The sequence below is a fragment of the Tasmannia lanceolata genome, unplaced genomic scaffold (assembly GCF_043159265.1).
Source record: "Tasmannia lanceolata isolate RefF3 unplaced genomic scaffold, GAP_Taslan_0.1 ptg000015l, whole genome shotgun sequence".
NCBI lineage: Eukaryota > Viridiplantae > Streptophyta > Magnoliopsida > Canellales > Winteraceae > Tasmannia > Tasmannia lanceolata.
The window spans coordinates 16936726-17080904 of NW_027518692.1; the positions used below are offsets into that span (position 1 = coordinate 16936726).

Sequence of the window (144179 nt, forward strand, 5' to 3'; positions counted from 1 at the left end):
GATCATAAAATACAACAAAATAAGAAAATAAACCAATCACATATTTCATCTCCCCATCCTACAAACACGCATCTTGCGCAAAACTCTACTCATTCCTCACATATACAAACTCCTAGTAAAAAGCCAGCACCCATGAGTCACTCCACATCTCTTAAGCCTAACTATTACGATACCCACAAAATTCAACGAAAACCAATGAGACCAAGCTGTTACTACACTGTTGTAAGCAGTCATTTTTCACATCATATACGTCCACCATGTCATTCACCTAGTCTTTTATTTATCTCACCTCACATTGCATATCCACTCACATTTTCTCACTTTTTTTCTCACCCATTACACATGCATCTACAAAGCTATTTAAGTCATCTAGCAGCACATTTTGATATGTTATTTATTCATTTATTATCCATATTACCTATACTAGGAGTACCGATAATATTACACTGCTTTGCTATAATTGACAACTTTACTAGCTAGATCACCAACGATACATAATTCTCACCAATTGGGGCAAATCCCATTAGACTATGTCGTCAATGTTTATACATCTACCTCATTTTTTCATTATATATATAAATCACTTCTCAATTAACCTCCTTATTCCACAGATGCATTTGTTCAACTTTACATCATTTCTTTTATAATTTTATATTTTCTAATTATAATTCTTCTACTTTATTTTCATTTTACCTTTTCGTATTATCATGGCATTTACAAGACAAGTATCGTAGATCGAGCCAACACTTTTATTGTTCTCACCTACAACGCTTGTCAAATCAACCTAAAGATCACAATTCTTTGGATGGTGATAGATGTTACTGCCCCATATCCTTTCTATTTCTCTTTCACTCCATTCACATTGTTTACTAGTTGCTCCTTTCACTTTCTATTATTTCCGCGCCCATCTTCTTTGTTACCCCATGTTTTCACATGGGGCACCCAAGAGGGGCATTCTATGGGCGTCTCTTTACTCTAACCTCCTTTTCTTCGAAACTAACATGTCATTTACTCATGTGTTTACTTCTTTACCGCTTGTTGCATACAACAAGTAACAAAGATGGGCAAATGTAAACACCTAAATTTAAAAAATATATAGATAGAAATATACAAAAGTTTCAAAAAATTACCTAAATAAAAGATATTTAAATATCATTAATATTTTGTGAAAATCCTCTTCTTTCTTTCCTTTTGGCAACAAACTTCTCTCCCTTTCTCTTTTTTCAAAAACATATTACACAAAAGAGGAATTTTTCCCTTGATTTCACTTACCTTTTCAACAAAAGTTAGCCAAAGGCTCTCTCTCTCCCCCTCTCTCACAATATCTATCTCTCCTTCACATCTACAAAAAGACAAAAAGGTCTCCATCTTGGAACCACTTTTTTCCCTTCACACTCTTTCTTCTACAACAAGACAAAAGACTACTCTTTCTCTCCTTCACAAAGGATCAAAAACTCACTATTCTCTCTCTCTCTCTCTCTCTCTCTCTCTCTCTCTCTCTCTCTCTCTCTCTCTCTCTCTCTCTCTCTCTCTCTCACACACACACACACACTTTTCAAAGACACAAGAGACAATACAAAGAAAAGGCTCTCTTCCTCACTCCCTCACATACAATTTGCAACAATACAAGCTTCTTTTCCTTCTCTCATCTCACCCCTTTCATAAAAGATAAAATGAGCCAAAATTTCTCTATTTCAATTGCTTTATTCTCTCGACAATTTCACGGGGGCAACAACATCGCGTTACTAACATCCATTAGCACGATCTCTACAAAGGGTCTCCGTGACCCCCCACACTTCTCTCTCCGCGCGTGACAGCTCCGCCAACAACGATCAAAACGGTCAATCACGGAGATCAGGGGACCATAAACCCATCTCCTTTATTTAATTACTTATTTATCTACATTATAGTCATTTATTTGTTTATAGTTCTTTCATTTTATTTTTTCTTAAGCTTAAATCATCTATCGTTAAATTCACAAAAAAAAAAGTATCATTTAAAAAAAAAAAAAATTTGTTATCAGGAATCAAACCAAAAGAACAAAGACAAGGCCTATCCTTAGAAGCACTACCTAATCAAAGTGGAAGCACAAAGCAACTCATGAACAACTAATAATCAAGAGTGTCTATCTTCCTCTTACTCAACTTCCTAGCTTTCTTGCTCTTCCTCAAATTCTAGTGGCTCTTTCTACTCACCTCCTCCTGCTACGCTTCATTTTGATTATAGGAAGTCGTTTGAAGTGGTCGACCTTAGCTTTCCACAACCTCCGTCTGTCTTTGTTCTTCGGATTGGGGAGCTTCTATTACTCTGTTTTTCCATTTTGGGAAGCTTCTTCTACCTCTAGGTTATCTAGGAGGCTGAGACACTCTTGCTGAGGAGTCCATCATTGGACCTGCTTTCTATAAAGCTCTCTCTTTCAGATATCCTTGCCGACCTCTCTAATCCTTGAGCTGTACCAGTCGAAGTCCCCTGCTGAGGAATTTCTTCCTTTGTTTCATCTTTCTTCTTTTTCTGAACCCATTTTTGCCTGACTTGATTTATGGTATTTGCTTGCTCAGTTTGGTTGGTTGGACATCTATCTTGGGAGTGACTGAAGTCATTGCATATTTTGCATGGGATGGGTTTCCAATCGTATTCAACACTCTAAGCAATATGTTGATATGCTAGTTACAAGTCTCATAGGACAAATGTACCTCTAGAAAAAATTATATCTAGAAGAATCTTCCACCTCCTCCAGTGGAATTAGAAAATATTTATTTTAGGAGGAAGTCTCCGGATCAGCTCACATCTCTCTCTGGAGGACACCTCTAGCATATCTCTGGAAGTTTCTAGCTTTCATTGTTATCTAGGGTATTAGAGAATATCAGATCCATTTAGATCTGACCATTGGATTGTGTGTGATAGATTGGCAGTTTCGATAGATTAGCAATTAAACTAGATTTAGTAAGTAGGATTTACATCTTTATCTCTTTCCTCGGTTATGTTAATCTCTTCCTATAAACATTTTTTAAAGCTAATTGTAATCTACCAAGATTTAGTGAAAAATACTAAAGTTATCATGATATTAGAGCACGTCAATCCGACCACGCCTTGGGCATGACTATAAGAACGACGTGTAGCGGGATCAATGTGGTTAGACAGCAACCCACCAACCTTAGTGAAAAACCCAGATCAACCCGGTTCGACCCCAAACCACCAAGCTTAGTGAAAAACCCTAATCTTATCATGATATCAGAGCCTAACGATCCGTCCTGTCACTCTGACTGCAACTAATATAGTGTTGTTTTCATGTGGGCGATCTAGCTGTCCTATGGATGCAACTCGAATCGGGTTGGGTCGGGTTGAGGCCAACCTGATCCCGACCCGCACCCAACCTGAGCTCAACCCAGAAAACCGAACCCGAACCCAACCCGAGCTCAACCCAACCTGACTTTTTTCCTGGTTGAACCCGTCGGGTTCGGGTTGAGTCTGCCCGAGTTGAACCCCTAAGCTGCTTTCCAAACCTAAACCTCTTCATTTTTAGCATGAGGCTATACCTCTACGAAAGAAACTCCAGTGCAGCAGACGAGCACAATCACCCTCAAGATAGAACACCGCAGCATACCGTCAATCAATACACGATCGATGGGATTTGACCACCCACTACAATACTATGATTGCCCAAGCAAATTGTAAAAGAACGATTAAAGGGAGAGGACAAGAGAAGAAACGAAAGAACATTTTTTGAACAGAAATTTTTTTTTTAGGGAAATGATATGTCCGCCCCTTTTGATCACCAAAAACACCCCCCTGTCAGTGCATCAATGACTAAAGAGGGGCTGTTGTACTTTTGTCGAAAGAACTCAATGCCCCTAATTGCCACAAACAGGGGGTGTTCCTGGTGATTAAAAGGGGCGGATATATCACTTCCCTTTTTTTTTATCTTTCTGTTGTAATGAAAATGCAGGATGACTCCTATTTTTACAAACAAATTGTGTCCGTGTACAACACCCCTTAGATCTGTCACAACCTTAAGAAATGTCCTGAATGATAAACAATTTTTAAACGCTGTTAAATGACGTTTCCAAATTTAAAACTGCACGTGGTAGTTGGGGTCCAATAGACACACAATCCAACGGTTGGATCGAGGAAAAACTGAACGATCAGAAATCTTATTAATTATTATTTTTGTAAGGCAAAAAAATTAGGTCAAGCATGCGCGAACCAAACTGGACTTGCGTGTGATAACGTGGCCACACGCATGTTGAATTTGTTAAATCCATGGTTTTAAATTTCGACCGAAATCAGGCCCGAAGCCGAAATGGCTAATTTCCGAAACGTTACATTTTTTCCGGGCGAAATTTCATCTGAAATTTTAGGAAATTCAGCCCAAAAATCTTGATTTTTTTAACTAATTAATATTTGGGAAATGATATTTACGCCCCTTTTGATCACTAGGGACACCCAGTGCCAGTGTACGTTTGCAATCAACCCCACTTGATTTTTCTGACATCAAGTACATTAGCCCCCCTTTTGTCATTGATACACTGACGCTGCGTGTCCCTGGTGATCAAAAGGGGCGTAAATATCACTTCCCTTTAGGGGTGTAAACGAGCCGAGCCGAGCCGAGCTTGGCCAGGCTCGGCTCGGCTCGTTAAACTCAAAGGCTCGGCTCGGCTCGGTCAGGCTCGGCCAGGCTCGCGAGCTTTATCGAGCTTGGGTTTATCGAGCTTGGGTTATAAAGTTTCGGCAAAGGTTGCTAGCAAAAGCAAATAAGGAAAAAAAGTCATCATTACAAACAAAAATGTAAATTAGCTGAATTTATAAAGTTTAAAATGAAAAATTACCAAGAAAATGCAGTAAGTTATGACAATTAAGAAAAAAATATCAAAAAAGGTTAAAGTTATGACAATTACCGGAAAAAATTAATCCGACACAGCCGTTTGATACGAGTACGTTTTTGCAATGATGTTGACATGACATACGCACCCTCGTTACGTTTTTGCAGGTGATGTTGACATGACGAGCTTTAACGAGCCGAGCCGAGCCGAGCCGAGCCTGGCCTAACTCGGGCTCGGCTCGTTAAGGATTCGAGCCGAGCTCGAGCGAGCTTCCGAGCCCGAGCCAAAATTGACACCCTTACTTCCCTTAATATTTTCTTGAAATTTTGGCTGAAATTACTGTAATTTTGGCTGAAATTTTGTATTAGATAAAATATTACTTTTTATGGTTTCTTCGGTTTTGGCCGAAATTTCAATTTTAGTGAGGGCCTAAACGCATACCGAAACCGAAATTTAAAACCATAGTTAAATCCCTCCTGTGGGCCAACATGGCCCATGAGCATAGTGTATCTATCTCCTCTTATTCACCATGCAAATGGACAGAGGGATGTTCTGTATATCCAAAACCGTAAATAATAAGAACTTTTAGAAAATGAATTTTTAAATCAGTTTTTATTAAAATACTAACATATTGTGTTGGGCCCACACTCTAAGCTAAACGACGATTTAATCTTAAAACTGTATAGGTGGCAAAAATATTACAGGCTGTAGGAAGGCCATCAAGTAAACAATGAAGATCACCCAATTAACCAATGTGATCTTTGGACCACCTATTATCAACACAGATGGAGAATCCATCATATGGATGGATCCCACCATCGATGAGAAAAAAGGTGTTAAGTGCCTAATTGACCGTAACACAAATAAACAATAACAAATGAGAAACCTCCTAACAGCTCGAATTCGAGAGGAACCACGACCCTCCTAGAACAAAGTTTCCTTTCTGGTGTAGATTTATATTCTTCTCCATTTTCAATAACATAAATTTCTTAAATACAAACATGAAGGTAGTGCCACATAACTACCCCATTAACTCACTTACATAACACATAACTAGTAACCGACGCCCACTAACCAGACACATTATCAGCAACTAACTCCTACTACCCTAAACCCATAAGCCCTAGCTAACTACATAATAACTACATTTTACTTAATCCCATATACACCATAGTAACACATGCACATATCAAAAGGGAAATGATATTTTCACTCCTTTTTTTAACTTGGGAGTCATAAATACACTGGACAGGTTGCATTTCCCAAGTAAAAATGAAAGGGCCAATATATCACTTGCCAAAAAATAAGGCAAGTTCAAACAGGAATCTGCCGGAAGTGGTGCCAATATACAGACAGTCAGGATCATGCAGGAGTCTCCCTTCGAATCTCCTATCGACAAAAAATCCGGTTGATAATCAGATCCTAACATTCAATCATTTGTAGTTTTGGCGGTTGAAGATGGACGGTCGAGATCGTAACATACAATCATGTTTAAAGATGGACGGTCAAGAACTACAAAATGCACCAAGGTATGCATTCAACAACAATAAATGCAGTTTTTTAATCTTACAATTAAATAATTGGCATGCATTCAAAAAACAAAAGGCACAGTTTTTTAATCTTAAGATCATATGATTTTGGGCCATTGGTGATCCAAAGCAAGAACTACCAAAAAGACGGCTTAGATTAATCAAAGATAAACTCATATATAACTTCAAGGGGCTTGTTATGGTGAGACAAGAATGAAAACATACATATTATGAGCGATTTTCCCTTGCATACAATGGCAAGCGTAAATTACAACTGCTTATTTTCTTCTCCTTTTGAAATAAGTTTTATGTAAAATCAACAAAATTTTATAAGATAATTAGCCCCCTTGCACGAGGTAAAAATAGGCGGATCATCGTAAGGATAGCTGTAGGCGCTCGGACACGCCCGCTTAAACACGTGCGAATAACGCGTAGGCTTGCACTTATCCGAATTAGCGTAGGAGAACGTGCAGCAGTACCGCGGCGTGCCGAAAACCATGCACGCGCTCTTGCAGGCCACAACTTTCCCCTTCCTCCTCACTCGGAGCTTCGAAGGACACTTCGGGTTCAAATCCGACACGCACCTGCAGGGCTGGCACATGCCGGACCCTCCCTTGGGAATTATCGATAAGGGCATGTTGTACCTGTGAAACAACCAATTACTCCAGAGGCTTAAGCAATATTGGAAATGTGGGTATTTAACCTTTTATGCTCTGTTTGGTTGCCGGGTTTTTTTTGTTCCTGGGAGTTTTGTGGGAGAGTAAGTTAAATTTTGGTCCCATCCCATGTTTGGTTGCCTTTTAACACTAGGTATATTTTAATCCCACTCTTGTAATGATTACTTGTGGGGTGAATTTTTTAATCCCACTTTTGTAATGATTGCCTTTTCATCCCATCCCAAGATAACCCCAGGAACAAAAATAAACTCAAGAACCAAAAATAAGCTTGAGAAGAATTTTTTTCTACCCAACAGTTCAAGCAACCAAACAAAGGTGTTTTTTTTACCCACCATATCTCCCAAGGTATTTTTTTCTCCCACATAACCAAACATGGGATTTTTATTTTGCCAGGATACTTGTAGGACTTTTTTTTTCCCACCTATCTCCCTGGGTATTTTTTTCTCCCACATAACTCCCAGGAACAAAAAAAAACCCGGCAACCATACAGAGCGGGGCCATTTGGATACACGGATATTAGGACCTTGGATTTCACAGTGGAAGAAGTGTAAAATCTTGGATTGTACAATGGAAGTAGGTTGCAGATGTGAGGGAAGTTGGTTGCAGATGAAGGGTTGAAGTAAGAAATCCAGCTTTTAGAAATCTCCTCCCTATCCTAAGATTTCTAAAACCTGGAAACATGGGCGATCTCCTACCATCTGAAACCAACTTCCCCCACATCTGCACCCTACTTCCATTGTAAAATCCAGAATTTTACACTGATTCGATTGTGAAATCCAAGATTCTAAAATCCCCGTATCTAACCACCCCTTAGACTTTAACGCTCCCCCATCACGTGTGGCCTTTCTTTTTAGGGTTGGCCTACATGTGGCACATGTGACCCCTCTTTTTGGGTTAGTCATTACATGTGGATTTTTAATATCAAGTCAAGGAGTTTTGAACCCAAGCAATTGCTCTGATACCATGTGAAAAAATCAAGTACTTCAAAAGCTTAAGCTACTAGAGATGGGGTTACTTAAATCTTTTATAATTTAACAGTACCCATAGATGAGGCTGACGTCGTAGAAGTCGGTGCTCTCTTGGCTGAAGTCAACAAAGGTTGCTGGCGGCACGCTGTTGGAGCTGGTGCATCTTAGCAAACCACCGCAGTCGCCTGTGACACACGTGCCAAGCCCCTTTTTGTTGAAGGTGCATCCGGACCGGCCCCATAACCGGCCCGACCAATCTTTCGGTACACTGATCCTCACCTTTTGACCTGGTTTTAGCTTGAAGCCACCATTCCCTAAGAGCGGTTTTCCGACTGCTGAGTGGAATCCGGGCCAGACCGGGTTCTTGCAGTTGTTGTGGAGCATGAACACTGTGGCATCAACACCTGGGAACGAATAGACATAAATTAATAAACATTAGGAAGTTATGGAACTTTGGAAATGTTGAAGCGCAAAATCATCATTACATGAGAAATAATAAACCGAAAGAAGGTGAAGAAACCACAAAGCCATGGAAGGGATGTGAGTGGAGAGCTGAAATTTTGATTTTGAGAACTCGAGTGGTGGGGGCTTCTATAAGTTGGAGTTTCCAAAATGCCCATTTAGTGTGGAGTAAAATTAAGAAGAGGTTTCCTATTACGAGCAGCCAAAAACCGGGGTTTTGCCTCATAACACCTTTAATTCAGGGAAATGAAATATTGGCCTCCTATATATATAATAAGACACAAGAAATGTATGGATTCGATCGTCAAAAATTTTCACCTATACATTTTTTTTTAAATGGTGCTGATTTTATTAATGAGAAAAAACTAACAGCACAGAGAGAACATAAATAAGAAAGCGGGGGAACTCTAGCCCAAGAAATTGCTGGCGCTATGAACCTTTTGAAGGAGTAGGAGGCGCACCTGACTCTTTTTTAAAGTGCAAGCATTCACTTCCTGATGTAGGAAACTAGGCTACTAACATTTTGGTTTTACCCTTTTAGAAGTAGGCTATTAGTCTCTTGATTTATTAGGATTTGTTTCCTAGGTGTAATGGGATTACTCTTCTAATTATAGGTATTCGAGAATTTATATGATGCCCGACTGTCAAAATAGCAAGGGCAAACCACCTAGCCCTTGTAAATTACCCGGTCGGCCATCATATAAAAACTCTTCTAATTTAGTTACTTTCTTTATGTATTAGGATTCTAGATCTTTCTTTGTGTGGTAGATTCTAGGCTTTTCTTTTAAAAGAATTTTACTTCTTTAGAGATTGCTTTTCTATTATATAAAGGTTGTAATATGTAAGTTTTAATCAATTAATGGAATAATATCAAAGACTTTTGTCTCTTTCTATCTCTCTCTTCTCCCCTTTCCTGGATTCTAGGGTTTTTCTTCTTCTTCCTAGTAGATTCTAGGACAATTATCAGATCGTACGCTTCGGATGCGATTCCACGTTTGATCCGCTACGTTAGTTGGTATCAGAGCGAGGTTTCTCCTCGGATCGGACCATCTTGCTTCAATGGCAAACACCACCAATCGAGAAGGCTTGGATTTATGATGCGGATTTCCCGCACAAGCAAGTTTTCCTTATCTTTATCGTCCCATATTTTATTTCAATTTTACCAAACCCCAACAGCCCCTTCACCACCTTTTATTGGGTTTATCCTACAGCCCGCCCGCCATGCCACCCCTTGCCTGAAATTTTCTAGCCCTAGTAGCATAAATCATAATCCTTAAAAGTAGCGAAAATTTACCTTAACCTCCATGGATCTAAGTTTTGTCTTGCTTTTCTTTGGATGTGTTGATTGTGAGTCTGTATGTTTAGCTTGGATTGACGGAATTGAAGATTGTATATATAAATATAGTTTGAGTCACGCAAGACTATATTAACTATGCCAAGGCGACCGTTGGCCTTCGTGCCAAATCATTCTTGATAAAGTTGGAACGGGAGCGACATCGATCGGGACAATCACTTGTCAGGTCTTGGTATGAAATACATGATCGATTTCTAAAAAAGTTCGCGCCTGTAACTTATCAAAAGAGTTTGCAGATTCAAGCTAGAATCAAGCGAAAGCAAGCCCAAAAGGCCAAGGACCGTGCCAAGAAAAAAGCCACGTGTTTCCTAATCCAAAAGACTTGGCGCATGTATCGGGCCAAAAGCTCATTTAAAAGGTACGTCAGCTCTGCAATTAAGATTCAAAGCTGGTGACGTCAAAAGATCGCCCGAGTTGATTACTCGTGCACAAAATATGCTGTCAACATCATTCAGAAAGCTTGGAGAGCCCAGATCACTCGACGGAGAATCATGATGAAATTCTTAGTTGAAACGCATGAGTCAGTAATGACATACAACGATTTTACTCGCCTCCATAACTCCGCCCTTCATACTGAATAGAGTGAAGGATGCATTCTGCATAAACGACCCATGATCGAAAAGTTTATTGAGGCCTTGATTTCCAGTCGAATCAAGTCCCTTCTGTCTATTTGATTCGATGGGAGGGATTTCAATTCGAAATCGAAGCAAGCCGATCATCCACACGGATTTATTATGCAAAGAGTCTAAATCTTTGCTTGTTCTCTCCATTTTTGTCTAAACTAGAAGGCGAGTTTCATTCAAGTGGGAGGGATTGATGTAGGACACTAGGCTACTAATATTTTGGTTTACCCTTTTAGAAAGTAGGCCATTAGTTTCTTGATTTATTAGGATTTGTTTCCTATGTGAAATAGGATTACTCTTCTAATTATAGGTATTCTAATTTAGTTACTTTCTTTATATATTAGGATTCTAAATCTTTCTTTATGTGGTAGATTCTAGGCTTTTCTTTTAAGAGAAGTTTACTTCTTTAGAGATTGCTTTTCAATTATATAAAGGTTGCAATATGTAAGTTTTAGTCAATTAATGGAATAATATAAAAGACTTTTGTCTCTCTTTCTTTCTCTTCTCTCCTTTCCAAGTGGATTCTAGGGCAATTGTCGGATCGTACGCTTCGGGTGCGATTCCACGTTTGATCCGCTGCCTTACTTCCTTCCTTAGAACATTCTTATCTGTACCTTTTGTTCACTATTATTAGAGGAATGATAGAATGAAGGGTGCCCTTGCAAAACCAACCGCTCTCCCATTGGTCCATCATAAAAGAGTGCACATAAAAATATGGAATTGGCCTCAACAAATATAACATTAAAAAGGGCGATGATACCCCCTGCAGTATGCATTCGGCCCCGTTATAATGTGAATAGTGGGCCACCCCTTGTCGTGTTAAAAGAGTAGTCATAAATAAGGTAGACGGCGGTGGCCCAGGGAAGAAATGGGTCGAATATATCACTTCCTTTTTTCTTAAAATTTTCACACGAATATGAAAATGCAAAGATGGGCCCACCATCCATTGTCCCTGTTTTACGGCAAATTGTATTATTATTTTAGGAACTGAAAGTCACTTGCCAACCATTCCTAAAATAATAACGTGAGAGGATGACGGGTTAATTAACGTTGTAAGAACACCCGAAATTGTTGTCCTCCCCAATTTCCATCGGGGTGATCAGAGCCGTTAGTTTGATGGCTCTTCCATGTACGGTGGAGATTGGAGCCGGAAAGTGCTTGGAAATGCATTCGTACCCACAACCCCAAACCCCCATGGCCTCCCTCGATCTGGTTCAAAGGCCATGTCCCAAGACATAGCATTGTATCTTGGCAAGCCCTCCACAGCAAACTGAGTACCAAAGCTAGACTTCTCATGTTGGGATCCATCCGAGATATCTCCTGTCCTCTTTGCAGTACTGGTAGAGAAGACAAAGATCATCTATTTTTCAATTGTTCATATTCAGCTTGGATCTGGAAAACTCTTCTGAGGCGCTTCTCCGTCCGGAAAACCCCAGCTCGAACTCTAGACAAAAATGAAGAATGGATTCACCTCAACTTGAAGTCTTGCTCCAGATATGGGACTGCCCTTCGTATGGCCTTCTGTGCGGCTATCTACTTCATTTGGAAGGAAAGAAATTGCAGAATTTTTGAGAACAAAAAAAGACACAAGCAAGTTGTTCTCACTGACATTCTATACACCATCAGAACCAAAATCCTACATCTGAACCTTGATGGAAACTCCATTCCTAAGGAAATCAATCTGGCCGAGACTCTAAACCTCCCAAACTTTATCCTCAAAAAAGACCCCAAAACCTGTAATTGGATTACTCTTGATCCTGGCTGGTGGAAACTAAATACAGATGCTTCCTTAAAAGAAGACAAGGCAGCAATTGGAGGATTACTTAGAGATGCAGCCTGCAACATCATCGGCTCCTTCTCCATCAACAAAAGCCCGAAGACAATTCAGGAATTAGAGATGGAGGCTATTCAGAAAGGTATCTGCACTGCATTGAGACACAATATCAGTAATTTATGGCTGGAATCTGACTCCCTGTACTCAGTCAGTGTGATCAATGGAAAGGCCAGATGTCTTTGGAAACTAATTCCAACCCTTGCAACTATTAGCGCCAAGTTATCGGAACTCCCTGCTTGGAAAATCACCCATTCTTGGCGAGAAGCAAATGGAGCAGCAGATTTCCTATCCAAATTCGAATGCCCCATAAAAGGTGAAGACATCCCATCTGATTCCCTCCCTCTTGATCTGATAAACATCATCAGATCCGACTTCTCCGGCACAATTTACACTCGTTCATAACGCCCTCCAGCTGCTGTTTGTGCCTTGGCTAGTCTGTTTTTTGACTTTAGGTTATTGTGGTATTGGGAACTTGTATGATTTTTCCTTTATTTCCCTTGTAGCTGCCCTCGTGGCCCCCTTCTGTATTGTTCAGTTCTTTTATAATTACCTCTGGTAGGGGTCCGCCTAACCCCAGCTTGCCTACCAAAAAAAAAGATTGGAGCCGGTCCTCTTGTGATAAAAGTCGATCAAGGTCTATCTGCCCAACATTGTGGGACCAAAGTCGCCTTGCAATTGAAAGGTAGAACTCAGACCATCAAAAAACTGATTCAATATAGAGATTTTATATGGTGGGTGTCCGTAGTGTTCAATTGTTCAAAAGTTAACGTACGGCCCGCTTTATAAGATAATTCAAACCGATCATTTGTTGGACCGCAATGTAAATAGATTGTGCCCCAAAAATCATTTCTATAGGGACTGCACTCTGTAGATTGATCCTAAACCTTTGATCTAGAGAGGGACTTCACATAATGAAAACCTCTGTAGATCGGAGGGTTAGGATCATCATGTGAAAATGATTTTTGGGTCTCAAACTATGTAACTTGTGCCGCAACATATAAAGTCTCGTTGAAGAGGCCTAATTAATCCTTTGGGAAACCATTTTTTAGCCAAGCTAATAGGTCAGAGTGGGGTACGAACACGTGCGCGCGTTTGTTGCCTACTTTGCGGCTTGAAAAAATCGTTTCATTTGGATGTCGAAATATGCCGAACTCAAGGTCAATGTTTAAAATTTCGACTGAAATCCAAAATTTCAAACCGAAATTTCTGAATTAGGGCAGCACCGAAACTGAAATCGGGAATACTTAAATGGTACTTTATTTCGGCCGAAATTTCAATCCAAAAATCTTGATTTTTTTTTTAATTATATAATTTTTTCCCCAAATTTTGGCCAAAATGTATTAAATATAATATTTTTTTAAATTGGTGTATCGGATTTTGGCCAAAATTCCGGTTTCGGTGAGGACCAAAACACATTCCAAAACCGAAATTTGAAACCATGCTCAAGGTACATTGATTACCGACTTACATTATAAAATATAAATAGATCTCATAGTTTAGATGAAGGGAACCACGGAGCGAAAAATTCTTGTCAGTAGCCACTACAACTATTAGATACACATGTTTCAATGATATTCACTTGTTCGGAGAGTGCAATCCTTTTCTCACCGCATGTAAATGTGGGATTGTACCGAAAAATACACCAGCCTTACAGAGATTCTACATGTTGTGCGTGCTTAATGTATAGGGGGGCCACTTAATAGGATGATCCAAACACCTCATTTGTTGGGCCACAACATAAATAAGCTGTAGCCCGAAAATCGTTTCCATAGAATGATTCTAACTGTTGCGACTGCATAATATAGAAACCCCAATAGATCGGCGGGTTACAACATATTATGGATATAATTTATGGGGCACAACCAATTTAAGTTGTGGCCCAACAAATGAACAGTTTGGATCATCCTACGAAGTGGACCCTGATGGCATCGGAATCTGGGTCTGCGATCGCGCGGTGGGTAGAGAGCCTCCGCGGGGTCTGCAATCACAAACAAAGGGATCAGGGGGTCCGGGGTGGGTCTCGGACGACCACTTCGACACCCAAGTCAGATTCTTGACCAACAATATAAAGAACAGCGAGAAAAGGCGGAGGTTTGGTCAGGTTTAACAAGGCCAAGGCGCAGGTTCTTTTCTTGGTATGTGGGTGGATGGGTCGCAGGGGACTAACAGGGAGAGTGGGACTAAGCTCCCGGCCTCCTCTGTCGTTGCCTTCCCTCTTTCTTTCTTTTCAGGTTGTCTTGAGGGAGATGCCATCTGTCTTCTTCTTCCCTTCTCCTCCTTTTAAGGGGTGGCGTGCGGGCCTTTTCATCATCACGGAGAGAAAACCTTCCTTCGCAGGATTGGGCCGTTCTCCTGTTTTGACGGCGCGCGTGGTTTCGCTGAGTAATCCCTTCCATAATTTGTGATGATGAGGCTTGGACGGTGAGAAGGTGACACGTGTCGTAACCGTATCGTCTTGCCGTTTATCAGCACATTTCTTCATGATGGTTAAGCTCCATTGGTGCATGGACGACACGTGACGAGATTTGGGAGTCGGCGAGTATTTATGTCTCATCATAATACCCCCTTACTCCTTTGGTCCATTGAATGGGCCAAGGGAGTAATGTCTGGTCAAACGATACCTTGGTGAGGGCATTTATGGGGGCTCCGGAGTACGAGGAGACCTGCCGTTTTGTCCGGCGGTTATCTCCCGGGGAATGGTAGCTTCATTATGTGGCTTCCGGCCGGTCACCCGATAGGGAAGAGACACGTGTCGGGTGGGTTGCCTCATTTTGAGACCCAATGGTTTCTCCCTCGGGTTTATAAAAGGAAGACCATCCTGGCATTTTATCATTGCTTTCTTTTTGAGATAGGTAGTTTCTCCGCATCTTTTTCCTTTTTTCGGTAACATGTCTGGTTCCCCTTCGCGGGTTAGGGGCAAAGCCCCTCTTTCCCAGGAATCCTTAAGTGACCCCGACCTGTCCTCTGACTCCGAGGAGGAACTTACGGCCCGTCGGAAAAGGGCTAGGAGAGACTCGGGCCCTCCCTCGGGCTTTCCCCCCCTTCACCTTTCCTCCTTGCCTAGCAAGGACAAGTCGTCTCGCTCCTGCATTGCCAAGGAGTGGTCTTTTTTCTCCAGGGCCTATCAGCAGGGGATGGAACTGTGTGATCGGGTCTCGAAGATGGGTAAGGAGATTGAGGACTTGAAGGGGGAAAACGAGGCGTTGCAAAGAAAGGTTCACGCCCTCAACGAGCAGCTGCTTGAATACGAAGTGGACCCCTTGCTGGAGAGCTCCTGGGAGGAGGAGGGGGACCCTTCGGGAGAGGAGTCTTCTTCTGGTCGTTCGAGCGATTAGTTTCTAGCTTCCTTTGTTTTCTTATTTCTTTTTCCTTTCTCCCCCCTTTTTGTCGGGGGTTTTGGGGCCTGCGTGCCCTATGTTTGGTTTCTTATCCCCCCCCCTTTTTGTAGGCCTGTGGGCCAAAAGGATGTAAATGGATGGTTTCTTTATGAGTTTGTGCCGTGTTTCTTATGCTGCTATTCTCATCTATGTGGTGGTTAGTTTTATTTGAGGGGGAGTGGTGGCGGCGAGGCCGGGCTTTTATAGGACCGGGCCCTTTCCATTGTGTTTGGTATATATTTTCCTTGTTTCGAGGAATTGCGACGGCTTTGCCCGACCCTGCGCGGGGTTCCGAGCCTTTACCTAGTGCGTTTAGTTTCCTCCGCCCAGTGGGTTCGTATGTCGAGCTCTTGTGCCGTGGCTCTGGGTCTAGGCACGTATTTTTCCTCTAGTGGCTTTGTGGTCGGATCTCTTTGCTCGGTTTCCCATCTCCGGACCCTTCCTTTTCATTAGGTGGGGAGGAGTTGAAACTGGGCAAGCGCGGGCGATTTGAAGTCCGAGCCCTTCCTTTGATTAGGTGGTGAGGATTTGAAACTGAGCACGCGCGGGCGATTTGAAGTCCGAGCCCTTCCTTTGATTAGGTGGCGAGGATTTGAAACTGGGCACGCACGGGTGGTTCGAAATCTGAGCCCTTCCTTTCATTAGGTGGGGACGTTACAGGGATGGCTTGCTGGGGGAAGTTTTTTAGTAGTAGGGGTAGCAACGTCTTTTCAGTCGGGGGGGAAATGGCACTTCGATTTTTGGCGGTTTCCTCGAATTCCCCAATCGGCGCCACGTGTGCGCGTCCCATCCGACTAGACAGGGAGGGAGATTAATCGACGCGTGTCGAAACCCTAGCTCTTTTTAAGGCATTTTTAGGGATTTCATTCTCGCCTTATTTCTTCGTCTTCCTTGGGTGAAGTGGGCTTTCTTCTGCAGCAATTTCTCTGGGTGCTGCTCTTCACCAACTTCTCTCTGGTTTTTGCCCTTCTTCGTTATCTGCCTCGGTGAGTTCTGTGCTTTTCATTTCAACTGACATTTGATTATTTTACGATGCCTGTCGCAACCGGTTCTTAGAGTCCGTCTACCGAGTCAGTAGAAGTAGTGGAGAGGACTCCGCCAAGAAAAAGGAGGCGGTTGGTAAAAGGCGGGGGCGGCGGCTCTCGAGATGAACAGCTGCCCAGGGAGTTGGAAGATAGCTCAGGGGCTTCTGGATCGTTGTTGGGGGCCGCTCCCTTTGAATCTCCCACTCGAGTTTCTTCTGCTCGCGAGGCGGAGATTAGGGACATTCGGTCTGGTGCCGTTATCCGCCCCGGTCGGGTGGCATCCTATAAGAGTTCTTTAGAAGAAGGGGCGGCGGAGAGGATTAGGAGGGAGTTTCACATTCCCGATGATTACGGGATTAGGGTTCCTTCTTTAGGGATGGGGTGTGTGATGGTGTTACGGAGGAAGAGGTAGCTTTCTACATGGAGGCTTTTAGGGCGGGGATTAGGTTTCCGCTCTTGGGTATCATAGTTGAGGCCCTCGAGTTTTACCGGGTGGCCCCCTCCCAACTAGCGCCCAATAGTTGGCGTACTCTCTTGCCTTTCGTGGCAAGGCGGGTCTTCACAAGATTCAGCCTACCCTCCCTCTACTCAGGAGTTGCATTGCCCTTAGCCCATTGGTGAAGGGCGAGGACATCTGGTTGTACCTAACCCAGTGTCCTCAGGTGAAGATCGTGGCGAACTTGCCCTCTTCCATTAAGAAGTGGAAAGAGGAGTATGTGTTTATTATTCCTCCGTCGGATGCTGGTTGGGGTTTCCCTCGTTCTTGGAGGCGCTCCGTTGAGTGGCGAAGGAAATCCCTCCCCGACGAGTCCGACTGTAGCAAGTTTGACCTGGAGAAGCTCGCCTCCGACGAGGCTATTGATGTTTCTGAGTTTATATGGGAGAGCCTTTTTGCCTGGGTTGGTCATCGTGGTGAGCCTTTTTCCCTGGGTTTGTCCCCCCCCCCTTTTTTTTTTGCTGTCGTTTTCTTCGCTCCGAGTTGTTGTTGCTCTTCTGTTTTTGGCAGCAGGTATGTCTTCTTCTGGTGATCCTGATAGGGGAAAGGGGGTTATGGCGAAGGTGGCGAAGGGTCCGACTAGCCGTCAGAAGATTCTCTCTAGCTTTATGGCCGCGGCTAGGAAAGATAGGTCGCAAACTAGGCTTCCCACATCCGCGCCATCTAGTTCTTCCTGTCGATCGGTCGGAGTGAAGGATACGGCTAGGTCTCCTCCTCGGGAGTTGGAGCCTTCTGCCAAGAGGGTTGCCCCTTCTTGCGCCAAACAGGGGAAAGCCGGTCATGGGGCCCGTTCTCCTACCGCCTTTGCGGAGGACATGTCAAGCTGGCTGGAAGGGTCGGTTATGACCAAGCTGCTCCTGGAGAAAATGGAGTTTTCCCCGCAATGCTATCGGGCGCAAGGAGAACTGTTTAAGGCTGATTGGAAGATCGACGTTGAGGATGGCGTCCTTGGGAATCCCCGGGTCGGGGTGGAGCTTGGGTTGATGACTGCCCTTCCTGGAGATGAGGCTGAATTAGAAAACTTCCCCCGCAGGGCCCGGTACCTTCATTCTATGTCCTGCGTAAGTACCGAGTGGTTGGCTTTTCCGCTTGCGTCTTTCCTTTTCTTGTTGTCTTTGAGACTGCATGCGGCGATCCTCTAATGGTTCGCTTGTGATGGGGGCTCTTGTAGGTTCAAAGTTATGCCAGGAAGATGCTGCAGTACATGGTTGAGGACGAGTCCGAGATCGGTGCTTTTGAGGAGCGAGTCCGCAAGCTGAGCGAGGACCTCGAGAAGGCCCAAGCCGAAAAGGCGGCGCTTGACGACACTGTTTCTCAACTCCGGGGGGAACTCCAGATGTCCGAGGACGGGAGGAACCGTGCGGAAAATAACTTGGTGGTGACCCGACAAACATACGCTGAGGAGCTGGTGAAAGCGCGGGAGGAATGGCGAGGTTCTGAAGAGTTTTTCAAGGCCGCAGCCTCGTTCAGCGTGGAATTGAGATAGATGCTTTCGTCGAATGCCGGCGGCGCGTTCGCGAGGTTGATCCTTCTTTCCCTTTGGAGAAGTTGGTGCACGAAGCCGAGGAAGCTGTTCCGGAGGACCTTTTGCCGGAACCAGTGGATACCACGAGACCGGTCAAGGATCCGGTGGCTGCTCCGAATGCCTCTCCTGTTATTGAGACCTCTGCGGGGGGTCGGTGAGGCTCGGACGCCTTGGGATTTTTTGCTTCTTTTTATGGTTCTATTAATGTGCTGGGTTTGTAATAGCTATTTGAACTCTTTTTTGCTTCTTTTTTTTTTATATATATATACAACGCTTCGTGGGCCAGTTGAGCTTTTTGGTATGCTTCTTCGTGGCGGGTTGCTATTAAATTCTAATTTGGTCGGCAAAAATACCTCTAGTGAGCCTCTGTAGGGCGTCACCTTATGGCGTCATGCTCGTGGAAGGGCCATCTTCCTCTCGAGTGATTAGCTCGGAGTTGATGGGTCCTGCTTGCCCTTTAAAAAGGATAGGTCTTTTTTTTTCATGGGGAGCATTTTAGGGTATTTTTGGGGGGATCAGCCTAGATGCTACCTCTGTCCCACTCCATGTCTTCTTCCGGTCCTTTATTCATCATAGGCCGGAAAGTGGTGATGCGCATAGTTCAGGTGGGGACGCTATTTCATTAATTTGTCAAGGGGAATACATGGCTTTGCTCTGGAAATAACAAAAAGAAAACAAACAAAACATCCGTCATAACTTAAAAGAAAGCACAGACCTTACCCTTCCTTTTTACTGGTAAAACTTTCGGAGGTTATCCATGTTTCAACTTCGAGGGACTGGGGCCCCGTCGGGGTGCTCAAGCTGGTAGGCCCTGGGGCGGAGCACTCGAACGACCCTGTAGGGTACTTCCCATTTTGGTGCGAGTTTCCCGGAGTTTCGGGGGTCGGATACCTCTGCTCGCCGTAGTACTAGGTCTCTGGGCTTTACCGTGCATTTTTTTACTCGGGCGTTGTAGTATCGTGTCACCTTTTGTTGGTAGGAGGCGGTTCGGAGGAGGGCTTGCTCTCTTTTTTCGAGCACGAGATCGAGAGCGTTCCGGAGGAGCTCGAAATTTCCTTGTTCGTCGTAGTTCTCCGTGAGGAAGCTGGAGAGGCCGATTTCCAACGGAATGACCGCTTCGGTCCCGAAAGTCAAACTAAAAGGGGACTCCCCGGTTGCGGCCCGGGGCGTTGTCCGGTAGGCCCAAAGGACGCTGGGGAGTGCTTCTACCCAGCACTTTCCGGCTTCTCCCAACCGCTTCTTGAGGCTTTGGAGCAAGATCCTGTTAGTTACCTCCACTTGCCCATTGGCCTGCGGGTGTGCTACGGAGGCAAAACGGTGTTCGATGCTCAGATTATCACAGAACCTGCCGAATTCAGCACTTGCGAACTGGGGTCCGTTGTCTGTTACGAATATTCTCGGAATGCCGAAATGGCAGACCACGTCATGATAAAAAAACTTCTCTGTTGCTTTTGAATTTGGCCTCGCCACGGCTTTAACTTCGACCCACTTGGTGAAGTAATCGATGGCGACGTACAACATCGTGTGCCCCCCCCCCCCCAAGGCCTTTGGGAATGGCCCGAGTAGGTCCATGCCCCACATGGCGAAAGGCAGGGGCCCTGCCACCGCGGTGTATGGGGTGGCCGGTTGACGGGGGGTGGTAGCGAACCTCTAGCACGGGCTGCATTTTTTGACAAATTCCTGGGCGTCTCTAAGGATTGTAGGCCAAAAATAGCCATGCCTTACGATCTTCTGAGCTAGGGTCCTTATGCCTCCGTGGTCTCCGCAGATTCCCTCGTGTACCTCTCGTAGTGCGTATTCCGTTTCGGAGGGTACCAGGCATTAGAGGTATGGCCATGTGTACGACCGTTTGTACAGCCTGGGTCCGTGGAGCACATAGTGGGCGGCCTTTGCGGTTAGGCGTCAGGCTTCCAGCTTATCCTCGGGCAGTATTCCGTCTTTCAGATACCGCATGATAGGGTCCATCCAGTTTGGTCCTAGTGGAATTTCCAAAACTTGTACCTCGTCGATCCTGGGGTGGAGTAGTATCTCTGTGAGCACGGTACCAAAGTCATGGGTTTCTTCAGAGGCCATTTTTGACAGAGCATCCGCTCGATTGTTCATGCATCGCGGTACCTGGAGAATCTCAACTTCCCCCATTCTCTTCAGCTTCTCTTTTAACTTCTGGAGGTATCTCTTCATCCTGAGCCCGTTGGCCTCGTATGCCCTGTCTACTTGCTCGACGACCAGCTGGGAATCGCTATAGACCTTTAACTCTCCTGCGCCGAGCTCCGCGGCTAGGCTTAGCCCTGCCAATAAGGCCTCGTATTCAGCCTCGTTGTTGGAAGCTGTGAAATCTAGCCGGAGGGTGTACTCTGCTGTGAATCCGTCGGGGCCATGGAGGACCACTCCTGCCCCCCGTCCTGTTTTACCTGCTGAGCCATCCACGTGCAGGGTCCAGTGAATCTCGCCGCTCTGTTCCGTCGAGTCGGGCCCCATGTCTTCGTAAGCCGTTTGCCCGGTGGGGGCCCTGGTCTTCTCCATTATTGCTGGTTCCGTGGCAGGGGCTGTGAATTCCACTATAAAGTCAGCAAGGGCCTGGGATTTAATGGCCGGCCTCGGCTGGACCTGTATGTCGAACTCTCCTAACTCGACGGCCCAGCTTACCATTCTGCCCGAGGTCTCCGGATTTTGAAGAATCCTCCTGAGGGGTTGGTTAGTCAAAAGTATTATGGGATGGGCCTGGAAGTAGGGGCGGAGTTTCCGGCCGGCGCTGACAACTGCGAGGGTGAATTTTTCTATGTTCAAGTACCGAACTTTCGCACCGTGGAGGGTCTTGCTTACATAGTACACCGGGTGTTCCCTCTCGTCGCTCTGTTTGACCAATACCGCACTTATCGCCGTAGGGCTGATGGCTAGATACAAAAATAATTCTTCCCCAGGCTCAGGTTTGGCTAGTACGGGTGGTGTTTGGAGGTACTGTTTCAAGGCGTCGAAAGCTTCTTGACAGGCCGGGGTCCATTCGAATTCTCGTATGTTTTTTAGATGTTTAAAGAAGGGCTGACATTTCTCCACCGACTTGGGCATGAAACGGCCGAGGGCGGTGATTCGTCCCGCGAGCCGCTGCACCTCTACCGCTGTTGCCGGGGGCTCCATGTCCAGGATGGCCTGGATTTTTTCGGGTTGGCCTCGATGCCTCTCTGGCTAACCATGAATCCTAAGAACTTTCCGGAAGCTACCCCAGAGGCGCATTTTGCGGGATTCAGCTTCATCCGGGCTCATCGTAAGGTGTCAAAGGTTTCTTGAAGGTCGAAGATGTGTTTGGAGACTTCCAAGCTTTTTACCAACATGTCATCTACATACACCTCCACATTTCTTCCTATTTGCTTCCGGAATAGCTTGTTTACGAGCCGCTAGTATGTGGCCCCTGCGTTTTTCAACCCGAAGGGCATGACAGTATAGCAGTAGACGCCCTGATCGGTGATGAACGCAGTATTCAGGATGTCTTGTTCGCGCATCTTTACCTGATTGTAACCGGAGAAGGCATCTAGGAATGTGAGGAGCTCGTGCCCGGATGTGGCGACGATGAGCTGGTCTATACGCGGGAGGGGGTAAGGGTCTTTTGGGCAGGCTCGGTTTAGGTTTGTAAAGTCTATACAAGCCCGCCAGCCCCCACTGGTCTTCTTGACCATGACCACATTGGACAGCCACTTGGGGTACTGGATCTCTCTGATAAATCCGGCTTGTAGCAGTTTCTCCACTTCGGCTTTTATGTGAGTTTGGCGCTCTACTGCGAAGTTCCTCTTTTTTTGTCGGACGGGTTTGAGGGTCGAATTTACGTTTAACCTGTGAACGGCCATTTCTGGGGGTATACCGGGCATGTCCTGAGCGGACCATGCGAGCGCGTCTTTGTTGGCTCAGCGGAAACTGATCATTTGGTCTCGTAAGGTGCCTTTTAGCAAGGAACTAATCCGAACTTGCTTCTCTGGTTGGTCTTCGGCTATAGGGATGGAGTCATGCTCCTCGGCGGGCTCCCCTCTAATCGTACGGGCCCGCTCTCGGGGGTCTTCACTCCCGATCGTGAAGTTTTTGGCCGGGGCGTTGCTTCCTCTCAAGCTTGCTGCGTAGCATTGGCATGCTATCATCTGCTGCCCCCGAACTTCTCCTATCCCGGTTTGAGTGGGAAACTTTATCTTAAGGTGCGCGGTGGAGACTACCGCTCCCAAGTCTCTCAGAGCGGGGCGCCCTATGATGGCGCTGTAGGTGAAAGGTATGTCTATGACCATGAAGGTGGTCAAAATGGTCTTTTGGAGGGGGTACGTTCCAAAGGTTACGGGTTTTATCACTGACCCGCACCGATACCCCGGAGAACCCGTAGATGGAGTACTCTGCGGGTCCTAGTCTCCCCTCGCCCAGTTTCATCTCTTCAAAGGTTCTGAGGTGCAGCACATTGACGGAGCTCCCCGTGTCAACCAAAATTTTTCCTATGTCGAAGTTGGCGACGATTAGCCTGACGACCAGTGCGTCGTCGTGTGGAACTTGTAGCCCGTTGAGGTCTTCGGAGGAGAAAGTGATGATCTGGTCCTCATGGGGAGGATTCGTCCGGGCCTTTTTGGAAGGCACTTCCAGGGAGAACACCCGCTCCGCGTACGCTCGTCGACCAGCTGTTGTTGGTCCTCCCACCGCGGGTCCACCCGCGATGATGTTGATTTTTCTGACAATGGTAGGCAGCTATTCATGGGCTGGCGGCTGTTCAGGGGGCTCTCCTTTCTTGGGGCGCTAGTGGCGGTGTGTGTCATGCCTGCTGCGGGATCGGTGTCTGCTCCGGGAGCGATACCTGCTGGGGGATTGGCGTCGGCTACTGGACCGACGCCTGCTTCTTGGTCCGTCGGCGAGGTGATGGGCTTCGTGCGAGTTTTCGACAGGGCTCCTGAGGTACTGATTTAGATGCCCCTCCTCGGCCAGTTTTTCTAACTGGAGCCTAAGGTGGAAACAATAGTCGGTTTCGTGGCCGTGGTCCCCGTGGAAATCGCAGAACTTTCCGGTGGAGCGCTTCTTCGGGTCCGTGGTCATTCTCTTGGGGGGGGTCAGGAGACCCTAATCTCTGATAGCGAGCAGGACATGGGAGAGGGGAACCTTCAAGGGGGCGCTTCCCAGCCTCTCGAAGACGGGGACGGGGTTCCGACTTGCCTGTCTTTCCTCGGCCCGTTGCCTCATGACCCTTCAGCCATCTTCCCTTTTTCTTTCCACGGGGCCGGGTCGGCTCCGCTCTCGCGCACATGCTTCTTCTGCTCGCACGAACTTGTTAGCCTCGGATTCAAGTTCCTGCAGGTCCCGTGGCGGCTTGAGGGTGAGGTGCAGTTTGAGATCCGGGTCGGTAGTGGCATGCTTCAGTGTTGTGACCGCTATTTGGATGTCGATGTTGGAAAGTTGGGCTAGCTCGGCGTTGAATTTCAACATGAAGTCTCTTAGGGTCTCGCTTCTTCCTTGCCGGAGGGCTAAGAGGGCATCCGCCGGATCGTGACGGAGGCTGTTGTTGGCGAATCTTGCGCTGAACTTCCTCCTGAATTCATGGAAGGATGCGATGGAGTCGGGCTCCAGCCACATGTACCAGTCATTGGCGGTCTTTCTTAACAGGTAGACAAAGGCTCTGCACATAAATCCGTCTGACGGGCCCCGGAGCGTCATTACCCTTTTGAAAGTTTGGAGGAACTCAAGAGGGTCTGTGCTCCCATCGTAAAAACCGAAACGGAAGAGGTCTACTCCTGCTTCCACTGGGGTTTTTAAGATCTCCGAGGTGAACGGGGATGCTGTTTTCCTCTCCCACTCGTCGAGGATGTCGTGGGCGTAAGGTTTTTTCATTTTCTTTTTTACTTCTCGGATTTGCCTTTGTAGGTCGGCTAGCGTCTCCAGTCCGGGGGGTTGCGTTGAGGTGACTACCTCCTCTGTCTGAGCTGGGGGTAGTTCCTGGAAGCAACCCGTCCGGGCAGGGGGAGTGCGGCTTAGCGTGTAGCTTGCTTTCCGTCGTTTCGCTGGTGCCCCCTAGCTGTGGGAGGCAAAGGGCTATTTGTCGAAGGGGAGGGCGTCCGGTGGGCCGGTACTCGCCTTCGCCGGGGATGACACTCCCCCGGCGGTTCCTCGTCACCTTCGTCACAGGCTTCCGTCTGGTCATGTGTTGTCAGGGGCCTCCCCAGGACCGGAGGTTCCGGCGGAGGCAAATGTTGGAGTAGCTCTTGGCGGAGTTCGTTAAACATTTTCATGGTGGGGATCATTTGCGGTGTGCTGGAGGCGGGCTGGTGTTGGCCCGAGAGCGGCGAGTTTGGCTCCCGGGAATTTGAGGTGTGGGTTTGTGCGTGCTGGGCCTGGCTCCTGGTCATTACCCCACGTGTCGTCCATGCACCAATGGAGCTTAACCATCATGAAGAAAGGTGCTGATAAACGGCAAGACCATACGGTTATGACACGTGTCACCTTCTCGCCGTCCAAGCCTCATCATCACAAATTATGGAAGGGATTACCCAGTGAAACCACGCGCGCCGTCAAAACAGGAGAACGGCCCAATCCTGCGAAGGAAGGTTTTCTCTCCGTGAAGATGAAAAGGCCCGCACGCCACCCCTTAAAAGGAGGAGAAGGGAAGAAGAAGACAGATGGAATCTCCCTCAAGACAACCTGAAAAGAAAGAAAGAGGGAAGGCAACGACAGAGGAGGCCGGGAGCTTAGTCCCACTCTTCATGATGGTTAAGCTCCATTGGTGCATGGACGACATGTGGCGAGATTTGGGAGTCGCGCAATATTTATGTCCCATCAGACCCGACAATACTTTTTGAAAAATCCAAGACTTTGGTATACACAACATATGAAGTTTTATATGATACATTGGTTTGTAATTCCACAAAAATACACTAGTAGACGAATAGCACAGTAGGGCTCACCTACTCCGATTTTCTCAACCAATGATGTTTCATTGTTTCATGCATTTCGGAGATGAAAGCCAGATTCTTGGACTCCCTGCTAACGTGAAACAACATTTTTATTTATTTCTGGAGGTTTCTATATATGACATCTACTGAAGATTATTTGGTTTGCTTTTTAGGGCTTTGACCACTAGCGCTGTCGGGCGACGTCGGGTGTTGTGGCGCCCTTGAGATCTTCTTAGACCTGGCAAACGGGCGGGCCGGGTCGGGTCAAAATGACCCGGAAAATTTTACAGGTCATTGAGCTTGGACCCGCACCTGGCCCGTACGGGCCGGGTCGACCCGCGGGTCACCCGGATTTTTGACGTATTTTTTTATGATTTTTTTTTGGTATAGGGATTCGCTAGCCACCTTCGCAGATGCTACTTTACGGCTTGTCGCCCATCCTTTGCTGCAAAGATCGGCATAAGTACGATTTGCGCAAAGGTGGCTAGCAATAATAGCAATATATAATAATCATGCGGGTACTAAGTTTGAAATGAAAAATTACGGAAAAATGGAAGCAAAGTAGAAAATTTACCACAAAAAAATACCAAAAGAATGTATTAAAATATGACAATTACCAAAAAAACTACAAAGAAAATTAAAAAATTATGACAATTACGGAAAAAAAAGACCAAAATAAAACTTTTGTACTTCTCTACGGGCACCCACGGGTCAATTTCAAAGGGGTCACAGATTGGTGACCCGGACCCGGAATTTACGGGCGGGCCGGGTGGACCCACGGGTCCGGGTCACTTTTTGCCAGGTCTAGATCTTCTCTCCAAATTTCTTCAAATCGATGAAATTTGTGGAGAAGATCTTGGTGAGATCTTTTTGCCCTTATCGCCAAATCCCTCCAATATTTGCAAGACAACCAAACAATGTTTCTTTCGTCCACCCCTAATCTCCCCGTTGACTGATCTCCTTAGATCTCCCCTATGACTTTTTCTTTTCCTAATCATCCGGGCATCTACAAGCAACCAAACAGAGTATATCACAAGATTAGTAACATCTTATAAATATGATTTTGAAGCACTACCTATATATGTGGGAACCAACAAATGAACTGTTGGCGTTATTTGAATTGTTTAGCCCCACTAGCTCCTTAGAATCAATAGGGCAAAAGAACCCAGTGTATTTTTTGTGCCTAGTCCATTCAAAGTAGAGACTACCATGTGAATGGTCTGGATAACTTAACCATAAGGCATCACATCTGACGGGCCCCATCTCAAATGACAGAAAATCTCACCCATCCAATAATCATAACTATCTCGTCAAGTGTTAAAAAAGATAGCGAAAAACAAAAAAGCTAAAAATTATATCTACTAACATTTGCACTACCATGTTTTGATAAGGACGCATACTCGGGTTGTCTTTTATTAATTAACCAGCTGTCAAAAGCTATTACACTACCCTAAAAGCGAGGGGTGCAACTTGGGTCGGGTTTTCCCCGACCCGCATCGACCCGACCCGACTTATGTAGGTGTACTGTGACATTTTTAATTCTCTCTCGAATAACGTAGCGAATTATTTTTCAATATATTGATATAATTGTTTTCATTGAGGTGATCATGTTAGTTGTGTGAAAATATAGTTTTCTTCTTAAATTTATACACATGATTATATAAATTTAGAGATTTTTTGGGTGAAGATTTGTTTTTTTTTTCCTACAACGCGTCAACGTAAAAGAAACCCGACCTAACTTGACCCGACTTGAGAATTATCATGGGTAGGGCCGGGTTTGGGAATCGTGGGTTTTCTGGAAAAAAACCCAACCCGACCCGGCCTGAGATATTTCTCGAGTAGGGTAGGGTTCTTCAAAACCCGACCCACCCGACCCGAGTTGCACCTCTACTAAAAGCTCTACCAAGCTAATAAGCCCGTGTTTTAGGAGAATCTATCCTTTCCTCACACTTTCCTTGATGCCACAAGGGATGAGGTGTAAACGAAACTAAAAACAAAAAGGGAAAGTCATAGCAAATCCGAAAAAATTGGATCCTCGATCCGGTCCATCATCAACTCAATCACATCTTATTGTTTTCTTTGATTTGAACGCGTGTCCAATTTTCAACCCACGAAACTTCCATTAACCTAACCTCACACGCGGATTTCTAATTTATTGGTTTCACTTTCTTCATTGAATATCCGCTTTCCAGAGAATAAAATAAAATATCCATCTCTTTCAAAAATTCCCATTAAAAAAATCTCAATTTTGATCACCTCGAGGAGAGGGAATCTCAGCGTTTCCGATTCGAGGAAATTGCAAGAGTTTCAGTCTAAGTTTGAAATTTCAGACCTTTTTCTTTGCTCAATCGCATATGTAGAGCTTTCTACTCTAGAATTGACTTTTTCTCTGGGAATTTGGGGGAATTTCAGTGATCTGACGAGTTTTCCTAGTAGAGTATCAAAAATTGAATCGTGGAAGCTTCTTAAGATGATTTCTGAGATCCATAAGATCTAAAACAATTAGCAAAGGACTTGATCTCAACATCTCTTAAGTTCCAAATCCCTTTAGAAAATGCCAATGGATCGAACTCAGTCAAACGAGTTTCAAGAATCAAAGGGAAGTCCTGTTGTGGCAATCGAGTGCTTAACGGGGAGCTCGAAAGCCGATGAGTGGAACGGAGACATGCTCCAGACGGGAGACATAGTGGAGGAGCTGAAGATCGGGAATTCATCACCGGTCAGATCGCCGTTCAAGAGCGGGAAGAGTGGGGTCCAGAAGCTTCTACATACTTCATTCAAGGGGAAGGAGACCTCGATCCAGGTCCGAGTCCGACGCGGTCGCGACGAGTCCGTTGAGTTGCAGGCCTGCATCGTGCCTGACAAGACTGTTGGGAGAAAGCAATATATGCTTAGATCGATTCATGATCCGAATTACGCCGTTGGATTTGTTGATCGGACGGAAGGCGAGTGCTCTACTCTCCAAGGTAATCTATTAACTGGGCCCACCCACCGATATCATGATCTTCATCCTTTATCTCAGGGAACTGTAGATGCAATAGTTTGAAAATCAGTCCATTTGAACTTTTCTAGACATTCATTCATAGAACTTGAGTCTAGAGCTATGTTCATTGTTTTTCTTAGACCATCTCATAGGTGTGGCTCTGGTCGTCTTACCAAATGAAGGGTTCAAGATCATGGTTATTGCATGTGGGTGTGGCCAAATCATGCTTTTCTCATGCATTTAGACATTTAGAGCATCATTGCCTTAATTTTTGTTTCATTTTACTTCACTTTTTCTCCTAAATTACACACATTGTTTCACCTCCATCGCCACCAAGTGAGCAACCAATATCACCCCATTCACTTTTTCGTGAATGCTGAGAGATTAAAGCCATATTTTACTGTTAGACTAATCTCATGCAGGAATTCAAAAGAAAGTGAATTTGGCTGATTTTCCGTTGCGACCAAGGTGAAACATCCTCAAATTACACTAACTTTTTTTAAAGTAAGTGTTACGGTCATGAGTAGGACCCGACCTAGTATGGGATAGGTTTAAAGGGCCTTGCCTAACGCGTTCCATCAGCTCTGATGTATTGGTATGGTACCTAACAGTAAGATTAATAAAAGTTAATCTCATCGGCAGATGAGATATTAAAGCCACTTTGGAAGCCACTAACTAAGATATATAAGTATTATATATGACTATTACTTTGCATAAACGATTATAGGGAAATGATATAGTCAATCACTTTCAAAGAGGGATTGGTGTCCCATTTGCAAATAAGATAACATTAACATAATCTTATACCAAAGAGGGCTTGGTCTCCAATTTGCAAATAATATTAACATTAAGATAATCTTATCTGCAAATAAGGACCAATTTTTGTGGCATCCAAATAGGCCCTAAATAGCAATCAACTTCATTTTTTATTACTGCCACCCTTTGGAATTAATTCTGTGTGTATTACTCCTACTAGTCTGATATCAAATACCATAAAAGCCATTACTTAATTTCCGGGGCCACCTCCATAATATCAGTTATTCTGATTGAAATGGATTCTATTATATTAAAATAACTCCGGGAAATGGATATGTCCACCCCCTTTTGTGCCATTGTCAACATATTTTTTTTTTTTTGAAGAAAATTGTCAACATATTAGAGACATGAAAAAAGTTCCCTATAGTTTCCCTTGGTATAAAAATGTCTGTTTTTTGTGATACGATACACTTTATCCATGTAAAGGTTCTAGGAGCTCGAGGGTGGTGTGTGCTCTTACACAGGCACAGCTTCAAGATGGATACGTATCTTACCCGTGGGAGAAGAAGATGAAAGAGTCGTTGCCCGTTGCAAACTCAAGTTCTTTCCTTTCCCTGCTCCTCCTTCCCAAGGCCTCTGATCCTGTTGCTTCTCGCTACAATGACCTTGAAGACACACTGACCAGAGCAAATGCGTGGCTCATTTCCTCTCAGGCCTTTGGGGTCCCTATAGTCTTCATCAACGTGCAAACGGAGGCCCTACTTACCAAGGTAAATTCCTCAAACGTTTGGGTAAATTAGCTATAAAGAGGTTCCACTTCATGGAGTTGATTTTAGTGCCCCTGGATTTAATACTCTTGGAGATTACATTTCCCAGCCAACTTTCAAACTTCCAATAGCCAATGGAGGAGTTTGTAATAAAGAATGGGAAATGATATCAGCACAGCCATATTTTAATAGTTGCACTGGTTCATCTTGTCTTTTATTATATAATGAGCTGTCAAATGAAATTACGCTTCCCAAAATGCTAGCTTTGGCCCGTTAAAAAAGAAAAGACAACCCGAGTTTGTGCAATTATTAAAACATGGTTATGCTGATATCATTTCCCTAAGGAATAGGGCTGCAAATATTTAAAAAAATGGGGGTGAAAATATCAGCAGCTTTCACTAAATCTGCATTTGGGTTCGGACTTCAGAGTTTCAATTATAAGTGATTAAATAAAACCAACTCTAACAGCTTAAGCTTTTGGAGTAATTGGTTGGTTCACACAGAGATGGTTGTGTCCAGGATGTTGTCACGGACTCTTTTTGTTCACTACATTGCATGGTTTTAAATAGGAACCTCACGATTTTCATAATTTGGTTTACTTTCTTCCACTTTTTAAAGATTTTGTCAGAATTTCGACACATGATTATTTTTTTGTAACAGATTTCCGGAGAAACGGCTTCTTCAACTGTCAATACTAGATCTTTGTCTGATCTTTCAAATCTAGCAAATGTAAGCCTTTATGGTTTTGAAGATTATCATGGAGTTGATATTGGAGTAGTGAGAGCAGTCCGTCTCTGGTATGCTGCGGTCGCAGGAGAATTAGCACTGGAGATCAAATTGAACGAAGGCGATACAAGACTTGGATTTGCCATTAGTCGTACAGAAGAGGTTTTTCAGTTCACTTGCACCTCTAAGAAATATCATTTGCCCTTTTAGTTTACTTGACGATTCATACCAACATGCCTTCATTTCAATAAAATTCATATTTAATTTTGTTTGAGAAAATCCATAGGACAATTCTGATCTGATCGAACAGATCGTGCACGAATAAACAGAAAGATAAAATAAACACAAACAACGAGATGGACACCTATATTTTACTTGGTTTGGCCAAGATGCCTATGCCTACAGGTGAGAACATAATCATCACTATGAGAAATCAAAATACAAGGATTACAATGGATTGACACAAAACCCCCAAACTCGCTAACAACAACCTTTTCACTTCCTTCCCTACGAAGACAGTACTGAAGAGAAGCTAGAGAAAAACACGAGAGAAAAAAAAAATCGAAGTAGCATTCTTCTCTCTTTCCCTCTCCTCCTTTTCACTCTCGTACCTCCTTTTTGCCGCCACCACACAAAGAGCCTCTCCGCACTTTGATTGTGCCATTACGTACTAATCTCGGTGTTTTTCATTAACACTAACAGGTGCTTAGATAAGCTCTTACGGATAAGCATGATAGAAGATAAAGATAAGATTTGCAGAAAGATTACCCTAATCCGTATCACCTTAATTTAACCAACCTCTCATCTAATCATAGATTACCCAACATATTCTCCTCTCAAATTTCACATTTCAGTTAGTAGGGCATGCACATCTATCCAATCTTTGTTTTTCATTCTGCCTTCTTTCTTCCCAAATTGCAGGGTTTCATTTACATATCCTCGGTAATCGACGATGACAAAAATGAAGTAGCTTCCACCAGATCAGGGCTTAGTCAACTGTACTGGGAGGCAATGAAAGCATCTAAGCTCCTGGTTATTTCAAGAGTGTCTAATGAGAAAGTTCTTCCTTGGATGGTTTCTTCCACGGGAGCCATCCGATGCTTCGACACAGTCTCCCTAAGCCAAAAGTTGTCGTTGCATCGCCATGCATTGCGACCAATTCTCATCCATGTGTTAATGTGGGACAGTACGATTTCACCTCAGAATGAAGGTATTGCCAGGAATAGAGCTGCTATGCTTCCACTCATGTCTCTCCCACCTCAGGTTCAACTGCCACATCTTCCAAGCCAAATTGGTGATCCAATAGACGGGTCTGGGACCAAGTTAGAGAGAGACACGGCTGGGGAGTTATCTTTCAGATTCCATAACTTTTCACTTGCAAGCAACTGGGTATGAGTTCTTTTTCCTTTTATTTTTGGGTTATTATTCTTGTATATAAATATATATATATATATATATATATATAAACGAGTAAAAAGACACTTGCAAAAGATGGGAGAAAAAAAATAAGAAAAAAAAAAAAGCCACCAGATAGGGCAAATACTCCATGCATTTGTCTTTGTCCATACACTTGTGATACAAGTAGCTATGGATGTTTCTTATGATTACATAAGAGTTTTGTGAGTCTGTCCTTTCTCTTTGCTGGTGTTGGTGTTTTAGTTTGTCTTGTTGAAAGAACAATAGTTCTGTTTATTCTCCAAAGTCCAAAATGTCAACTTAATTACCCCTTGTAAGTTTAGATAGAAAACCCAATAAATTGTTTGTGAGTGGCCTTATTAGTATTTATATATTTAGACAGAAATAACAATTAGTTCTTGTCATTGGATTCAAATTTGAAGTCTAAATCCTCCTGAATGCTTGCATGTTTTGTTAATGAAACATACTTACCTTTTCTTTTCCTTTGTAATTGGCTGCTGAGAACTTTTCGGGATTGTAAATTGGCTGCTGAGAACCTTTTGGGATTGTAATAGGCTTTTGACAGCTGGTTAAAGAATAAAAGAGAACGTGAGTTTGTCTCGTTATCAAAACATGGTTGTGCAGAAATCAGGTAAGACTGTAAGAATTAAGAGGGCTACTAGGAAAACTCAAATGATCATTAGAATAGGGAAATGATTTCAACACAAACATGTTTTGATACCAGACGCTCATGTTTCTTGTCTTTTAGTATTTAAAGAGCTGTAAAATGGTTTTTACGGTTCCCAAGAAGCACTTACGTGACAATTAAATGCTAATAGACAAGATACATGAGCGCATGTATCAAAACATAGTTGTGTTGAAATCATTTCCCTTAGAATAAGGTGAGTTTGTGCAATTATCAAAACATGGTAGTGGCAATATCAGTAGCGTTTTAAAATAGGGAAGAAATTCAATGATATCACTCATTCAATTATCCATCAATCATGTAGATGGCATCACCTAGGGGTGTGAATAGATCCACTTCGGATCCACCTATGTCTCAGATTCTCAGTGAAGATCCATTCAACCCACTTATCAGTAAGATCTAGGGGTGCAACTCGGGTCAGGTTGGATCGGGTTGAGGCTAACCCTAACCCAACCCGAGATAGCATTCCCTCAACCCTAACCTGACCCAACCCGAGCCTCGGGTTGAGGATGGTCAACCATAACGTAACCCGCTTCAAAATCAGGGTAGGGTTGGGTTCAGGTTCATCTAGGGCCAAACAGAAAAATACAAGAGAAAAAACATGACCCTAGGAAAATCATGATAAAATTAGAGGATGGAGGTCGGGTTCGAGTTGCCAAGGTCTTAACCCTAACCCAACCTGAAATTAAATCTGGTTGGCTTTTCCCAACCCTAACCCAAACCAACTGAAGAAAATGCCAACCCAGCCTGAGCCAAAATCGGGTTAAACCCGTCGGGTTCAGGTTGAGCCCAACCTAAGTTACACCACTAATTAGATCAGATTTGGAGTGTTCTTCGGACCATACTTCCCGTGTGTATTGGTCACAATCCATTTCCAATCAGACTGAGTGTCCTAGTAGATCCTACTTACATTGTGCACACTAAAAATTCTCAAAAGAGGACGAGGGCATGGATGAGTCGTAACGACCACGACACATTGGATTAGGGACTTAAAAGTCATTGGTTAGAGAGGGAAGAGAAGAAGGTGGCTCGAGACTTCTTTTTTTTTGAAGGGTAAGTGGGGTTAGGCGGACCCTTTACCAGTATATTAAATAAAGAAAGATGATACAATAGCAAGAACAAGACCACTGCCCAATTCTTTAAACAATGACTAAGAAGAAGGGCATGACAATTAGGGTCATCATACCCTTGAAGACAAACTCAACACAAGTAAGAGAAAAGTAAAGCATTGGCTGGATTTGAGCAATTGATGGGGCTTGGGACACGCGTGATACCTAGAGCAAGACCCCATACTCAGGTGAGGCCATGTTTACTGTGATCAAAGAGGTCTATTATCTTCTTGCTATACGCCCTTATTCTTTGGTTTTTCCTCAATTCCTGGGCCTTTGGGGGTTCTGTTTCCTTTGATGGAGAAGGTTTGTTTTCTTTTTTATTGGGGGTGCTCTTCTACACCAGCTTTCTGTTTTCTTTTTTCCCTTTGGACTTTTAGCCATGAGTCTTCTTTAGTGGGATTACATTCCAATTGGAAGGATGATCCTTTCATACTCCGATTTTCACTCTTTAATGTGGAGAGTCTCTCTCTCCAGGGAATCTAAAGGTGAGAATCTATTTCCTTAATTCTTGAGGGGTTATCTGTGTGAAACTTCTACACGGGACTTCATTTGCTTCAGATTGCCCTCCTTTAATGGTGAATTTTCTCGTATGTCCATTTTTGCCTCTCCATTCCTCTCATATGATTTCGGCCTCTACTCTTTCTTGATTTCTTTGAGATGGCCATTGGACTTTTTTCCACAAACTTTTGACGAGTGCTAAAATTGCAAGTCTCACATGATTTAGGTTTCAATCGTACTTTATTGGTTGAATGATGGGGTTGTTTGGTATATTGATGCAAATTGTATCAAGGAGGGATTTTCCAGCATTTATTTCGACACAAACCCGAGCATAGTTTAGCTTATATGCTTCCGCCGTCTCGTTGTCCATATACAGAGGCTTCCCAACAAGACTTACAATCTTACTCAGGTTTCTTGCTGTCCAAAACTTTAGGTGTAGCTAGGGGAATCAAATCCAAATAGGAATTGTAGAGAGCTTCAACTTCTCTATTGCTAGATGAGGGGACCATTCTTGTAGAATTAGAGGCCTTCCTCCATAATTATGGATTGGAGACTCTAAGATAGAGTTGCAATTCTCCGAATTTGTAAATTTGGCTTCAAGCATGAAGATCTGGAAATCTCTTTTCAATCTCCATTTCTTAGTGATATAATCTCTTAAGGCGAAGAAGTAGGGTCTTCTACCTAAGAAATATCAAATAAGGCTATGGGCCCCACTTTTACTCAGCGTCATTAAACTCTTCATTTTCAAAACAGGACTCTGAGTTGTGTTCTTCTCCCCTCGATGGGGCTAAATAATCAAGTCTTGTGGATTGAGCTGTAGCCTTTCCAAACAAGGAGCTCCAAGGACCTTTATGTATGTCGCCAGCAATAGAGGTAGTGGCAGTAGGCACTTTGGGGGTGGTCAGGGGCGATGCCACATGAGAGGAAAGGGGGGCAATTGCCCCCCTTAATTTTTTGGAAAAAAAAAAATATACCTTCATGTTTTAATATTTTTTTATCTTTACCCCTTTTTTTTTTAAAATATGCCCCCCTTTCCAATCATCCCTAAGATAGAAAATAAGTTTAAAATTTTAATTTTACCATTTTTATCTCCCTTTTTTGTGCAAAATTTACTATAATTTTTGCCCCCCGTGCAAAATTTCAGATAGAAATATTTTCTATCTTAATTTTAAGATAGATAAAAAAATTACTATAATTTTTGCCCCCCTTGTGCAAAATTTCTGGCATCGCCCCTGGAGGTGGTCCCTCCAAGTATGCTCGGTGGGGTGGAAGGAGGACTCGATGTTTTAGGGAATGGGGTTTGGAAGAGCCCATGGGAAACCTTTGAAATGTCTACCTTTCCAGCTTCCTTCCTACCATCTTCTTTCACAAGAAAGAGAGTCTTGCTTCCAGTAGATTCTCGTGAGTCGAGAGGGCTACCAGATCTGGAAGTTTCTTTGGAGAACTATCTTCCAAACCAGGTAGGCTAGCTTTAAGGAGGTTGTAAACACTCTCATCTTCCTCTATGTCTTGTTGAAGGAAGTTTGTCAAATTTTTATCTGTTTTTCTTCTTCTTCTTACTTGAGGACTTGTTTTCCTTTGGAAACTCATTCGAAAACTTGAGTTCATCATTAATCCTTTTCAGCAATTTTAATTTTTCTTGCATTGACATTTCTGGAGGTGATGTCAACTGTTCATCAAGCCTTACCCTATTAGCGACGTCCTTTAGTTTCCTCATCCATCCATTCGCATAAAACACGGTATTTGGAGAAATGAGCTTGTCCCTGATGAATTGGGTTAGAGATAATGCTGGGAAAGGGTGAATCCGGAGAGTCACCGTCTTCCTCCTCCATTTTCTCTCTAAAATCCTCCTCGAGAGGTCAACGCTAAACGCTCAGATGAGATACACAAACTAACTGAATGAAAACAACAGATACCCTAGATTGACCCTTGCCTTAACCATTGCTCTTGGCCCACACATTGAGAGATAGATTCTTGTTGACGAAACAAATAAAGTGAAAGATGCAGATATCGAAACAGAAATAAAAGGAAGACAAAGACTTATCGAGTTTGGTTCACGTGTCTTCTAGGACTTTGGTTCTCCATTGGGAAAAAGCCTTGAGCATTCATTTGCCTAACCCGAATCTCCTCCCCGCCTTCATTTCACATATTATCTCCGGGTGACTCGAGACTAGAGAGAGATGAATGACAAAATTATGAAAAAATAGGAATTATTTGAAACAAATAGAAATATTTTTTTTTTACAAAAATACCCTTGAAATAGTATTTAATGTTATGAGAAATGACAGAATGAAGGGCGCCCCTATTGGTTAATTTCTGAAGAGTGTGGCGCTGAAAAAAGTGGATGGTGCCTAAACAAAGTGGAAACCGCCTTGACTTTGAAGAAATCAATCAATAAGGGTGCCCTTGAAGCTGATTTTTGAAAGGGTGGTTCCCTTCATTCTATTAATCCTCTAATGTTACAAAAATTGGTGGGTATTTTCATAAAATAATATAATAAGAGGAATGATAGATGCAAGGGCCGGAGAGGGCCCTTGCATCTATCATTCCTCATATAATAAAATTGGATTTAGGACTGTCCCATAGGCTTTTGTTATCACTATGGATCCAATCGGTAATTTTTCCAGGATCCGAAATATGTCCATGCATCCTAATAGTGTGTCTAGATTCTATCAGTCTAAGTATATTGTAATTTTTTGTTCACGTCAGCTCACCTACAAAAAGGACGGTCTAGATCATACCGCGTCATTTGCGTGGCTCAGATGACGCTCCTCATCCCCCGTCTTATGCTTTCTTCAGTGCGAGAGAGAGAGAGAGCCGGATTGCGATCCGTGTCACTTCCCTTTAACAAATCTAAACCGTCAATTTGTACCCTAATCGAACGGGTCCAAATTCATTTCGAAAAAAAATAATTCAAAATGTCAAAATTTCTATTCCCGCCTCTTTTCGAGCCTACAAATACACCCCTCAAATCCCACTCATTCCCATCCCACTCTATCAAACCCCTCCTCTCTTCTTTCTATTCTATCCCCCCAAAAAAACCCAAATCAATGGCGCGTACTAAGCAGACGGCAAGGAAATCAACGGGAGGGAAGGCTCCACGTAAGCAACTGGCCACCAAGGCGGCCAGAAAATCTGCTCCGGCGACCGGAGGTGTGAAAAAGCCTCACCGTTTCAGGCCGGGAACGGTGGCTCTGAGGGAGATCAGAAAGTACCAAAAGAGCACTGAGCTCCTCATCAGAAAGCTTCCATTCCAACGTCTTGTTCGTGAGATTGCTCAGGATTTTAAGACTGATCTTAGGTTCCAGAGCAGTGCTGTTGCTGCCCTTCAGGAAGCTGCAGAGGCCTATTTAGTGGGTCTGTTTGAAGACACGAATCTGTGTGCAATCCATGCCAAGAGGGTCACCATAATGCCCAAGGATATCCAGCTTGCGCGAAGGATTCGTGGTGAGAGGGCTTAAATGTTATCTGAATGAAAATACCCAAATCTCTGTTTCGTTCTGTTTTGACTTTTGTTTCTGTGTTTTTTTTTTTTTAGTTTTCTGTGTTTTGTGGGTTCTGTTGGTAGTGATGTATATCTTTGGGAATGAATGAAATTTCATGATCTGGGTGAATTTTCAGTTGGCAATCTTGTGTTTTCCTGTTTTATGGATTTGCTGTTTTAATTATTGAATCTAAAATTTTCGGCCAAGTTTGCAAAGATCCCTAACACTAACAGTGTAAAAGAAGATTTGCAGCCTATGTTGCTGCTCTCTCATGCTACAGTGTCTGAGAAATGCCTTTTGTGACGGTCCTTAACAAATTCCTTCTCCCTGTTTTTAGCTAAGCTTTGCACCCCTCTCCGTTTTCAAGCATCTCCTTAACCTCTGCTCTTGGTAAAATCCAATATTTTCGGGAAAAAAATCTTCATGGTTGTCAAGCATGGTCCAAATGATTTCAGATATCAATTACCTTTTATTGGTCCCACAAATTTTGGTTGGTGTGGCGCCCTTGCTTCCTGGTTTAGTGTTACATGATATCCTTACAGCAGAGATTTATAGCTAAGCAATGCAAGGTTTTGTGTACAGATGGCAAGAACCTCCCAGCACAATTAAACTTACTCCTATGGTGGTTTACTTTCAAAATGTCTATGATTGGAAACCTAAAACCTACAGGCTACAGCAATTGTCAAGACTATAGCCACACATGACACAAAAATTAGGTGTTTAGAAAAAAGTTCCTACTAAAGAGTGGAGGGTTAGTGAATCAAAAGAAGCTCTGTGATAGAGAACCCATTCTAACCACTTCGAGAGTGCAAAATGAAGTAAATATAGCAACTCGAGAAAACAAAACCTAAAGGAGGTAAGTAATGGTGTGCTTCATGTACACCCTTAATACTCAATTGGTAAACAATTTTTCAATCCTTGAGTACTTGGTAGAAGCTCTTGTGAGGCAAGACCCAACTCACACCAAATGAGACCAAGTAAATTCCAAGAGTGATTCTCAAACACCATTAGAAATCGTCTCCAAATGTGAACTATGGCAGATGATTACAAAGAAGAAATTTCCAAGAGTGATTCTCAAATACCCTTGAAAATCGATTTCAAAGGTGAACCATGGCATATGATTCCAAAGAAGGAATAGCATGGCATCCCTCACCTAAGACGCTCCTAAAAATCTCAACGTCCTCCTATTAAGCTAGCAGATTGTGTAACTGAAGAGTATTAAGCAGTTTGATCTCTCAGCTTTAATGCTTTGTTTTTGGTCTATTCCTGAGTTTTAGATCTCCCTCTCAAGTGATCCGAACTAGGGATGGTGTCTTGTACCTATGAACGTAACAACTTTCTTTTTATCTAATAAATTAAGAGTCTCTGCCAAACCCCAGCTTACCTACCAGAAACAGGGTGCCCTTGCAATAGGAAATATGATTTAAAGAAGGCAATCGATGCGTGTACTCCTTTGGTTTAATACTGGCACTCATCTTTAAGCTTTTCTAATTTGTATATGAAGGGTTTTACAACTGAAATTCTGTCAATAGCTGAATAGAGAAGCACTGAATAAAGTGTGGAGTGCCATTATCAATACTGGTATGGATACCATTTACAGTTGAGAGATTGTAATAAGGGATTTGCCAGGGACATGGCAGAAAGCATTTCTCGGACCGGCTGTTGCATGAGAGAACAGCAACATAGGCTCACCTTTATTGTCTTATTCATTTAATTCATCCTATGTGGCTGCACTCATGCAAAAGCCGGTCTGAGAAATGCCTTCTGTGACTGCCCCTAGCAAATCCCATGTTGTATCTCAAAAAATCCTGTCAATTGAACAGACCTACAAGACGTATATTTTGATACCTGAATAAGGACAACCCCAACTTCCTAAAGAGAATTTATTTACAAGAAAAAGTTTGATTTCTAGACCACCATATTTTGATGACGGGGGTAGCCACTTTGTTGAGGAATGCTAAAATGAAGGGACCCCTTGCAGAAGTGAGATGAAAGGGCTCCCTTCATTCTACAATTTCTCCACTTTGTATTACACTTTTAATTAGCTTTTCACGGCTGTTCAATACTCAAGATGCTACTATTCAAGGACCAGACCAAGCCCCTTTTTGAAGGACCTCCCTCCCTTTTAGGAAACCTTTCAATATTGCCCCACAAACTCCTCTGCGCCGCTTCCAAGAAGCAACCGTTCGGACAAGACTTGGCTTTTTGCCACGACACCGCATTGTCTTCATGCAGGGAAAAAAAAATGTGTAGATAACAATTGGAAAAGAGACTTCAAAAATATGTTGATCAGTGAGTAGAGAAGAAAATGTGACCATTTTAAAGAATAAAAGGGATCCTAACCAGGTTGCAATTTCTTTGCTATTCCAATGACAACCCAACTGTAAAATACAATGAGGCACGGCAATTGTTACATAACAGCCCCACATTTAGTGGATCGTCCTTATTTCTATTTGGACTCGGTTCTTAAAGACTAGAAACAAATAGGAAAATTAACCTGTTATAGGATCCTCGAATAACTCAACAATGATTTCCCTTGCACTGTGCCAAGTCCTTTCAGTTTTACCCAAGTCGCAGCCTTCACGTGTCAGAACCTTTCCCCACAGCATCCGTTGATCCAGAGCACAAAGCAGTTAACAAGAACTTCATTCATTTTTACTAGAGGAAGCCTTGTAAAAGAGATGAACACAAGATCTTTGGTAGCTTCAGAGCTTTAACATGGTCTTTAACGTCTCTTGAATGCCTGGATTTTAAAGATATTGCCAGGTCTTTCATTGCTCAGACTTCAACTCTCATTGTCAAAGGACTGCTGCCTTTGCGAAACCACCAGCAAAGAAGATTGCTGCAACCAATCATACATTGCAGTTATAAATCAAATTCACTTCCATCTGTATAAATTTTTGTTACAAAATTTTGTTTTTTTCTTCAATAGGTGTCTGAGCATAGGTTTAGAAAATAAGAAAAAATCTGTTTAGGCAAATCTCAGGCACACAACTATGAAAATTGTAGGAAACTAGGTGGTGTGGTATTTGTTTATTTCCCAAAAATTTAACATTCATGAAACACAAACCTTGGTCCCAGCTATGATGGTTCCATTGAGGGGATGAGCAGCACAAGCAGTGACACCTTTTGATAAGGGAATGAATCTATTACCCGTCCTTCGATTGTTCTCCTCAGAAATATTTTGAACTCCCTCACTGGAGAAACAGATAATTATGAATATCTAGTATTTTAGAAGTTAAAAAGAGCAACGCAAAAATCAAATAAATAAGACAAGGAGCTTGAAACTATGTCGCATGCTGACACAAATAATAGTTATCTCATGCAGTTCAGAAAAACATATCCCCGAACACATCTTTTCTTACTTTTCATTTCTCTTAGGGTCTGTTTGGTAAGTTGCACCAGAAATAGAGGAAATCAAACTAGAAGGTCACATTTCCTTTTTCCTAGCATTGCTTGGTTATCATTTACTATTCACATGATAATCCTTGTCAACTGTAAATTTTCCAAATGAAAGCCATTTTGTATAATTTGAATTTCATCTCAAATCACGAGGAAAAGGAAAGTAAAGATTTGGGAATCTGTTTTCCTTTTCTTCTACTCTTATATTACGTTCATCTAAATGGGACCTCAAGGAAATAATAAATAGAAAGCGGATTAACAAATAAATTTTAACTTAACAAATTCCAATAGAATGGATCACAGTTAAGTACGAGCATGTGCATTGCATCAAGTTGAAGCGAATACAAAAACCAGCTTGATATTTGTATATTTGGAAACTGCTCACCTGAAATCTACATGGCAAGCAGAGGTATTGTCTGGGTAGAAATCAAGGAGATGAATCCCATCATCAGAAGAAGACCCAACCACATAGATCTGTACACAAGAGAATACAAGAGATTAGGATGATAGCTTCAGCCATAGCGAACCAGCTCGGCAGCTCATAGGGACCATGGCTTCCTGAACTTGTTTGTCTCAAAATATTCGTAAGTTTGGGCACCTTAATTTGTTCATTCATAATGAAAGAGAAATTGAGAATGCATTTTTTTTTTTTTTGAATGGTAAGGATAATTTTATTGAAACCAAAAGGATCAAGACGATCCCCACAAATTCAAGAGGAAGATACAAAAGAAAAAAGAGAAACAAACGAAAGAGAAAAGAATAAAACTACGCTGGAGGGGGTGGGGGGGGGGGGGGGGGGGGGGGGGGGGGGACGGGGGACGGGAAGGGAGGGAGAATAAAAAAAATTCAATGCTCTCCCTAGAAACACCTTCTTTGGCCAATTTATCCGCCTCCCCATTTGCCGACCTCTTTACATGCTTGAAAGAAATAGTTGTCATCCCTATCTTGTCATGAATCTCATCGAACAAGAATCTCCACGGAGCTGCCTTTGACCTTCTTAACCACCTAATGACGTTGAGTCACCTTCGACAATCAAATTATTTAGGTCTACATTTTGGAGCAATTTAATACCAATGATGTGCGTCGCGTACTCCTCGTTGGAGTCCGCTACGCCTATAGGACCTCTAAAAGCCCAAAGTACACCACCTTTTTCATCCCCCACTAGACCCCCAATACCTGAAGGACCCGGATTACAAACACTAGAGCTGCCAAAATTCAATTTTAAAATTCCTTGCATGGGCGCCAACCACGTCTGAGCTACTTTGGACTTTTTTGAAGATCCGATGCATATCTCTTTCCAACCATGCCAAAGATCATAAGCTGATACAAATCTAAAGCATTCTAATGTTTTTAACTAGGGGTGGACATGGTTCGGTTCGGTTCTGGGGTAAACCCAGAACCGAACCCTAAACAATCAGTTCCCAGAAATTGGAACGAGAACCGAACCGAACCATAACCGAAATTGATTGGTTCAGTTCGGTTCGGTTTGGTTCTGGGTTTACCCAGGTGCAATGTATATCCACTTATCCAATTTCTGAGTCAGGCAATGTAACATATATCCAGGTTCTAACTTCTGAGTCATGCAATCCAATGTATATTCTTTCACACTTTCTTAAGACAGATTATGCAATCCTTAATCCAGATCACTCTAATTTGTCATAGTAAACTTAAGACAAGTGCAATCCAATGTATATCCAGTAAACCTTAACAGTGAGTGGCATCAGAGACATAATCTGTCTTAAGAGGAGTGAATTAAAATCTAAAAGGCAAAGCAAAACATTAAAGAGGGGTGAATTAAAAGGGGGTGGCGTGATTTTATCAGTTGAGGCATTGGGTTTTAAGTTGAGGGTCGGTTCTCGGTTCCGGGATCCCAAACCCAAAACCGAATTGAATTTCTATCGGTTCCAGGATCTCAAACCCGGAACCGAACCATGTAGATATTGAACCGAACCGAACCGAATGTGCTGGTTCGGTTCGGTTCCTTGGTTTGAACCGAAACCATGTCCACCCCTAGTTTGAACCCAAGATATAGTTAAAGCAATCGCCTTATTAAATATAAAATGTGCTCCCTTTGAGTATCCCTTAAAGGTCCTTGCGTTGCGTTCTTTCCAAAGCACCCATATCGTGGCTAAAAAGCTAGATTGAGAATGCATATTGACTAAAAAAATTCTCACACAGGAGCCTAAAAACACGCCTACTTTTCAGGGTACTTACAATAGAAGGTAAAAAAATAATTAACGTTCCAACAGCCATGTACTATAAAAAATTGTCATAAACGTCAAAATAGCCTATATTTAAGCGTAGTACAAAATTATAACAAAACCAAACATACCTTAAATTTTGACACTGTACAAAACGACCAAGGGCTTGCTGAACTTAGTTCTATCCCAAAACAGGCCCAGGGCTTGCTGAACTTAGTTTCATCCCAAAACATTCTAATATATGTATGGAAACCTTATTTTTTGGTTGGTAATGTAGGATTGAATCTACAACTTCCTTAACGTTGAGGCATAAACATCTAATTGAGCTACCGGCTCAATCAGTTTTGGCCCAGGGCTTGGCCAAAATTTGTTGAGTATTGGACTCCAAAAAGTCACCTTCAAACTGCATTGACTTGGCCACGTTCCGAGCCGAGTTGATGAGTTTTAAAACACAGGGCTCAACCCCCTACTGGGACCTCAATTTTTTCATTCATCTATTGTAACCACAGACCCTCGCCCTCATTTTGGGGTACTCTGAATGAGGAAAAAACAAAAATGTTTAATATACAACTTTCCTATGGCAGATGCTGTGACATTGTCATATGATCTAAAGGACCTTTATTTTAACGCAGTACAAATTTGTAACAAACCCCAAACATACGCCTAACTTTGCCAAATACACAAACTTGTGTACATCTAAAATGACACCTTAAGGCTCAGTTCAAACAACTGCTAATTTGTGAATTGGAAGTTAAATAAGTATATCAGAATGGGGTGATGAGCATGTTTACAAACCATAAAACAAGTGAAATATCGTTTGATACGGATCCTAACTCAGTTTCTGAAAAGGATGCCTTTCCAACTCTGCTTTCATCTCATTTGCAAATTGGTGGGACACAAATTGGATGATTCACTAACTGTTTAAACTTATACAACTCAATCCATATACCCACACCCCAATCTACAGCCCCTATACCCAAAAACTTGAACCCAAAACCAAAACCCTACATAATAGAGGACATGTATTACCTCAATGTAAATCAAAGCCCAAATAACACGTACCATATGGTGTTCCAATCAATATACTCCTCTTTGGTGCCGATTGTAGGAGGACAAATTGTAATGAAGCTAAACTCATGGAGACTGGACTGTGGTTCTATTTTGTTTAAGATGCAGACTATTGTGCCTTTGCTGCTTGCCAAGTCTTGCTGTAGAGGCTATGATTTTGTGTGAAGATTGTTCTCCCTTCGTGTTGACTGTTGGGTTTTCATGGGCTACTGTGTCTTGTGCTGTCTACGGAGAAGGAGACGAAATGACCGAAATGTTTCTATTTTCATTCCCACCGAAACACATACCAAAATCAAACAGAAAGTGTATTAGTGGTATACTATACTAGTATGTGTGGCATAATTATATTAATATGAAAGCTTGTTTCTCATTACATTCGCAGTGGTCGCCTAAGAGCTTTCGCGTAGCCATTTCTCATTACATTCTCATCACATTTGCAATGGTCATAACTCATAATTATATAAATCCCATCTTTTTCCAAGAAAATGTAGTGCCTGTATAAATATTTATATGAATTACAAAATACGGTATGTATTGAATTATCAAGCATGTGTGACGGCACACATCACAAAGTGTTCTATGCTGTTAAACCATTATGGGTGAATTTTTTGGTTATGTGAGTGTGTAATTGTGTGTATTCTAGCACTTCCTGAAGTAGACCTTAGATGCCCATCATTTATACATGTTTCCACACATTTCCGTAATTTTATAAGATTTCCACCAAGATTTTCATCCAAACCCGGCATGATTCCATTTTCATCACGACAAAAATGCAAACCAAAACCAAAATCAAAACCTGAAATCTTGGTCTTGTGCGACTTGCTGTTCTCTCATGTCTGTCATGATCTCTCCATAGGCTTTTGTTCCTTAAAGAGGCTTGTTGTTTCTTTTTTTCTTTTTTTTTGGTGGACCGGGGTGCTCTCCTTGGTGGGCTGTTGTGCCTTGTAAGGACTGCTGTGCTTTTCTTTGGGCTGCTGAATCTGTTTGTGGACTGATGTGTTCATGTGTCAGCACCAATCTCTTCTTTTGTGCACTATTGTTCCTAAGTGTAGGCTGCTACTTTACAACGTGTCTTGTGCTATCCTTCCCGTTGTTGGTGTGCCCTGTTGTTCTCTTATTTTGAACTTACATATCAAGATCATTGTGACTCTTCATGATAAGTGAATGTAAGCCAACAATCATGGAGATGCCAGGCGCACAACTTACCTACGTTAAGCTCAATGTGTCTAATTACCTTCTTTAGCGTCAATCATTAAAGGTAGGCACTTGGTGCCAATGGTAAACTAATTTTTTTAATTGAAGATTGTTGAAGAGTGTTGTAGGGTGGTTTGGTCATTACATGTATGTGTGAGGGGTATTATAGTCTTTGTATCATGTTGCCCTAGTTGGGGACTATATATACATCATATTCATGGGAGGGCTCCTTAGTAGAGACTCTTCACCTTCCCATCTTCTCCGTTCCTCATCTTCCTCTCTTTAAACCCCCTAAAATCCTGCCCCTCCTCCCCCTGCAGATTTTCTCTTTCTCCACGCCTTAATCGCCGAGTGTCACCATCCCTGATCTCTCGCACTCTCTCTGTCCCTCTCCTTTCAGGTTGCCGCATCTCTCTCGGTTTTACGCTTGCAATAAATCCAATACAAAAAAAAAAGACCGAAAAAACGCAAAACCTGTAAACTGTCCTTCCCTCTCCACCCTTTGCCGTAAACCACTTATTTGTTGTCGTATATTCCTCCTTTTTATTCCCCATATCTTATCCAAATCCTCATATCCCCAATCTCCAATCCATAACCCTAAAACCCCAAATCTCCATTCCTAATTCCATACTTTCTCACCACCATCCCATTTGAGGTCCCTTTTCCATCCCCAAACTCTAAATCTCAACCCAAAACCCCTTATTGTGAGTCCCTAAACCTCAACCTCTTTTGTAAATACCATTTGTAAATCCATCCATCCCAAACAAAAAAAAAACCACCAAAAAAAAATCCATTCTTTTTCTGTCTATTCTTTTCTTTCCTTTCCTTTTCTCATTCCATAGCTCTCTTTCTCGTTCCTTTCTTGTCCTTCTTGTTCTACATCCATAAATCTATTTCTCTCTCGATCTTAGTACATTGTTGGGGTCTTTCTAGTTTCCTTAACCCCTTCTATATGGTTTAAATCCTTCATTTCTTTCTCTTATGAATTCCCTCTTCCCTCCACTCCAACCAAATTTTGACATCTCTTTGTTGGTGGTTGTTCTTCCTCGTCTGTCTTGTCGTCTTCTCTATTTGATGTTGTTCACCATTCTGGTTGTTTGGTTTCTTCTTCGCATTGTTAGTTGCTTCTTCATATTGCTTGTTGTTTTTCCGGGTTCTCGTTTGGTGCTTTTACTCGCGTGTCTAGTTGCTTTGCGTAGTTCTACGCATTCATCACGGTTTGTGTTGCAATCTACTTCTCATTATCCTACTATATGCACGGTTGTTAGGGTTGCTTTTGGCCTTATATGCCACAGGCGACATGCTGTCCGCCATCGTTGGTTTGTGTTCTTTCAAAGCGACGCGGTGTCCGCCGTCGTTGGTTGGTTATCTGTCCAAAGCGGTATGCTGTCCGCCGTCATTGGTCGGTGTTCTCTTCAGGCACCGTGGTGTCCCCCGTCGTTGGTTCATTATCTGCCCCAGGTGACGTGCTGTTTGCCTTCATTCGTAGGTGTTCTCTCCAAGCGACGTGGTGTCTCCCGTCGTTGGTTGGTTGCCTCTCCAGGAGACGTGATGTCCCCCATCGTTGGTTATCTTTCCAGGTGACGTGATGTCCGCCGTCATTTGTTGGTCAGTTGGTGTTCTCTCTAGGCGACGTGGTGTCCCCCGTCATTGGTTTATTGTCTCTCCAGGAGATGTGGTGTCCGCCGTCGTTGGTTGGTTGTCTCACCAGGCGACGTGGTGTCCCCCGTCGTTGGTTGGTTGTCTTTCCAGGCGATGTGTTGTCCGCCATCGTTGTTTGGTTCCTCTCACCTTTCTGGTGTTGGGAGTTCTTCTATTAGCGTTGTGCTGCTCAGCTGGTCTCTGCTCGTGCTACTTCGTTGTTGTTCACTATGCACGCCTTGGGTGTGCTGATTTTGTTCTAGGATCGTTGTTGTTTTCCCTGCCGGGACGCTTTTGTTCAATCATTGATCTCGATGTTCGCTGTTGATCTGATTTAGGGGGAGGCCCTGTGGTGATCGCCCTCGCCGTAGTGCTGATTCAGGGGGAGCTGTTATCTTTGATGGACGTTGATCATGCCGTTCTATTCACTGTGGTCATTGCCCTTTTTGTCATGTTTTTCACTATGTATTCCCCACACTAGCTCGAGGGCGAGTGTTGTAACCAAGCTGGTTTTGTGTATGGGTATTTTAGTTGTTTGTTGTAGTTTTCTTTGTAACAAGCTGGAGTTCTAGAGTATATACACTCCAGAGCTTAAGGGGGAGGAGTGTTGTAGGGTACGTTTGGTCATTACATGTATGTGTGAGGGGTATTAAAGTCTTTGTATCATGTTGCCCTAATTGGGCCTATATATACATCATATTCATGGAAGAACTCCTTAGTAGAGACTCTTCATCTTCTTTATTCTTCTTGTTCCTCTCTTTACCTTATCCATATTTCTAATGAAGATGAACCTTAATCTGATAATAAGTATGAGGATTGGCTCAGAGAAATTATCAGAAAATGAATTGCCTTTGGAACTATGTGGAACCACATGCTAGTGCCAATATCTCTCGTTGGTATGAGTTATTTGAGAACATATTTTTGTTCCAACTGGAAAACAAGAGTTTGAGCGATCGCTACAATTCTCTTCATGGAATGTGGGATAACAAGAGAAGTGGATCATTGTGGAAGATCTAGAACTCTTGAAGTGACAACAAGAGAAGTTTAAAGTGTAAAAAAAAAATCCTCTCTAGATTTGACCTAGAGCACAATTCAATTTGTAGGAAAATATTGGTAGCAAAGAGGTCCCCTCTTTGAATATCCTTTACTCACAGCTTCAATGGGTTGGACCATCTTCCTCTTCTTCACAACCAACCATTGCTAAGGACTCAAGATTGGCGCCGATAAAGGACATGGTAACCGAAAATATACTCATTGTGGAAGACCGAATCACATATCTGACAAGTGCTAAGGTAAGTTTGGGAAACCAGCCTAAGCGAATCAAGCGTCCTATAACATTGATGGAGATGATATTTCACAGCACGCTCCCATAGACTTAACATGGTAATCTTCATGATTAGTATCGCTCTCGCATTTATGACAAGATTGCTAAGAACACTCAACAATCACCCTCTTGCCCATCCTCATTCTCTACTACTTTGGCACATTTTGATAATGCATCGCTTTTTGTTTCTCATGAGCTCTCATTGGGTCATTGATTCCGGTTTCTCTGACCAAATGACAGGTGAATTGTCAAATTTTACCTCCTCCGACAAGTCTCCTGTTAATTCATCCATTGCTTGGCTGATTGATCTCTAGCCCCTATAGCTACTCAAAGGACAGTGTGCCATCTCTTCCACGTTCAGTCTTACATGTTCCTAAGTTTCCATTTAATTTATTTTGTCAGTAAACTCTAAATCTTTCCGCTCTTCAGTAACTTCTTATTCTTTTTTGTTTTAGGATCTAAAGATCACGAGGATGATTGGTGGCATGATTGAGTCCAGTGGACTAACTCTACTAACTGGATCACAGCTTGGCCAGTGCTTCTTTGCATACTACAGTCTCACCTAAGCTCTTGCATTGTCTTGGAAGTCTTTCACTTCATAATTTACAGATAGTAGCTCTCAATCTTGAGTTTGTAATGCTTGATTGTAAAGCTTGTCAGATAAACATCACAGGGTTCCCTTTTATTAGAGAAATAATAAAAGGAAATTGGTTCCTTTTTCATTTGTTCCTTCTAATATCTAAACCAACAAGAACCTCTAGTTTGTAAGGTCATAATTTCTTATTTTTGTGAATGATTGCATGACTTGGTTATATTTAATGAACACTGAGGTTTTATCTATATTGCAAATGTTTCATAAAGAAATTGAAAGCTGCTTTTCAAGTGTCAGTAGCGGGACGTTCTGTCAATGGGGGAAGGTTTTTGGTAAAGGACTCTTTTTTTGCCTAATACTTATAGATCGTTAGAAACATCAGAACATGCGGAAACAAATGGAGAGAATATATAAGAAAAGAAGGAGTCTTTATTCCTCCATATCATGCATTTTTTTTAGGACGGATTTGTTATATCATCCAAATGGATCGATGAATTATTGGGCAAAAGTCAATTTGGTTTAAATGTGTGTTTTGTATAGATGATGCAAATGAGTATCTGCCACAAGACATTCAAAAATATCTAGCCAATTCTAGTATTTTGCAATTTGCATTAAACTTCTTGAACTTGAAGTTGTTTGAACTTTATTACTTAATGCGTAAACTTTGTTGAGCAGGTGTTGTACTAACCTCGCCTTGATTATCGAATGTCATCCCCTATCTTGCGTGAAAAATTTACTTATTTTGTTTTATTTCCTGACAATCTGTTATTTTTTGTCTCCTAAAGTTTTTGGTTGTTGTCTCTAGGGACTTCTTGTCCCCACTGTATTCTTCATAGTATGAATATATATGTCGCTTTTCAAAAAAAAAGTTTTTGGTTGTCTGCTTTGTTCATTCTTTGAATCAATGTTTAGATAAATTTGATTCTTGTGCAGTCAAATGTGTCTTTCTGGGATATTTTCGTACTAAAAATGATATCGGTGATACAAATTCCAAAGAAGTATGTTTTTGCAGATGTAACATTCTTCGAAGATAACCCTTATTTATCTTCTCTCTCGTCACAAGGTTTAGGTGGGACCTCACGGTTCACTTAAGTGAATTAAAAGTGGGCCCTCTTGATTCACATAAGTGAGTTTGGTGAAATAAAAATTAAAAGACTTAACTACTTAACATCTAGAAAAGGGTAAAATGCACCATTAGCTAGGCAATCTCCCACGTCGGCCCTACACCCTCTTCCTCATGCCAAATCAAGATTGGGGCATCATAAATGAATCCCTTGACATCAGAGCTTTGGTACCATATTTTAATGATTAATGAAAGAGTTCTAAAGGATCATTGATAAAGTTTTGTGTTTTCAGTAAGCAATGGCATTACAACCATACATTTTTTACACAAGATTTGACAATGAAAAGGTGTAAGATTTAAAGAAACAAAAATAAATGTACAACTTATCTCTTAACAATTAGAAGAAACGTTTTCTTATGGAAATAATTTATCAAAACAGGAAACTTAAGTTCATGGTTTCCTCACTTCGTTTTTTCATATTCCCGAAATCCAATCATCTACCAATCACGATAATGCTGTAAGATTTCCTATTCCAACATTCAAAGAAAGGGATGTTGTCGCATATGAAATATGGAGAATAGTAGAAGGGAGAAATAGCTACAACTCCATTTCATGTCTTTATAGTCCCACACTTATGTCTCTAGTGGATTGAAATTGAACCATACTTTCTTGATGTAGTACAGACATGAATTATATCACATGAATGAATGTCACATAGCTTGGCAATGAGATCAGAAACCAAAACTAGGTAAGTATATGATGATGAATCTTACTGAACATGTTGGTAACCAAGACGGTTTTCGCAAATATGAACATTCGATCGACACTTCCTTGCCGTTCCTAGCCCCACAAATAAACAAAGTCAATTGTTAGTTCCAAAAGACAAATAATTAAGAGTTGTGCAAAGGTGACCCTTTCCTTCCTACCAAAATCTAGCCTTGTCTGCCTAGCACGACATGTAGCACGCATGTTTGGTGATCTGAGTTATTGATAAGGTTGGTTGCCATATGTAAAATTGGGAAACATTGCCCCCACATTGAACAAATGACCCTAAGCGCACAATCGCAGCCTGAAAACGGCAACTGCACATTCAATGGGGAAAAATGTATTTCTTATTCAAGGGTCAGCATCATCTCTTTGTCAAGACATGAGAGGGGAAAGACAGAGCTAAAGGGTGTGTCTCGGTGGGAGGGTGGGGAGTTGAAGATGACATAATAATTTTTCAATAATTAAAGGTGGTCTCCAAAATATCATGTCATATAATCTCTACTTACAACCACGCAGGTGGAGGGCAATGCACATGTGTTACTTGAGAAATATGAATATTCAGGACACCAGACCTGCAGAAATGACACAGATTGATAAAATAAGTGATTCACATAGAAAGCACAAGTATGGAAAGAAATCATATGGATTCTATCTACACCCAAACATTTCAATGCTTCAAATTTGGAGGTACCATAGCTTGCATAAATATAATGAGATAGCTAGGATGTCTTGAAACTACCAATATGATTGACGTATGTCATGACATCCTCAAACTAGATCTTAGCATCGAAAAGCTTGAGTTGCAGAATCAAGTAATGAAATTTGCCCCGATAAATTATCAACATAGGAACAATCACAATTTCTGGAATATGGAATTCCAGCACCGTTCCTATGATAATTCATCCTCTCTTATTTAAAAATCCAATGATATAAGAAATAAGAGAGTACCTTCTAAGGAAACACTCAAAGTACATATATGTGAACATTAATGCTCTTCAAAGTACATATTGTACGTAAGTACGTACGGTAATAGGTACATAGGAAACAGTGGAATTTGTTGTCGTGATCGCAATAGCCATGGAATCTGACATGGCAATAGCTGCGACATAAAAGGCAGATGCAAGCCAAGAGAGTCCTACATGGCAGTGGCAGCAGGAGGTGGTCTGGTTTTCTTATTGCTAGATAGACACGTATAAAACCCGGTGCATTAGAAACATGGGTAGGACATGAACAAAGAGTTTGGACAAAGTAAGTGCCGTGTGGCTAGGGGTGGAGGGGTGGGGAGATGGGCAACACCTATATGATAATTAATACTCTCTAATACCTTATATAAATTGTTAACGGCAACATTAATTATTAGAGCCCCAACTGTAGTTGATATTTTCCTTATTTTTTGAAAGAATTAGGAATGTGAATTAGACTTACAATGGAAATAGCTGAGAAAAACTGTAGGGAAAGCCAGATTAAAAGTAGAATTGGTGTGTTCAAAGCTTATAAATATAGAATGGAACACAGTCCAAAGTTAATGCTTTTCCTAGCAATAAATTCTTCTTTATTTGCTCGAAGTTTCAGAGCACTTGTACTTTTATTCTACCTATGTTTCACATGGTGTGCTGTGTTTAGTATTTTCATCAGTTCTAACACCTGCAGGAGGAAATACTTTCAGATGTAACTCAGAATTTTCAGATGAAATTCTCTGGGTTTAGCTACTGAATTGCTGCAGATCAGTTCTCTATTGCTTGTTATATCACAAGATACTCAAAAATATCTTATCAATTCTCCAAAGCACCCAAACATACTTATAAACTGACATAATATAGTCTATTGAATCACTTTAGCTTTTCTAAAAGTATGAGCCATTTCTTAACTCAGACAATTACCGCTTGATGTGTCAAGTCTGTCATAGTGCTCTGATGATGATTAATGATACATAATACTTAACCAAATCAGAAATTTAGTGTATTGTCCATTGTGAAGGGAAAACGGCACAAAGAATACCTATTACAAAATGACCAGTGCAAGAGTGAGAGGGGCAAACAAGAAGTATAAAATAAATTATTTTTGGCGCCAAAGCAACCAGGGTTCATGTTATTCTAAAGTGAGAGCGGCGTTGTAGAACACATACAACAATAGTTAAAACCTGAATCCCTAACATGCAAGTTCTCAAAAGTGATAATCATCCAATCCATGATAAATCAAACTAAACTTTGATGGATATTCCTTGGGGAATCCGGGAACAGAAAGGTGTTAAAGAATAAAAACAGTGATTTTTTTAGGGGCTTTTTTGGGCTCATAGAGGTGGTAGACTCCAATGAGGCAGACGTGAGACCACTCATTACTAGTCTTCATACTTTTGTGGATAAATTCGGGGTAGCCCTAGGAATCCCAAAATTCAGTGAACTGGGGCACTTGGGTAAGTAGAGTCCCCAACGATTGAGTTTTTATCATCAATGAGATTGGCAACCTTATTAGAGGAAGGGGTCTCCTTTTGTCATGTACTAAAAGAGGCCAATGACATTGCATGTTCGTTGGGCGAGGAAACTAGCAAAGATTTGTGGTAGAACCTCAGCCCTTTTATAATTGCTTTGCCGTTTCTCTTGAATAAAGTTGTTATCTGCTTCAAAACAATAATCCATTCCATTATGTCAATGTGACTATGACAATGAGTCATACTTGCAACGCCCATAATTTATGAGTCTTCATTGCAACAATAGACTGAACAGACTGAAAAACCAACTGCTCGCTGCATCAAACATAGCAACACCTTTGAACTATATTACCAGGGTATGGTCATGACTCATGAGTATGTGGGCATGGCCAATAAGATTCAACAAAACCCAAAAGGCAGGTTCCAGGGCCACTCAAAGAACGATGTTCTCTGATGAGGACATCAACAATGGGCGTGGATTCAAGGTTTACAAGCGCAGTCGTAGACGAGACTGGTGGCGGGAACTCTAGCATGGGTCACAGACATTGTCGCCTTTTTTTTTATTTACTTTCTATTTTCGTCATTTTATTTGTAGCCTACTTTTTAGGCATTAAATCTCATCCGTTTGGCGTGTTTTTGGTATTATTGGAAAGGTTTTTCAATTACCTATCTAACGGGCCCAAGATCACATGATTTGGATGTGTTTTGAGCAAGTTATGAGTGTTTTTAGGAAGTGGTAAAGGACTATTACGGGATTACTATTTTAGGTAAGCATTCTTCTCTCATCTCCTCTCATCTATTATCTTCTATCTCTTCAATCAAATCAACACAAAAAAGGATAGTAAATCAGATTTTCTATTTTCTTTGTTCTTGAACCCTAAAACTTGAAAACCCAAAATCCATAGATCTCCCTTTTTCTCCAAGATCTTGTGATGAGATTTTGAGGGATTGTTTTTATGATTAAACTTCAGCCTAAACACCCAAGAACCCTAACTTTAAACCCTTATTTAGCCTTATTGCAATTTTCACCCCTTTTCAAGCCCGGAAACCCTTTTAAAAGATCCATAGCCTAAACCAACCATCAAATCAGAACCTAAACCCTAGAATTACCTTTCTTTTACCTTCTCAACCTTAACCTAAGATTTGGACAGCAGTATTAAACCAAAATCCCAGATCTGCCAAATTACCAAAATACCCCTACAACCCAAAATTGGACCGTTTTGAGCCTTTTACAGCTGCTGGACATTTTTTTTTGTTTTTATTCATTGGATATTATTATTTTCATGCTTGTGTGACATCTATCTCATTAGTACTTGCATTAGCTTTTAGTTCTTTTAATTGGTTCCATGCGTAGGCCTAGTTTCGGACTAATCTTTCTATTATCAATTCATCCAACGAATCCTTATCGCTTTGATTGATTTGTATAAGGTTTAGTTCATGCTTAATTACAATCTTTACAATTATTTATGCTATTTAAGTCTCATTATTGCTGCTGCCCATAGATTAATTAGGCGTTAATTCGGCCCTAGGTAAGTTGTTAAGTGTTCTTTTAGTTTTCCGCGTAAGCCCTAAATTGTCCTAAAGACTTAATCCCACTAGGAGTGTAGGATTTTCCCTAAATTAGGTATTGTCCTGCATCATTCTCCTCCCATGAGTCAGTAAAATAGCCATGTGATGTTTCAAAAAATTTGAACCCCCAAAAAACCAGGCCAAAGGAAGCGTCACTAGCAAAAAGCTTTTGTCAATGTGCCTATTATGAACCATGGAGAATATGCGCGTGTATAGTATCCCAAAATTTTGCACAAATACTAGTATGCGGTATGTACCTAACATGAGGAAATAGTCACCCAAATGAATTCAGAAAACTTGGGCCTTGAACCAGGCCTTGTCAAATGTGCATGAGATTTGAAGACTTTTCCGCAGTAGGGGCATCTTTGAATTCAACTCATGTCCTTGATATTTGCAATTCCATTTTTTGTGTATTTTAAAGCTTTAACTACCACATAGGGGTGGAACATTAATCTTTACAGAAACATAGCCTACCCATACCATAATGAAATTTGTAGCCTTCTTGGTTTGATTTTACATAATGCATTGATGGGGTTCTTTTTCCATTTTTTCCAAGTACATGGAAAGAAGATACTCAGATACAAAGTTGGTGAAACATCGCATATGTCGGGTTGTCTCAGACAATTAAGCATGCAAAACCTTACCAAACCACAATCATAAATCCTTTTAGTATAAATATCAGATAAGATCATCATAAACATTATCATTAGTTATGCAGTCAAAAAGTGCAAGGCCAAGTTTTAGTATGCAGGTTATATCATTTCTTCCAGACTCCACATATATTAGTGTATTACATTGCAACGAGAAGAGAATGTGCCGATAAAATATGTCAATGAAATGGGAAAGCATGAAATGTGATAGCAGGAGAATATACTTCAAACCTACCGAAGTTACATAATGGTGATGGGCATTCAAAACACTATGAAAACATGCTAGAGAGCCATTGATGACAAGAATAAACAATAAAATAAAAATTGAATTATTTCCTCAACCCACCAACCATCATCAAGATGGAATGCCAATTGATGGGGACAAGATGGATCAAGGTCAATTGAATGTATTCCCCTTGAATAAACATGTGTCTGTGCCTGCAGAAATAATGACAAGTCATTTCATAAATTTTAGTTTCGAATATGGCAGCTGTAATTTTCTTGTGAATGTCAAAGAGAGATTAAAAAAATAATGGAATTGGGATATGCTGCCCGTGGTGTAGCATCCCTCTTTTATTCACTTAAGTAATAGATAAAAATATGACATAAATGCTTTAAGTGGAAAGAGTACATGTAACATAAAAAAAAACATGAGAAAACAATAAGAAAAATAAAATAACAAAGTGACAGATTTCTCAATAATCTATCTCAAGCTCAAGTGGAGGAATATAATCTTTCCCTAGGAAATGAATCCTCTGTAACAAGATCCGCATTCATTCTCTGTAACTCAAGATCTGCATTCAATCATGTTAGGAATTCAGAAATTTTTCTCTGCTTGGTTTGTTGCCCCATATCATCAACAGTGAGGGCAATGGGTTGCTAATTACGTATCTCTTCTTAATTGATCTTAAGGACACCATAGTACTCCTCTATAGACATCTCTCATAGTCATTGAGCAAGATTTGTTATGTATTGATGTAATTAATAGACTAACAATATCATGCTTATGGGAACAAGATCTGTATCTATCTGTATCCCACAAATCCTTCACAGTATGTAAGAAAAAGAAAAAATGTATTTGTGAATATGCTAATATGTATCACCCCATATGTACCATTTTTTAAGTCTGATTATACAAATAAAAAAGAAAAAGAAAAAAAAAATGTACTTGTTGTCCGACACTTACAATAGTCATAAAAAAATAGACATACATGTGGTACATATTGGATGTTGAGGTGGCAATGCTTACTGTATTTACAATATGTAAATCCTAATTTTCAATAGTTACAACACATTTAGTAGAGTAGACTCAAAAAAATGTTTTATTGAACCCACATTGTTTGAAGTGTACATCCACACCACCATAACATACAAAGGCCCATGGATTTGATGTTCAGACAGATCTTGGAAACCCCTTAAAAGCATTTCATTCCAAAAACAATGAAAGAAATGAAGGAAACATGGTACTTAAATCGAGGAATATATCCCACTCAATTAGACTCATATGTTTGGTTGTCTTCAATAAGTTTCTCCAAGAAATAAAAGATACCACTCTCTAGAGAGCCATTAGGAGCATTGATTATTTTACCTGAAACTGAATATGCCACATTATTTCAACAAAACTGTGCCACATTCTATATGAAAATAGTAAAGACGCAGCCTGATTAGTATTACGTACCTTCAAGGATGGAATTTTCTCAAGCATGTATGCTAGCTTTGTACATGATAAAGGGGGATGATATACCTGGTCCAAAATACAATCAAAATATATCGTTGAAACATGTTACTATACTCAAATAACTAATGTTGCTCGGATATAACTAATATTAATCCAGAAAGATGTTTTTTGCGTAGGAAAAAATAGATGCCGATAAAAATTTAAGGGAATAAGTATTACCAAAGACCAATCCTAAAACGTTATGACATCACTGAAGCTAGATGAGAAAGAAAGAGGAAAAACAGATGACGCATAATGCAAAATAAATTTGTAGCTCTCCCTTGACAAGCATGAAGGTCAATTATAATCAAACTCGAATGCATGACGGTAAGCTTTTCCTAAGCATATTTGAATAATGATGCACATATATACCTATGACACCAGTGTATGGAATGTTTACATCGTTTACAATTACATTTATATTGCACACCAATTTGAAGTATATGAAACCCTGGTTAAGATTCGCCAGAGACCAACTAATCTTGTAAGAGGAACGATGGAACACAACCCATGACTAGGAATCAAATAAAAAGTTACCAGAGAACAAAGGAGAATAAGTTCTGATATGGTTTGAAAGAAAACAGCAGGGGAAAGGAAAAATGACTCCCATAAATTTCAATTTTCATAATGGTTACAAAACCAGCCCAAAGACCCCTTATATAGACCATATATTTGCCCATTTGTAACCGTAAACCATTTACAAACTAACGACTCTTAATCCTAGACACTGTCCAACTGTAAAACACTTCTAAAACAGTCCTAAATGAAATAGAATACTATCAAACCAAAAATTGAAACTTTTCCAAAAAAAAACTAACTTAAATCTCCTCTGAAGAGTAACTTTCTATCCTAAACTGTTTCTAATAACAATAGCCCTAATTCAGCATTCCTAGTTCAGCTTCAACATCCTAAATTCAAAATAGAAACACTAAAAGCTTCAAACAAACACATCTCCCAAAACATTGACTTTCTAAAACCCAGAGTTCAAATAAAATCACCGAACTTTATAAAAAAAATCATTCTTCAAAGGTCAATATATTAACTATTTGTAACCACTTATTTGCATGCCATGCAAACAAGTGTCTACAAATATTTAGTCCATTGAAAAATAGTGGGAATGAAGCAAAACAGATAAAGGAAATTGTGGGCATAAGTATTTGGTTCTCACCGTGGTGCCCACTATAGACTATAGAGTACAAAAGAAGACAGCGAGGCATTTGGTAGCCTGGCTAAAACAAAAATTTGATAGTAGTAACACGCAGATTGTGGGCATTGATGTGAAGGATCAGCTGGGTTTGGTGGAGTGGTCTCAAATGATGTTGGGTGGTTTCTACATGCATTAAATAATAGCTAATGCAAATTCATTTAAAGCTTTAAGTTTCTAATCAACAGTCCTCGTTAGACTATATGAGCCATATGGGATCCCCTAATGCAAAAATATGGTTGATGGAGTCTTCTGACTCTTCCCTAACCTGGTGCCTTTTCCTCAAGAGCAACTTCCCATGGATCGGCTTATTGGCTGTGCCATATACAGCAGGAAGACAATTTCTTAACTAAAAAAACTAGTAAATTTAGGAGCTAATGACACCTCAACGGCTCAACTTATAATTGGCTCAAACTCTTATTTAGTGTTTGGTTTAAAGTCTTTAAACCTTGAATGATGTTATTCTCCTTACACTGAATTCCTATAGTGGAATATTAGTCGTTAGTCAAACAAAATAAAATGTTGAAAGAAACATGTCCACGCCTCCATACCTCTTTACAACTTTGAAAAGCAACAGAATTTCTTCCTCCGCGAAGATCCCAAGCATAGATGATCCCTTGTTTACTTGCCCCAAAAACAATCTACAAAACAGAGAAGACAAATCGAGGTTCTTTAAAATCATACACAAAAAGATATACAAGTTGAAACTTGAAAGCACCAGAAAAGTAGATACCAAGGTTTTTAAAAAAATGCCTAACCCTCCAACTCTTTAATCTCCATTTTTTGGAAAGCAGCAATGAAGTTACACAAATCCTTCTTGCTTTCACCTAAATCGAAGCCTATCACTCTATTCAAAAGGAGTAGGAGGAGTCAGTCTTCTTTGAAGATCGAGGAAAAAATCGGACAATTATAGCATTCGGAAGAAGTCCTCTGCAGAGAGGAAACCCTGTTACGAGTAAGCGGAGACGAAAGATCTCCAGAGATTCTATCTCATTCCATTCCCGTGGCTCGACCAGTAAACAATGGCGAAAATTCAAAAATCCATGGTTTCCCGATAGAAACCCCATTTCGACCAAGTTGCGTAACCGGAAAAAAGAAGCAGTTTTTCTTTCGGTGTTGGTTTCGATCACCAATTTCGGCTGAAATCATGTAAAAATATGATTATGATTTTGTTTTATATATATATTGACCGAAATGTCTAAAATTTCGGTGGAAATTTTGGCTATTTTAGTGAATACTTCATAAATTTCGGTGGGAATTATAACATTTCAATGGACTTTTTTAAAATTTTGTGGAAATTTTGTAAAAAAGGCTAAAAAAGAAATTTTTCGGTTCAGCGAAATTTCGAAATTTCTGTGAGATTTCGCCGAAATCTTGTAAAGAAACGACTTCATGTAAATTTCGTTTCGGTCGCGGCCGAAACCTAAATATTTCGGCCGAAACGTTTTGTTTCGGCCTAAATTTAAAACCATGGTAGATACTCATCAATTTAGAATTTGAAGCATCCTAAAAATTTAGGGCTCCAATTCCCAAAAGTCTATAACAGAAAATTCCATGGACTAAGCAGCTGGCAAAGAATTAACAATAATCAACAATCATGATACAAATGGAATTAGGACTATATTTTGAAACATAAAAAAATGGCCAAGAATTACTCTCAATGAACTTAGGGGTGTCGATTACATACGTAAAATGGTAAGTGACTACATATGGCCAGTAGTTGTAAATAGGTAAGGGTTCGAGTACATTATAGATAAGGGTTATATATGAGATCCTCTTACAACTCCTAACTAAGCTATCTACGTAGATGTGTAGATCGTGGTCTTCTCCTTCAGCACTCCCGCTTTAGCAAGGACATCCGCCTCTTCATTGGCAGATCTTCTCCTGTGTTCAATTCTTGTTTGCAGACTCCTCATTAGATCAAGAACTTCCGCTATTATATTCTGTAGATGCCAAGGTCCTGGTGAACTTCCCGAAGCCCATCCTACCGCATTCGTTGAATCTCCTTCCACTATCAACGGCCCCAGGTTCATTTCCAAAACCCACCGCAAACCAAAAAGCAAAGCCTTGATTTCTGCCTCATTTGCATCACACTGTCTTGCTGGACTCGAGAAGGACATAATGACTGATTGATTGCTGTCTCTTATTAGACCTCCAATTTCTCCCTTGGCCGGGTTCCCAACCGAGCTTCCATCAAAGTTGGATTTAAGCCATCCTTCCGGCGGAGCCATCCATTTAGGTTTGGGCTTCGTTCAGATAGTTCTTTCCCAAATGATTGCCCACCAATTCCTTATCAAGTTACTCACCCCATGTGGCAGATTTCTTTTATTCTTTGACCACAAAATTAGCTCCATCTTGGTATTCGTAGCCACTCGCCCCAACGATCTTTGCTGGTCTTTAAATATTAGCACATTACGCTCCTTCCATACGTTCCAAACGATTGCATAAGGAATAGTGTCCCAGAGAATTTTGCCAATCTCTCCAAAGGGGCCTCCCCTCCAATTGATGAGCAGTGTACTGATGGAATTCAAACAGACCCAGCAGACTCCAAAAGCTCCAATAGCCCGAGCCCAAATTTGATAAGTAAAAGGACAATGCAGCATTAAATGGTCCAAAGTTTCCTCATGCTGATGGCAGAGAACACAAACACTAGCAAGACTAAAATGTCTCTTTTTCAGACGGTCACGAGTATTAATCTTCCTGTGAACAAGTGTCCACCCAAAAGCTACCACTCGCGGAGGGGCCAAAGATTGCCATACACGCCTCTTGTCAGAGCAATGCCCTGAGTTAAATTCTGCAAAGAAAGATCTGGCTGTAAACATCCCCCTTGATTCTGGAGCCCATACTAAATCATCATCAATCAAATTAGAGCAGTGCATCGATTGTAGTTGCAGCAACAATCTTTCGAATTCATGAATTTCCTCATCCTTAAGGTTTCTTTGAAAGCTAAATAAAAGAACTGATATTTCACTTGAGATATCTCAAATAAGATCAAAATCATAGAATCAAGATCTGATATTTCATTTGAGATATCTCAAATAAGATCGAAATCATAGAATCAAGATCGAGGGCACATTTAAGATAACATCACGATTCACTATACGCCGAAAAAAAAAAATTCCTAATAAGAAACATCAAGAATCATAATACGCAAACCAAAATTCATGACATTAGTGACTTAGCAACTCGGTTGTTGAATGACTTTTACAAACAGGCAGATTAAAATTTTGCTAAAGCCTTGGTAATCAACTAAATAAATTAGGAAAATATTCCATTCTCGTGGCCATGCGGCCCACCCCGATCATAAAATCAGAGCCACAAATCCTAATGTTGAAAGACAGATAACAAATCCAAGAAAAATGGACAGCTCCTTCATTTGAAGGATAAGATCTGAGGACAAAGAAATAATACAATGGGACGAGAAGAAATATCACTAGAAACAAATCCTAATCGTAGAAGCTAAACCCCATGAAAAACATATTTTTGAGTTTATAACAATTGCTAAGGTCTAGTGTCAACAAAAAAAGTTTTTGCTAAGGTCTACCAGTTACATCGCTCAGGTCGAAGAATACTATGGTATTCTTAGGAGCAAATGAAAAAAAATAAAAAATTAATTGCTCCTAGTGTTGAAGATATAAGAAAGAAAACTCAAAAGGAAAGAATTTTGAGTTTTTAACAAGGATGAATTCAGATCTTGAGTTCAAGTTCCAGCAAGGGACTCTCCCTCCTCTTGAAACAATTTACAACTACATTTGTGGCGAGGCTGGTAGAAGAGCCAATGCTAAGGGTCCACGTCCACGATAGTTATGTGTTGGGACTTGGAACCTTCATCCTCATCTACGACAGAGGATGAGAGGCCCAAGTGCTCATGCTGTTACATCTGAGGGGGAAAGCTCAATTTATGATGATAGGCGTACCAATGAAGCCCATCCAGAGTTGACCTCATGTAATTCATCTACGGATCCTAGGGACCATGTATTTAGGCTTAATCTAACATTTCCTGAACCATTAAAAAAAAAAAAAATCTGACATTTCCTGAAGTTTCATCTCAAATTTTCATCGTTTTCATGGACTTAAATTAACTTACATGACTTTATCAAAGTACTTCCACTTCTATGGGGAACGAAACTAATGTTTAAATCATTGGTTTCAGCATATTAAACAATCGACCAACGAGATTGTGAATGGGTAAGCTTAGTAGGGGAGTTCCTAGAGACTCCATGATTATATCTGAATCTCATCCTATGGATACTATCATGCACCTGGATTGGTTCTGTTGTTTTCCTCTCCCTTTGTGTCGGTTCTTTGAGACCAACAGGATCTTGTTGCTAATATACGTGTGGCTACTTCAAAAACAGCAAACAGTAAAACTCGCATCTTATAGAAGATTAGGATGTACGCTACTAACCCTATTCTCCTCATTTAACCGGATACTATTAAGCGTGCTTCGGGAATTAGAGGTGAGCTTAAGACATGGATGATTACTTGATCGCCTATCCCATATGTAAATAGCACCATATAAATCAGATGCAAGCAACCTGAAAAAAAGAAACAATAAAAGAACACGTCATTAGCCAAAAAATAAATAAACGAATGAAAAATATCACAAATTTCATTAAAAAATAATGAAAATGAGGGATAATGAAGCTAGTATCCTAGATAGAATCAGACTGCATGCTAATAGTAAAAAAGGTATAGCAAGCACAATCAGCACTGAAGGTTGACATATCATGCTTTATTAGTACTGTATTTCTGTCAAATGTGTATGCGCACATATTTACGTTCTGATCACTTGAATTAAATTATGCACAATTGAATTAGGAATGGCTGCCTTATCCTCCATCTTCAAGGTGCTGGGATTTCTAAGTCATCTTCACATCTGAATGTTTAGAGGGGAGTCTACCTTGATATTTAAGTAGGCAGTGTTTAAGCTAAGGTGAAAGTGTGCACATTAACTTATGGTAGTCAAACAATTTCCCTTTTTTCGAATTTTCTTGAATTTATCAGGGGCACATTTGTCCATACATTTCTCCTTATAACCTTTTTATTATAAGCATCGTGTGTGGTACTTACCACAGATTTTTCACGCTCAAAACTTTTCTCCCTCTCTTTTCGTCCTGTCTTCTCTTCCTCTCTTTAAATTCATCCTCTATTTTAACTTGGCATCAAAGCCAAGTTCACCCTCTTTCTTGCTCGAATGAAATGGAAGGTGTTGACATTAGCATGTTGCGGGGCTAATATTAGCCATATTGTTGTCGGCAACATGTAGATGATAAAGATATGCATTAGTCCATTCTTTTTATTGATTATCTTAGGTCCAACTCAACCCATAGGTCATAACTTGTCTGTCTTAGAAACCCACCTATCCTTTAGGTATGTGGGTAGCCTTGCAATAGGTCTTAGTTCATCCTTAGCATTCCTATTACATGGTCTTAGCCAACAATTATTGACATATGGAACGCATATAAGCCTCGCAGGTGCAAAGGGTCTTGAAACATATGAAGTAAATTCTACCCCTCAACCTACTCACCCTTCACACTCCTCTAGCTTCCCTTAGTCACTCCTCTAGGTTCCCTTTCTCCTCTATCAAGCCTAACATCCCATATAACAAGCCTTAGTTACCTCCTACACCTATAGGAAATTAGGAACCCTTCTTTCTACTCCAAGCAAACTTCTTTTTTTTTTTGAAATGGCTACTCCAAGCAAATTTGGTAAGGGTTTTAGGGAAGTGAGAAAAACTTCTAAATCTTTTGTAGCCTCTACCTCCCTTTACTAACTTGTTTGCATCTATAATATTGCTAACATCTATAATATTACTTGCTTGCCAACCCTAAAGGGCGGCCCAGTGCACGAGGCTCCCGCCATTGCGAGGTCTGAGGAGGGATAGATGTACGCAGCATTACCTCTGCTTTGCAGAGAGGCTGTTTCCGTGACTCGAACCCATGATCACCAGGTCACAATGGAGCAACCTTACCGTTGCGCCAAGGTTCGCCCTCTAGCTTGCCAACCCTAACTTCCACTTTTCTTATTTATTTTTTCCTTATTGCTTATCTTTATTTATTTGCAGTCATGAGTAGTGGTAATGAGCATGCATGGTAATTTCTTAAAGACATCACTGACACTAATCGTAGAGACCATCGTTTTAAAACGCACTCAGACAAGACATCCAAGGCACTTACCTTAAGTCTTATCATAGATTAAATCCCTAATCCATTTCAATTATCCAAGCCCATTGTTTTTCAATGCTAATACTTCTATAGGGTTCCCAAAAGTTCCCTACACTGCATAAAACCACCAGGAGCAACTCCTTTGACCCTACTAATAATGCCAAAGGTCTACTCCCCATAGAGCATACACGTATCTGATTTACTAGTTCCTTTTATACGAACCAAGGGTGGGTCTATCGCACAATTGGTTTCCTCCAAAATCCATACATGCTACTTTCTTTTCCAATTATTCTTCGATAGTAAAATATCATATGTTACACTTCGCAGAATGTTTAAATTTTTAAGCAGAGTTGATGACATGAGGGCCTTTTCATTACCCAAAATGTTTCAATCAAAAGTAGATGTTTGATAAGATGGAACTGTGGAAAGGGAAAATGCACCATTACAGCATTACTAAACATTGAGCAACTCTACCTTCACTGAGATATCCACGAGCTGATACTCTCTAATCTAAGGATGAGTTAACTACCTTGAATCATCAATCGAAGTAAAAGCAATATCAGAAAAACCATTGTTGGCTTCATAATGATGCATAGTGGAGGTAGGCCTCATTTCTAACACCTGCATCAATGAACCAAAAGGCCATCATTATCATTGTGGAAATGTGAAATGAAGGAAATATGACTAAACTACAAGGCAGCCTTAAGATCCTTTTTTTTTTTTGAAAAGATCAAGGTATCCTAAACATCAAGACAAGACATGAATAAGAAACCCTCATTGAAATAGGGATACCAAAAAAATAAAGCCCCATTATTGTACTATAAAGTATACAGTGCAGGCCAATTGCAAAATAAAATTCTAAGAGTAATTCTAATAGACAACAATTCACCATGAGGATATTGCACACCTAGCTTGAGCTGTAATTATGGTTTACGGCATCCACCGGTACCAAGACGTATCACCCCATGATCATGAATTTTCAGTTGAACGATACAAAAAATATAGTCTGTGCATCATCCAATACATACACTATTCATCCTCGAAAAAGGTAACCCAGTCCAAGTCATTGTTTGTCTTGGGCAATATGGTACCATGCTTAAGATTTGAATGAATCTTATACATATCAGAGATCCCATGCTTTAAAGTAAAAACCCGAAATCAAAGCCATTTACCTTATAAATTCCTTAATCAACAGAACTAATTAGAATATTATGCCATTGACAAACTGAAACTACTGATGGTATTATCATAAGTACTATATTTTTATACAGAGATGTGTTAATAAGGCCAATTCGAAAGTGAAACATTGGTAATCTAAATGGATGTATGACTACAACAGACTTGGTAAAGGGATTAACATATTTTGGCAGCTCGGAAAAGAAACACCGGTAATCTAAAGAGATGTACGACTGCAACAGAGCTCGAAAACAGTTTAAACTGTCACGTGCATTTGTTAGTTACACGACAATCTACAAGCCACAATAAGTACTATTTGAAGTACACTGGCTAACCTATCACCATTGAATCTGGTAGTACACAATAAGTACTATTTGAAGTACCAAATGCAGGTTATGGTACTCATGATAGAGTATCCAGGTAAAATAGCTGATCAAAATTATTTACTTCACAATTCACATTGCTTTCTCCAAGAAGAAGCTAATCTTGTCATCACTGCTATGAAAGTGCAAGATAACTTTTAACTAATTTTTTTTTTAATACATAAGCAGATGGACAGCTGCCCACGTAAAGTAATCCAAGCAACAGCCTTGTAGTGGACAGGAATTACATTTGTGCTTACAATACAAACAAATAACATGCCCATACTCTTAAACCAAAAGAACACCTTCAACATAAATATAATACAGAACATAGTCCACCAAAAACATTAGTGAGATTCTATATCAATAATTATCATTTTAATATTCCTGTAACAAAAATTAAATAGGATAGATATAACTTGTATATACATATCCATAACATACTGCATACATATGCAAATTCCAAATATGGAGATTAGTTTCTATTTTCAGCACCTAGGATAGTTTCTATTTTCAACGCCATTTCTATTTGGATTGTTCTATTTGGGGAGCCTAGATGCGGGGGTTGTCCACATCAACTAGGGTTACCACCTTACTATCCTTTTTATTCGCATACCATGATCAGGTCCCCATATTAACCTTAAATGAGTTTGTTTCATTGACCATTAAGTAGAAGCATTTAAGTCATTCACTAATGACTTAAGTGATTATCTCCTATTCACTAATAGGGAGGACCAACCTACCATCACTTAAACTGTTAACAGGAGGCCAAGGGGAGGAGAGCCCTAATTATTGAAGTGATTTTCGTGCAGCCCCCAAGGAGCAGCCACAAGTGGAGTTTATCCACCCTCTTTGATGCAAAATGGAGAGAAACATCTCATCCTTTGTGCAAGGTATCTTTTCTCCTCCCTTTTCTCCTCTTTCCTCTTCTATTCTTCTCCTTCTTCCCCTCTTCTTTCTTCCTCCGTTCTTTCTTCCACCTTTCATTTTCTACCATCCACCTTCATGATTTTCCCTTCTGAATCAGTCACTTGATTATTTTTCCAGTCGTGACTGCCCCCACATTCCTACCCCCTTGTGATGTCCTCTCCTTCCCATATTGATCCAACAATCCATATGATTGTTTCAGGAATTGTTCCTCATAACAGTACTCTCCTCTCTTTTCCTTGCCTCCGTTGCTTCCCCTTGACTTCCCCTTCATCTACTTTCGTTCAAGCAACTATAACCTCGTTGGTTATGGTCCCAACCTACTCTTTCATCTCTTTTCCTTTGTGTTTCCTACACCTATTTCACTTACACTACATCTTGCTGTTCGAGGGTTTGCGCGAGCCTATATCCGACATATTTACCCCTCTTTGGCCCACACAATTGGTAGCGATTGTGGGTTCTTGGACTGTTCGAGCTTCCCGACTTCTCCACCACCCACTTGGGCCTCCAGTGTACTAGATTCATGGTCGATGCAATAACATTTCCAGGCGAGATCCTTCCTACCACAGATTTAGTCACATTTGACCCAATTTTGAGCCACTGATACCCTTAGGACGATAATATTTGCATATACCTTATCCTTAAGCCTATTTTTCCTAGAATTGTGGTTTCTTTGGGCCCTCAACTTCTCATTTTTTCTTGATTTCCAGATTGTACTCAGACCCCATATTTATTGCTCCCCCATATTTATTTCTTTTGCTATCATTTGGTGTAACTTGCTATAGAAAATTTCATGCTTGGGCAGATATAAGAATATTGATAAAATTTCTTAAAAATCTAACCTTGACGTAAAACCCTCAGGGTAAATAGATTAACTTTCCGTACGCTTAATCTGACATTACGATTGGTTGTCATATTTTATGTGAGGATCAACCCATTGAGACCCATTGAGAATAACCCGCGTACCACTAGGTCAGCACGTCATTAGGTGTTTGATGTAGTCAAACCATTAGGAATGACTTATAGTGTATGTATCATGTATATATATTTATATGAATTGCATGTGAAATGCGGTATGTACTGAATTATCAGACATGCGTATCAGCTCATGTCACTAGGTGTTTGATGTTGCTAAACCATTATGGATGGCAATCTTGCTTATATGATAGTTTCTAGTAATGCATTTGTACTTTAGCATTTCATGAAGTTCCATCTTAAAATTCTGTTATTTGCATGTGTTTCCAAATATTTCCATAATTCTATAGGATTTCCACCTAACTTTCCATCCGAAATCAAAATGTTTCCGTTTCCATGGCGAAAAAACCGAAATTTAAAACCTTGGTCACTACTTGATGCCAAAATTTCCATTTCCCACGACACAAAATAGAACCTTTTGAGGGAAGAGATCTCTTAACAAAAATTTATGAATTTAGGATTGCCAAGAATTTCCATTTCCCACAACACAAAAGTGAACCTTTTTTGGCGCATTGGTCTTTGTAGGGTTAATGCTTTTTGCTGGTTGGTTCCATTATCACAAAGCTGCTCCCCCCTCTGCAGTAACTGAATGCCCCAATGAAAGGGGCGAATCGGGTGCCCCCTGACAGCGGTTCACAATTTATGCCATCCTCAGTGACGGTCATCGCAGATTAAGGGCGGAGATCTCTTAACAAAAAAGTTACGAGCTTAGGACAGCCAACGCAGGATGACACACTTCAGATTTATCCAACAATCAACACATGTGGATCTTGGCTCTTCACAGCACCTGTACTTTGTACCCACAAGTAGCTATGTGCAGAATTGCACCAAATCTGCATTATACTGGCATAAATCCGCATGAAGCACCACTACAAACTCATACACAGAACCCGCAGCACATGTACTTCCCTGAATCTTCACAAGACAACTACACCTCCACATTATAACACACCATCACCTACACCAACCCCCCACACAATAGTCTCAGGGGATTCTTTCTAGTCACTTCTGTGCTTCCTTTGTGCGAGAGTTTAAGTGTCCTTGCATTAAGCCAAGAGTAGGTCACTTGGGTCAGGCCGAGTCAGCGCTAATGGCGGGTGTTGCACGAGTTAAGTGTGCTCTTATGCTAGAAAGTAAGCAACATGCATGGTTTTAAATTTCGAATGAAACTGACTTGAAACGATCAAAATTTTTTCGCTTCCATTTCCACGATATGCATACCGAAATTGACACGCACTTCGAAATCAAAATTATAAGTGCATATGTTACATTGTTTCGATCGAAACTTGGAAGCATGCCGGTTTAAGCAAGAAATTTCCATGAAATCCTATAAAAACTAAAAATGTATGGAAATGTATGCTAATGATGAAAATTTAAGATGAATGCTAGAAAATTATATAATTTATATAAAAATATTGAAAATGATTATTTTTTATTAAAAATAATAAATAATATTTAAAAATCATAAAAATCAGAATGGGCAAGAAAATATATAAATAGCACAAATTCATATCATTGCAGTGTTACTACATTTTATAATTATATACTTAATTTTTTTATTTTTTTATAGGGATTTGCTAGGGACCTTCGTAGAAGGCATTGAATTAAATGAATAAGACAAATTCTGAACCTATGTGGCTGCCCTCCCATGCAAGAGCCGTTCCGCGAAATGCCTTCTGCGATGGTCCCTAGAAAATATCTTATTTATAATTTAAAAAAACATTAAACTTTAAAAAAAAACTAACAAAATCAAGGCATATGCAGATTTAGGCATACTTTGTTATACAAAAAAAATTGTTGTTGTATTTTCTCACTATTCCCTATCTTTGTTATATTTTTTTATAAAATATTACAAGTCATTTCAAAAAATAAAGCGATATTTTTTTAGCATTTAGTGTTGTAGCGGTATACTATTACTATCTCAGTATGTGTTACATAATTGGTAAGCTAATATTCCAGGAAAAAAGTTCGTGGCAGCCGAACGCACGCTAAGTGTTCGATATTGTTAACCCATCATGGGTAGTTTTTTACTTATGCGATGATTTTTTGTTGTGTTTTTTAATAATGGTTTTTTTAATGTGTACTTGTGCTTATTCTAGCACTTCCAGAAGTATAATCTTAAATGTGCATCATTAGCATATGTTTCCATAAGTTTCTTGCAGGATTCCACCAAAATTACCAATTGAAACTAAAATATTTCATTTCCACTACGATCGAAACACATACCAAAACTGAAACCTGAAACATGCAAAGAGAAAATATCACTCTCCACAAATTTCCAAAGCACAATAGAACTTTCCAAGTGTCTTCTAAAGCAAACAATGAGAATCAGATTGCTCAATCTATAGTAGAAAATAAAAAACCGGATCACAATATAAAGAATAAAACTACACTTGGGTGAAGCAAAATTTAGGAAACCATTCCAGATATTGACTGAATAGAATTAACAACAAGAACCTTGTGTCAAGAACCAAATAGGATGACTTGTTGGAGATATGTAGTGAGAACAAGTTTAATAACATCAAACTAAATGTCAAAGCAAGAAAGTATTATCATGCACGAACATAAGACGAGAGACTTACTTCGGTTGGTTCCGAAGATATATAACCAATATCAAACAAAAGAACTTTATCACTTCTCATAGAGGCACAAGCAACCTGCAGAAGCAAGCAATTAAATAATGACGGGGAAATTTAACTCCAGAATGACCAAAACATGGACTAAGTTACACATGCAAGTCTGAATCATCCTTACTTCCATTGCCAAAAATAGGAGCAGGTCAACCGAATAGAATTTGATATGCAACCATTCATAACAAAAATACATCAAAACACACATGCACACATCACATTCATGTATGCAACTACAGGTCAATAAAAATTAAATCAAAATTACAATAAATAATAGTAGAAGAAACAAAAATAAAAATTAAAAATGTCTTCTGACTTTAAAATTAAAATAAATATGAAAAACTTAAAAGGTTGTAAATAAATAAAAAGTATAGTTAAATAAATAATAATTGAAAATTTGACACAGGGGGGACAAATAAATGACATAATATCACAGGGGTCAAGTGTTTGTTGAAAATCACAGAAGGGGGTCAAAACCCGGTTTACGAAAATTGGAATGACGAGAATGCCCCTCTGGAAGAAATAGAGTGATTTGACTAGGAAAAATAAAGAAACATTTAAGTTTTCCCTCTTCTCTCTTCTCTCTTCTCTCTTCCCTCTTCTCTCCTCTTGTCTCTGTTTAATTTTTTTTGGTCCTCTCCTCCGGCAATCTCTACGGCAATCTCTCCGGCGATCTCGACGAAGGTGAAGCACGTATCAGACCTCGCATTTGAAGGAAACCCTACCTGGTGCGTCGTTTCCTTCCCTTCCTTTATTCAATCTCCTTTTTATTTAATTTTTAAAAGGAAAATCAGGTTGAGAGAGATGCAAAAGGAGGGGGGGTGGGGGGAAATCCTTTTTCATGCAATATGTTTTTTATTTTTTTCAGTTCATATACATGTCAATTACTGCATTTCATTCTACAGAGTAAAATAGTTGTAAATGCTTGTAAATGCTGTTTGTTGCTGCTAGGGTTTTATGTTTTACATTAATTTGTGAAATGGAGAAACGTTCTGCTGTTTATTTATTCTAGGGTTTTATTTTGTACATTAATTTGTGAAATGGGGAGATGGGATTTCATTTCATATATGCGTATCCACCTACAGAGTAAAATAGAGTTGCATGCTATGGTATTTGTTGATGCTAGGGTTTTATTTTTTTATGTTAATTTGTGGAATGGAGAAATGCGATTTCATTTCATGTACATATCACTTACCGCATTTCCACCTACAGAGTAAAATAAATGCAAATGCTCGTCTGCTATTTGTTTATGCTAGGCTTTTATTTTTACAATTTGTGGAGTGGAGAAATGGGATTTCAAAAACACCTTCAATACCATGTAGAGCTCCCTTATATTGCCCTTCAAAACCCTCTTTAGGTAGTAGTAACCCCACCTAGGTAGCTGAAAACCCTTTTCTGTGAACTTGGGGACCATGGTGGGCAGTTCATGGCCCCTCTATGGGGACTTCTTCTACCCCATTTAAGGACCCATAACACCTTCTTCAATACCATGTGGAGCTCCCCTATATTGCCCTTCAAAACCCTCTTTAGGTACTAGTAACCCCACCTCGGTAGCTGAAAACCCTTTTCTGTGAAGCCCCCCTTAGGTACTAGTAACCCCATTTATGTAGCTGAAAACCCTTGAGTTTGAATTTGAGGACCATCTTCTGAATTCGATGGACCCTCCATGGATTCTTCTTCTACCCCATTTGAGGGCCCGTAATCCCTTCTGTAATACCATGCACAGCTCCCCTATATTGCCCATGAGAAGCCCCCCTTAGGTACTAGTAACCCCATTTTTGTAGCTGAAAACCCATGACTTTGAACTTCAGGACCATCTTCTGGATTTATGCTAGGGTTTTATTTTTTACGTTAATTTGTGGAATGGAGAAATGCGATTTCATTTCATGTACATATCACTTACCACATTTTCACCTACAGAGTAAAATAAATGCAAATGCTCGTCTGCTATTTGTTTATGCTAGGCTTTTATTTTTACAATTTGTGGAGTGGAGAAATGGGATTTCAAAAACATCTTCTTCAATACTATGTAGAGCTCCCTTATATTGCCCTTCAAAACCCTCTTTAGGTAGTAGTAACCCCACCTAGGTAGCTGAAAACCCTTTTCTGTGAACTTGGGAACCATGGTGGGCAGTTGATGGCCCCTCTATGGGGACTTCTTCTACCCCATTTAAGGATCCACAACACCTTCTTCAATACCATGTGGAGCTCTCCTATATTGCCCTTCAAAACCCTCTTCAGGTACTAGTAACCCCACCTCGGTAGCTGAAAACCCATGAGAAGCCCCCCTTAGGTACTAGTAACCCCATTTATGTAGCTGAAAACCCCTGAGTTTGAATTTGAGGACCATCTTCTAGATTCGATGGACCCTCCATGGATTCTTCTTCTACCCCATTTGAGGGCCCATAATCCCTTCTGTAATACCATGCACAGCTCCCCTATATTGCCCATGAGTAGCCCCCCTTAGGTACTAGTAACCCCATTTTTGTAGCTGAAAACCCATGACTTTGAACTTCAGGACCATCTTCTGGATTTATACTAGGGTTTTATTTTTTACGTTAATTTGTGGAATGGAGAAATGCGATTTCATTTCATGTACATATCACTTACCGCATTTCCACCTACAGAGTTAAATAAATGCAAATGCTCGTCTGCTATTTGTTTATGCTAGGCTTTTACTTTTACAATTTGTAGAGTGGAGAAATGAGATTTCAAAAACACCTTCTTCAATACCATGTAGAGCTCCCTTATATTGCCCTTCAAAACCCTCTTTAGGTAGTAGTAACCTCACCTAGGTAGCTGAAAACCCTTTTCTGTGAACTTGGGGACCATGGTGGGCAGTTGATGGCCCCTCTATGGGGACTTCTTCTACCCCATTTAAGGACCCATAACACCTTCTTCAATACCATGTGGAGCTCCCCTATATTGTCCTCCAAAACCCTCTTTAGGTACTAGGAACCCCACCTCGGTAGCTGAAAACCCTTTTCTGTGAACTTGGGGACCATGGTGGGCAGTTCATGGCCCCTCTATGGGGACTTCTTCTACCCCATTTAAGGACCCATAACACCTTCTTCAATACCATGTGGAGCTCCCCTATATTGCCCTTCAAAACCCTCTTTAGGTACTAGTAACCCCACCTCGGTAGCTTAAAATCCTTTTCTGTGAACTTCGGGACCATGGTGGGCAGTTGATGGCCCCTCTATGGGGACTTCTTCTACCCCATTTAAGGACCCATAACACCTTCTTCAATACCATGTGGAGCTCCCCTATATTGCCCTTCAAAACCCTCTTTAGGTACTACTAACCCCACCTCGGTAGCTGAAAACCCTTTTCTGTGAACTTGGGGACCATGGTGGGCAGTTGATGGCCCTCTATGGGGTTACAGACATGATACATATTTTCAGCTTAGTATGAGAATTGTAATAATTGTTGGTTTGCTTGCTAGTTTTTCTTCATAATAGTAGTGATTAGGAATATGAGTTTATGCTATGGGTTGGATTTTATTGATTTTCTTCGTAATTTCTTTTAGAGATGATGAGGATCAGAATTTTAATGATGGTCAATATAACTGAGTTTTTGTGTTATGAATTGATCTCGGTGATTTTGATTTGGTTGTTCATTGCCATACAGTTTTTATCCGGTCAGGAGCCATTGCAAAGCCTTGAAAGATGTTGATGTGAAAGAGTGATAGACGGAAAGTAACAAAGCCTCCAAGAAGGTCAGAAAAGAGTTCAAAAGGGGAGGAGACGAAAATGGGAGCTGTGAAGAAGAGACAAACACATGTAAGTGTGTATGTTATTAATTGTATCAATCATAGTAAGTTAATTCATTTTCCACATATTTTGGCGATGTAATTTGTTTTGCAGGCTCCATACGTCCCAACACGATGTTCTCCAGCTTCTTTCAAATCGGCAATGGACAGGATAAAGTTCAAGCCAGTCCATTTTGATGCCATAGAAAAGACTCCTTTTCGACATCTGTTTGGCATGGAGGACATTATCATGCACAAGCCTCTCGTAAGAGCTATCAACGATAAGTGGACTCCTGGCAGTAAGATGTTCACGTTAGGGAGTATAAATGTCCCCTTCCTTCCAAGAGATGTTGCATTGGCATTAGGACTGCCACTTACTGGAGAGAGAATGGAGGTGGTGAGGGTTCTGTCATTCGACAGGACAAAACCCCTACCTAAAGTGCCTGGGTGGCCATTTTCAGAGGCCAACGTAAAGGCATCGGTTATCGAGAATGAGATTACTGCAATAGTTAGAGAACGAAATCAAGCTTCGATAGAGAAAACCCTCAAATATGTTCTCCTGCATCTTTTTGCCTCTGTCCTTTTCACAAAAAGCGCACATCGAGCTGACGAGCTGTTCTGGCCCTACATCGACGACATAGGAAAGATTGGGAAGTATAATTGGGATACTCCTTAACGGCCTTCTTGAACTGCTTCATATTTGGATACATAGCCCCAACAGTTAACTCATCGAACTGAAGATTATCTGCATCTACCTCATCAGCCCCAACATACATGTCGTCTACTTCGACTGCCCGACATGTGCCAGCAGGTAAAAATGGCCGACCATTGCCGATAGGGGGACCCACTTCTGTTGGCCTAAGGTTTTCACCAGAATCTTCGTCGTGATTTTCATTTCCACTATCATTTTCAGGATCATGGGCGGCCTCATCACCCTGCTCATCCTGAACCTCAGCCTCGTCATCATCCTCATCATCATCCTCTACAGGATCATCATCATTGTCATCTTCAGTTCTAAATTCTTCCAAATCACAACCGAAGACATGAAAATCATCCTCGAAAACATTAATATGCTCCAACGGCACATCTGCATCCTTCCCGGGGACAATGATATCTTCGGAGATATGGTTCCCATACATATCGTCCGAGAAGTTTTCATTTAGGTCAACTCGAACCCTACACAGTTCAACAATATAAAATCAGGATAGTAGATTTAGTACTTGAATATAAATAAAATTCTACAAGACATACCTTAAACTAAATTGTGCCGAGTCACCTCCTATGCTTGTATTACCCAATTTTGTTTCATATTCTCTTTGTAAGTCTACTTCAAAACGAGAGTCGGGAGTGACAGTTACTCGTTCCGGTGGATATCTTAGGTGTGGAAACGGTGGAACGGAAGTAGGAGGTATGCATGCATTATTAGAGGGATTTTGAGAGGGAATCGGTGGTACAGAAGTCAAAGGTATGGCCAGGTTATGAGAGGGATTTCGCGGTGAAAAGGAAGTAGAAGGTATAACATTGTTAGACCATTGTCAATTTTTGTTATGTATAGCATCACAGAGTTGAAAGTATCTTTCTCAAGCACCTTAACCAACGTTTGGAAGATATCATCGCTATCGACGTCAATTAGAGTGCTTATATATGGATCAACAACATATCGACATTTGATGGATAGTGACACCCGTCCTGCAATACTCCCAATTCGACTGTGGATTAGAGCCTCCAATTCTTTAAGATTCATTCGGAGACTTACCAATAAGAATTTCTTACTCCCACCAACATATTCCCAATTAACTTCATCCTTCAGTATGCCATCATAGTGTAACAGTAGATAAAGCATTGTGCGTGCCACTTTACGAAGACCTGCAAAGGGCCAACAAGATATCATAAGAACCACTACGTAAAGGGGGCTTCTGAAGGCGAATAAGTAGAGGCCGGCTTAACCAAAACCTTCGGAGGCACACGTTGAGGAGGTGAACCAGACAACTCTGGTTTTGAAAGAAGAAAATATGAGCTTCCTGATTGAGAACTTGTCTGCAAAAGGAGTATATGATATGGTTAAGACTTAAACATGACAAGAAGATGATAACATTTTTATTTAGAGTACATTTAATGCGCATGGTATTACAGAAGGGATTGTGGGCCCTCAAATGGGGTAGAAGAAGTACCCTTGGAGGGCCCATCAAATCCAGAAGATGTTCCTCAAGTTCAAAGTCATGGGTTTTCAGCTCCAAAAATGGGGTTACTAGTACCTAAGGGGGGGCTTCTCAAGGGCAATAGAGGGGAGCTGCGCATGGTATTACAAAAGGGATTATGAGCCCTCAAATGGGGTAGAAGAAGTATCCTTGGAGGGCCCATCAAATCCAGAAGATGTTCCTCAAGTTCAAAGTCATGGGTTTTCAGCTACAAAAATGGGGTTACTAGTACCTAAGGGGGGCTTTTCAGGGGCAATACAGGGGAGCTGCGCATGGTATTACAGAAGGGATTATGAGCCCTCAAATGGGGTAGAAGAAGTACCCTTAGAGGGTCCATCAAATCCAGAAGATGGTCCTCGAGTTGAAAGTGATGGGTTTTCAGCTACAAAAATGGGTTACTAGTACCTAAGGGGGGCTTCTCAAGGGCAATAGAGGGGAGCTGCGCATGGTATTACAGAAGGGATTATGGGCCCTCAAATGGGGTAGAAGAAGTACCCTTGGAGGGCCCATCAAATCCAGAAGATGTTCCTCAAGTTCAAAGTCATGGGTTTTCAGCTACAAAAATGGGGTTACTAGTACCAAAGGGGGGGCTTCTCAAGGGCAATAGAGGGGAGCTGCGCATGGTATTACAGAAGAGATTATGAGCCCTCAAATGGGGTAGAAGAAGTACCCTTGGAGGGTCCATCAAATCCAGAAGATGGTCCTCAAGTTGAAAGTGATGGGTTTTCAGCTACAAAAATGGGGTTACTAGTACCTAAGGGGGGCTTCTCAAAGGCAATAGAGGGGAGCTGCGCATGGCATTACAGAAGGGATTATGGGCCCTCAAATGGGGTAGAAGAAGTACCCTTGGAGGGCCCATCAAATCCAGAAAATGTTCCTCAAGTTCAAAGTCATGGGTTTTCAGCTACAAAATTGGGGTTACTAGTACCTAAGGGGGAGCTTCTCAAGGGCAATAGAGGGGAGCTGCGTATGGTATTACAGAAGGGATTATGAGCCCTCAAATGGGGTAGAAGAAGTACCCGTGGAGGGTCCATCAAATCCAGAAGATGGTCCTCAAGTTGAAAGTGATGGGTTTTCAGCTACAAAAAGGGGTTACTAGTACCTAAGGGGGGCTTCTCAAGGGCAATAGAGGGGAGCTGCGCATGGTATTACAGAAGGGATTATGGGCCCTCAAATGGGGTAGAAGAAGTACCCTTGGAGGGCCCATCAAATCCAGAAGATGTTCCTCAAGTTCAAAGTCATGGGTTTTCAGCTACAAAAATGGGGTTACTAGTACCAAAGGGGGGCTTCTCAAGGGCAATAGAGGGGAGCTGCGCATGGTATTACAGAAGGGATTATGAGCCCTCAAATGGGGTAGAAGAAGTACCCTTGGAGGGTCCATCAAATCCAGAAGATGGTCCTCAAGTTGAAAGTGATGGGTTTTCAGCTACAAAAATGGGTTACGAGTATCTAAGGGGGGCTTCTCAAGGGCAATAGAGGGGAGCTGCGCATGGTATTACAGAAGGAATTATGGGCCCTCAAATGGGGTAGAAGAAGTACCCTTCGAGGGCCCATCAAATCCAGAAGATGTTCCTCAAGTACAAAGTCATGGGTTTTCAGCTACAAAAATGGGGTTACTAGTACCTAAGGGGGCTTCTCAAGGGCAATAGAAGGGAGCTGCGCATGGTATTACAGAAGGGATTATGAGCCCTCAAATGGAATAGAAGAAGTACCCTTGGAGGGTCCATCAAATCCAGAAGATGGTCCTCAAGTTGAAAGTCATGGGTTTCCAGCTACAAAAATGGGGTTACTAGTACCTAAGGGGGGCTTCTCAAGGGCAATAGAGGGGAGCTATGCATGGTATTAGAGAAGGAATTATGGGCCATAAAACGGGGTTGAATAAGTCACCATAGACTTGGCTTCCTCAATCTCATATGACTTGAATTACCGTCATACTTCAAATCGTGATATTTCTCCTACACATTGAATCTGCTCTTTTCCTCTTTTCAAATCGCCACGTGAGACTTCTAATATGAGTTGCAAGATGAAATCATTGCCATTTGTTTTACGCAATGCTCAATAGAGAGGATATTAAAAAAAATTAACAGGGACCGAATCTCTGATGTCACTAACAAATCACAACATGAAAAATTCAATCCCTACACTCATCAAACTCATGTCTGTCTTGTTTTCGCAGGCACTTTCACATTTAACACCAAAGCTAAATGGGATAGCATGAGTTTTGAATTACTAATAATAGCAATATCTTATGGAGCACAACCACCCTTTGCGCATTATCATATCACACTGCCAGAATTGTCTTAAATAAGATCTTTGGAAATTATTTCTTTCAAATAGTAAAGAAAATAATATGAAAGATAACAAGGGGGTGAAGGCAACGGACAAAGATATGTGATTGTATAAGAATGCCATCTGGAAACATGTACCCCAACTGTAAGAACGGTGTGTTTGCCACAAATGGTTTATTTTTTTTCTAAATATACACAACCCCTATTGTTAAAGCATCAATTTCCTTAACGTTAATCTTTATTTGTTAGTTTGAAGAATTTGATGCTCAAGATAAATGAATCTTAAGAAAGCTTTTATTCATGGAAAGTTCAAAAGCATAAATGCAACTAATTAGAGATTGATGTCATTCGGACGATGTTTGCACTTGAGATGAAGAAGTAGAAGACATATGAACCTGTTTTGATACCTTCTTTTCTTCAATGGTTTTCTTTTGATACCTAATGTGGCCCAAAGAGTGGTTGCCCTCGTAGCATAGTTGATTGTTCCCCTTTTACACCTTTTTTTTAATGGTTGTTTTGTTTTCATACCTAATGTAGCCTAAAGAATGGTTTCCCTCATAATATAGTTGAATGTTCCCCTGTTAAAGAATGTTTCGAAAGTAAGATTTATGTTTAGTGATAACAACTACTTTGTAAGGTAAGATTAATAGCTCTTGGACAAAATTCTGTTCACACCGAAGACAAATCATGAAAAGGAACAAGAAGGAAACTTGGTGACATGTTTTATTGTCTAAATTTTGTGGAAGATAAGATATTGCTAAGTCACAGCTTTCATCAAACACTAAACAAGCAGAACTGTTGGAAACTTTAGTCATTTCAATTGATTCAATCCGACACTCATCACAGTTCAAAAATTCTATATTTCAACCATTGAAATCCTATCACAAATCCAAGCACAAATTAGCAGAAAAATGGTTACAAATCAAAGATTACCCATCAAAAATAGTTCATGGTTACATAGGTCAAGAAAAAAAAAAAAAAAAAACATGGCATGGCAGTTAGGAGAGGGAGAGAGACGAAATAAGTCACATTTTTTGCACCGTAACCATGTATAAGCTACACGTTCGCGCTCACCGTCGAGATTGCCGCAGAAAATGACGTCACCGGAGGAGAAGAGGAAACAAACCAGGGAAGAACGAAGAGAGAAGAGGGAAGAGGGAAGAGGGAAAAACTGATTTTCAAGTCTAATCGTTGTCTGCTTTTGTTTATATGGCAGAGGGGCATTTTCGTCATGCCTGCCCTCTTTATCTGGGTTTTGACCCCCTTGTGTGATTTTCAACAAACACTTGACCCCTGTGATATTATGTCATTTATTTGTCCCCCCTGTGTCACATTTCTTCTGTCGACATCCTATATGAAATGAAATCCCAATTCTCCACTCCACAAATTGTAAAAATAAAAGCCTAGCATAAACAAATAACAGACGAGCATTTGCATTTCTTTTACTCTGTAGGTGGAAATGCGGTAAGTGATATGTACATGAAATGAAATCGCATTTCTCCATTCCACAAATTAACGTAAAAAATAAAACCCTAGCATAAATCCAGAAGATGGTCCTGAAGTTCAAAGTCATGGGTTTTCAGCTAAAAAAATGAGGTTACTAGTACCTAAGGGGGGCTTCTCATGGGCAACATAGGGGAGCTGTGCATGGTATTACAGAAGGGATTATGGGCCCTCAAATAGGGGTAGAAGAAGAATCCATGGAGGGTCCATCGAATCCAGAAGAATCCATGGAGGGTCCATCGAATCCAGAAGATGGTCCTCAAATTCAAACTCAAGGATTTTCAGCTACATAAATGGGGTTACTAGTACCTAAGGGGGGCTTCACAGAAAAGGGTTTTAAGCTACCGAGGTGGGGTTACTAGTACCTAAAGAGGGTTTTGAAGGGCAATATAGGGGAGCTATACATGGTATTAAAGAAGGTGTTATGGGTCCTTAAATGGGGTAGAAGAAGTCCCCATAGAGGGGCCATGAACTGCCCAACATGGTCCCCAAGTTCACAGAAAAGCGTTTTCAGCTACACAGGTGGGGTTACTAGTACCTAAAGAGGGTTTTGAAGGGCAATATAGGGGAGCTCTACCTGGTATTGAAGAAGGTGTTTTTGAAATCCCATTTCTCCACTCCACAAATTGTAAAAATCAAAGCCTAGCATAAACAAATAGCAGACGAGCATTTGCATTTATTTTACTCTGTAGGTGGAAATGCGGTAAGTGATATGTACATGAAATGAAATCGCATTTCTCCATTCCACAAATTAACGTAAACAAAAAAAAACCCTAGCATCAACAAATAGCATAACTTGCAACTCTATTTTACTCTGTAGGTGGATACGCATATATGAAATGAAATCCCATCTCTCCATTTCACAAATTAATGTACAAAATAAAACCCCAGAATAAAAAAACAGCAGAACGTTTCTCCATTTCACAAATTATTGGAAAACATAAAACCCTAGCAGCAACAAACAGCATTTACAAGCATTTACAACTATTTTACTCTGTAGGAGGAAATGCAGTAACTGACATGTATATCAACTGAAAAAAATAAGACATATTGCATGAAAAAGGATCCCCCCCCCCCTTTTGCATCTCTCTCAACCTGATTTTCCTTTTAAAAAATAAATAAATAAGAGATTGAATAAAGGAAGGGAAGGAAACGACGTACCAGGTATGGGTTTCCTTCAAATGCGAGGTTTGATACGTGCTTCAACTTCGTCGAGATCGCCGGAGAGATCGCCGGAGAGATTGCCATAGAGATCGCCGGACCAGAGGAGGAAAAAAATAAAACAGAGACAGAGGAGAGAAGAGGGAAAACTTAAATGTTTTTTTTATTTTTCTAAGTCAAATCACTCTGTTTCTGCCAGAGGGGCATTCTCGTCATTCGAATTTTCGTTAACCGGATTTTGACCCCCTTCTGTGATTTTCAACAAACACTTGACCCCTGTGATATTATGTCATTTATTTGTCCCCCATGTGTCAAATTTCCATAATAATTAAATAAATTTGAAATTTCAAAATTATAATATCAAAATTAGGTAGGAGTAGGACAAAATACCACAAACATAGCAAAACTAAAATGTAAACCAAAAGAGAAAGGGAAAAGTAATATAAAATTAGAACTAGAAATTAGGAAAAAGAATTAAGCTAATAGAACTATAAAGAAACATCCAAAATAAAAACAAAAACAAAAATTGGTATCAGACCATACATCGCGTGGTTTCAGAACCATGCCTCCAAGAAGGGCATCGGGTTCTGAGTTCTATAAACTATTAGTGAGGAATCGATTGAGAGATACTCTAGAGCAGCTTTTGTGTACTGCTGCAAGATATTTGAGTAGGTTGAGGCTATATATTCATGATTCTTTGAACATCCATACCTTTGGGACAGAGTTTGAGGCTTTTTGTGTTAAAGCACAAGCCGTTGAAGAAATCCAAATGAGTGTGTCATTTAGATCATCTCCATTTTCGGGCAGCAGTATACTGTCCATTTCATCGACTTCAGTTGTGTGCCTACAAGGTACTAATCAAGATAATTTACAACCTTCTATGGTTTCACAAATGGCTCAGCCCAAATCAGCCCCTAATCTGAGATAACATTAAATTTTTATGGTGCGAAACAATGGGGCATTTCTCGTCTGAGTGCCCATAGTTTCGACAAGAGCTTCTAGTGCAAGAAGACAAGGATGAAGACGTGGAGAAGCAATGATGTGATGAAAGCATGGAGATGATGCAGAAGAAAAATGGTCATATTTTGTATGAGGATATTCATGGCCCTTGTTTGGTGAATAGAAAGATTTTTTATACGCCTAAGAAGGAAGAGGGACATTGATTGAAGCACAACATCTCTTCTATGATGTGCTCCACTAGAGGCCACAAGACGAAGCTCATCATTGATTAAGGAGTTATGAGAATGTGATCCATTAAGAGGCAGCAAAGAAACTCAACTTGAAGAGGGAAGCATACCCTTAACCGTACAAAGTAGCATGGTTAGATGATTTTGATGAGGTAAAGGTTTCTCAACAATGTTTGGCATCAATCTCCATAGGAAATAAGTATAATGACGGTGTATGGTGTGAATTGGTAATAATGGATACGTGCCATATCTTACTTGGGAGAATTGCCGGGGTGCTATGTACGATGGCAGGAAGAATATCTACACATTTCATTCAGATGATAAGTACACATGGATGCCAATTAAAAGTGATTCAAGTGCCGAACAGGGGAACAACATTGTATGTGTTTCTAAATAAAAGATAGAGAATAAGGAAAAGTATAAAGAAAATTTGCCTACGGACTTGCGTGTTAATCACATCTTCAATATCTAGTATATCTCTCCTCACTGCAAGGAGTATGAAAGCGATAACTCTAGAGGTTCTTTTCAAGATGGGGTGGTGATTGATGCAGTGTAAAGGATGAAAGCATGCAACCCAGATAGATGGAAGTACCAAAACAAGTGCAAGATAGGATTATGGGTTTTGTTTTTAAGTTGTTTAGTTAAGTGATAGGGCCCACTTCATTTATTTCAATTAGTTATAGATTATGTTAGTTGACTAAAGTGATAGGACCCACTGTCTTCTAATTTTTTTAGTAAAGTTATTACAAGGGGGGCCACTGCCTTGCAAGCTTTAGAAAGGAAAGAAGCCACAAATTTTAGAGCGAGTTTAAGTATTTTATTTTCAACGGAGTTAGGGGTAGAGATTGAGTGTCCATGTGGGGGACTACAAAAGAGAATGTAAAGCTCAAGTTCGAGCACTTTTTGTTTGACGTGAAATAAAGAGTTGTGAAGTATTGCTGCTTGCACTTTGTGCCCCCTTTTTTTTCTTCGTGAGATTTGGAGAAGCTTCTATTTAGAAGACATTTTCCTACATATTTCAACAGGGATTTGAAAGTTTAATCAATGGATGAAATCAACCTGGATTAAACGTTATTTTGACTATAATTTCAGCACACTAATCTATTATCTAAATCAGGTTAGTAGCTGTGACAATTTTTCTGGAATGATATTCTCTTTGAAAATTTTGTTTCAAGAATTGAAGTAAAATGCAAGTGTATGTGTTTTGAGAAATATACCCAGCACGAGTTCACAAAAACCTCAATTGTAATTGTAAATCAGTTAATGGTTCACAAAATTTCTGTTGAATGATGTTTCTTGATTTTGAGGATTTTGGAGTTAAATATACCTTCATGGAATACACAAAATTGCAATAATATCAATTATTGAATTTTGAGGGTTTTCAATTTTATTCATCATAAATTAGTATCAGACCTTTCATCAAGGTTGGAGGAATTTGATTGTATGTTTTTTTTTTCTCAGTACTTTTTCCTCCTTCATTCTTGCTGATGTTTCTTTCCTTTCATGTTTATTCTTTTTTACATGTGCTGGATTTTATTTTCTGGGTGAAAAGTGGTTGTCTCTTAATAAATTAAATTTAGCTTTGAAAGCTTGGAATTCAAGGGTAAGTGTTCGACTAGGCCAAAACTCGACTGAGCTCTGAACTCGAAAAAAGTAGTTGGCCCTAAACCACATCGACTAGGCCAATTACCGAGCTGAGTCAACGAGTTTTGAAACAATGCTACATGTTGTTTAGGGGCATTTGAAGAGACAGGCATATGAATTTGCAAATGGAGAGTGGAAACTTGGAGCAGTGTGATTTTTAACCGCCGTGATTAGTCTCTTGTACTTTGTATTATTTCCGCTTTGTATCTTTTGTTAAGTCCTTCTCGGTCTCTTTCTCTTTATATTAATGATATTCACCATTCACAAAAAAAAAAAAAAGAGTGGAAACTAGCAAGGTACCAATCACTAGTTGTTTAAGTATTCCTATGAAACACTTGGCATATAAATATCCAAGCCTGGGCTGATTTTGAGCTGACCAAACTACAAATATTATCTTTTATACGTGCAAATGCACAAATGCATAAGGATGAGAATAGGATGAACATGCCAATTGTGCCAAAATGCCTTTGGAATAGAAGAGATCCAAACCTCATCTTGATTAGTTAGATTCCATCGGACAACGTCAAGCTGCTGATGAGTAGTAAGGTGCAGCAAATGTTTTGTTTCATCTTCCCGTGAACCTAGCAAAAGTCAAATTGATTCAAGGTCATGAAACAAATAATGTGGACGCATTGCAACTCAACTAAGCCTTTGTCCCGAACTAGTTGGGGTCGGCTAATGAATCCTTTAGAAAATTTTCATGAAATGTGGATGCATTGCATGGACTATAATAAAAGGGGGAAAGAACTATGAATAATTTTAAATTATGACAAAATATATGGGAAAAGGTACCCAATCACTCACTCACTCACACACACACATGTATAAAATTGTTAAAAAAAGAGCAGGAGTTGATTATTGGTTCAAAAAGGTCAGCATAAAACCATGAACACCTAAAGAAATCGAGCTGGTTGTGTGAAGGCAATCATCTGATGAATTGAGATAGTGGCACAATGCAACAGCAAATTCAAGAGAGGAAGCTAAAATGCCTGAAAAAGTTAAGAAGCAAGCAAGCTTATAAGTGCATGTGAAATTAGAGAATGAAAAAAGACGATAAGAAATAACAAATGTTTATACTCAACTCAACTCAACAAAGCCTTTGTCCCAAACAAGTTGGGGTCGGCTAAATGAATCCTTTAGAAAAAAATTCATGAAGAAGGTAAAAGGAATCCACCCGCCTCTAATCCTGGTTCTAGTTGGGTTCTTCTACGTGGATCATTTTCTTCCATTCTATCCTATCCAAGGTCATGTTCTCTGTTATGTTCCTAGCCATCAAGTCTTTCTCACTGTTTCTACCTAAGTTGTTTTCGGCCTGCCCCTACGTCTTTTTACTCCATCAATTTGGCACAAGTCGCCTCTTCTCACCGGAGCATCCAAAGGCCTAGGTTGGATATGTCCAAACCATCTTAAGCGGTGCTCTCTCATCTCCTCAATTGGTGCCACCCCCACCTTTTTACGAATGTCTTCATTTTTAATTCTATCTAACCTTGTGTGGCCTCACATCCATCTAAGCATCAGCATCTCCGCTACACTCATCTTATGTACATGCTGCTTCTTGGTGGCCCATCATTCTGAGCCGTACAGCATGGCTGGCCTCACAGCTGTCTCATAAAACTTTCCCTTCAACTTGGTAGGTATTTTACGGTCGCACATAACTCCTGAGGCAAGCTTCCACTTCAACCAACCTGGTCTTATTCTATGGTTAACAGCCTCTTCAATCTCTCCTTCCTTATGTAGAATTGAACCAAGATAGCGAAAGATATCCCTCTTAGGTACTTCCTGTCCAGTCATATTTACTACATCCTCGTCCCGTCTCCTTACATTACTAAAGTTGCATTCCATATATTTTGTCTTAGTCCTACTCAATCTAAAACCTTTAGATTCCAAAGTAGTTCTCCATAACTCTAATTTAGCATTTACTCCTGCTTTGGTTTCATCGATTAATACTATGTCATCTCCAAATAACATACACCACGACACCTCATCCTAGATACCAAATGTTTATAATGATAGAAAAATTTATTCAGAAGGCAACAAAAACTTCTATAATACAAAATCAATTGAGTTAAAAGTGTAGTTGGATTCAAGGCAATGATAGCCAGTGGGGGAACGAGAGGTTATGAAGCGGTAATGGGTGTGGGAGTAGTGCGTAGCACCTTGTTAGAAGATTCCTGCTTCTAAGAGCAAAGGTAACATGTACTTGACTTAAAGATAATTGGCATGGTAGAGAAAAGGGACAAAACTGTATCGCTAAAGGACATATTTTCACCACATTAACTTCTAAAATCTGGCTCAATAAAGGAACAACTTCAATTCATTAAATTAGCAAAAGTGAAATGTGTCACATATATATATATAGAGATATAGAAGTTAATATAATCCCAACACAGATATATGAATGTTAATATAGCGCCAACTGTGATAAAGAAAACTTACTTGACAATAGACCATTGCTCAAGCAATAAAGAGCTTCAAAGTCATGCACGGTTAAACACCCCGATTTTGTCACCGATGCAAGATATATTCCCTAAAAATCCAAATCCAGGAGTCCATTTACAAGAAAGAAAAGAAAAAAGGATATCCAAAATACATAATAAAACAGGAAAAAAAAACAAAGGAAAGGTGAAGAGCTAACATCATTTGTGGAACCTAGAATTTAAAAGAATCAGCATTTCAAATGGTATATACAATTTAAGTACTTAGATAACTAGATGCATCAAACAGCCAAGTGTAATGCTTCTAGTAGCATTATATAATTGTGTGAGTGTGTGAAATAGCTTAACCAGATAATATGACGTGTCACAAAAAATACTGACATCATATAGTTAGAAATCATAGAATATAACAAAGGAAATACTTCAAAAATCTTAAGAAATGATCGTTTCTCTAGTTTCACTCATATTTTTGAAGCAAAGTTATCGGGATCACTTGTGATCCAAAAGAATCCTAACATCTTTTACAATATAGAAAAGAGTTCTGAACTTCTGATCAATCCCACAAAATACAAAATAGGCAGCCATTTTTCACCAATAAATGTAACCATTTCTAGCAATCTAGAGAAATGAGCCCTGTTGAGATATGAATATGTGATACTTGAGATTAACTATAAAATGGGGAATGTATAATCCTTTGATCCTATAGTAGATAGTAAGGAAATAAGGGATATTTCTTGTATGGGGATTACAGTGTATTTGTTGGTTAATTATGTCTTTTTCTTGTCATGTAGGGTTTTATCATAAATCTGCAGGAATAACCTATCGTGGAAACTATTCTATTCACTCTAACTATTTTATCCCCCTTCTCTTCTCTCTCCTCTCTTTCTACAACTCTAACATTCATTAACAACTAGTCTTTTTCTCTGTCTTCTGTTTTGATGTTTTCTTTCAATTTATTATTTTGAGTAAGCTGAACGTCCCTACTATGCTCAAAATCCTTTTCCCCCCATTTTTTTGTTTCAGGATCTAAAGGCAAAGAGGACGATTGGGAGCGGACTTGAGTCAAGTGGACTTTATTATCTAGATCATAGCCTAATTAAAGTTGCTCTTCATTTTGTCACATATCTCTTTGGCACTATTGGCTCGGTGATACATGCATTGGTAATCTAAAGTTATTAATTCCATGTATGCATTAGACCGGCAAGCATCATTCAGTTCCTTTCCATTCTACAGATGATAAAAGAGAAGTAAATTCCCATAAACAAGGGAGTGCAAATATCATTTCCCATAATAAATAAACAATTTTTTATGTCTTCTCCTTTCCACTTTATTTAGTTTGCATGCAAATAATTGATGCTTCTGCATCAACGAGCTGATAAGTTTCACGGTACAAAGCACACCAAATTTACTAGAAATTGCAGTCGTAACTAGGCTCAACCGCTCAACAGGGTGCACAACCAATGAATAAAAATTACAAAATAAGCAAAATGAAACTAGAATGTTTTCTTACACAACCCACTAAAAAAACCCAAAAGCATATAGTAATAAATGGATGATCATTAAGAACATTTACCTTCTTGTCAAATTCCAATCCAGATATACCTTCCCTGAAAAAATAATATGTTCAAAATGGATTATCATTTAGAACAAATAGAGATCGATTAAGAGATTTAAAACAAAAAATGGTTCCCCATATCTACACAAGCACAAATATATGTACACCAGATTAACTAGTAAGGAAACAAATAAATATAGAGAGAATATATTAACTACTTAGGAAACAAATATAGAGATCAATCATAATTCATAACAGGAGGACAAAACTTGGCCCCATTGACATTTGATAATGTGATTTCATATAGCACGACTAAAGTGCAATTGTGCAAATATAATGCAATACTCTTGCCATAAACGCTCAACTAGATGATATTTTGACTAAACAAATAGAGTAGAAATCTTCTTATAGTAATATTCTCTATGATAAAGTGAATAACCACATGTTTTATCATGTCATGAATATCGAGATTGATAATCATTCAAAATGGGAAAATAAGAAAAATCAGGGCCCCCACAATAAAATGTGAATAGTTGCACGATCATTGATAATCATTCAAAATGGGAAAAAAAGAAAAATTAGAATGTAGAGAATAGAAGTTGTCTTGTCGGATCAACATGTGCTAGACCTGCAATCTTGATCCAATAAGTTAACTTCTCTTCTCTACATTATAATTTTCATTGTTGTCCCTAGTTATTTTAAATGTCATTAAGAGCAAACATGCAGTATCTTTCTAAAAAAAGGAGCAAACATGAAGTCACCGTTTACATTCTCCTCATTCTACATACTATTTTCATACACTTATTCCAACAATGTAAGGTAGATTTTGCTCAATTTATGGATCAAAATCTCGGTGCATAAGGGCTTCACAACATCCACCCCCAAGAACACAACAATTTATCACATTAGGAGTGTGTACTCACGAATCCGCGAACACATACACACGATCTGCCCAATTGAAAATAGAACCATTACGAAGAAAGAGAAGATTTAAATTGTGCTGCAGAGAAGAAAACAAGGCATCTATTTTCTCTCTCTTTCTGCCAATAAAAAACTTTATTTAATAGAATCCTAAAATTGTATTGTAAGTAATTCCACCTACACGGGATGGATTAGGGAATGTTGCAAATGGTTAGAAAGTGAGGTTACCCACTTAAGTCATTATAATGTGTTAAAACAAGTAGTAAATAGTGGTAAATCATAAAATTAAAATAAATAAAGAAACAGAAGAGAAAGAAGAATGGGCCCTAGCTCAAGCCATCAGACGGACACATCCATGTCCCGGTCCAACCTAGCCCGCAATAAAGATTCACCCAAGAAGGAGCCTCTCTCCCGCTCTCATGGGTTCGCACCCATAACAAAACCACCTCCGTATATATACCATGAAGTTTAGTCTCCCAAACAAATGTGGGACTAAACGCTTGAGCACTACCAAGACAAAACAACAAGAAACTCTAAAAAGCTTAAAATTCCCTCCAAATTCATAGATAGCCTCCAGGAAACTAAAGGCACATAAACTAACAAAAACAACAAACAAGCCTTATTTAATTTTAAAGCAGGAGTTCTAAATGCCAATAAAATGCATTAGATGGTGAAAGAAATTGTATTCCTCAACGGCATGTGAAAACATAGAGCATCAAAGATACAAAGAAAGGACTCACCTTCTAAAAGGTAGTTGGAGATCCATATTCATGTCAATGATAATTTGACTCAGCTACAGCACAATTATTCAACTTAAGAAATGAATTCAAGCAAAGAACAAGTATGCTATAAAACCAACTAGAGAAACCAAGTGATAAAATTCATACATGTGTCGGACAGCTTTCACCGTTGATATTGTAGCAATGCCCAAAAGCTCCTATCTTCCCATAGCATAAGAACATAAAAATCAGAAATTGGAAAATCATCAATCCTTTATAAAATTGATAAAGATATCCAAAACAGTAATGTCAAAAAAATTGGAAGAAAATAAAGATAATGACAAAAGAAAAGGTCTTATCACATGCCCTTGTCAAAACTGCAAGACCATAAAATCCTAAATATACCCAATTCCAAAAATATAAAAAAGAAACAAAAAAAAAGAAAAGAGAAACAGCAACCTCAGAGTAGGAATCGAGCAATAAACCAGAAATTTCATGCTGTTGTTTTGACAGAAATCTTCCATTCAATTCGGCAACAGTCCTCTTCCATCTATGCCTTTGATAGCTGATAAAAACCCACAATCAGTCAATTCTCTCAAATGCAGTAAATAATGCGTGAGAAAAAAAAAGAGAAAAGACAGACAAAGACAGAAATCTGGAAAACACGGGAAAATGGCGATTAGGGTTTTTAATACCTGCGCAAGGGTTTGGAGGTATCAGGAGAAGAGGAACGAGGAAGCACGTATTTGTCCATGAGTAAGGATTAGCGATTAGGGTTTCAAAACTATGGTAAAAAAAAGAGAGGAACCTCGTTCAGGTTGTGAAGATCTCCATGGCGGGAGCAGCTTTGAAGGTTTCAGTTTCGGTTTCCCGCGCCTGGCCTTGAGAGATTGCAAAAGGACTTCGGTAAATCTACGATACACTAGGTGTGTAGTGCGCACTCGTGCTGATCCACATAAAGTTAAAGAGCGTGCTGCTTCTTTTGTACCTCTACGGCTCTACCATACACGGGGGTGCGTGGTGCGCACAGCGCACTTGTGCTCCTCCGCGTAGAGTTGAAGGGTGCTGCTACGCACCTCACAGGCTCACACGAACTCCACTTGGAAAATGAGTTTTCCGGCATTTGGTAGACTAATTTACAAGGAAAAGTTATATCCTGGCATTTGGTAGCCTAATTGAATGTTTTTTACATGCTTTCAAGGAAAATTGCAAACCTAAGTTGTTTGGTCACGGATTATCCAATGGGTGTCGGCGTGGGCGTGATAAGGCATAAATACGGCAGGACCGTTGGATCTCACCACGTGTCACCCATGCGGAAGAAGAATCTAATCATGATTAGGATAGATGCTAGAAAACAGTAGGGACGTTTAATTTGGCAGATTATCTTGGGATTTTTCATAAATTTGACGTGCAGGGGATTGGGAAGAGGCTTAATGATGTGCATAACAGGTTTGATACAATTATGGAGAGGATTATAAAAGAACATGAAGAAGCGAGGAAGAAGAAGAGGATGAAGAAGGAGATGGGTGGAGATGGAGTGAAGGATTTTTTGGATATATTGCTGGACATATCTGAAGATGAAAATGCCGAGATAAAATTGAGGAGGGAAGACATTAAAGCTTTCATCATGGTAAAAGTAATCCTTCTCACAAAATTAATGCTCCTCTATCTTTATTGATCTGAACCGTTCACTTGATAGGCCGTGCTTTTGATCTCTTATGCCCAATCATCCTATCCTAACAACTTATAGTTTGTCTGTTTTTCAAGGCTACACGACCATGTATTGATAAGGAGCCAAAGTTATTTTGTGTAACTGTGTTATACGTTTCAAGGGGCGGATTACTGTTTTCAAAAAGCTCTCACCAGTCTTGGAGAGCTACGTGACTTCAGTTCATTATCAAAACATGATCGTTTTCATGATTGAGCCACTAGCTCAATAATAAATTAAAGCTTTGTTTTTCAACCTAGGGTTCAATCCCAGCTTACATATAAGGCCCGTTGACATAATATCGGTTGTCATAATCTCAAACAAACAGGGCCTAAAAAATATGACTGTGTTTTAACTGTTTATATCAGTGTTTAAAAACTCCTTAACTCGACAAGGAACTCGCTCGAGTCGACTCTTTTTTACTTCGGCCGCGTTCCGCGTTGCACCACATCTACATTCCGCGTTTTGGCCCATATAGTCAATAAACTCCTTTGACTCTCCCGAGTTATGACCGCGTCAACCGTGTCAACCGAGTTCTTGGCCGAGTCCACGCCGAGTCAACAAGGATTTTTCTTGGCCGCGCTCCACGTCAAATCCATGTTTTTTTATATCAGTTCCTGCTTTAACCTCGGCCCTTCACAAAATAGTGAAAGGCTAATTTATTACTTCTCACTTACCCAGGAGGAGGTGTCTCAAGTTAAAAAAAGGGGTGAATATATCATTTCCCCCAAAATAATCGCATTTTGCTAAACTTAGCAGAGAAATTATATGGTGTAAGGGCTTACAACAATAAGGCCTTTGTACGGTGGAAGTACCATCCTTGGTATTAGGGATGGACATGGTTCGGTTCGGTTCGGTTTTGGGGTATACCCAGAACCGAACCATATATAATCGGTTCCCTGAAATTGGAACCAGAACCGAACTGAACCAGAACCATATATAATCGGTTCGGTTCTAGGTTTACCCAACCTTCACCAAATGTAGATATTTTGCCTAATCGTATTTATAATTGGTTCGGTTCTGTTTATATATGAACTACAAAGACTAACATGCACGAATTTGGAATAATCAGGCACAAATTTGCACAAATTTGGATAATGCAAAAATTATATATGACCTACAAACATACACAAATTTGGAATAATCAAGCACAAATTTGGGGGGTAAATTAAAATTTTAAAGGCAAAGCAACACGTTAAAGATGGGTGAATTAAAAGGGGGTGGGGTGATTTTATCAAGCGATGAGGCATTGGGTTTTACCCGAATCCGGATTTTTTGATTATTTATATGAAAAATTGCAGAATCCGGTTCGGTTCGGTTCCTCGGTTCGAACCGGAACCATGTCCACCCCTACTTGGTATTTGATTCAACAGCAGCTCCCCAAAAAGTGAGCTGCTGTTGGATCAAATATCAAAGGCGGTAGGGGTACCGTATTGTTCTAACCCCTAACCCCTTACACCATATAAAATCTCAACTTAGCAATATGTGTATATGTAACTCTACATCAACCAACAGGTAGGAGCCGCTGTGTAAATCTCTTTGGTGTTCAATGCCTTTAATCTGATGGGTCATTGGAGTGAAACAAGACAATGAGCTGAACATTGGGTAAGAAATTGAAGACTTCTGTCGGAGAAACTTGGTGGATTTCCTGAAAGGCTAAAACGGCAAAGCACGAATCCCTGATTAGTAAGTTTTTGTGGGTGTCAGGAGAGATCATTCAGTTCTAGCCTGGTGTCGTGGGTGGGACCACTGGGCTTTTAAGTACTTGAGGTTGACATGTAAAGGGTCTTTTGTCATTTTCGTCTTTAAGAACAGTAAATTACTTGAAAAGACTTTTATCTGAAATACTACTCTCCTTGATATTTGATCCAACAACAGCCTCTTAAAAAGTGGGCTGATGTTGGATCAAATATCAAGGGCAGTACCACCCACATAAACTTGCAAGAAAAACATTTATGAGGAAAAAAATTTATTTCCAAGCTTCACGAGGAAAACGATCTGATTATTGTTAGTGATTTTGGATTTTCAAAATCATGTATTTTGCATGTTTTAGTGTTTTGGAAAATGTTTTATCAAGAGCGTTTGGGAAAAAGAAAATGTTTTCTTGGAAAGATTTGCTTTTACAAAAGGATGTAGAAGTGTAGTTGAAAAGATAGTCCCGTACCGGATGAGAGAAAGGAAAAAGAATGGCTTATAAAGCACTACACTTTTCTATTACTTGTTGATTGCACATTGGGTTGAACCCATGGTTGGACCCGCTGGACGGTGCAACGCACCGTTCGCGCGCGCGCGCGGCGTGGACAATGGACTATAGGGCTTTATTGGCATTTTTTTAGGCGCACTTTGCACTTCGCACATACGCAACGTCGCGATCTAACGGTCAGATTTCAAACATTCTGAAAAGGTGCCCTGTAGAGGTGTTTTTCATACTGAAAAGATACCAGGTGGTCTAAAAAATGTGCAGAATTCAGTCATTTCAAATAGGAAAACGAATTGGCAATTCTGACAGACTTTACACTCTCTTCTACACTCCTACAAAATCCCCAAGTATTTCTACATACTATTTTTCTTTTATTTACTGTTCTAGATACTGTTTTTCTACAGAAACAGTATCTAGAAATTTCTCTAAGGCTTGAAATTTCGGAAGGGCATTTCTGGTTTGATTCCGCTAGTACCATGCATCATCAAACATTAGTAGGGCTTCCCTACTGGGCTTCATTGTATCTTGGAGGCAATTCGCTGATCCCCTTTGCACACTACTAGTGGGGGCGAATCTTGTCTTAAGGAAAGTGATATCACGCCTTGAAGCAACAAGTTTCTGTTTTCTATAAACAACAGTACCCTCAATTTTTTCCAACAATCTTAAGACAAGATTATCTACTGTTGTTTCAATGGCACTTTCTTCGATTCGTCAAATGACCCAAGACTTTGTCAAACTCGAACGTTTCGACAAAGGAAATTTCAAGTTCTGGCAGAAGAAGTTGCACTTTATTTTGACATCACTCAAAGTGGTCCAGGTTCTCACTACTCTAAAGCCGGCAGCAAATGAAAATGAAACTTCGGCGGAGGCTCGTGCAAGGATGAAGTGGGAACAGGATGACTATATTTGCAAATGGCACATCCTAAATGTTATGTCAGATACACTATTTGACATATATCAAGGCATGGGATCAGCAAGTGAAATCTGGAATGCACTTGAAGCCAAATACTTGGCGGAAGATGCCAGTAGCAAGAAATTCACTGTGAGTCGATTTTTAAATTTTAAAATGGTAGATGATAAGTCTGTTATTGATCAATTACATGAAATACAACATGTAATTAGTCAAATTCATTTGCAAGGCATCCTTCTTGATGATTCCTTCATTGATTATGGTTAATTTAGAGGATATTATCAGAAGTTGAAGTTCCCTTGAAGCAAATAAAGAATAGTGATGGTTCAAGTTATCTCTTCATGTGTAAAATAATAGGAAATTTTATAAATATATTTCCTTTCCAAACTTTATAAGGACTAAATTCAAGCATTTCTCCCTACTATACATGCTTTCAGCTTTCCCTCAAGAAATCCACAGTTCCTAGGATGGTACATTTTGGGTCTTCCTATGCTGACACAATATACAAATCTAAAATCATTTCCCTTAGGCCACGTTTGGATACCTCATGTTTTTGTATTTGGATTTGGATTTGAGTTATGGATACAAAATACATCAATCATCCTCATGCTCATGCTGTATGAGAGAGAGTTACACAGAGAGAGAGAGAGAGAGAGAGAGAGAGAGAGAGAGACGGAAGGACAGAGGGAGTGAGGGACGTCTGGCTGCTGCTGCAGCAAGGTCGAGGAGCAGCGAGGGTGAAAGTAATTGCCACAAATATATTGATTTCCAAATTATGTCTTGCATAACAGATTTGAAAATCAGATTTTTTTTCACTGTTATAGCTGATTTGGAAATCTCAGGATCTAATCCAGTTCCAAATCTCAACTGCAAATGTGAGAAATCCAAATTTATTGTTGATTGATTGGCCAAAGCAGGGACCTAACGTGGCCATAATTTATTGTTGATTGATTGGCCAAAACAGGGACCTCGAGGGATTCTATGTATGCTTGCACCTGTAATCTTTTCTCTTTTAATATAGTTATCTTTCTTTTTTAAAAACAAATTATTTAATTTTATTACTTTTTAAATTTTTTTACAGAATATTTTTGTAGCAGGAACCTGTAATCTTTTCTCTTTTAATATAGTTATCTTTCTTTTTTTTTAAACAAATTATTTAATTTTGTTACTTTTTTTTTTGCAGGATATTTTTGTAGCAGGCACTGATACATCAAGCATTACACCCCAGTGGGCACTATCTGAGCTCATTAACAATCCTACTATGCTTGAGAAGGCAAGAAAAGAGATCGATTCCGTAGTAGGAAAAAGTAGGCTAGTCGAAGAATCGGACATTCCCAATCTCCCTTACGTCCAGGCAATTATAAAGGAAACTCTAAGACTTCACCCGGCTAGCCCCATAAGTTTACGAGCATGTAGCCAAGATTGCAAGATAGGATGATATGTATCCTTGCTAAAAGTATGCTCTTCATCAATGTGTGGGCCATTGGAAGAGACCCCAAATATTGGGATAACCCCCTCAAGTTCCATCCAGAGAGATTCATGCCGTCTGATGAGAATGGCCGGAATCCGATCGATCTTAGGGGGCAACATTACCATCTCTTGCCATTTGGGAGTGGACGGAGAGGATTCCCCGGTGCAACTCTAGCACTACAAGTTGTGCATACAGCACTGGCCATCATGATTCAATGCTTTACGTGGAAGGCCAGCGATGGCGAAGGGAAGGGCACGGTGGACATGACGGAGGGACCTGGGTTGACACTACCAAGGGTACAACCCTTGGTGTGTGTTTCCGTTGCTCGCTTGTATCTGTTCCCTTCAATTGAGGTATGAACTTGAATTATGGGTGCAATTGGTTCGGGTCGCGTTGAGCTTTTTGTTAAAAAAATGAATTGGAATCAAGAGACCCATAATGCATTTTGTGGTACAAGCTCAACCCGAATTCCCAAAAATTGACCCGAGTCGCACCCTTAACTTCAAGGGATCAGCTTTAGTGCGTGCCAACATAAGTCCTCCGAGAGGGAACTTTTGTTAGATTCAATGTTGTTATTTGTTGTCTAGGAGATGTATGCTACTTTGATTTATTTTGTAAGATTGTGTTTTTGGTATGATTCGTTGCTTATGAGATTGTATGTTTTGTAATGGTTTTAATAATTGAACCAACACATATTGAATAAAAATCCACTTCTAAAAACTCCCTTGGTAATCAGCTCGCCCTAATCAGCAGTAATATTTTGGACCTGCCATAGGAGCTTCCAAAGGTAGGAATTCACATTGTAGGGGCGTGATGTGGTACGGATGTGCGGATCAACGGAAAACAAAGCGCAACATTGGATTTTCAAAGTTACAACAAGAAGAGCAATACCTTCATGAAGAAACGAAAAGATTACGAGAAAATATCCAAGAATAGTGGCAGATTTATAGAGGAAAAAAATGAAAACAACAGGGAAAATTCTTCATTTCTATTTGGGATTCACAAATAGAGTGGCAAAGGAAGGAGTTCTCTTGCAAGATCCGAGGAAACTCCTAGTCTATCCAGGAAGAAACTCTTATGGAACACGAACCGAGCAACCCCAAGGAGCTGGAATCCCTCCAAGCCTCCTTCAAACTTCTACAACTCCTCTCAATTTCTCATTCTCCAAAAGTGAAATTTGCATCCGCTACCTTCCTATTTATAGATCTTAGAGCTATATGATAGGATGACACATGCCCATGGTCTCGATGGACAATGATTAAGAAGAACACCCAAAAGTATAAGGCACTGGCGGAGAAGCATAGGAGAAGGGATGATATCATTGAAGGAGATCTTGTATGGGTTCATCTACGCAAGGAGGGTTTTCCAACTGGAAAGTTTGGCAAACTTCAAGATCGTGTGGATGGTTCTTTTTTCGAGATTGAATTACCCTGTGATTACGCTGTTTAAGCTACTTTCAATGTTTCTAATATTATTCCATATCATGAAAGTGACCCGGTCAACTCAGGGACGAGTTGACACTCAATCGGAGGAGATTGATAGGGATGCATTCCCGCTACAATACTGCTACCCGATTTTCAAGCCCATTTTGGACAATTAGATGGAAGAATATGGAAATATGGTAAACTAGGAAGTTGTAGCCCTTTTTTATATGTTTCCAACGAGTATTTGCACTCTTAATTTGGCCCAGTGGTTAGTGAGATAAGACTATTTTCGTGGATTGTGTCGGTAAGTTCATAGCCCTTTTTTATATGTTTCCAACGAGTATTTGCACTCTTAATTTGGCCCAGTGGTTAGTGAGATAAGACTATTTTCGTGGATTGTGTCAGTAAGTTCATAGGCTAATTAATGTGTTTGTGATTTACTAAGTTTTTTATGAGTTTGCAACGCCCTAAACTAGTTAGTGGGCTAGGTTGAACGTCTTTTCTCTTGTATTCCTCTATTAAAAGTGCACCAAACATCTGCAATGGGAGTTTAATTGAAGAAAAAAAAAGTTTCTAATAATTTGGCAAGAATTCAACTTCTTCTTCTTAATCCACAATCCTAAGGATTGCATTCGTCGATCCGAACGGTATCACATGCCCCATATTTTCTCCATATTTTGAGGCTTTGTTCTCTTGATTGATTGTTCTTATCTTATATATTGTTCTTCTATCATATATTGAACTCTATCTTCGGAGATTGTTCATCATCTCTTTTGGTTGTGGATATTGGGCTAGTGTAAACTTCGGTTGCACTATTTGAGAAGCGAATATTCCTGTTTTGTGAAATCCGTCTTCCTCTTTATATACTGGGATTATAGTGCATGGATTAATCCAGAACCCATAAACCCGCAACCCTTTCCTTGCTTCTCAACCAAGACCGTACAAAAGAAACCTGAGGGAGAATCCCAAAGAGAAAAACCCAAGAAGAAAACCCTAGAGGAACCCCAAAGAAGAAAATCCTCTCTCTCTCTCTCACCTCATGTTCTAGCCTCTTCCCGCAACTCTATTCACGGATCAGGTTTCCTAAAAACTTAAGAAACCCTTCTGTTTTGTATTCCCACCACAAACAATAGTCCTAATTATATTAGGAAGGAAAACGCTTTGAAAACAGGATTCCTTTTGGAAAATAAAAACGGGATAGACGTGGCCGTTGATTTGACCTTTTTATAGGTGTATTTATTGTTTTTATAGGGATTTGAACCTCTTCCTTTGTCTTTTTGTGGCTGTGGCTACATTGATTGATGCTCGTTTTTTTTTTTTTTTTGTTGCAAAACGGAATCCCATTTTCCTAGCAAATCTCTATATCTGCGTTGTTTGGTTGGCTCATTTTGGGAGGATTGTAGGAGTTTCAAATGCTTGAGATCTTCCAAAGATTTCCCCAAAGCATGTTTGGTTGTCATTTAGACTTTTGACCACTAGACAACTTCTAGACATCATTATTGCATTTTATCCTAGGTGGCGCCTACGTGGCGGAGATGCTCCCCCCATAATTTTCTCCCCTTTTTTCACAAAAATGGAGAAATTTGTGTGGGGAATTAAGAGAAGATTGTTGTCTTATTCTTTTTCTCTCTTTCTCTCTCTTCTTTTTCTCTCTCTTCCACCCTATATTTTGATAGCGACACCCTACATCTTCCGCTAATTTCCTCACGCAACCGAACACTACTCACAAATCTCTCTCCTAATCTTCTCCCCATCTTCCATGCTTGTCTTTTTCTCTTTGACTTCTTTTTCTCCTAATCTCCCAACTATCTACAAGCAACCAAACAAAGCAAATTAGGAAAGAGGTGGTGGGAAACAAGGCAACTTTCCTAACATTTATGACTACTCTTTTTACGCCCTTGTCTTTTCTTCTTTAATAAGCTGCTAAGAGCTTTTTGGGAATTGCAAGTGTCTTTTAGAGCTGGTTAAATAATAAAAGACAAGGGGTGAATTAGGTCCATTGGTCAAAACTTGATAGTGGCAACATCAGTAGCCATATTAAAATGAGTATTTGCTTCCGAAAAATTGCATAGCTTTTTGTTAAAAGCTTTTCCAATTAGCTGTTGATAGCTTGTGAGAATTGCTGAGAGTTGTTGGTAGCTTGCCGACAGACAACCACCTTACACACTACCAATAAAAGAAGGGTTTTGTTAACGAGTTCCCTAAGGTCACTGGTTAAGCATCATTTAATGACCATTAGGAACATGATTTTACACATACTTTGATGGAAAAAAATCTCAAAACGGGTGTAAAAGTATAAGAGTATGTTTAAAATCATGTACCCAATGGTCATTAAATGATGCTTAACCAGTGCCCCTCGTTAACAAAACCCACAAAAGAACAACCTTACATATTAAGGCCAATTAAAGATCATAAATCCCCCTTGTAAAACCAAATCTCCATGCAGTCAAACGAGTTTTTACAGTGACTCAGGTAGGGCCAAGTAGTGTCAACTCCGGTGAGTTTCTAAGGGAGTTTTTAAAACCAGATTTTAATAATTAATCCATGTTCTGTTGCTCCAACTAAAGCCATTAAAATCTCATAAACATGACATCCTACAAACATTAAATCTTACAAACAACAAATCATAGTAGCAGAATTATTCCATTGGAAGTAATCAAAGATTTCACATGCAGCATAAATAAAGAGTTTGCAGATTCCAATAGATTTCTGTTCATATCTCAATACAAGGGAATGGATGTAAGCGAGCAACGGGGACACACACCAAAGGTTGTGCCCTTGGTAGTGTCAACCCTGGTCCTTCTTTCATGTCAACCTTAGCATTCCCTTCTCCATGGCCCACCTTCCAAGTAAAACACTGAATCATATTAGCCACTGTTGCATGTATTACTTGTAGTGCTAGAGTTGCACCGGGGCACCCTCTTCTTCCACTCCCAAAAGGCAAGAGATGGAAATATTGCCCCCTAACGTCGGTCGGATTCTGGTCATTCATGAATCTCTCCGGCCGGAATTCGAGCGAATTGTCCCAGTATTTTGGGTCTCTTCCAATGGCCCATAGATTGATGAAGACCGAAGCATTTGCAGGGATATCGTATCCTTTGATTTTGCAATCTTGAGTGCACTGTCGTAGACTTATGGGGCTAGCTGGGTGCAGTCTGAATGTTTCCTTTATGATTGCTTGGAGGTAAGGGAGATTTGCAATGTCTGATTCTTCTACTAGTCTGTTTTTTCCGACTACGGAATCGATCTCTTTTCTTGCTTTCTCACACATAATGGGGTTGTTGATTAGCTCCGATAATGCCCACTGGGATGTAACGCTCGATGTATCGGTGCCTGCCACGAAAAGATCCTGCAAGAAGAGTGTTAAGTATAAATCATTAAATGACAATAACTCTAATAGCTTAAGCTTTTGGAGTAACCGGTTGTTTCACATGGTATCAGAGCAAATGCCTGGGTTCAAAGTTCAAACCTCCTCGATAGCAAAATCCACATGCAATGGCCAAACCCAAAAGAGGGGCCACATGTGCCACGTGTAGGCCAACCCTAAAAAGAGGGGCCACACATGACGGGGAAGTGTTGAAGTATAAAAGATTAAATAACGCCTTCTCCAAAACTGCTTAAGCCTTTTGGAGTAATTGGTTGTTTCACAAATGAGAAATGCTTGAAGATCTTCAAAAATGCCATTGATGATAAACTTAAGTCTTTAATCAAGTAATTCCCAAATTCAACCTTTTTCATTAGAAAAATTCTATAAGAAGAGTATTCTCTAGCAAAAAAAAATGAAAGCCCCTACTTTTACTTTTCAATTTACTTGGTTCCGGTAGATCAATTGGAAGCTGCTCAGAGTCCCGTCGGTTTCAAGGTATTAGTTATAAGAAAGGGAATTAATAGCCCCTTTTTTCTTCCTTGGGCCACCCCCTTATAGCATAAAAGGTTTGTCAAGAATACACTGGAGGGGCCTGGCCCAGGGAAGAGAAGGCTTTTAAGGAAAAGTCAGACCAGTAGCAGTCTCCGTTTGGCTGTCATGGCATCATCCCATCTGAGAAAGCTTTTAAGGCAAAAAAATAATAATAATAATACAAGCAAAACAAATTATGAGGAATGATAGATGCAAGGACCCCCTTTATGCAAGGGCTGGAGAAGGGCCCTTGAATAGATCCACGTCATTTTTAAATTCAGTTGAGAAACTGAATTCGTTGCACTCAATGACGTGGATGTAGTCCAGGGCCCTTCTTTAGCCTTGCATACAGAGGACCTCTGCGTCTATCATTCCTCACAAACTATATATACAAGCAATCACTTCAAATTCCGTTTTAATTTGAGTACAATAATAAGTGTTGGACTCACGCGCGATAGGTTCTCATAATCCAAAACAAACAGGCCTAATTCAAACATTCAACAAGGGTATTTGAAAATCCAATGTGGCTTCACTGCCAAGAGGTGGGGGATATATACATCGGAGAATCGGAATGTATCGGGGCGCACTTATCATTTCCCTAAAATTGCTGTGGCAGGGGTTTTTGGATCCTGTAAATGTGTCGATTGATTTCCTAATGTGTCTAGATCCCTTTCCTTTTAAGCTTAGGATTCGGATGGTGAAAGTGTCTAGATCCTTCCCTTTGAGGTTAGGATCTGGATTCGGATGGTGATATAGTTCATCATACCCCTAGGTCTAGATCTATTTTCATATGTTTAGCCATAATTGGAAATCACCACAAAAAATCAAACATATCTAGAGAAGCATTTTTCTTTCCCACGTGGACATTTTTTCTTCTCTTGATATAAAAGACAACGAAGTTGCAGGTGTCACGTGATTGCAGGTCTAGGCCATGCATTTCGTAGACCTACAACCACTTGTCGCAGTTCAATAAATCATTTCTAAAACAGATTTTTTAGAGAGAAGTGTTTTACCATGATAAAACCTTTGATGTCCTCCCTCCTCAGTCTTATCTCTGCATTATCATCCTCCGATATGTCCAGCAAGGTATCGAGAAAATCCTTCACACCATTACCACCCTTCTCTTTCTTTCGTTCTTCTTCATGTTCTTTTATAATCCTCTCCATAATCACATCAAACCTTTTATGAACATCCTTAATTCTCTTCCCAAAACCCTGCACATCAAATTTACGAAAAAACCCAAGATAATCACCCAGATTAAATGTCCCAACAAGGTTAGCCACGGCCTGGACCACGACTCGAACCTCATCGGCCTCACCTTCTGTTCTAGATGACCTCTTACTCATAGCCATCCTCGAAACCACATTGTTGGTAAGATTAGAGAGCTCTCGGCTAAGATTAACACCCTCTCCTACTTTTGATTTTTCTACTAAGAACTTCATAAAGGACCTCCTCTCTTCTCGTCTTAAGGGTTCAAACATGTCTATGGTTCGGCCACCTAGGAGCTCGGACACACATAGTTTCTTCATGAACTTCCAGTAAGGACCGTAAGGCGCGAAGGCGAAGCCATAGGTGCCATAGGTTAGATGATCAACGGCTATGGTTTTGGGGCGGGTTGCGAAGGAGAGTTCTTGGGTTTTGAGGATTTCTTTGGCGATTTCTGATGAAGAGGCGATTATGCAAGGGATGGAGCCGAGGTGGAGGTAGAGCAAAGGACCATAGTTTTTTGAGAGTTTGTATAGTGCGTGGTGGACTATTGGGCCTAAGAGGTGTAGGTGGCCAAGGATTGGTAGGGCCATTGGGCTAGGGGGGAGGCGAACCTTGGTTCGAGATTTGAAGAAGATGGTTCGGACTAGGAGAGCGGTGAAGAGGAAAATGAGGAAGAGAATGGAGTAGGGCTGAAGGTTGGACATGGTTGTTACATGCAAAGGGAAGAGGAAGGATTGAATGGAGAGATTGAGAGAGATATGTTGTTTGTTTTCGTATATATAAAACCAATTGGGTGAGTGTGACGGGTGGGAGAGGACATGACTGAGATGGACAGACTAACAAGAAAAATGTGGCTAAGTATGATTGGGTGAGGCCTAAGCAAATTAATCGATTTAAGGCAATCATACTGATTAAACAAAAAGAGTTTTTATATGGTGGCCGACCTTTAGAGAGAGAAAACACCCCCTCCTTGATTTTAAATCTATCAAAGGCCCCCTTTTTAATTAGGCATATCTTCAATCCATTTTCTCCATTAATTAGGCATCCAATTCGCCTATCTTTCCTTCCCCAGCTATATAACGTGAACAGTGGACAACTTCAACACTTTTTAAAGTCAAATCACATTACAGGGGGCGAATGCGTACTGCAGAGGGGCGAAAAGATCATCTCCCTGTTTTTTTTAGTTCTTTCAATTTATACTGATGGGACATGCACATTAATAATGATGGCACCACAACATCACCATCATAATTTCCCTTTATCATCTCTACAAATTTTTTTTTTCTTTATTTCATTTTATGGTAATGGGACATACACATGAAAATGATCATCTCTCACTCTCTCCGACAAGATACAAAGGGGACGTTTGGATCAAGGTTTCAAATTTCGGGTTTCGGGGGAGTTTCGGACCTGGGCCGAAATTGAAAGACACGAATTTTTGAATTTTTGGGCTGAAATTTTGGTAATTTTGGCTGAAATTTGGGAAGGAATAAAAAATTATTTTTAAATTTTTTTTCGATTTCGACCAGAATTTGGTACGTTTCCAATTTCGGTTTCGGAACGTCTCGGTTTCAGTCTTGACAAAGAAATTTTGGATTTCGGACGAAATTTAAAACCTTGGTTTGGATACATGGATTTTACAATCCATGATTGTAAAATCCTGGATTTTACAAAACTAAAATCTTGATTTTATATGTTAAAGCCGGGAAATTTGGTATTGATCGGCTGGTTGAGGGTCTCTCTCTCTCTACACACGCTAAAGTTTATGGATAAGGGCTAAGGCCCTAATTGGATTGGAAGATTTTTTATTTTTTATTTTTTGGAAAAGTTTGCAAACGAATTTTTTTTCTAAAAGATCATACTTGTTCTACACATGAAAAGAGATAACTTGAACCCATCCTACTTAATTTCTACTTAGAGGGGCCTTCAATTTATGAAAATATCCGTCCAAGTCAACGATAATCTTATCATTTCCCTCTGAGTCGTGAAAAGAAAAAAAAAATTACCAAGAAAAACACATTAGATAATATTCATCTAAGTCATAAATGTTTTTCTTGCAACAGTGTATCAAAAGAGTTGGAAGAGCCTAAGGAAGAGTTGTTGTTCCCTTCTTCTTCTCAGTAGAATGATATCCAATCTCTAGGGAACGAAAATGCTCGATTATCCTACTTCGGGATACAATTTTTCCTGACACGCCCTGATGGCGCCAGAATCCGGGTTCGAGATCGCTCGGTGTGTAGAGGACCTCCGCTGGAGTCTGCAATCACAAACAAATGGGTCAGAGAGGTCCAGGGTGGGTCCCGGACGATCACTTCGACACCCAAGTCAGATTCTGGACGAACGATATAATGAACAACAAGAAATGGCTGAGATATAATCATGTTTACCAAGACCAATGCACGGGTTCTTTTTCTGATATCTGGGTGGGTGAGTTGGGGGCAGCAGATAGGGGGAGGGATAGGACGTCCAACGCCTCTTCCCTCTCTTGCTTAGAGTCGGAAAACCTTAATAACGGTGTAGAGCTTTCTTTTAATGGTGCTTGATCCTAGATCGTCCTCCCTCCCATGGGACTTAATGGTGTATTTATACTTTTTTTTTGCATGCAAATTCTCTTCATGGGGCGTCACGTGGATCATTTTCATCATTTTAGAAAGAAAATCTTCTTTTGTTGGATTGGGCTGCCCCCTTGGTTCGACGGCGTGCGTGGCTTTTGTTGTGTAATCTTGCCTATAATCTTGATGATGGAGTTTTTTTCTTGGTGGCGAGGAGATGACGTGTGGTGAAATCACGTACCTGTTCAAGCATAAATGATTAAATAACACGAACTCTAACAGCTTAAGCTTTTGGAGTAATTGGTAGTTTCACATGCTATCAGAGTTCAAAACCCAACAACTCCTTAGTATTAAAAAAATTCTGTGTACGGCCAACCCCATAAAAGAGTAACAAAACTTGGCTTCAGTTTGGAGGAAGTTCCTCCAGAACCCACGCTAATAGTATAATAGCAAGGGATGTGGAAATATCAAATCATTTTGAAAATAAAAAGTAGCCATGGATTTGATATTTCCACACCCCCTGTTATTAGAGGGTGCTGGAGGAACTTCCTCCAAACTGTTCTGAAGCCGAGCTTTGTTCGTGCGGGCTACACGTGAGGGGGAGTGTTGAAGTATAAAAGATTAAATAACACCAACTTTAATAATTTAAGCTTTTGGAGTAATTGGTTGTTAGACATTACAGTTTCTTGGGCTTTCGATTTTTCTAGTAAGAGCTTCACAAAGGATCGCATTTCTTCTCGCCGAACGGGTTCAAACTGGTCGATGGTCCGGCCGCCGAGAAGCTCGGACACACAGAGCTTCTTCATGAACTTCCAGTAAGGACCGTAAGGGGCGAAGGCGAAGCCACAGGTGCCGTAGGTTAGGTGACCCACGGCGATGTTTTGGGGGCGGGAGGAGAAGGCGAGCTCATGGGTTTTGAGGAATTCTTTGGCGGTTTGAGGCGAGGAGGCGACGATGCAGGGGACGGAGCCGAGGCGGAGCGAGATCAAAGGGCCGTAGCGTTTGGAGAGTTTGTGGAAGGCTTGGTGGGGCAAAGGGCCTAGGAGGTGTAGGTGGCCTAGAATTGGTAGGGCCATTGGGCTCGGCGGGAGGCGGACCTTGGTTTGAGATTTGAGGAACAAGGTTCGGACCAGGAGAGCAGTGACTAGAAAGACGAGGAATAAGGTGGCGTACGACTGAAGGTCAGCCATCGTTGGTGAACGTAGAGGAAATGTGGAAGGTTTGAGAAGAGAAGAATGGGAGTGATATGCTGTTATTTGGGTCTATTTATAACAGCTTTTGGGGGTGATCAAACTGTCCTACTTAACAAAGAAAATAAATATGCCGCAATCTGCAAAAATATGCTTAGACTAGCACTATTCTGGGGAAATTTTTTTTTTAACCCGGAAAGATAACGACCGCGGGGCGGATTGGCAAATTTATATATAAATTAAAGTTGGGACCATATAAGAGGAGGGGAAACCTCCAAGCCATCAATACAGGAAGCCGAAGCCCTAGAATGAGAGTAAAGAGGGGTCGATCGTACTATTTTGGGGAACTTAATGTTCTTGACTAGAACATGTGAAATGATATTTTCACCCCTTTTCTTAGCATTTCCACCTTTGCCGACAATGTGCCACGTCTTCCCTGGGCCTACTTAATTTGGCAACCATGTTTATATCTTCGTAAACAAGAAGTACAATCAAACCTAATAAAGCATTGACGATGGCTTTACATGAGTTTTTATATGGGTTTGTTGCCCTTGATATTTAATCCAACTACAGCCAATTTTATAAGTCGCAGTGGTTGGATAAAAAAATGAAGGGCGGTGCGTATGTCATACACATATCCTCACTATAAGAAAATTGCATTTTGCTGGGGTTACCTGAGTATATTTACTGGCGGTCAAAATAACCTACCAGGAAAGTTGGGTTTTAGCGGCAGTTTTAAAAACGGCCGGGATACGCATTATGTTACTCTATCATATAGGTTTATGTTTGTCACGCCCCGAACCCAGAATTCGAGGTAAGGCACACATGACAGCTGCCGCACGCCCATAGGGTCGCCCCCACAAGCATGCGAGGCTCATTTACAATCAACTATTCTCAACATTCAGAGCAACTAATAAATGTGAAAATTTTAGTCCCAATTAAAGCTCAAATGAAATACATATATAGATTAGGTCCATAAGTCCAAATCCAAACAATTCTTAGTAGACGACAATCACCTTAATAAAGTAACAAAAGTCTCTAACTCGAATAATGAAAGAAAGCAAGAAATTTCCTAAGCTCCAATCTAAGTGCCTGATCTCAGCAAGTCTACTGTCGCTCCTCTGTATCTGAAAATTGTTAAACCACGTAATGAGCTAACAACCCAGCCGGTTTTCCAAATTCAAGCCAGCTAATAGGAAAACGAAAACAATGCTGGTGCGGAAAGGAAGTAACATGCCATAAAATTTAGCTAATGCAGAAATTGATAAAAATCAAGAAAATCATTTCTACACAAGCTATATAAGAAAAATACATGTTTTTACAAAAAAACAGTTCCAACCACTCGGTTATGCAGTTTTCCACTTTGAAATCAATGACAAAGAATATATATTTTCAAACACTTGGTTTTGCATTTTTCCACTTGGAAATCAAATACTTAACAGTCTTCTCTGTGGCCAATTTCCAACTTATTGGCAAGTAGCGTAACCCAAGGCGAACACTCGTTCGCAGGACTCACAGGTCCAAAAGCGCGCAATGTAATATTATCAATAGCCAGAGGACTCCCTACTGGCCGCCCGAGATCAACCTTACGGGCAGATAAAACTCAACCGGTCTACGTGATCACGTCCAGTGTACCCACCCACTGGCAGGTTGGGCACTAGATCCCCACCAGATATCAACCTTACTGGCGGGACCCATTCCATACCAAGACTATATACAAATATAAAGAGAAGCAATTTAATGTCTGCAATATCGTGCCATAAATTTTATAGACCATAGGGGGCTCCCCTGTTCAAATCCTTTGAAACCATGTCATAAATAGAATGCTTTTCAATAGTGTTTCATGAATTTGAGTTTCCAAAATCATGTTAGTCACAAAGCTCTTTTTTTGTATAAATAAGAAAGCATATTAAGACTAAAGCATTTCATGGATAATGACAATTCAACCATTTAGTGTGACATGCTAAAAGATATCAGTGGGAAACCTTTCCAAAACAAGTTCCATATAATGGACTGTAATAAAAGCTTGCAACAAATCTAAGTATATGAAATATACGTAATGCACTGACATAGGGTAGGATCACCTACCTCAAGCAAAATCTCCAAAATTTCATTTGCAAGGTTAGGTCCACGAAGAAGATCTTCCTAAAGCTTAGATAAATATGGAGTAAAGTACGTGGCTGAAATCATATAAAATCTTAGAGTTATATAGGATTTCTTGGGGTGTGAATTACACCCAAGAGCATTAGCTATAAGAACTGTTTGTAATAATTTCACTTACCCGAAATTTTGGTTATGAAAAATAAGGCACACAACTGTTAACATGCTTCCAAAACAATCGTAGTGGTTGATGGAGACAATTCCCAAAAACTGGTTTGCCAATGCAAAAAAAGTCAGCCTGATTAGGAACTTGTGGTTGCTATATTAGCGGCGATTCGCCAACAGATGGAGTTATTTCGGGCGAGTTCCAATGGTATTAGAAAACTTCAGTCAATTTGTGAACATCCACTAACAAGAATGTGACTTTTATAATATATTTGCAGGTTTATCAAAATCCGGATGATGAAGGACAACAAGGGCTTCAAATGGATCAGAGAAGTGTCTTCTTGGACTAAGGAACTACCGGATGAATTTCAGCAGCTTATGGATCTTAGAACAAATCAACAAATGGCAAAGAATTCCATTGCAAAGGCTGGGTTAGAAGGGGAAATCATAAGGTTCCTGGCTATTCCAAAACTCACGACCACTTATTTTCAATGTAGAGGTCTTCCAGAGTTGCATACCATCTATAAAGGCACTCTTATTAGAAGGTACAACAAAATGAGTCAGCCACTACCAATATGTTTCTTCTCTTATTTTAACAAAAATAGAATCCCATCTAACTATATATGGAAGTAAAGTCCACCAATTAGCATAGGAAATAGCTAATTTCCAAACGCCACAGTTGTCACACAACATTTCCAACAGCAACATTCCAAGATGTATGGTTCGGATGCTACAATTGCTATGCAAGGACATCAAAAAGAATGTTGACCGGTCCATTTGCAATCCAAATTGGAAGTCACTCCTTAGTTGCTTAATAAAATAAGATGTCCTAGCAATAGTTTAGGGATTATGATGTGCTAATTAGGCTAATCCAAACCATCCATCCATTCAAATTACCCACCCATTCAACTGATAAAGACACCCTTTCAAAGAAAATTCACAAGCTTTATTTTGATAATGACACCCATTATAAGCAATTATCCATATGCTCAACTATGATAATGACACCCGTTCCAAACAATTAGTTGTAAGCTAAATTTTGATAACGACACCCATTAGAAAACAAATAGCCATAATTTAAATTTGATAAGGACAACTATATATAAAAAAAAATTATTACTTGGAACCGGGTATTACAATGTTTACCCATTTTCACACTAATTTTCTAATATATATCTATAGCTTTAAAGCAATATGATAAATAGCTATTTGTTTTCTCTTTTTCGTAAAATAGTATATGTATAATGATATCTCCACCCCCTTACCTAGCATTTTCCCTAATTTTCTAGTAAGCAGTCCATTTGCACGTTACCATTTGGATGGCCAGGATCGTTCGATCAAGGATACCTCAATTTGTCCATCACCACGAATGTGTGCTTCTCTTCTGATCACTAAGGGTGAGCCCATGTATGGAGGTTAGAATTGGGTCTTAATATATTGTATGTGCTATGGCCGAAGATGTTTTAATTAGCCTTCATTAGAGAAAAACCATGTTTGAGAGAAGTGAGAGGGTAATTCTGATTGATTATTCTAGAGTGTATTCGTCATTGTAATTAACTCTAGTGTGTATTTTTGTAGTTCAAATTCAGAAACTTGGACTTAATTTTGTATTGCTTCCCTACTAAAAGGATTAAACCCCCCGTTTTCTTTTTTGTAACACCCCCCTTATTTTAGGTTTCATTTCACAATATTTTGTAACAACCAGAAGAGAGAATGGGCCAAACCTAACAATCAACTTATGGGCCAAACCTAACAATCAACTTATGGGCCCCACCGTGGGGAAAGGAGTAACGTAGACCGTTGATCTCGTAGAACATCATGAGACAACATATATGATCTTGGCCCCACATTGAATGAACTTGGATAATCCAATCAAGGTGGGGTAGGATTGTTCTTCCCACACCTTACTTGCATTAGAAAATGAAATAAAAATTATAATTGGATTGCAAGCCTGAAAGTAACAAACATAAATATAAGTTTTTCAGCTTTTGGTTAACTCATTTTTTGCGGAATTATTTTTCTAAAATTGAAAAAATGAATAATTTCAATAGGGGTAAGATTGTTCTTGAAAGAGGAGGCTGAGATTTCAATTAAAAAGATTTTGAGTCTGTTGATCGTGACATTAAACAAATTAAGCAAGCTATTGAGGTTGGTATACGACTTAAAAGAGGCGTCCTCCAATCACAACATATATTTGACAAGGCATTTAAAATATTTATGAGTTATGACTACTCTTTTACACTAGATGGGGTTGTCCCAAGTTAAAAAAGGGGGTGAATATCACTTCCCTTCTAAAAAAGAGTTATGACTACTCTTTTACACTAACGGTATGCCCACAAATAGGACATTGGCATGATGAATACTAAATATTGTTGTTCTTTTTCCATGCAACCTGGTCACTTTGTTAAATCCTTTTTTTGGTGGTTAAGCTAGGATTGAACATCCGACCTCCAGGAAAGCCAAAATATCATTTCATGAGATACACAATAATTCGTAACAATAAGAAGAGAGAATGGGTATCCCAACTCCCACCTTACTTACTGATGGGGTGTAAAAACAGCAGCCTGTAGCAGGCCGACACCTGTCCTGGAGTAGGTGAACCCAAGCCTATCACAGGCCGACACCTGTCCTGGCATAGGTCATCCCACGTCATCGAGTTTCCCTCTATAAAAGGGGGTTCAAAGCTTCAACCAATGGGTAATGCACTTCTTCTCCTCCAAAAACTCTTAAACTAGCTCTGCACTCCTGCTCATATACTGACTTGAGTGTCGAAGGGCCTGTCCGGAGTAACACCCGGGTTGGTCTTCTCACCTCGCTTGCCTTTGTGCAGGACTCAGCTCTCCCAGCAGGACTCAGTCCCTTCACTCCGGTCCCTCAGGACTCAGCTCCTCGGGTCATCTAGCTTAGCTCTTACGTCACTGCTATACCTGTTACCGATTTTCGGTCTAACAGATTGGCGCCATCCGTGGGACCACGAACTAAAAGTTGTTCAGATCCCCCTACAAAAATGGCAGGGCGCAAGAGTGCGCGCATACCAACCGCACGGACTAATTGAGCCGTGCTGCCTCGAAGGACTCGGAGTGAGCGAATCGCCTCACAGGTGGTGGCTACTTCTGCTACAGCCGAGCAGAGCCCTGCTCGCTCAGAACACCTCAACCCTGCTCCTACTCCGGATCAGGTGCAAGCTCTTTTCCAACAAATGACGGCTCTCGTTGGTCAGTACCAGCAGCTGCTCCAGGCACCTCCCCAACCTCCCCCAGAAGCTCTACGACCTGTCCAGGAAAGGTCAAATGTCCACAGGGGAGAGTCAGCGCGCCACGGTGAGGACCGAACTCACCACTACACGAGACAAGCCAAGCACTCCAGAGCCAGGCATGCCCATACCGAACCTCACCACCGCCGGAGATCGCGGTCTCGCTCTGCACGAAAGCATCAAGCCCAAGAAGACCGCGCGTTGCAGGAGAAACTCCGGCCTCATCATAGGAGTCCGGAAAGCCAGTCCGGCTCCGCGGCAAGCCAATCGGTGGAAAGAAATAGGTCACCAGACTGTAGAGCTGACCCGATGCTACGGAGAATGGAAGAAATGACCACTGAATAGAAGAGCTGGCAAAGGATCAGAGCCGGCCCGCCTCTAGGGCGTTCTCAAGCAGAACGTCGTTTACGGACGACGTCATGGGTGCCCCAGCACCCAGAGGATTTAAAATGCCAACCGTCCCGCGATATGACGGGACTACTGACCCTGTGGACCATCTGGAGACGTTCACAACAATGATGCTCCTCCACGGTGCGTCAGACGGCTTCCTTTGTAGAGCCTTCCCGACCACACTGACTGGTGCGGCAAGAGACTGGTACTCAAGGATCAAACCGAACTCCATCAGGAACTTCGATGACTTCGGGGAGGATCTGGTCCTCCACTTCATAAACAGCCGTAGGCCAAGGAAAACAACAGCATCCTTGATGGCCTTGCAGCAGGAGGATAATGAACCTCTGAAAGCCTTCGTCAGCCGCTTCAACAGGGAGGCACTCCAAGTGCCGAGTTTAGATCCCTCAGCCGCTACAAACGCGCTTTTCGCAGGTGCTAGATCTAATGATTTCCGCCGAGCAGTGGCCCGCCGGAATCCGCACTCACTAGCAGATCTAATGGCAGGGGCAGAGGAATATATATCAGTAGAAGAGACACTGGCGGCCCTGGACGACCTCTTAAGGCCGGCGAACTCAGATCTGTTCGGTTTTTCAGGAGAGGTCGTCAAAGTGGAGGGACAGATTGAACTCCCAGTCCTCGTCGGAGAGCCGCCCTGCCAAGCTTTTGTCATGGTCAACTTCCAGGTAGTGAGGGCCATTTCGGTCTATAACGCTATCTTGGGACGACCCGGGCAGAACTTAATCCGCGCAGTTGCTTCAGCGTATCACCAGAAAATGAAGTTCATAACGCCAAACGGCGTGGGTGAGGTCAGAGGAGATCAACCACAGTCCAGGGAGTGCTATGCCATGGCACTCAAAAGGCAAAAATGCATCGGAATCCTTGCCGATTGAACTACTTGATCTGAGAGACGAAGCACAGGTGACTGAACCCGCCGAAGACCTCCGCAAAATACTATCAGTAGTAGGCTACCCGGCGTCAAAGTGACTTTGTAAATATACACTGAATGTGAATGATAGAAGCTCTTTTGCAAATCTCTTCGTACAACTTGGAAACCCAGTTCACTAAAACTCGGGTACTCTGGAAACCCAGTTCACTAAAACTCGGGTACTTGCTAATTGGAAACCCAGTTCGCTAAAACTCGGGTACTCGCTGCTTGGTTTGCCACGGCTCATCTCCGCAAAGATCGGGAGCGTACTCCTGGTCCGGAACCAGCCCGGATGCAAAAACCAACGCCGCTTGGAAACCCAGTTCACTAAAACTCGGGTACTCTGGAAACCCAGTTCACTAAAACTCGGGTACTCATTACTTGGAAACCCAGTTCGCTTAAACTAGGGTACTCGCTGCTCGGAAACCCAGTTCGCTAAAACTAGGGTACTCGCTGCTCGGAAACCCAGTTCGCTAAAACTAGGGTACTCGCTACTTGGAAACCCAGTTCGCTAAAACTAGGGTACTCGCTGCTGGAAAACCCAGTTCGCTAAAACTAGGGTACTCGCTACTTGGAAACCCAGTTCACTAAAACTAGGGTACTCGCTGCTCGGAAACCCAGTTCGCTAAAACTAGGGTACTCACTACTTGGAAACCCAGTTCGCTAAAACTAGGGTACTCGCTGCTCGGAAACCCAGTTCGCTAAAACTAGGGTACTCGCTACTTGGAAACCCAGTTCGCTAAAACTAGGGTACTCGCTGCTCGGAAACCCAGTTCGTTAAAACTAGGGTACTCGCTACTTGGAAATCCAGTTCGCTAAAACTCGGGTACTCATTACTTGGAAACCCAGTTCGCTAAAACTGGGTACTCGCTGCTTGGTTTGCCACGGCTCGTCTCCGCAAAGATCGAGAGCGCACTCCTGGTCCTGAACTAGCCCAGATGCAAAAACCAACGCCGCTTTGAAACCCAGTTCACTAAAACTAGGGTACTCTGGAAACCTAGTTCACTAAAACTCGGGTACTCATTACTTGGAAACCCAGTTCGCTAAAACTGGGTACTCGCTGCTTGGTTCGCCACGGCTCGTCTCCGCAAAGATCGGGAGCGTACTCCTGGTTTGGAACCAGCCCGGATGCAAAAACCAACGCCGCTTGGAAACCCAGTTCACTAAAACTCGGGTACTCTGGAAATCCAGTTCACTAAAACTCGGGTACTCGCTGCTTGGAAACCCAGTTCACTAAAACTAGGGTACTCGCTGCTTGGCTCGCCACGGCTCGTCTCCGCAAAGGCCGGGAGTTCAATCCTGGTCCGGAACCAGCCCGGACAGCAGAAGCGAAAGCCGCTTGGAAACCCAGTTCGCTAAAACTCGGGTACTTATATCTGGAAACCCAGTTCGCTAAAACTTGGGTACTTGTCGCTTGGAAACCCAGTTCACTAAAACTCGGGAACTCGCAAGATAGTTTATCTCGAATGTCTGTCCACAGCATAGAATCAAACGGTATTAATCAGAGGCCGCAAGAGAACAGGTAGACGCCAAAAAATAATTTCTATTCATAAAAGAGTAGGGCCTCGAAGGACCGTTACAAAAAATTTGGCCTCAAAAGGCTGTTACAAAAGTGGGGTCTCTAAGGACCATTACAAAAAGAATCGGATGAGACGGCTCAAGAGGTCCCGTGGCTGCCACCCCGTTGTAAGTCCGCCTCCGGGACCACTACGGTAGTGGTGGTGACCGGGTCCTCGCCCTCAAGCGCCGGTGGATCAGGGATATTCAGGCCGGTCAGGGTCCTGCTCGAGATAGTCAAAGAATCCAATCTTGTAGGCCTCACTGGACAAACTGAAAAGTTCGTCCTCCTTCTGTATGGCCTCCGCGACGGCCTCTGCGACGGCCGCTATCTGTCTCTCCTTGGCTCTCTCCCTCTGGGCGTTAAGGGCTTCGACTGCTTTCTGCTTCTGATGGGCCAGCTCCTCTTTAAGCAGCTTCTTCTCCGCCTCCGTCCATCCAATATTCGTTTGAAGCTCTTCAGCCTCTTTCGCCAGTTTCCCATTCTCCGCCTCTGACTTTGTTATGGCCTCGGAGAATTTCTTGCTTTTCTCCCGGAGATCGCTATAGTACACTCCAATCTACAGGCAAGCAAGTATTTACCACAAGAAAGCGAGGCAAGAGAAAGAACAAAAACAAGCATACTCGTGGGCCACCTTACTTGGTAGAGTGAAGAGAATATGGCCTCGTCGGCCGTAGCTGGAGGTTCGTGGAGAACCTGCTGCTTATCCTTTCTGAGGATACACTTGCTAAGGATCTCCGCAGCGACCTGGCACTCGCCCAGGCCGTGTCATCTTTCTGAACGGCCCAGTTGGGCTGAAAAACATTATCTCCCGTCCTCGCCGGGAGAGGACGGGCTCCAGCTCCAGCGGATGTGCCACCGGACTTTGAAGAGCCGGCTCCTCGGCCGTAGGCACCAACCAGTTTCACCGTAGTTTTGCCTTTGGGAGGCGGAGGAGCCGCAATGTCTTGGGTAGGAGCCGGACTCGCCATCTCGACTGCTTTCCTTTTGTTGCTCTGCTGGGCCACTTGCTGAGCCCTTGGAAAAGCCCCTTGCTTAATTCTCTTGACCTTTGATTGCTGCTGCATTTCTGAAAATAAACATGAACATAACAGTCAGAAGCAAAAAGAAAACAAACAGGGAGTTTAGAACAAGGCTAGCCACATACGTGCTGGAGTCGCAGTACTGAGACCAAGCTCGACCAGAACCTCTTCCCCATGAAAGTCCGCACAGTGAATGAGGCCCCCTCGTTCCACCTCCTCACGCATTAGGGCAAACGTCCTCATATCTTCGCCCTCAAGAAATGGCTTGCGACTCAGCGCAACTATGTCCGAGACATTCCATATTAGAGGAACCGGCCAGGGCTCGCCGGATTCCCTGTCTTCGACGTAGAAGAACCTATTCTTCCACAAGTGTATTGAAGAGGGAATGCCAGTGATTATTTTCAACTCAGGGCGCTGGCTAATGTAAATCCAGCCCCCCTCCTTATGCCTCTTCAGGTGTGCACAAGCGCGGAATAACGGCACAGATACGTTTCTTTCAAGCCGACCATGAACGGGGTACATGAACCCAGTCAGCAACCTCCACGAGTTTGGGGCAACCTGAGCTGGGGCCAGTCCGTAATATTGAAGCACCGCGGTGAAGAACGGGTGCAAGGGGAACCTGAGTCCAGCCCTCAACGACTCATCATAGATGCAGACATCTGAGCTTTCGTTGCAAGCCCTATCTCCCTCTACTGCCTCCCTCAGCCCAAACCTCGGGGGCACACAGTATCTGTCTCTAATGTCCCTCATCATGGACTCATCAAGGTAGTTCTCCTCGACAAGAGCCCGCATGTTGTATCTAGGCTTGGCTTCCATTCGGGCCCTAGCTATGACCTCAACAGCCTGGCCAGGAAGAAACGTGTTGGACGCCTCAGCGACGTCACTACCAACACTCCCCCCCGCTCGGAGATAACTATCCGTCGGGAGCGGAGTTGTGTTCAGATCAAGAATCGCCTCGTCCTGATTCACCCCGTCATCACTATCTACAATCTCTACTCTAACGTCCGGACTAGCCATTACTGGACCCTGAACCAGACTGGACTCTGTGAAACTGGAAGAGGACTCTGAACCGGACTCCGAACCGGACTTAGAACTAGAACTAATATGGGACATGAAGCAGAAAAAGAGAAAGGCTGAGAAGAATACCGGGCAGAGTAGAAAGCTCCTAATCCGCGCACGATCCCAAGCACGCGCTACGCAAGTCGAACTGGCAGAGCAGAGAGGAGAAGAGGAGGAGGAAAAGTTAAAAGTGAAAAATGAAAGGTAAAAACCTCCTTTTATAAGCTTTGCCTAAGGTGGTGTGCATTTAATGAAGGGCACACTTCGAGGGCGCTTGGATTGTGCCACTTGTCTCTTATTAATGACGGACACACACTTCGAGGCGAAGGCGTGAGTGAATACGCGCGTACCTCCAAGAAGCTAAGGGCATCCGTTAAGTGCTCGTGCATCAGTCCGGTCCAAGCCGGACTCGTACATCAGTCTGGCCCAAGCCGGACTGGATATGACGCGTTCGCTAAACAACAAAAGTCAGTCCGGCCCAAGCCGGACTGGATATGACGCTTTCGCTAAACTACAAAAGTTAGTCCGGCCCAAGCCGGACTGGATATGACGCTTTCGCTAAACGACAAAAGTCAGTCCGGCCCAAGCCGGACTGGATACGACGCTTTTGCTACGTCAGTCCGGCCCGGGCCGGACAGATGGCCTAAAAACCGGACTGATTTTCCGGACTGATTCTCAGGTCGGACTGACAAATTCCGGACTCATTTCCAGCAAATTTTCGGACTCATTTCCAGCAAATTTCCGGACTCATTTCCAGGCCGGACTAGCAAATTTCCGGACTGATTTTCCGGACTGATTCCAGGCCGGACTGACAAATTTCCGGACTCATTTCCAGCGAATTTCCGGACTCATTTCCAGCAAATTTTCAGACTCATTTCCAGGCCGGACTACAAAATTCCAGACTGATTCCAGGCTGGACTGGCAAATTTCCGGACTCATTTCCAACGAATTTCCGGACTCATTTCCAGCAAATTTCCGGACTCATTTCCAGGCCGGACTAGGAAATTTCCGGACAGACTCCGCTCATTCAGGAATGTAATTCACCACACTTCCCCAAGTCACTACAATGACTTGGAGAACTGGGGGGCAACTGATGGGGTGTAAAAACAGCAGCCTGTAGCAGGCCGACACCTGTTCACAGGCCGACACCTGTCCTGGAGTAGGTGAACCTAAGCCTATCACAGGCCGACACTTGTCCTGGAGTAGGTAAACTCAAACCTATAGCAGGCCTGCACCTGTCCTGGCATAGGTCATCCCACGTCATTGAGTTTCCCTTTATAAAAGGGGGTTCAAAGCTCCAACCAATGGGTAATGCACTTCCTCTCCTCCAAAAACTCTTAAACTTGCTCTGCACTCCTGCTCATATACTGACTTGAGCGTCGAAGGGCCTGTCCGGAGTAACACCCGGGTTGGTCTTCCGACCTCGCTTGCCTTTGTGCAGGACTCAGTCCCTTCACTCCGGTCCCTTAGGACTCAGCTCCTCGGGTCATCTAGCTCAGCTCTTACGTCACTGCTATACCTGTTACCGATTTCCGGTCTAACACTTACCAAGTGAGCACGCTGGGACACCAATCAAGGTCAAACCTAACAATCAACTCATGGGTCCCACCGGGGGTGGGTGTGAAGGAGGAGTAATGTAGACCGTTGATCTCCCAGAACATCATGAGACAAATACACATGATCCGGTCCCACGTTGAATGAACTTGGATGATCATCCAAATCAAGGTGGGGTAGGGTTGTTCTACCCACACTTTCCACCCTTACTTGCATCATAACATGAAAGAAAAATTGAAATTGTAGACTTGAACATCTAATGGATCAAAATTCTTTGAATTACAAGCCCCAAACTAACAAACATAAACATAAGTTTTTCAACTTTTGGTTAACTCATTTTTGGTGGATTTTTCTTCTTCTAAAACTGAAAAAGATGAATAATTTCAATAGGGGCAAGATTTTTCTTGAAGAGGAGGCTAAGATTTCAGTTAAAAAGATTTTTAGTCTGTTAATCATGATAATAAGAAAATTTACAAGTTATTGAGTCGATATAGGACTTAAAAGAAGCTTCCTATATTCTTGGTCGAAGGAATATACAAGTTATTGAGGTCGATATAGGACTTAAAAGAAGCTTCCTATATTCTTGGTCTAAGGTTTACCGAGACGTATAAAGAACAGAAGGTTAGGACTACCTTGGGTAAACTGTGGAAGTAAAATATTTACTAGATTGAATAAAAGAGGGTAAATGCCCTTTAGAAATAGAATCAGTATCTCCAGGACAACGTTTCCCTAACAATGTGATCCAACAAAGGCGGAATACTTGTTTTTCTGTTTCCAAGCTAAATCCATGATCAAACAAACTATCAACTCTTATAATGGCAACCCCCAAATGCTAGAAATACGGGACAAATGCAGATGAAAGAAAATCATCACTAAACTGACGATGTGGAAACAGGGGAGACTGTACATATCCAAACCTTCTAAAATTCTCTAGTGCAAACTTTTTATAAGTGTGTTCTAATATAAAAAAAATTGACTTTGCTTTTTAAAAGAGATTCCTCTCATTTGTACTTTTTCCACCCAAATTTAAAAATTTAAAATGTGCTCTCTTACCTCCCAAGAAACTCAGTCCCACGTAAGGGTGCAACTTGGGTCGGGCTCAACCCGAACCCGACGGGTTCAACCCGATTTTGGCTAGGGTTGGGTTGGCATTTTCTCGGGTTGGGTTAGGGTTGGGAAATGCCAACCCGATTTAATGTCGGGTTGGGTTAGGGTTGAGGCCTTGACAACCCGATCCGACCCGAAGCCGACCTCTGTCCTCTAGTTTTCTCACGTTTTTCTAGGATTATACGTTTTTCCTTGTATTTTTCTATTTGGCCTTAGATGAAGCCGTCTCAACCTAAACCCAACCCGAACCCAACCGGGCCCGATTTGGAGGCGGGTTGGGTTAGGGTTGACCATCCTCAACCTGAGGCTCGGGTTGGGTTGGGTTGGGTTAGGGTTGAGAGAATGCAATCTCGGGTTGGGTTAGGGTTGGCCTCAACCCGACCCGAGTTGCACCCCTAGTCCCACGTTAGAAAGTGGGAGAAACTTTTGCTCCCATACAAGAAGTGGGGAAGGAAAGGCTTGAGCCTCTCAAGGAGCATTTGATTTGTATCCTTCTTTTGAGCTCTCTAGAGCATTTTCATTACTCATTGCCTGGATTTGCTTGGGTGAGGGCCTTTTACAAAGAACAAAATTTCACATGCGAGCGTTGGGTCGTGGGAGCGGGTGGGGGGTTCGGGTTTTTTCCTAAATGTCCTTGGATTGTTGCATTTCCTAAAGTCACGTCTCTCCGTTTTCTCCCTAATCTAACCGTTGAGAATGTTTAGAAAACGGTTCTGTTTTTAATGGCCATTTTGGACAGGGCACCTTTACGGATTTAAGGAGTGCCTCGAAAAGACATTTTTCCCTAATAAAAATCCGAGACTACACTGTATTTTTTAACACAAAAAAATGAACAAAAACTTTCTGGCTCTCTGGTTTTCCCCTCTGTTATAATATTCTTAATCTCCTTCTTCGTTCTCTGCTTTTACTATATTTTTTGGGCAATTAGATTATTCCAATGTATGCTTCTGATCTATTTGATTGTATAGTTCTCTCTATATATCTATATACTATATAGCAGAAGAGAAAAGGAGAGAAATTTTTGAAAAATCTATGAGAATTACATGTTACCTTGTTTTTTGCTTTTGTTAACAAAGGCCCCCATTAAAGCCCCATATTTTTAATCCTACCCCCTTCACAATACCTATTTTACCCTTCTTTATGAATCTTTTATTATACATTTTGTCCACAAAGTAAACATGGTGGCTTTTTTCTTTGCAAAATTACGAATTGGGTGCATATGTTACATAATACAACAGATTCATATTACATAATACTACGGATTCATGACACCTTGAAAAATATTGACGAATTCTGGGCACCTTAAGAGGAACAACAATTATGGAGACCTCTATAGATTGGAAGGCTAGGATCAGCCTATGGAAATGATTTTACAGGCACAACCTATTTATGTTGTGTTCCATCACATGGACGGTTTGGATCAACCTATGATGTGGTCTGTACAGTTCTTTGTCGGCCCGTCGCACGGGGTTTTTTACTAGTATATATATGAGAAAAGTGTTCATGCGCAGCTGCTCAGATAGCTTGTCTGAGCAGCTGCTTCAAAAACTCATGTGGCCCCACATTTTTTGGGTGATCAAAAGCATTCATTTGGAAGGCCCTTCCATGAATAGGGTGTGTACAAAAAATGAGCCATTTAGGATCATCCTAGAATACATGCCTCACTAAAATGTAATATATATATTACACATACTCACACTAAAATACACGCCTGCCTATTTGCTAGGCAATTTCCTAGAAAGCTATTTTGCAATTCACTTTTGCAGGAGAGAACAATCATGTATGCTCAATTTTTAGCAGATTTTGTCTTATTCATTTAAATCATCAGAGTTGGTTCTCTCCTACAAAAGCGAGCCGTGAAATGATTTTCCGCAAAATTAAAAGATATCAGATTTTTAATAAATGATTTTCCACAAAATTGCCTAGCAAGTCCCTTATAAAAGATATCTGATTTTTAATAACTACTATTTTATAACGGGGATTTGCTAGGCAATTCAGCAGAAACCATTTGGTGGCCTACTCAGGCTCAATTTTTAGCAGATTTTGTCTTATTAATTTATTTAATGCATATGAGGTGCCGGCTGTCTCCTACAAAATAGCTGCAAAATTGCCTATCAAATTCCCTATAATTTAGCTTTTAAAGGGAAATGATATTAATTCCCCCCCCCCCCCCCAAAAAAAAAAAAAAAAAAAACGGATAACATCCCCTGCCTTTAATGTTTTTCATTGCCTTAAAAACTTGGGTTTTGTTAACGAGTGCTTCCGGGGCATTTGTTAAGGTGCATTGGAAATGTAAATTACGCATTGTTTGAGAAAAAGACTCAAAAGCCATGTAAAACTCTTAATCCCTGTGTTAATTTATTGTAGATTTACATTTTTAATGAACTCTAACGAGTGGGCACTCCTTAACAAAACCCTTAACTTAACAAATACCGTTAAAGGGGGGATTTTAGCCGTCAGATAGGGGGAAAATATCATTTCCCCTTTTAAAGCCTATAATAATAATAATTTTTGGCGGCTATGTGTCTCTATTATTTGCTTTCTATATAGTGGGTCTTGAGAAATCAGTGGTTTAAACCAATCTCACTGATTTATGAGAAAGCAGTTGTTTAAACATCTATTTTGTGATAAATCGGTGATTTAAACCCCTAATTTGTGAGAAATCAGTGATTTAAACACCTAATTTCTGAGAAATCAGTCATTTAATTGATAAATTAGGTGTTTTAAGTAACTGTTGATGGTTTAAAAACCTAATTTGTCACAAATCAGTGGTTTAATTGATAAATTATGGGTTTATTCGCCATAATGATTTGCTCAACACCCTAATATGCTTGTAATGGACATGTCATTGCTCTATAGGGGCTGAATTTGTTAGAAATTAGTGGTTTAAACCCCTACTTTTCCATGTTAACAGTGGTTTAATTGATAAATTAGGCTCCCTAGTGATTTGCTCAGCATCCTAATAGGCTTTTAAGAAATAAAATGGACATGTCAATAGCCCATAAATTAGGCTCCCTGGTATATTGGGGTTGAGTTTGTGAGCAATCAGGGGTTTAAACCCCTAATTTTTCATGTTAACAGTGGTTTAATAGATAAATTAGGGGGTTAATTCTCCTTAGAGATTTGCTCAACACTCTAATAGGCTTGTAAGAAATAGAATGGACATGTCAATGGTCTATAGGTGATGTATTTGTGAGAAATCAGTGGTTTAAACCCCTAATTGTCCATGTTAATAGTTGTGTAATTGGACAATTAGGGGTTTATTCTCCTTAGTGATTTGCTCAACCCCCTAATAGGCTTCTAAGAAATTAAATGGACATGTCAGTAGTCTAAAGGTGATGAATTTGTGAGAAATTAAATAGATAACTTTGTTAATTTGTTTCCGCACATTGTGTCTGAATAGGTCCACATCTGATTTTTTAGCTTGGATTCCATCTTTGGTATATAGTAATCATCTCGTGAAATCATGGTAAGGCCTCCAGTTATTCTTTTAAGCATTGTATTTCTGCTAATGTGGTATATATCTGATAATGCTTTCTTTTGCAACCATCTTATGTTACGTCGAGATGCTGCCCCTCCAAGTTTCACGACCTCTTCCAGTCCCTGCAGTTGAGGGACGTACATACTGATATCCTAAGTAGAAGCCCATTTGGGGGCTTGCTTAACCTAGAAGGTGTAAGATTGCACAAGGCAATTTTGACCACCAGTGATGTTCCGTCAAAGTTCACTCAGGCAGATATCACGGTCATGAGAAGACAACTACTGGAGAATTTCTTAGATGGCAGGTGTAGCACGATTATCAACTTGTAGGGGCTGTGGTGGTGCTGTTGCAGGTGACCGTGATCTCTTACTTGTCCTTTTGTTGTTGTCCACTCCTCTCTTACTTGTCTAGGGAGGGAACCATTGAAGGGTTATTTTGTACAGATCCTGCGATCTCTTACTTGTCTTTTTGTTGTTGTACAGATCCTGTGATCATTTTTAAGGGTTATTTTGTACTTCCATCTGTGTTTTTTTATAGGTTGTACTCCCAACTATTTTGCCTCATAAAAAAGGAAGCTGAGCTTTCTATTCTTGGATAAAGTTTACAACCCGTTTTCCCTTTTATGCTTTCATTTTTGTTGTTCTAATTGCTTTGGGTTGCATTGGTGTTGCTTGAAATTTTGTGAGACAATGGGTAGATTGATTGACCTCCAATGAGAACATCCCTCGTGCTTGAACTGTTCATGTTGGATGTATCAAATAATTCTCATGACCAAGGGGTGTAGCAATAACCTTTTTGTCTTAGTTTCATTGTTTCTATGTCGAGAGAAAATATGATATAAGGTATATATCAGATTATCTTGGAATGGAAAGAATGCTTGATTTTCTCGAAGAAGTTTTTTTTTTTTTAGTTTAAGGGAAGATGCCAATGTATATTGCACTAGTATTTATACTACATGTAGTTCAAACATGAAGTATCTTTAATGTATAAGCCTATCATTGCAAACAAACAATGGTATATATATATATATATATATATATATATATATATATATATATGGGAAAGGTGTGCGTACTCGGTCGAGTAGATAAGCTTATCTACTTGGTCGGGTTAAAAACAGTGGGGGCCCACATTTTTGGGGTGATCCAAACCATTCATTTGAAAGGCCCTTACCTAGATAGGATGTCCTCCAAAAATCAGCCCCATAGGATCATCCTAACCCATGCAACAGTGGAGGGAAAAATGGGAAAAAATGGACAAACACAGCTTGTCCACAAATCTGCCCATTTTTCCCTCCGCTGTTGGATGGGTTAGGATGATCCTATGGGGCTGATTTTTCGTGGACACCCTATCTAGGTAAAGGCCTTTCAAATGAATGGTTTGGATCACCCCAAAAATGTGGGCCCCCACTGTTTTTAACCCGACCGAGTAGATAAGCTTATCTACTCGACCGAGTACGCACACCTTTCCCTATATATATATATATATATATATATATATATATATATATATATATATATATATATATATATAAATATACTGCTCGGAACTCCGGGAATTTTCTCGGAGTTCCGTGATCGGAACTACGGAACTCCGAGAAAAATCTCGGAATTCCGTAGTAAACTTCACAGCGAAAAAAATTTGGTCGGACCTCCGAGACAATTCTCAGAGTTCCGCAGAAAAGTCATACTCAAAATTTTGTGCCTCAGAACTCCGAGATTTTCTCTCGGAATTCCGCAGTAAACGTCACAGTTTTAAAAAAAAATAGCGCGGAACTCCGAGACAATTCTCGAAATTCCGCAGGAATGTCGGAACAAAATACATATATGTCTTGGAAATTCGAGACATATACTGCTTACACTGTATAAACAATTTATAAACACTCTAAACCGTTGCTGAGCCTATATAAACCACTTACAAACACTCCAAACCACTGTTTATCCTATATAAATCACTTGTAAATATTCTAAACCACTGCTTACACGTATATAAACCACTTACAAACACTCTAAATAACTGTTTACCCTATATAAACCATTTGTAAATGCTCTAAACCACTGCTTACACCTATGTAAACCACTTACAAACACTATAAACCACTGCTTACACTGTATAAACAATTTATAAACTCTAAACCACTGCTTACACCTATATAAACCACTTACAAACACTCTAAACCACTGTTTACCTTATATAAACCACTTGTAAATACTCTAAACCACTGCTTACACCTATATAAACCACTTACAAACACTATAAATCACTGCTTATACTGTATGAACAATTTATAAACACTCTAAACCACTGCTAAGCCTATATAAACTACTTACAAGCACTCTAAACCATTGTTTACCCTATATAAACCACTTGTAAATACTCTAAACCACTGCTTACAACTATATAAACCACATACAAACACTATAAACCACTGCTTACAATGTATCAACAACTTATAAACACTCTAAACCATTGGTAAGCCTATATAAACCACTTATAAACACTCTAAACTACTGCTAGTCTCATATAAACCACTTATAAACACTCTAAACCATTGTTTATCATATATTATACACTTATAAACCCTCTAAACCACTGCTACGCTTATATAAACCACTTATAAACACTCTAAACCACTGTTTACCCTATATAAATCACTTGTGAACACTCTAAACCACTGCTTACCTTATATAAACCACTTGTAAGCACTCTAAACCATTGCTTACCCTATAAACCACTACAGAATTCTTAACTATAGAAGCTATATAAACCACTTATAAACACCACTTAGTGGCCTTCAGTAGTGGTTTATCGTAGTGAAATAGTGGTTTAACTTAAGAAATTAGTGGTTTAGAGTAAAATAATAATGATTATAAAGTGTTTAATGTCATTTCCTAGAAAATTAAAGTTGAAACGATTGATTGTAGACTTATTTTCTCTCACTATAAATCCATGCCCCATGTAGTCATCAAGACAGACACTCAAACCGCTCTCAGCTAACTAAAATCACCCACTTCTTTTTGTCGAGACATCTCTTTGATGGCATCCCCTCTAGTATTCTCTGTGACAAGGCGTGAACCAGTATTGGTCACCCTTGCCAAGCCCACACCACATGAATTCAAGCCCCTTTCAGACATCGATGACCAGGAGAGTTTTCGGTTCCAAATTCCTGTCATACAATTCTACCATAATGACACAAGGATGGGAGGGCGAGACCCAGCTGGAGTTGTGAGAGACGCGCTCGCTAAGGTGCTCGTTTTCTACTACCCATTCGCGGGTAGGCTTAGGGAAGGGTCCGGTAGGAAGCTAATAGTGGAATGCACCGGCGAGGGCGTGTTGTTCGTAGAGGCAGATGCGGATGTGAGACTGGAGCAATTGGGTGAGGCCTTGCATCCAACCTTCCCCTGGCTAGACAAGTTTCTCTATGAAGTTCTTAGCACGGGAGCGATACTCAACTGCCCCTTGCTATTGATTCAGGTGCAGTCATTTATTCATTAACCCATGATTTTTAACTTTCTAAAAAAGCCTAAACACTAGAACTTAAGATTTTCCCCTTAAACAATGATTTCCCGTGACTAGGATATTCTTTTAAAAAATTTTGTGTAAAAAAACAACAAAAGACGACTGACTTTGGTATGTATAATCGGAGGAATGATAAATACAAGGGTACCCTTGCATAAAGAGATGGGACCGTGATTGGATTCATGTCATTTTTTATGACCTTTTAAAATCGGTTGAAAAGTAAATTCGGTTGCATGTGGGGTGCAACTCAGGTCGGGTTGAAGCCAACCCAGATCTCTAAACTGTCAACCCAAATCCGGCCCAATCCGACTCTCAACACTCTCAACCCGATGAAGGCTAACCCGATCCAACCCGAAAAATTAATGTCTCAACTCGAGCCAGACTCGATTTCCCAATTTGGGTCGGGTTGACCCAGTTATTGTGATATTTTTCCTTTAAGGTTTTTATGTTCTAAAAATACAAAACTAAAAAATGATAAAAATAAATAAAATAAATAAATATGTCAGGTTTTGATGCAGGTCGGGAGAAACTGATACTTAAATCCGAACCCGACCGGACTCAAACACAACCGGAACCGCGACTTTTTTGGGTTGAACCCGACCTTGCATCCCTTGTTGCACATCATTAATGACTTGGGGTGTGTTTGGCGTACCGTTTGAAATAGCGTTTAAAACGCCGTTCTGCAAAACGGCGTTTTGGTTCAAAACGGTGTTTTGCCAAATAGCGTTTTCATGTTTGGTTGGCCAGATCAAAACAACGTTTTAAACGGCAAACGGAGGTATTGTGTGTTTGGTTGCAAATGCCCCAAAACGGAGTTTTAGTGGTAAAATGACCAAAAAGGGCATTGTTTGGTTGGCCTCAATGTAACTCAACTACTCTCTCATTAGGCCCAATATTAAAAGGTCATTAGGATCTCATTCAAACACTATTAAAATTAAACATCATTGCTAAAAAAATAAATGGCTATACCTTTGGGGTTCTTCTCCTTCTTCTTCTCAACGACCGGATTTGTCGGATTTGACGGACGAGTGGAGGTGCTGAGGCAGTGAGGCGTGAGAGGGTTTGCAATTTTGCAAAGTAGATAAAGAAAGTAAGAAACTAGGGTTTCTTTTAATTCTTTTCTTTAGAAAATCAAAATTAAGAGATCATATAATGATATCAGTAGCCCTATATTTTGAATTAAATATTAACAATTTAACAAATTTGTGTCCTCAAGAATGATATTAACACCCCCACTTTTTTGGTATTTGACGTAACGCATAAAATCGCGCGCATATACGTAAAAATGGGTTTTGGTGAGGGCAAACATGTGAAAACCTACAGCCCAAAAACTCCGTTCAAAACGGTGTTTCAAATGGTGGCTGCGCATCCAAACACTCCCAAACGGCCGTTTGGCCCCAAAACGGTGTTTTAAACGGTACGCCAAACATGCACTATAAGCACTTACACTGTATAAAAAAAACCCCAAAATATGAGTTTTAAAGATTACCCCTGCCTGACCTCAGATTAAGTTAGACTACCCCTGCCTGACCTCAGATTAAGTTGGGGTTTTGCATCCTAAAAACCAAGTCAAACCAAGACCAATGAGTTTTGAACCCAACCTGGTATTTCGGGTCATCGGTCAAGGCGTATCGGGGTATTTCGGGTCATCGATCAAGGCGTATCATTCATTTTATCATGCTCTCTCAATACTCAAAGAAGAAATAAAAGGAAAATTTTCATGTTTTCCACCCCCCATTTATACTAATCCTAAAAATGGATGCTAATTAATGACAACTATTTGATAGGCTACATAAAAAGCACTATATGTGTTTTTGCTCAGTAAGAGCTTTAGGCACTGATTAGAAAAGTTTGGAACGAAAATTTTTCTTAATTTTGGGCTTCTAGGTTGTTTGATCCCACATCACAAAAGTATGTTGAACCATTGCGGTTCAAGTCTTCTTTAAAGGGACCTTCAATTAAGCGATACCCATTTTATTTTCTTTCAAAATAGTGAAAAATAATTATTTTTCTAGGAAAAAAAATTGTTGCAAATATTTCTAGGCAAAATCCAAACAGGGAATTATCGGAAACAAAACAAAAGTAAGAAAAGAAGAGATTACTTAAGAAGATGATCCAATACATAAATAGCAGTTTATTTATGATTTGTTGCTCGGAAAGAGCTTCATTGGAAACCAAACAACAAGAAGATAAGAAAAGGATATATATGATAATGACCAAATAACTAAGAGGGGAAGGTGAGACCATAACTGTGGAACTTTTGTTGCATGAGCTGATCCAAACGCTCTACCATTGAAGGGGTCAGATGATTTGCCCAATCACCCACCTCCCCTTTCCTAAAAAACAACTTATTGTCATAACCAATTTGCTCCATTGTTCCACTCTTGTTCACTTCCAAATTGCTCAAATTCTTAAAACTGCATAGTTGTGATATTTCCTCCACCACCCCTTCTTTCTCTTCCTTTGGAGAGAAAGGATACCCCAAGAACTCAGCCAACCTCTTCAAATGAAGTATGGGTTCTTGTTTCATTTCCTCATACTTCAAGAATAAGACCCTTTCAGGCCTTTCCAGGCTTGCCTTCCAGTACCCCAACACATGATCCCAATAAGGACCTAATATAGAAACTCCAGTGCAAAACAACTCAAAGGCCTCTTCTAGAGAAAGTGGTCCTAGACTCTCATGTCTCATCTTGCTGAAGAAAACCCACATGGAAGTAAAGGTATCTCTAGGATTCCGGCACAAGTAAACTACCCGACAATTCGACTGTATTGCCGATTCCGGTAACAACGTGTAAGGGATGTGGGTAGCCAAGAGCCTAGGGGAGGGAATGCTCTCAAATTCAGAAAGTTGGTCATATACAAAGAACTTCAAGATGACAAAAGGGACGAGGTCATGGGGGCCAGTGTTTAGCAGAGGGCGGTCAGTGACAAGGTAACGAGTCCGGTTCACAACCGCGAAAGCAAGTGCCTTGAGCCAAGTGGTGCCGGCTTTGGGCGTGGTGACTAGAAATGCATCCCCTTCGCGGGGTTTAAACTGTTGATGGAATGCCACTGCTCCTTTCAAGTAGTCTAGAGGATACCAAAAGCCTTGATATTGGTAGCAATAAGGAATGTACCACCCATTCCCTCTTGGAAGGGAGGAGATTAGTTCCTTGCATTCATTCCTCAATATTTCATGCTTTTTAAGCATTTGGTATGCGGCCATGGAGAAGATGGGAGTGTGAGGATTTTAAGCTATCAATAATGTTCCCAATGAAATTTGCAGACCTTGGATGCATAGCCATACTTATTATACTCCAGTTCTAGATATCTAAAGGTTCAACTACCAGTCTGACCCATTTTAATTGGCAGTAAAATCAGCTAACGTTCAACTCGTTCCTCCTCATCACTGCTCATACAGGATACAAGGATGTCAAGAATGCAGGCGAGGCGATCTAGACCATTCATTCTGTAAGGGGCAAACCTTGCTGGAATTTATAAGCATTTCATGCTTTGTCCTCTGTTTGACTTTTTCAATCAAATTTGTATTTTTTATTCTTCATTTTTTTGTTGTTGTTGTGAAGTTCTCTTTATTTAATGGAAAAATTGACTACTTAAATTTGAAAAGATTCCAAAATTACCTAGTTAACCACCCCACTACATCAAATATGGAGAATTTATATGGTTTAAGCCTATAGATCAAACCGTCCATTTGATGGGCCACAATGCATATAGGTTGTGCCTCGAAAATGATTTCCATAGGATGATCCAAACTCTCCAATCTAAGGAGGTTTCCATAATATACGGTTCCTCTGTAGATTGGAGGGCTAGGATCATCCTATGGAAATGATTTTTTGGGCACAACTGATTTACGCTTTGTACCATCAAATGGATGTTTTCAACCTATGGTGTGGATGGCACATTACTTTTTGAAAAATAATGGATTATGGGTGTGTTTGGCGCACCCTTTGAAATAGCGTTTAAAACGCCGTTCTGCAAAACGGCGTTTTGGTTCAAAACGGTGTTTTGCCAAATAGCATTTTCATGTTTGGTTGGCCAGATCAAAACAGTATTTTAAACGGCAAACGGAGGTATTGTGTGTTTGGTTGCAAATGCCCCAAAACGGAGTTTTAGTGGTAAAATGACCAAAAAGGGCATTGTTTGGTTGGTCTCAATGTAACTCAACTACTCTCTCATTAGGCCCAATATTAAAAGGTCATTAGGATCTCATTCAAACACTATTAAAATTAAACATCATTGCTAAAAAAATAAATGGCTATACCTTTGGGGTTCTTCTCCTTCTTCTTCTCAACGGCCGGATTTGCCGGATTTGACGGACGAGTGGAGGCGCTGAGGCAGTGAGGCGTGAGAGGGTTTGCAATTTTGCAAAGTAGATAAAGAAAGTAAGAAACTAGGGTTTCTTTTAATTCTTTTGTCTTTAGAAAATCAAAATTAAGAGATCATATAATGATATCAGTAGCCCTTTATTTTGAATTAAATATTAACAATTTAAAAAATTTGTGTCCTCAAGAATGATATTAACACCCTCACTTTTTTGGTATTTGATGTAACGCATAAAATCTCGCGCATATACGTAAAAATGGGTTTTGGTGAGGGCAAACATGTAAAAACCTACAGCCCAAAAACTCCGTTGAAAACAGCGTTTTGCACAGGGGTGTCCATTCGGTTTTAACCGAACCGAATACACCGAACCGAAATAACCGAACCCAATTCGGTTAGTAAAAAATGGGAACCGAAACCGAAACCGAATCGCTTCCAACCGAAATAACCGAAACCGAATAAATATTTCAGTTTTCCCGGTTAGTTCGGTAAAAACCGAAAAGTGACTTTGGGTTATGAGATTAGGTGGGACCCTCAATTAGGTTTAAAATAGACGAAAACAAAGACCACTGATGAATGCAATCTAAGAGCTTCTACTCTAAGCAAAGCTTCCAAAGTACACGATGCAATCTAAAACCAATACCTTATATAATGTCTCATTCCAAATCGTGGTGGAAAAAGGTTTACTTGAACACAAAAAATTTTAAATTTTCATTTTACAAAAGAATCACAATTACACGCTTAAGTGCACGACCCAAGCTAGCCGTTCATGGTGCTCACATCGTAATCATAACTCATAAGAGGTCATAGGAATATACATGGTATAGAGTTTGAGACAGAAATAATAAAGGATATTGACGAATCCCACTAGCATTTTTTTTTTGAATGGCGAATCCCACTAGCATTTATTCTTGACATTATGCCAGTGCGAGTCTAATTTCTTCATAAAAGATTAATTGAGACATTACAAAGATTAATTGCTAATTAATCTCATTTTATTCCTATATTAATCATGATATACAGAATGTAGTATATACTATATAAATACGAGAATTTATATCATGGGTGGCCGTAAAAACACGTGAAGTCTCAAAAAGTGGGTACGGCCCACTTTTTTTCATGATCCAAACCGTTCATCTGTTTTGGCACAACGTAGATAGGTTGTGCCCCAAAACATTTCCATTGGATAATCCTAACCCTCCAATCTGAACTGATCTGAATATGGAGATTTTCAAAAACCATTTATGGAATCTTCTACAGATCGGAGGGTTAGGATCATCCTATGGAAATGATTTTTGGGGCACAACCTATCTACGTTGTGCCCAAACAGATGAACGGTTTGGATCATAAAAAAAAAGTGGGCCGTACCTGTTTTCCAAGACTTCACTTGTTTTCATGGCCACCCATCATATAAATTCTCATATAAATACATGATAAATACAAGATTGGTTATTATAAAAATGATCATTTCAATTCGTTGAAATCACATCTGGAATCCTGGTTAAGCGGATTTGGAATCCATTCACTAGTTGAGCTGAAGGAAAGAAGGACATCCGATCCTCCTTGAGTTGCTCCCACCTGATCAATGCATCCATAGTAGTATATATAACACGATTATGAAGGAATAGAAAAAACACAAAATGCCCTAGATTGTAACATCTTCACAAGAATTATAGCAGTGGCTGGCTGTTCCCTAGATTATAACATCTTCATGAGAACATGGCTGGCTGTTCTCCTATCATCACGCATTGACCCACAACTCATCAAATGCTTCACTGTGCATAATTTCTAAGAGATCAATTAACAGAAATTATTAGATTAAATTTGCCAAGAAACAAGCATTTATCTTCAGCATTAAAGAAAATAAAAGTAGAATGTATTATTATCTCCAGAAATTAGACAGCAGAGATTTAAAAGAAGCTGGTTTCTGAAATGAAAAGTCTCGTTTCCTTTTCTTCCATTTTTGTCAATGGCACATAAGAATAATGCATTGTAGAGAAATATGATGGGTTAACTTCCAAGACATTCCAAAACACTTTATCAAAGTAAATTTTCTTCAAATATTAGCCTCCTGAAAAAAGAATAATTAGCTACCAATAGAATTATAGAAATATGATGCCTGCACTATCTTGGAAAATTTCACTAATAACTAGAAAAATGGAGACAAGCATAACCAGGTAGTACCAAATGTATTGTTCCAGAATCCTTAAAAGGGGGGAACAACAATCTTACAATCATGAGCAGCCATATTCCTCAAATAACAATTTCTTAAAGTATAACAATTTACAAACAGTGCCCTGTGTCACGCCGAGAGCCCGAGAGTATATTTTTTGGAGGGTTTTGCAAAATAAGTCCTCTCCTTTATTTGCAAAAATAGTCACCTAGTTAAACTTGAGGCACTTCCTCAGTTTATTAAAAAGTGCCGTACAGCCCATACCATAGGATGATCCAAGCCGTCCATTAGATGGGCCAGAACCTAAATAGGTTGTGCCCCAAGAATTATTTCCATAGGTTGATCCTAACCCTCTGATCTATAGAGGGTTAGGATCAACCCTCTACATTTAGATCGGAGGATTAGGATTAACCTATGGGAATGATTTTTGGGGCACAACCTATTTAGGCTGTGACCCATCTAATGGACGGCTTGGATGATCCCATGGACAATCATCCAACTCCATCATTAGTAATGGCCTCATCAAAAGACAGTAGTGCTGATAAGTGATAACATATTAACATTTCCCTAGATAAATTTTCTACACAAAGACAGTAGTGCTGATAAATGTGAAATAGCATCCCAAAAGATGATGACACAATTTGTGCATCATATACACAAATGGCTAACATTTCTATACCTGTGCCAAGACTCAAGAGCATCACATTCAATGATAAATAGTTAAGTAAAATCAGGTAGGTAAACGTAGTAATGGAGTGGTTGACATTTCAAGTTTTAAGGCTGAAAATGCAACCTCTGCTTGTGTGGTCCGAGTAAAGCTATCTTTTAAAATCTAAGTGGTGCAGATAAATCGCCAGACCCCCACCAGATGCATTAAAGGAAAAAAGGATTACAAGAACTAAGGGGGCTCAAAGGCCAAAAAAAGGGGAACATGCTCCAAAAAATACACAAAGACATCAAGGCATGGGTTCCGAAGTTCAACTCAGATTTTCAAACGCTTACATTCTGATATATACTGTTAGATAGTAACCAGTAAGTCTAAGAAAGTAAGAAACACACTCAATGCTATTAGAGATTTAGAAGGTGGCCATTCCACCACTAAATCCTCTAAGTCAGATCCAACCTCTGAGAGTCTGAGTTACATTGGATATGATGCAAAAAGTAACAAACAGAATATAAGATCAAACCTGAAAGTCAGAAACCTCAGGCTTCAAAGATCTTTAGTTGAAGAAACATCCCCAAGGACCCCAACGACCCCAATGTTTGAAAATTCTGCAAATAAGAAAACAAATATAAAAAAAAAACAAGTTCCAAGTCAAAAAATAAAATAAATAGAACACAATGAAAAATTTAAAAATAAAGAAAACAAATTTACCATTTTCAATTGTTTCAAGATCCTCTAAAGCTTCTTCAACATTAACCGAAGATGATCGGAGCCAATCTTGACAACATATAAGAGCTTGTACAATCTTAGGAGTCAAAGAACTCCTAAATGTATCAAGAACACGTCCTCCCGTGCTAAATGCAGACTTCGAGGCAACAATAGAGATGGGAACCGCCAACACACTTCGAGCCACTTGTGATAAAATAGGAAATCTAGGACTATGAACCTTCCACCACCCTAAAATATCAAAATTATCACTATGTTCTTCGGTGTCTTCACTTAAATATCTATCAAACTCTGATTTATTATCTCCAACACCCGATTCGATCTTGTGCTTCTTATACATTTCTTGCAACATCATCTTCACACATTGTTTCGGTTGTTGAGATTGTGAGATTTGAAAATTTTCACTTGAACTTGATTGCCCCAAGTGAACTTGAGGTGTATTGACGGTGTTGATATTGCCCTTGTTGAAGTCATTAAACAATTCATATATGGCATCAAACACTTCCCCCCCCAACTCGTTTCCTTTTTCATCTCCATACATTGCGATAAGTGCAAACTTCACAAATTCCAATTTATGTCGGGGGTCAAGAACAACCGCTATATAAATTATCTTATTGATCTTATCAACGTCTCCCCAATACTTATCATACTTTTCTTTCATTCTTATAGCCATCATTACCAACTCAAAGTCGTCACTCTCTCTCCATTGTTTTAAAAGGCATTCAACCTTGCTAATTTCATGAAAAAAAGTATTAGATGTAACATACAAGGAACCTGAAACCCGTATGGTGAGCTCATAAAAGTTTTCAAGTAAGGTCGCCATTCTTCTCACGTTTTTCCAATCTTCACAATCGGGCTTCCTAATCCCATTCTCATTCCCTGAATCAAGTTCACTACTATTGAAAGGATCTTGGTCATCATACTTATCAAATGCCTTTTCAAATTTTTCCGCTGTACTCAACATCAAGTAAGTTGAATTCCATCTAGTAGCAACATCTAAACACAAGAAGCTCTTGCTTTGGATTCTTTCGGTCTCAACACACTCTTTGAAGACTTTCAACCTAGCTGGAGAACTCCTCACATATTTAACCGCCGCTCGAACCCGTTCAACTGAAATTTCCACCTCTTTCAAGCCATCACTCACAACTAGATTAATGATGTGTGCAATACATCTCATATGGAGGTATTTTCCTTGTAGAACACTAGACCCCCAATTAACAATTCTTCTCCTCAGGTAAGCAACTGCAACATCATTAGAACTTGCATTATCTACGGTAATGGTGAACACTTTATCAATCGCCCACTCAAGTAAACACTTCTCAACCGCCTTTCCAATGGCCTCACCTTTGTGACTAGAAATTGGACAAAAGTTTATTATCTTTTTGTGCAATTTCCAATCATTATCTATAAAATGAGCTGTGAGACACATATAGTTGATTCTCTGCAAAGAGGACCACGAGTCTGTGGTGAGACAAACTCTTTGACTCGAGTGTTTGAAGAAATTTTTCAACTTCGTCCTCTCATCTAAGAACAATTGGTAGCAATCCCTCGTAATTGTCGAACGTGATGGGATATGAAACCGAGGACACGCAACCGACATCAAATGTCTAAACCCTTCCTTCTCTACAAATTTGAAAGGAAGCTCATCTACAATGATCATATAGGCCAAGGCATTTCTAATAGCCTCTTGATCAAACCTCCAAGTAGTAAGGGTACCAATACCATCCCCCTCTTGACCCTTGATCTGTTGGTAATTCAACTGTGCTTGTTTTGTGTTGATATTGGCGGGAAACTTTTTACATGAAGGTAGGTGATTCCTAAGTGAGGTAGTTCCATTTCTTTTTGGATCACAAAATAACTCATTCTCACAATAGTTACACTTAGCCTTATGATCACCCTTCTCATTAACAAATTTGGTAAAGTGGTCCCACACATCTGACCTTGGCTTCATCCCCCTTCTCTTACGTGAGGTTGAAATTGTTTGGTTTGAGTCAATGGGGTTTGAAGATTCCTCGCTCAAAATAACATTAGGAGCCTCTCCTTCGTGCGACATCTAAGGAGAAAAAGAAATGTATGTCATAAATGCATATCAGAATATCAAACCACTACTCAAATTGCAAGTAAATGGTCACTTCAAACTCAAAAATTGCAACTACATCTCTATGAATAGATTAAAGAAGAAAAAAATGGCTCCAAAATGAGAGCAATGACTAGTACATGCAACTAATTTATAAGAAGAATATGGAGATTTTGAAAGAGATTGCAATCCTTTATCTATAAAGACTGAAAATAAAAAAAACTACCTGATATTTTTACTGTTTATCTCTTCTCCTTCTTCTTTTTCTTGTTCAGTTGTTCCTATATAACTTCCCCACAATTGCAGAGTGAAGTTGAGAGAACCCAATCCCACGACTGTATCCAATTCAATAACAAAAATTACACAGATGCCACAGTCAAGCTAATTTGGAAATATGTTATTTTCTAGGAGAACTAATTTTGGAACAGGCATGTAATAGCTACTGTAGGAATTTAAGAATTTAAGGCCCTGTATGATTAGGATTTTGATAACGAATTGAGAATCCAAAACTGATTATTGGACTCAAAATTAAATAAGGACCCATTTGGATACCTTCCATTTTGTATTTGGATTTGGAATTGAGTTTTGACTTTTGAGTACAAAATGAATAGATTCGACAGCAAAGGGACTAAGGGAGAGGTTGAGGAGCAAAGAGGGTGAAAGAAACTACAAGATCTGTGGATTTCCAATTTCTTATTTCGACAGCATATTTAGAAATCTCATTTTTTCACTGTCAGCTGCTGAATTAGGGATCCAAGATTTTGATCCGATCCAAATTACAATGCAAAAAGGGCTGCAAATGTGAGAAATCCAAATCAAAAGCTTCTGAGCATCCAAACGGGCAAACGGGCCCTAATCAAGTAATCAGATTTGGACTCACAATCATGTTGTCAATATCCAAACGACAAAACATAGAAAATCAATTTCTCAAAATCCAAAACATACAACAATCATGTTCTCAAAATCCAAAACAAACAGGGCCTAAAATGGGAAAAAACAAATATTACTTTCAAACATTTTCCCCCTTTCAACTTTCAAGCATGAAAAATCAGAAACCCTCAAACCCATATCATAAATTTCCCCCTTTCAAGCATGAAAATGGGAAACCCATATCATAAATTTTTCCCCATTTCAAGCATGAAAATCAGAAACCCATATCATAAATTTCCCCCAACGTTAAAATAAATAAAGGTACCTGTTCGAGGTTGAGGACTTGAGCCGTGGAGGTGGAAGAAACGAAGAAGAAAACCCTAGGTTAGGGTCGTCGGATGGTGGAGCCGTGGAGCCGTGGTAAGAGTTGAGCCGTGGAGCCGGAGTAGGGTTGAAACTTGAAAGTGAAACGAAGAAGAAGAAATCAAGAAAAGAAAACCCGGGCCGTGGTGGAGGCGTGGAGGACTTGAGCCGTGGAGCCGTCACCCGTAGAGCCGTGGTGGAGGCGTGGAGGCGTGGAGGCGGTGGCCGGTGGAGGCTTTGTAAGATGAGAAGAAAAGAGAAGGGTAGAAGACTAGAAACCCTAACTCTATTACTCTAACTCTCTACTGTCACGATTTTTTTTCTTCTTTTAAGTTTTAATTATAATATTCACCCCCTTTTTATACTCGGGACACACCCCATTGGCCATTGCTAATTTGCTACTTCACTGCTGGCTGTCCCAAGTAAAAAAGGAGGTGATATATCATTTTTACTTTTGTTTTCTCATTATTCATTTATTCGGTTTTTAACCTTAAACCGAAACCGAAAACCGAAATGCAAGTTTACTATAAATAATTCGGTTTTTTTCGGTCAAACCGAAGCTTTTCCACTCAAAACCGAAACCGAAACCGAAAACCGAACTTAGGCATCTATGAAAACCGAAACCGAACCGATTTATATTCCAACCGAACCGAAATAACCGAACGCATTCGGTTCGGTCGGTTATTTCGGTTGTAACCGAATAATGCACAGCCCTATTGCAAACAAACCTCCCCCCTGTTTGCAAAACACCGTTTTGAGGGTTCAAAACGGTGTTTCAAACGGTGTTTCAAACGGTGGCTGCGCACCCAAACACTCCCAAAAGGCCGTTTGGCCCCAAAATGGTGTTTCAAACGCCAAACGGTGTTTTAAACGGTACGCCAAACACGCACTTGATCCAATGGAGGGCCCTTTAATTTCTTTGAGCTCTTTATGCAAGGGCCCACCCTTACATGGATCATTCATCCCAGGTAGAGGTAGTTTCTGAGTTATGATTTGTGGTGAGTGCATGTGACCCGGCTGAGTTGTGGAGGTTTCATCTTCGTCCTTCGGCTGAACTACACCATGAGCGACGCGTTCGGGCTCGTCCAATTCATGCGGGCCGTGGGCGAGATAGCCCGAGGCGCATCTACTCCGTCCGTGCTGCCCGTGTGGCATAGAGAGTTGCTCAGTGCGTGAAACCCACCACACGTGACGCACACGCACAGCGAGTACGACAAGGTAGTCCACAAAAATGGGACCATCAATATTCCATTCGACAACATGGTCCACCGCTCTTTCTTCTTCGGGCCACAACAGGTGTCAGCTTTGAGGAAGCAGGTGCCACCCCACCTTCGCACCTGCTCCACATTCGATCTGCTGATCGCATGCCTCTGGCGATGTCGGACCATCGCTCTGGTCTTCAAAGCGGACGAAGAGGTCCGAATGCTGTGCAATGTGAATGCACGTGGGAAGTTCAACCCCCCACTGCCGGACGGCTATTACGGGAACGCTTTCTCATTCCCGGCGGCCATATCGAGGACCGGGAAGCTGTGTGAGAATCCGTTGGGGTACGCTTTGGAGTTGGTGAGGAAGGCCAAGGCGGAAATGAACGAGGCGTACATGCAATCGTTGGCGGACTTCATGGTGGTCAAAGGGTGGCCTCCCCTTGAGGTGGTGGGCACGTACCTGGTTTTGGACGTGAGACATCTGGGTTCGGGGACATAGATTTCGGTTGGGGTAGGCCAGTTTATGGTGGGGTTGCCGAGGGTGTGGTGAGGGGCATTCAAGGGTTGACAAGCTTTTATATCCCGTTTGGGGATGGGATTGTTGTGCCCTTTTACTTGCCGAGTAGCGCGATGGAAAAGTTGAGGGTGGAGCTTCACGCCATGACTACCCAACCCAAGGCCAAGGAGGAGCTCTATGATGCCACCTCCAAATTCACAATTTATCGCATTTAACGCAACAACAAAAGATAGAGGCTACACGAGTTGAAGATGTAATTAGATTGCTGGCCATTAACATCTGGCTAAATATGCTAAAACAACGTGAGTTCGCCTCATTATCAAAATTTGGTCGTGATATCAGATATCAGTCCCCAATAAGAAATTTGTCTTTTTTATTTTAGGGCACCCCATCTGTGTTTTAATAATTGCATAAATGCAGCTTCTCTTCTCTTCTCTTTTTTAATTGGCTTGTCAGAGCTTTTGGTAACGGTAATTGTCACGCCCCGAACCCAGAATTCGAGGTAAGGCGCACGTGACAGCCGCCACACGCCCATAGGGTCACCCCCACAAGCATGCAAGGCTTCTTCACAACCAACTATTCTCAATATTTATAGCGACTAATAAAAGCGGAAATTTTAGTCTCAATTAAAGCCCAAACGAAATACATATATAGGTCAAAAAGTCTAAATCCACAATAAAATAACAAACGCTTCTAAACTGGAAATAATGAAAGAAAGCAAGAAATGTCTTAGGTTCCAATCCAAGTGCCTGAACTCAGCAAGTCTACTGCCGCTCCTCGGTATCTGAAAATTGTTAAACCACATAATGAGCTAACACCCCAGCCGGTTTTCCAAATCCAAGCCAGCTAATAGGAAAAATGAAAACATGATGGTGCGGAAGAGAAGTAACATGCCATAAAACTTTAGTCTATGCAGAAATTGATAAGAAGCGGGAAAATCATTACTACATTAGCTACATAAGAAAAATACATGTTTTTACAAAAACGGTTCCAACCACTCGGTTATGCAGTTTTCCGCTTTGAAATCAATGACAATGAATATATATTTCCAAACACTTGGTTTTGCAGTTTTTCCACTTAGAAATAAAATACTTAACAGTCTTATCTGTGGCCAATTTCCAACCTTATTGGCAAGTAGCATACCCAAGGCGAACACTCGTTCGCGGCGAACACTCGTTCGCGGGGACTCACAGGTCCTAAAGCGCGCAATGTAATATTATCAATAGCCAGAGGACTCCCTACTGGCCGCCCGAGATCAACCTTACGGGCAGATAAAATTTGACAGGTCAACGTGATCACGTCCAGTGTACTCACCCACTGGTAGGTTGGGCACTAGATCCCCACCAGAGCTCAACCTTACTGGCGGAATCCATTCCATACCAAGACTGTATACAATTATAGATAGAAGCAATTTAATGTTTGCAATACCGTGCCATAAATTTTGTAAACGCTTCAAGCCATAGGGGACTCCCCCCATTCCAATCTATGAAAACCATATCGTAAACAAAGTGCTTTTCAAATTGTTGCTTCATGAATTCTAATTTTCAAAATCATGTTCTTCAGAAAGCTTTTTATGTATAGGAATGAAAACATTTCAAGACTAAAGGATACCATGCATAATGACATTCAACTATTTAGAATGACATACTAAAAAACGGTCAGTGAGAATCTTCTCCAAAACAAGTTCCAAGTGAGAGTAGATATGCAAAAATTGTAATAGAAAGCTTTCAACTTAGCTAAATGTAAATATTTGATAATACACTGACATAGGGTAGGATCACCTACCTTAAGCGCTACTCCAAGAATTTCCTTTAGCGAAGTACCCAGTTTGAAACTTGCGGCTGCTAAATTAGCAGAGATTCACCAACGGATGGAGTTTATGGGCGAGATCCAATGCTATTATAAAACTATCAAGAAATGCAACTTTTATAAGTTGTTTGCAGATTTCTTGAATCCGCACGATGAGGGCAGCAGAGGCTTCCAATGGCTAAAAATATAAAAATCTACTTGAGACAAGAGTTGCAAGGTAAGGCTCATCAGTTTCTAAACCTTGGAAGCAAGCTTCAAGTGGCAAAAGAAATCCATTGCAAGTCTGGGGTAGAAGTAGATATCATAAGGCTTCTGTGCATTTTGAAACTCACGACCCTTCTCACCTTCTATATGATTTCCCTCAAGATTTTAGTGATTTTCGTTCATGTATAGAGGCACCCTCTTTCCTAGAAAGTAATTCAAATCAATTAGGCAGTTACCATTACATTTAGTGTCTTACTTTATTAAGAATAGAATCCTAATTAAATAGAGAATTAAAGACCTTCAATTAGCCTATGAAGCAGCTCCTTTCTAAAGATATGATAACCCAATATTTCCCCCATAGGAACTGTCCAAAACGATGTGGCTCACATGCCCTTTTCGTTTAATACAAGGAATTATTGACCTTCCCTTTTTCCTTTTTGAAATGTTTGCTACCTTATTTTCTGTTAGCTGAAAATCCATAGGAGGAAACCTACCAAGATTGAATCTTGAAAAGATAGAGATTCCTAAAAAATCCTGCCCACTAGTGGAAGATTCTATTCAAAGCCAAATTTAACTTTAGTGAAGGTGTTATATACGGTCAACCTTAATGTGCTTTCCAAAATGAGCAGCCTTTTAAAAGGTGTTTAAATGGACTTTACTCCATTGATGATAATAGCACCCTTTACCATTTTCAATAAAATTAATCTTAAGTTCATTTGGTATTAACACCCATTTCAAAGAAAATTCCCAAGCTTCATTTTGGTAACAACACTCATTTCTAAGCAATTAATCCCGAGCTTGATTTTTGGTAATGACACCCATTTCGAGAAGTTAAAACAAGTTCAAGCATTGGGGCTGGGTGTTACATAATTACCCCCTTTAAAGAATTTCGTCCTCGAAATTCACATACAAGAATAGTTTTTTTTTTTTTTTTTTTTCAACGATTTCCAAACTGAAACTTAACACTTGAAACAATGCACCTCCACAAACTTGATTCTTCCCTATCTACCATGCTTACTTGCTGATCAGAAGTGAGATTGACATTGGTGAAAAGAACCAACCTTACCAGGCTTCCGCTGCGCACTCTATTCAATGGAACCTTCTCTTTTATTTATTATCTATAAATAAACATGTATAAGAAAATAAGACCAACACAAACTACAATATACAGCCAAAAGGGAACCACTCTCAACTTCCAAGTCACGTCCCTGGGACAAATAAATAGCTCGAATTATCTCACACCAGCACAACCATTTCTCATGATAGACCTAGTGCCTTTTGGGAAAACGAGCTCACCATATTGTCCCATGCCAGCATGGTTAACTCACACGCCTAACCAAAGGCTCCTAGTCCACATGAACTAACTCTACTTCTCTTTTCGAGCACACTAAAGCTCATATCGAAAATAAGTGATCTTGGAATGTAAGAGTTCATCATCACTTTAACTGTCAATTTAAAATTGTTACATCTTCAATACCGTAAGATTTGCCGATAACTGTTTATCTTCTATTCCGACTACTCGAGATTTTCACCCAATTAATCTGCTTCAATTAATCAATAAATGTTAAATAATTCCTATGTAGATTGAAAGACTCATCTAAATATCGCATTTTATTCTCTAGTTTCCCAAAATTCAACCATTCAAAGACTCGTCTCAAAATCATATTTTATTCTCTCATTTCCTAAAAGTCATCCATTGTATTTTCATAGCCTACAGGATCATAAGCCTAAGCTCCGAGAGTTCGTAAAATCATAAGTAGTACCTTAACAATTCTCAAAGTCATTATTAAGTTCTCCAAAAATTTCTCGAGGGTCTAAATTAGATTCCTATAGTCTACAACACAATAATTTAAGCTCTCACACCAGGCAAGTAATGACTAACATTCCACTACTTTCCAAGTCATATTCCAAAATCCACAATATCACAAGCCGAGCTCTAAGAGACCTATGAAAAACTTGAATGGCGCTAACATCTTAATTTCAAACTTTCAAACTTCCTAAGGATCTAAAGCCTAAGCTTTGATACCACTTTTCTGTCACGCCCTGAACCCAGAATTCGAGGTAAGGCGCACGTGACAGCCGCCACACGCCCATAGGGTCACCCCCACAAGCATGCAAG

The 144179-nt window shown here is 40.6% G+C and overlaps 6 protein-coding genes and 2 pseudogenes across 10 annotated transcripts; 4 read left to right on the top strand and 4 right to left on the bottom strand.

Moving 5' to 3' along the window:
* Positions 1–6506: 6506 nt before the first annotated feature.
* LOC143846358 (pathogenesis-related thaumatin-like protein 3.5) lies at positions 6507–8637 on the bottom strand. Its single transcript, XM_077354788.1, has 3 exons — positions 8480–8637; positions 8068–8398; positions 6507–6993 (listed from the first exon to the last, which is right to left on the bottom strand). Exons 1-3 carry the CDS (start codon positions 8523–8525, stop codon positions 6666–6668), a joined length of 705 nt encoding a protein of 234 aa, XP_077210903.1. The 5' UTR covers positions 8526–8637; the 3' UTR covers positions 6507–6665.
* An 11955-nt stretch (positions 8638–20592) lies between these two features.
* On the bottom strand, positions 20593–21825 carry LOC143891801 (uncharacterized). The gene has a single exon (XM_077396318.1). The coding sequence runs from the start codon at positions 21823–21825 to the stop codon at positions 20593–20595; it is 1233 nt and encodes a 410-aa protein (XP_077252433.1).
* A 5916-nt stretch (positions 21826–27741) lies between these two features.
* LOC143893060 (uncharacterized) lies at positions 27742–32652 on the top strand. The gene is made up of 4 exons (XM_077398011.1): positions 27742–28555; positions 29815–30098; positions 30756–30983; positions 31743–32652. Exons 1-4 carry the CDS (start codon positions 28144–28146, stop codon positions 32214–32216), a joined length of 1398 nt encoding a protein of 465 aa, XP_077254126.1. The 5' UTR covers positions 27742–28143; the 3' UTR covers positions 32217–32652.
* A 4850-nt stretch (positions 32653–37502) lies between these two features.
* Positions 37503–38160, top strand: LOC143893061 (histone H3.2). The gene has a single exon (XM_077398012.1). It carries the CDS (start codon positions 37583–37585, stop codon positions 37991–37993), a length of 411 nt encoding a protein of 136 aa, XP_077254127.1. The 5' UTR covers positions 37503–37582; the 3' UTR covers positions 37994–38160.
* Positions 38161–40350: 2190 nt separating this feature from the next.
* Positions 40351–91624, bottom strand: LOC143892749 (Transducin/WD40 repeat-like superfamily protein). Of its 5 annotated transcripts, XM_077397608.1 has the most exons (18): positions 91133–91611; positions 90897–91002; positions 90606–90659; positions 90459–90511; positions 88816–88849; positions 87244–87334; positions 85297–85388; positions 71028–71102; positions 65535–65626; positions 63247–63376; positions 59390–59479; positions 57596–57661; positions 56264–56355; positions 51777–51842; positions 51276–51342; positions 41805–41893; positions 41088–41214; positions 40351–40859 (listed from the first exon to the last, which is right to left on the bottom strand). In XM_077397608.1, the coding sequence occupies exons 1-18, from the start codon at positions 91189–91191 to the stop codon at positions 40803–40805; spliced, it is 1440 nt and encodes a 479-aa protein (XP_077253723.1). In that variant the 5' UTR covers positions 91192–91611; the 3' UTR covers positions 40351–40802. The 5 variants fall into 5 exon arrangements, 3 of the variants coding, with proteins under 3 accessions (XP_077253723.1, XP_077253724.1, XP_077253725.1); XM_077397609.1 differs by lacking the exon at positions 71028–71102 and having other exon boundaries at positions 91133–91612; XR_013255599.1 differs by lacking the exons at positions 40351–40859; positions 41088–41214 and adding an exon at positions 51429–51584 and having other exon boundaries at positions 41833–41893; positions 91133–91624.
* LOC143891802 (cytochrome P450 93A3-like) lies at positions 91224–98175 on the top strand (annotated as a pseudogene).
* A 2602-nt stretch (positions 98176–100777) lies between these two features.
* LOC143847276 (cytochrome P450 93A3-like) lies at positions 100778–106999 on the bottom strand. The gene is made up of 3 exons (XM_077356057.1): positions 106490–106999; positions 103062–103454; positions 100778–101499 (listed from the first exon to the last, which is right to left on the bottom strand). The coding sequence occupies exons 1-3, from the start codon at positions 106997–106999 to the stop codon at positions 100864–100866; spliced, it is 1539 nt and encodes a 512-aa protein (XP_077212172.1). The 3' UTR covers positions 100778–100863.
* A 19501-nt stretch (positions 107000–126500) lies between these two features.
* LOC143846441 (benzyl alcohol O-benzoyltransferase-like) lies at positions 126501–140278 on the top strand (annotated as a pseudogene).
* The last annotated feature ends 3901 nt before the right edge of the window (positions 140279–144179 follow it).

Excerpts from the sequence above, each read along its gene's own strand:
- LOC143846358 (XM_077354788.1), bottom strand. The coding sequence starts at position 8,525 with ATGGCTTTGTGGTTTCTTCACCTTCTTTCGGTTTATTATTTCTCAT. Across the intron at positions 8,399-8,479 it reads TTCGGTTTATTATTTCTCAT|GTGTTGATGCCACAGTGTTC; the intron begins GTAATGATGATT and ends ATTCGTTCCCAG. Across the intron at positions 6,994-8,067 it reads GACGTCAGCCTCATCTATGG|GTACAACATGCCCTTATCGA; the intron begins GTACTGTTAAAT and ends GTTGTTTCACAG.
- LOC143891801 (XM_077396318.1), bottom strand. The coding sequence starts at position 21,825 with ATGGAGCCCCCGGCAACAGCGGTAGAGGTGCAGCGGCTCGCGGGACGA.
- LOC143893060 (XM_077398011.1), top strand. The coding sequence starts at position 28,144 with ATGCCAATGGATCGAACTCAGTCAAACGAGTTTCAAGAATCAAAGGGA. Across the intron at positions 28,556-29,814 it reads CGAGTGCTCTACTCTCCAAG|GTTCTAGGAGCTCGAGGGTG; the intron begins GTAATCTATTAA and ends ATCCATGTAAAG. Across the intron at positions 30,099-30,755 it reads CGGAGGCCCTACTTACCAAG|ATTTCCGGAGAAACGGCTTC; the intron begins GTAAATTCCTCA and ends TTTTTGTAACAG.
- LOC143893061 (XM_077398012.1), top strand. The coding sequence starts at position 37,583 with ATGGCGCGTACTAAGCAGACGGCAAGGAAATCAACGGGAGGGAAGGCT.
- LOC143892749 (XM_077397608.1), bottom strand. The coding sequence starts at position 91,191 with ATGGACAAATACGTGCTTCCTCGTTCCTCTTCTCCTGATACCTCCAAA. Across the intron at positions 87,335-88,815 it reads GATTGGAATTTGACAAGAAG|GGAATATATCTTGCATCGGT; the intron begins GTAAATGTTCTT and ends TTGGATTTTTAG. Across the intron at positions 63,377-65,534 it reads ACTTCGATTGATGATTCAAG|GTTGCTTGCATCTGATTTAT; the intron begins GTAGTTAACTCA and ends TCTTTTTTTCAG.
- LOC143847276 (XM_077356057.1), bottom strand. The coding sequence starts at position 106,999 with ATGGCTGACCTTCAGTCGTACGCCACCTTATTCCTCGTCTTTCTAGTC. Across the intron at positions 103,455-106,489 it reads AATCGAAAGCCCAAGAAACT|GGTGTTAATCTTAGCCGAGA; the intron begins GTAATGTCTAAC and ends AAAGTAGGAGAG. Across the intron at positions 101,500-103,061 it reads ACATCAAAGGTTTTATCATG|GATCTTTTCGTGGCAGGCAC; the intron begins GTAAAACACTTC and ends CTCTTCTTGCAG.